At 45.6% G+C, this 144179-nt stretch overlaps 1 protein-coding gene across 1 annotated transcript; it reads right to left on the bottom strand.

Moving 5' to 3' along the window:
• Positions 1 to 24535: 24535 nt before the first annotated feature.
• PKDCC (protein kinase domain containing, cytoplasmic) lies at positions 24536 to 70122 on the bottom strand. The gene is made up of 7 exons (XM_054169133.1): positions 69185 to 70122; positions 52617 to 52739; positions 50033 to 50304; positions 46352 to 46431; positions 45111 to 45218; positions 28441 to 28614; positions 24536 to 25759 (listed from the first exon to the last, which is right to left on the bottom strand). The coding sequence occupies exons 1-7, from the start codon at positions 69833 to 69835 to the stop codon at positions 25674 to 25676; spliced, it is 1494 nt and encodes a 497-aa protein (XP_054025108.1). The 5' UTR covers positions 69836 to 70122; the 3' UTR covers positions 24536 to 25673.
• Positions 70123 to 144179: the final 74057 nt, after the last annotated feature.

A 144179-nucleotide genomic window follows, 5' to 3' on the forward strand; every position in this document is an offset into this window, starting at 1 on the left:
GTTTTTTTTCACTTCTGTTTTAATTTCGAATCAGCTTTTTATTATGAACTCTAAGCACCAGATATGTCAGCAGTTTCACTCACTATTTTATTTCAAAACTTCTCACAAATGGTCCTGTCAGAAGCCTTTTGAAATTCCCCATAAATTATGCTCAAAAGATACATTTCATCTCTCACTTGATGCACGTTTTCAAGGAATGCTCGAGCAGGGCAATTTACCTTACAGAAGCTATGTCAGTTCATCCTTATCACATTATGCTTATCTTAATGTGTAATCTAGTCTTGGAGTAGATTCCATTTGAGGTCTTATCTTTCTCAACTAGACCAGATTAAAGAGGAAAGTCTTTGTTCATTGAAGTGCTGTGACTTACTTGCTCTCAAATCCTTGGAATTCAGAGACAGAGCCCTTCAAGTCTGCTGTCTAAGCAAAAGGTTTCATGCACTTGCTTAACCCTGAGCACAAACAGTCTCACCACAGCCAGCTTCTCTCTCTTACTTGAAATTACACGTGCCATCAAACACCTTCCAGCTTTATTGAGCAAATTAAAAGCCTCAGGTAAAGAAGAGTAGCAGAATGCAACTATCGCAGCCACTTGCTGCTTCCCTGCCCCTTTCAATATTGTTTTCATAAACCATATCCAGCACGCGGATCAAGCAGAAGCTTTCTCTTTTAAATACCCTATTTCATCAGTTCTAACTTCCTCAAACAGTTCCTGTCATCCCTCAGGAACTGCCAATTGTTTCCAAAAGCAGCACATGATAACTGTTTTCCTTCTTTTTGTGAGAACAAATGACAAGGAAATCCATGTGCAAGTTTTCCAAAGCCGGCTAGGTGTCCCGTCTAAATTTCTGCTTTCCCCCTTTGCACAGCTTTGGAAAGAGCCCTGTGCCCAACACCAAACTGCCAGAACTAGCTCTCTTGGTATTTTTCCAGAGACTAGTGCAAAATACGCCTCTCTGCTCCACCTTCTGCCATATCTCTTACTGTGAGCTTGTTTAGTTTCACTGTGTCAGCATCCAGCACAAGTCATCTTTGCTGCATGCAACCAAGTCTTTTAACTGTTGTAAATCCTTTGAAGTTTCCTCTTTCTGCAAAGAGGTCAACGTGGTCTTTCTTTTGCCCTTTCAAAAGGACCTTTCATTCATTCCTGTGTTTGGTCAAGTTGTTGTGGGTTCTGCTCTGGCCTGGCACCGTGAGACCCCCCCCTACACAAGCAATTGCTGCTTTCGTTGCTACTGCTGTTTGTACTCCTTATTGCTTCTTTCATTTATCTTCACTGACACACCAAAGGAAAGAGAGGGCTGAAAGGGGAGAATTTGGCCGTAAGCTAAATTAATTGCATGTTATATTTCATGGAAGTCTGGCAGGAAGAGTTGAGTGATCTCAAGAGTTTCAGGAATATTTTCATTCCTATTGTGCAAATCAATCAAAGCGCAGTTCAGCCTGGGCTGCCCACCCCCCGGCAGCCCATAGCAGAGCTTGCTGCATTGTCAATAAGGGTTTGAATAGAACAAAAGTCTCCCAAGTGGGCACTGCATTCACTTGATGGGGTCACACATTACCCAACATTTAATAAAACTCACATGAATTTGAAAAGGATTCCCAGATAGATGAATGACTGGAAAAGCTGTAAACTTAGCTGCTAGCAGGAATGCCTTAAAATCACAGTGATTCTGTTATATGTGGCAGTTACTCTTCTGTTTAGATATTGACTACCATGGGTGGGTGTCCTGGGACTATCAGAATGAGTTCTTGCCAAATAAGCATATCTACCACTTTCCTGTGATGCTTCCAAGGAGTTTGTTTAGAGGGAATTGCTTTTTCCCAAGCATTCATCTGCAACACCAGCTGACCACGGTGTTTTGGATCCTCTGAAGCTTTGCATACTTCTCTGTGGCACAACCACAAACCTGGCAGAGCTGGCAACTTCAGATACGGTGAAGTTCAAACAGCACAGAAGTAATTGCCCCTCAAAACACTTGGCAGAGATGTGTCCAGCAGATCATGCTCCTTTCCATTGCAGAAGAGCATTGTCTTAACCTTTCCTGAAAAACAGAGCAGCCACTGCCCTGCCTCTCTCATCCGTCTTTTCCTTTCAAGCCCAGGAGATATCTAGGCTCTCCTGAAAGTTATAGCCACTCTGCCAAGCTCATCTTCCACCAGGCCTTGATGAAACTGTGATCTTTGTAATCCTGACTGCTGCTAAAATAAAGAAATCTTTGACTGTGGCACAGCATAGGAAATTTTAATTTCATGCCTGAAAACAGAGAGTGAGAAATAATGACACTGCATTCCTTCTGAGCTAATGCATGGCCTTAGGCTATCTAAAGAATACATGAGGCCATATGATGTCTCACCATCCAAAAATTCAAAAGGAATTCAAAGGAGTGCTTTGTGCTTGTTGCTCCCACCTTATCTGCTTCACCACTAGCTGGAGCAAGCAGTGTCACAAGTGAGAGCTGAGGGAATGCTGAGCCTAGAGTCATCACTCAGCTAACAAGTCAGTGCTTCGGCAAGATACGTGGCACCTTGCTGACTGCCAGCACCTTATTTTGGACACGAGTCAGACTAGAAAGAGAGAACAAATGCAAGAGCTTGCTAAAAACTCTGCCTCTGGGCAAGCCTCTATTCTACAAAAAAAAAAAAAAAACAACACCAAAATCACCAAAATTTCCTGCATCCAGTTTGGGTTTTGAAGGGTAAAACTTGCAACCTTCTGTGCCAGAACCTCTTACATTGGCAGCATGTCACAAAATATGTTGCTCATTGGGAGTGCTTGCTTTTTAGTGACTCATTCTATCAGTACAATCATATGCCCAATTAACACATTTATGAGAGGAGAAATATTCAGGTATAATTTTAAATCAATATAAAGAGAACACAGAGGTCAGAAGAAAATACCTGGAAAAGGCCATGTAGAGACATAATTCAAATATAAGAATTATTTCCACACTGTGTCATTGTTTGTCTTTAAAGAACAATTCTTTATTTTTAGTACTATACTCAGGATTAAGCTTTCCAGCTGGGGCTGCCCAAATTCTTTCCACCAATACCATGTTCCTGCAGAAGGAAGAGCAATAGAGCATGAAACATGCATTAGCTTGCCCTTTACCTATTACTCTGTAATTTCAGCTGGACAGCTTGGAAACACAAATTTTGACATTATTAGGAAGGCTGAGATTTGCAGAAGAGTTTAGGGATTGGCTCCTAAATATAGGAGAAAATTCTTGTCTGGCTGCAACAATCCCCTTCCAAGCTTCAGCCTGAAAAGCCTATGCGACACCTGCCAGTTCAAGTGTTCCTGCTGGGACTTTGCAAGGGCAGTCATAAAACCACAGTTAAGAAACATTTTAAAACAGAACAAAACTTTAGATCTTGGAAAGTTGAGTACTCTGATCCCCAGCCAGTGTAGTTTGTAAGCACTGGATGCAAACAAGATCTTTGAGCAGCATGCACTTGCCCAATATAAAGGCCATGCATCGCTACAGGGCAGCTGTGGGCACGCTTCTGCATTCCAGCGAGGATGCTAGCTGTCAGATCCATGGATGCTAAGGTAACTGCTGTTACTAACCAAAAATAAATGAGCTGTCTGAAGTGCACAGCTCTTTTCAAGTTCTTGATTGTATAGACAGCACAATAGGTACATGGGATATAACCTTACCATTAACTTCAGAGTTCGTTTTTTGATCCACTGCCTGGAAGGTGGGAAGGAAGGAAGGAAGGAAGGAAGGAAGGAAGGAAGGAAGGAAGGAAGGAAGGAAGGAAGGAAGGAAGGAAGGAAGGAAGGAAGGAAGGAAGGGAGGAAGGAAGGAAGGAAGGGAGGAAGGAGGGAAGGGAGGAAGGAAGGAAGGGAGAAAGGAGGGAAGGGAGGAAGGAGGGAAAGGAGGAAGGAGGGAAGGGAGGAAGGAAGGAAGGGAGGAAGGAGGGAAGGGAGGAAGGAAGGAAGGGAGGAAGGAGGGAAGGGAGGAAGGAGGGAAGGAAGGGAGGAAGGGAGGAAGGGAGGAAGGAAGGGGGGAAGGGGGGAAGGAAGGGAGGAAGGCCATGAAAAAGAAATTATATTGTCATCAAAGCATTTAAAAATGTTTAAACTCATTTCTGATCACATTCCATGTATTCTATCTGGCATTTGCTGCTCCTGTTTCTCTTACATACTCTCTATTTAGCATGTAACAAAGCCTGGTGAGTCTGATTAAATGTAAGCTAAAATGAAATAGCTCCTATTAGCACCAAATACTCTTCTGATTTGTGTGGTTTCTTTCCTTTGTTAGTTTGGCCAAGGAGACTGGTGGAGAGTTTTAGATGCGCTCTCAGTGCGAGCTGGCACACCCCAGCAGGGGCAGGGACAGGATGACAGAGTGCAGGAAGTAGGGAACTGCATCCTGGACCACAAAACCCTGCAGGAAGAGTCGCCTTCAGTCTCAGCTGGGGCTGTGGCAAGCCCATCAGGCTTTGATGAAATTCACCTCTTTTTACAATACAGGCAACTCAGTCACAACTCAGCCCACTTAACCAGGTAGACAATTTCTGTCTGGAGTCACTAGTTAAGCACATTTGGGTTGCACTGCTTAGAGAAGAGTGGCCAAAAAGCCTTCAGATTGATTTGGCTGTTTCTGCACTGAATGTGTGCATTCCTCCAGAGGGAATCACTTCATGTTTCCATAGAAATGTGTTCCATCAAGGAATTCATTCTTTGCAAATATTTCAACTGGTGAAGTCTGATCATCCAAACATTGTGGAAAGTGAACACCAAAGAGCTGTGAGGCAAATAAATTAATTTAAAACCCTGGGAGGACACTTGCAGAATTCTGTTGGTGCCACTATCTGTAGCTCCTGAGAAGAAAGAAATCTCAGTTCCTCTTGCTGAATGTGTGCCATTTGGTTTAATTAACTAAGAAATTGATGGATCAAGGATTTAATCCTCAAATCTGGGATATACTGTAAGGGGTGAGGAATATTTCTGTCTACTTAAGCTCAGGCTTAGCTTGCAGTGCAACTGTAGTCTCACAGGGGGGTTGTCTGTAGCCACTGTGCTGAATCTAGTCTGAGCAATTACAAAATATCATCATCTGATCATTTAAATGTGGGGAATTTAAAACAGTTCCTACACTTTTCCCTCTCTTTTTCTTAACTTTGTCAATTTATCTGTTTACTCTTTGAATCCTAGAATGTAATCAGCTGGAAAACCAGGCATGCAGAAAACAGCATTGCAGGGCTTCTAGCCAGGTCCAGCACTGCCCCAGAAAACACTGAGGCACCTTAAATTTGCCTAGTATCAGGCAGCCAATGTAAATGAATGCTGGCAAGAACCAATACACCAGGATTACAGGTGATCTATAATTAGTCCTTATGACTTTTGTTGATAATAATTGCAGGTAACTGAGGTAACTGGCTGCATTCTGCTAATCCAAGTGACTGCCATCACTCACTGAGGGCATATGTTATCTGCAAAGGTTTCATATTTCATTTCAAGTAAGGAGTTATCCATTAACAAAACAGAAAATTATTACATTAATGTGTTCTCTGCCAAGACTGCCTAGACAAACACATGCAGAGTGTTTGTGCCAGTGCTTAGCTGCTAAGCAGCACTGCCTCTGTGCCTCCCCTTCACCTCACAGCCAGGCACAGGAGGGCTGCCTTGGAATGATAGAAACACCTGAGTAATTCACTGCAGGGAAATGCAACAAGGAAACACTTGAACTGTATTGTCCAGTGAAAAGGAAACAAGACTATGTTGCAGTGGGAGAAGGGGCATGAAAAGATGTTAATCATATGAGCAGTAATCTCTTTGGCTGTTCAGTGTGCCACACTTGGGCTTTGTTTGCCCTGACTTATCTGGCTTACTTATCCCAATCCGTGTGATCATGGAGGTGGTGGAGGCCCTCTTCAAGCATGCATGAGAAGGGCAATGAAATGTTATGGAGGAAAGGTGGCATCATTAAAAAAAAAAGAAACCTTCAAGGCCACCTATCTAGACAAAAGGGCTCAGACAGGCAATAAAAGCAGAGAATCATTGAGACAGCAATGAATTATGAAGGCTATTAAAACCCACAACTGAGTGCACAGAATCAGCTCCCCCTGATGCATTATAAAAATGCTTTGCCGTAGGAACTGCAGATACCAAAATTTCTACTGCAGATTAATTACAGCTTTATTTAGCAGGAGCCGGGAGGGGGAGTTCAGCTGAGGCAAAATAGTGTGGATATTAATAGTGTTAAAGTTGCTGAATCTCAAATCCTGCCAGGAAATCATTAACATCACACTGGACAATTTCCGGTCCTTCTGGGTTTGAACTCCAATTTTATTAGTTGTGGAATCTTGATTGCAAAAAAAAAATAAGAGAAAAGAAAAAGAAACCCCCATCCCCTGCACTTGTATTTAGGTTCTGTTTACAAAGGAGCTCTGTGTTCTCTTTGGAACTTGCATAAGAACCAAAAAGTAGATTATGTGGTTTCTTAATAGTTGTTCACAAAGAGTCTTCTGTTTCGGACAAATGGTTTATGCAAATGTATTCTCTGTGCTGCTTCAGCCACTACTCATAAAAAAAAATGAACTTTTGCAGAAGGGAACAATGAATATTCAATACATCATTTCTTAGGTGAGCTAATGGGCAGCTTGTATTCCATGGCTGCTGCCACTCTCTTATTTTGAAATTTGAGAGAGGCCGTGGAATTATCAGCTGGCAGTGGGCTCCAAAACGCACTGGTTTGCAGCCCTCCCAACAGGATTCCAAGGAAGGTGATTTGGGACTTTAAGTTGCAGAAAAGTTCCTGCAATCTCAGCTGGTTGCTTTCCAAAGGGCAGGATGCATAAAAGACTCTAGCTGCATCCTTGATGGCATAGCTACTGCTGGACCTTCGAAGGGCAAGAGGGTGAAGGCTTCACAAAAACCTCCCACAGATATTAATCCCTGGTGTGAATGACGCACACACAAAAAAAGAGGCAATTGGGAATGTACAGGCCTTATTCATACAGGCAGGCACCCTGAAGTCAATGGCTTTACTTGTATCTAGCTAGGACTACCCCAAAGCAGCAAAGGCTACATGAGGAGCCCTCATTTTGCAGTCCAGTTCAGAAGGGGAGGGTCAGCAGCCGGAATTCCTTTCATGACAAAACCGACTTCAGACACCCCATCACATACTATTTCTGTGTACAAATGATGGTGCTTATGTGATAGAGAGCAAGAAATCACAAGGAGTAAACCAGGAAAGTAAAAGTAGATACAATGAAAATGTTTTAAGCTTCCTTTACATCTCGTGCACCTTACTTTCAGTATTCAGTATCACTAAGGTTGGAAGAGACCTCAAAGATCATCAAGTCCAACCTGTCACCACAGACCTCATGACTACAGTAGGGAGGACACTAGTGCCCACAATGGCAGCTGTATAGTTTACATGGCAGCAGTAAGCTGTTTGAGTTGAGTCTTGTAAGTGAACCAAACAGCTCAGGAAAAATCCTCAGGCCTCACTCTCTCCTTGTCTCTCTTCTGCATTTCTGCAGTTCTTCATCAATATTTTTCTGGTTTGGAGATATGACACAAAAGTTGTTCTGAAGCGTGAGGGAGCCTCATCTTGTCCAATTCCTTAGCCATTTGTATGTTGTTCTTAGTAGACTCCCACAGTTACCAGAAAGTTGTATGGCTTTGAAACTTAGACACTTGAAGATTAAGAATCACTCACAAAATCTTCATGCAGATGGAAGAGAGGATCACATCTCTTATGCTCATTTACAACAAAGGTATTCAGTGCATGAGGCAGAGTAATTAATACCTTTTCAAGTCTATCACATTAAGTGCAATTGGAGATTGGAAAACAATTTCATGCCTATAAATGCCTTCCATTGATTAACAGGTTGATTAACAGGTGACAGGTGTCTTCCATTGATTACATTTGATTAACAGGTGACCTCAAAAGAGATTCTGGACATGCTGTATTCCAAACAGTGATTTTAACAGCAATGTTGTAAAAAAATAGGCACATTTGATATTTAATTTCCACACAGTCATCTGAAGTTGCCAGCCAAAATTCAGTGTGCACTTACCTCAGCATCATGCCTGAATTATTTCAACCTATCATTCATTTATTCAACACAGTAATCATGGACCAGAAGATCAGCTAGCACTGAATCTGCCTCAAGCTATGAAACATATTTTTTAGTGCAGATCTATCTAACAGCTGCTGGTCCTCATGCAATATCTGCCTCCACTGTTAAGTCTCTCACATGTGCCCGCATAGCACCATCCTCTCAGCAACCAGGCACCCAGAATGGATCTCCCCTTGCAATCCTTTCACAAGCGGTAGGCAAAGGATCCCTGACCTGCCTCTTCCCCATATTACTGCTTGCCTGGCTCTGGTCTATATCTTCCTGCAGACCTCTGCTACTGGTAGGTGGGATCAGGACTTTGGGAACCTGGCAGAAGGTAGACTATAGTCTTTTATATGAGGACTCTAGACGTTTATACATTGTATACCTTTATACACTAAGATGATATGATGTGAGGTTTCTCTCTGCACTGCTTTGTCAGCCCCAAGCCCTGCCTCAGGCTGCTTTGGCTGTGTCCCTGGAGGTGTTCAAGAGGGGATTGGATGTGTCACTTGGTGCCGTGGTCTAGTCATGAGGTCTGTGGTGACAGGTTGGACTTGATGATCTTTGAGGTCTCTTCCAACCTTGGTGATACTGTGAAACTGTAATATATCTCTTATATATAGTAATATATCTCACATATATATGTATCTAAGTGCAGTATTGAATTTGCTTTAGTTCCATCAACATAAATCCTTCAAGAAACTTTCCTAACTAAATGTTGAAGAGGTCATTAAATAAAGGAGTCCAATCTACATGTCACAATATGGCCCACAGCCAGAGGTTTAAATTAATCTTCAAGGATGCTGAAGAGCCCTACCTTCTTTTTGGAGGATGTAGTTTTGGTAAATATATACTTTTAATGGTCTTATGTAGACTGTATGTTCTAATACCAAGATTCTAAACTGAGCACTGTTCCCACTTCCTTTGGACCACATTTTAGAATAGAATAGAATAGAACAGAATAGATTAGAATAGAATAGAATAGACCAGGTTGGAAGAGACCTTCAAGATCATCACATCCAACCCATCAACCAATCCAACCTACCTAATCAACTAACCCATGGCACCAAGCACCCCATCAAGTCTCCTCCTGAACACCTCCGGGGATGGTGACTCCACCACCTCCCTGAGCAACCCATTCCAATGTGCAATCACTCTCTCTGTGTAGAACTTCTTCCTAACATCCAGCCTAAACCTCCCCTGGTGCAGCCTGAGACTGTGTCCTCTTCTTCTGGTGCTGGCTGCCTGGGAGAAGAGACCAACCTCTGCCTGTCTACAACCTCCCTTCAGGTAGTTGTAGAGAGCAATAAGGTCACCCCTGAGTCTCCTCCTCTCCAGGCTAAGCAACCCCAGCTCCCTCAGCCTCTCCTCATAGGGCTGTGTTCCAAACCCCTCACCAAATGTGTTGCCCTTCACTGGATACGCTCCAGCAAGTCAACCTCCTTCCTAAACTGAGGGGCCCAGAACTGGACACAGTACTCAAGATGTTTCTGGCTGATGAACATACAAATATTGAAAGTAATTCACAGGGGGGGGGAATTACTGAAAAAAAACCAAAGATGTGTTCCATGTGTAGATCTAATTAAGATATCATGTCAATAGAAAGGCTCTCAATCAGGAAAGAAACAATTTCCTGCTGCTGCATGTGCACCCAGTCAAACCTGAGAAGTCTATTCTCAATGTCAGAGATACTGGTCCTGCTACAGCTGCCAAGCTATGACACTCTTGTAGATAACGACTGGAGTTGGTTTAATAATTTAGCCTGGAAATCCTGAACTGCTGCTTGACAGAGAGGAGGAGAGTGTCCGAAGGAAGGGCAGCTCTGTACTTACTCTTTCTCTCAGTGTCAATTGTGGGCCACTGACAAACATTGGAGATGAGGTGACTGGCTGTTCTGCCAGACCCATCAGGGTCATCTAGTAGCAGATGAAAGTTGTCTGTGTGACAGACTCTCAGCGTCACCGCAGCTTTGGATTCATAGAATACCAGGTTGGAAGGGACCTCAAGGATTATCTAGTCCCACCTTTAGTATAAGACTATAGTTTAAATGAGCTGGCCCTGCACCCTGTCAAGCCAGGCCTTGAAGCTGTCTGACATAGGGAAATCCACCACCTCCCTTGGGAGTTTATTCCTATGTCTAATGGTTCCAATGATGAAAAGCATTTTTCTGGCATTCAGTCGGAATGTCCCTAGTAGCAGCTCAGCCTTTACCCTATGACTCCTTGTGAAAAGGGAGTCTCCCTCTTCATGGCAGCCACCATTTATGTACCTGTGTATGATAATGAGGTCTCCCCTAAGCCTTCCCAAGGCTGAAGAAACTCAGTTGTCTCAGCCTTCCTTCATCTGACAAGTCTTCCAGTCCTCTGATCATTCCTATGGTGCTTCTCTGGACCCTTTCCAGCCTGTCTGCATCCTTCTTGTAAAGCAGGGACCAAAACTGTACACAGTGCTCAAGGTGCAGCCTGACCAGCACTGAGTGGAGTGGGAGCATGACATCTTCATCCCTACTGTAATACCCTTTTTAATGCAACTCAGCATCCTGTTGGCTTTCTTTGCCACCACAGCACACTGTTCACTCACACTGAACCTGTTGTCCACCAAGACCCCCAGGTCCCTCTCCACAGTGCTACTCTCAAGCCAGATGTCTCCCAACCTGAGCTACATTCCTGGGTTATGTATCCCCACGTGCAAGACCCTACACTAGGCCTCATTAAACTTCATATACCCTGGGGGTGGCTCTCCCTTCTGGAGTGTCAACTTCCACACTTCTTTTTGTGTCATTAGTAAATGGTGCTCTTAATTCCAGTATCTAAATCATTAATGAAGACATTAAATAGCGTCGTGCCCAATATTGATCCCTGGGGGACCCCACTAGTGACAAGTTGCCAATCTGGGAAAGAGCTGTTTATTACCACCTTCTGTGCACAGCCTATCAGCCAGTTCTCTACCCATCACACAGACCACTTCCCTAGGTCACAGTATGTCAGTTTCTCAAGGAGGAAGCTGTGGGAGACCATGTCAAAAGCCTTGGAGAGATCCAGATAGAAAATGTCTACCACTCACCCCTCATCCACTGAGCCTATCACCTTGTCATGGGAAGCAATCAGGTTTGTCAGGCACACCTTACCCCTGGTGAATCCATGTTGGCTTTTTGCTATCACCTTCTTCAGTACACTTATAGCAGTTCCCAGGAGGATTTGCTCCTTAACTTTCCCAGGAATTTATGTTAGGCTAATGGGTCTATAACTGCCTGGGTCTTGGAACCTGTTTTGTACATAGGGGTGACATTAAGCCTTCTTCCGGTCTTCAGGCACATCTGCTGACCTCCACATTTCCTCATATATTTATGGAGAGTGGCTTCACAACAATATCAGCCTTTAGGACCCTCGGGTGGGTGGTGTCTGGGCCCATCAATTTGTATGAGTCAAGCTCTTGTAATGGTTGACACACCACCTCTTCCTTCACTGATGGTAGGTCTGTGTCTGCATCACTCTGCATTTTTGTTCCTGTGGCCTGGGGGCCAGCAGTGCTGGTAAAGACAGAGGTGAAGAAAGTGTTGAGGGCCTCTACCTTTTCAGCATTATTGGTGACTGGTTCACCTCTTCTGTTTAATAGTGGTCCAGTACTCCCCCTCTCTTTCTGCTTGTTTTTAACATAACCAAAGAACCTTTTCTTGAAGTTTCAAATGTCCCTGGCCAATTTTAATTCAAATTGAGCTTTTGCTTTCCTAACTGCTTCTCTGCACAGCCTGGCAATGCCCCTGTAATTTTCAACAGGCAATGATCCACTTTTCCATCTTTCATACATTTTTTTTGGTTCTGAGCAGACCCAGAATCTTGCACTTCAGCCAAGGGGGTCTCTCACTCTGCCTACTTCCCTTGCTTCTGGAGGGGATGAACAAGTTTTGTATGTGTAGGAAAGTGTTCTTGAAAGACTCCCAGTACTCACTGGCTCCTTTATTTTCCATGGAAGCTTCCCATGGGATCTCTTCAAGTTGAGCCCTGTAGTTTGGTCTTCTAAAGTCTAAAACCTTTGTCATGGATCTAACCTTCAGTGTCCTCATCTCTATCCCAAACTCCACAATATTATGATACCTAACATCACATGATCCTAGGAAAGCAAACAAGATGTCTCAAAATCTAATTGCTGCTTAGTATGGGAGAAAGTACTGAAGCTGTTGCCACTTGCCCATTTAACTGACCTGGCACCATCCAGGAATACAACTTACCTCTACATGTAATTCGCATCATGAAGCTGGGTGCAATGGGTTAACTTTCTCACAAGTGTAAAACCACAGCCACGAAGCTGTACTGCTTGCTATGGGTCACAGCTAGGAAAGAAAGGGATGTTAGAAAGGATGGCGTAGGTGGAGCACTTCAGCAGCTCCCCAGGGGACCTCTGAGACCTGTAAAAGCCTAATTGGGTATGAAAAGCCCTTTGCAACATGTGCAATGGCCAGAGTGAGAGATTTGGGTTGTCAAATCCAGTCTTGATCGCTCTTTCCTTCACTGATGCATTCAGCTACACTCAACAGAGGCTACAGACCAGCTGACACATTGCAGTAAAGGCAGTTAAGTCCTTTTCAGCAAAACAAAAATATTTGTAAATTAGATTTTTTATTTCCAGGGACTATTCTGATGAAGGGAGAAGTGTTGAAGGAGTGCTGATCTGCTTGAAAGTAGAAAGGCCCTCCAGACAGACCTGGACAAGCTGGATTCATGGGCTGAAGCCAACTGTGTATGATTCAACAAGGCCAAGTGCCAGGTTCTGCACTTGGCTCACAACAACCACATGCAGTGCTACAGGCTTGGGGAAGAGCGTCTGGAGAGCTGCCCAATAGAGAAGGACCTGGGGGTGCTGATCAATAACCAGCAGTGTGCTAAGGTGGCCAAGAAGGCCAACAGCATCCTGGCCCATATCAGAAATAACGTGGCCAGCAGGAGTAGGGAAGTGATTGTCCTCCAGTACTCAGCACTGGTGAGGCCACGCCTTGAGCACTGTGTTCAGTTTTGGGACACACACTACAAGACACTGAGGTCCTGAAGCAGGTCCAGAGAATGGCAACAAAGCTGGTGAAAGGTCTGGAGAACAAGTCTTATGAGGAGTGGCTGAGGGAACTGGGGTTGTTTAATCTGGTGAAAAGAAAGTCTAGGGGTTCACAGGATCACAGGATGTTAGGGGCTGGAAGGGACCTCAGGAGATCATCAATTCCAACCCCCCTGCCAGAGCAGGACCATAGAATCTGTCACAGGTTGCACAGGAATGCATCCAGATGGGTCATTAAAGTCTCCAGAGAAGGAAACTCCACAACCTCTCTGGGAAGCCTGTTCCAGTGCTCTGTGACCCTCTCAGTGAAGAAGTTACTCCTCATGTGGAGGTGGAACCTCCTGTGCTGGAGTTTATATCCATTATCCATTGTCCCTTATCCTATCCCAGGGTGCAATGGAGAAGAACCTGTCCCCTCCCTCTTGACACCCAGCCCTCAGATATTTATAAACATTTATTAAATCCCCTCTCAGTCTTCTCTTCTCCAGACTAAAAAGCCCCAGGGCTCTCAGCCTCTCTTCATCATTCTCCTCAACTCCCTGAAAGAAGGCTGGAGCTGGTCTCTTCACCCCTGTAACAAGTGACAGTACAAGAAGAAATGGCCTCAAGTTGCACCAGGGGAGGTTTCAATCAGATATTAGAAGAATCTTCTTCACTGAAAGGGTTATCAAATACTGGAATAGGCTCCCCAAGGAGGTGGCTGAATCCCCAACCTTGGAGGTGTTTAAAAGATGAGGAGATGTGGTGCTAAGGGACTTGGTTTAGTACCAGACTTGATTTAGATAATGTTTGGACTGGGTGATCTCAAAGGTCCTTTCCAACTTGTGCTGGGTTACACCCATCCTGGGGGAGGGCTGTGAGAGCTCTGCTTCCCCGGGGGACAAAAGGAACCTGATCCAGGTGAACAGAGAGAGACTTGGTCTCCCCCTCCCAGGAGGAGGGGTCCCCCAGGTCAAAGGTGGTCTATTCCACTCCCCCTTCCTGTCCAGCAAGCCTATAAAAAGGAATACTGCAGCCATTTGCTCTCTTTTGCTTCTGACTCGCCTGGACGAGGGGACTAAGAGTGGCTGCTGGCTTCCTGCTTCTCTGCCACGTGGTCAGGCCTGGTCTTTCTCCCTGCTGCATCTTCAAAGGACTGTTGATCTTGTATATATATATTCTCCCTATCCATCCTTGTTCCTTACCCTTGGGAACCCCTCCTGTGATTGTTATATGTGTATGTATATATATTGTTTAAAGAAAATTTTCCCCTCTCCACTTCCGAACCAACTCCAAATTATTTCATAGAGTCATAGAATCAATAAGGTTGGAAAAGGCCTCAAAGATCATCAAGTCCAACCTGCCACCCAACACCTCCTGGCTACTAAACCATGGCACCAAGTGCCACGTCCAATCCCCTCTTGAACACCTCCAGGGACGGTGACTCCACCACCTCCCTGGGCAGCACATTCCAGTGATGAATGACTCTTTCTGTGAAGAACTTTCTCCTAACCTCCAGCCTAAACCTCCCCTGGCACAGCTTAACACTGTGTCCTCTTGTTCTGGTGCTGGTTGCCTGGGAGAAGAGACCAACCCCTTCCTGGCTACAACCTCCCTTTGGGTAGTTGTAGACAGCAAGAAGGTCTCCCCTGAGCCTCCTCTTCTCCAGGCTAAGCAACCCCAGCTCCCTCAGCCTCTTCTCACAGGGCTGTGCTCAAGACCTCTCCCCAGCCTCATTGCCCTTCTCTGGACATATTCAAGACTCTCAATGTCCTTCTTAAACTGAGGGGCCCAGAACTCGGTAGATTTACCTCCTCCCATTTTTCCTTACCCCTCTTTCTTTCCTTTTCCTTTTTTCCCTTCCCTTTTCTCTCCCTATTCTCTCTCCTTCGCTTTTCTTTCGATCAGGAAACAGGAGGGGGGAGCGGGGGAGGGATTCTCAGTCTTGCCCCCATCTGAGCTCTTAAATCCCAGTTAAGGCTCAAACCACCACACAACTGAAGCAATTCTATGATTCTATGAATAAATAAATAGGCATGTATGCATCTGAAACAGTAAGTGAAAGTCTTTAGTTTGTCCAAATCATCACAGGTCAGGTTGCAGCTGACAGGACAGTATTGTCATTCCTCCATCAGGCTACTTTGGTGCAGACAAAGCCAGCAAACACTATGTTCCCATAGCTTTTCCCAGACAGGCACGGATAGGAGAAACTGTGTTTGAAAATCAAATTTCTGACACTGAGCCTAACATAAAGAGAAAATGACTTAAAAACTTGATGAGAATCAATACCAAGAATGTAACAGAAATTGGAGTGTAAGCTCAGGCTCCTGTTATTGTAACCTCAAAGTTTCTCTCAAATTCCTTCTTGGAAGTCGTGCTTGCCCTACTTAGAAAGATGCTAAAATACCTCTTATATAACTGCCCAGAAAAAGCTGCACATGGGGAATAAACTCCTGAGCTGGCATTAATTTCATTTTACTCCAGTGTTCTGCAGTGTGACATATTTTACATCAGCTTCCCTGCATGAGGGTCTTCTATCTATCAACTTAAAGAGAAAAAATCTGACATAACATTTATTTCTGGGATAATATACTGGATGCTACAGAAGTCTGCACTGAAACATGAAGTGATAGTGTCTGTGGAAGCAATCAGTTCTTATTGACAAGTCTGGTTAAATTATCAGGTTGCATGTAATTTTACTTGAGTGTAGGAAAATGAAGGTTATAGCCAAGAGCTTGGTGGTGTTTTCTTTCCTGAGTTGATGATTTATTCATTTTGGCTTCAAGAGCTACGGTGTCAGGCGTATTTTATATTTTTCCAACTTTGACACTTCAAGCATTTGATTTCCCTTTGCAACTTCCAACCTAAAACATGTTTCCCATTATAGATATTCAAGCGGCTGCCTTGCACACACTGACTCATGAGGCTGGTTTTTATTTTCACAAAATATATAACCCAATTTGAATAAAATACAGATGGTGTCCAATACATTAAACACAGCAAATTTGCCATTCCCTCCTTCAATCCCTCTGTGTTCCATTCCCCAGATTTTCTGTGGCTATATGAAATCTTATTTGCCTTTACAGTTCCAAGAGTACATGGCAACAGAAATTTGATGGCGTCCATACATGGTTTGCTACAATAAATAATGTGTGCTTTTAAAATTATTAGTATTTTTCTGTATGATTCTGTGTTTGGAGCTCTGCTTTACCATGAGCTGCATGAGCTTCACATGGTCCTGTGGAAGCATTTGAACTGAGGGCAAGCAATGTGCAGTATGGCACCAAACAGCCTTTCTTCCTGGGTGACAGCTGAAGCAGATTCAGTAGCCTCTCACACCAAACAATTCAGAAGGGGGAAAAAAGTCAATATAGTGATAGTATAGTAAATTCACTGAGTCAATTAGTAACATTTGCTGAAGTTAGATGAAGAAAAAATGTTCTGGGTTTGCTGTGAAGCCATCTTGAACACAGCATACGTATGCACAAATGCATAAGGTTGGATGATAGGTTGGACATTATGACCTTGAAGGTCTCTTCCAACCTAGTTTATTGTATTCTATTCTATTCTGTTCTATGCTATGCTATGCTATGCTATGCTATTCTATTCCATTCCATTCCATTCCATTCCATTCCATTCCATTCCATTCCATTCTACTTGTGAGGCACAAGATACCGACTGTTGAACAAGAATCTATCAGCATCACTAGATGGCATTGGCGGGTGCTCAGTCTCATCACAGGAAAAAGCCTTTGTCAGCAGTCCCTAATAATTTTCATTAGGAACACTAGTAGTTAAGGAATTTATTCCCAGCAAGACAAAGGCATGTCCTATGCTACTTTGGTGAGGGAATTGCAACACAGAGCAAGAACCAAGGCTGGCCGAGCAGTCACTGCATTGCTGCAGTTTCCTTCTGTCACAAACAAGGACTCCACCATCTCTGACCTAGAACAGGAAGACAGAAGGACAGACAGAAACAAATTGCAACAGGTACCAAAGAAACTGAAAGTGGTTATTGCATAGGCTAGGGCCTTCAGAGAAGTAAGAGCTAATCTGTTCCTGAGATTCAGGTGGAATTTTTCATACTGTGGATTTGTTTTTCCCGCACATCAAATCATACAAATATTATTTTATCCATGGTATTTCTGCTTTCCTTACACCTTTCTTGCTGTCCAGTTCTCATGTCCATGTCCTGTTACTTTTAGAATGAGACATGTTTGCCATTCTGTGATACTGTTTAGCATCAACATCCGCTTCAGGATTGCTGCTAATTTTAGTCACCTGCTGGTGTTTATTGCTTGCTACTGCAAAGATGCCATGCAGAATCAGTTGCATCACAGCTGCAGTGGTTTCTAAACTGCAAGATTATTATTACAGTGTTGTCTTTTATTCCTACTTTCTAGCAGTTGGTAAAAAGAAGTGGTTCGTTCCCATATAAACATGTGATACTAGGAGCTTGGTCTAATGGGCTGCATATCAGAGCAATTATAGGTCATGGAACATATAGAATAGAATTAACCAGGTTGGAAAAGACCTTTGAGATCATCAAGTGCAACCTATCACCCAACACCATCTGATCAACTAAACCATGGCACCAAGTGCCCCATCCAGTCTCTTCTTAAACACCTCCAGTGATGGTGACTCCACCACCTCCCTGGGCAGCACATTCCACTGGCCAGTCTCTCTTTCTGGGAACAACTTGTTCCAGCCTAAACCTTCCCTGGTGCAGCTTGAGACTGTGTCCTCTTGTTCTGGTGCTGGTTGCCTGGGAGAAGAGACCAACTCCCTCCTGGCTACAACCTCCCTTCAGGTACTTGTAGAGGGCAATGAAGTCTCCCTGAGCCTCCTCCTCTTCAGGCTAAGCAACCCCAGCTCCCTCAGCCTCTCCTCACAGGGCTGTGCTCAAGGCCTCTCCCCAGCCTTGTTGCCCTTCTCTGGACACGTTCAAGTGTCTCAATGTCCTTAAACTGAGGGGCCCAGAACTGGACACAGGACTCAAGGTGTGTCCTAACCAGTGCAGAGTACAGGGCACAATGACTTCCCTGCTCCTGCTGGCCACACTATTCCTAATGCAGGCCAGGATGCCATTGGCCTTCTTGGCCACCTGGGCACACTGCTGGCTCATGCTTCAGCAGCTGTCAATCAGCATGCCCAGGTCCCTCTCTGTTTGGCAGTACTCCAGCCACTCTGACCCCAGCCTGTAGCTCTACATGGGGTTGTTGTGGCCAAAGTGCAGCACCCAGCACTTGGATTTGTTGAATGCCATCCTGTTGGACTCTGCCCATCTGTCCAGTTGGTCGAGGTCCCTCTGCAGAGCCCTTCTGTCCTCTAACTGACCAACATCTGCTCCCAGCTTGGTGTCATCTGCAAATTTGCTGATGACTGTCTCAATCCCCTCACCCAGATCATCAATGAAGATATTGAACAGGCTGGGGCCCAGCACTGATCCCTGGGGGACACCACTAGTGACTGGCCTCCAGAAGTGCCTCTGTGCCCCATATCATCTACTTGTCTGACTGGCTGCTCCACATTCCTTCCAGTGTATTCACAGAAATCTGCAGTTTGTAAATACAGCTTTCTGCATTTCTGTATTTTTCTGCACAGCATTTCTGTAACTGCTGGTTTGTATCAGTGTCTTCAGGGGTGTCAGGTACTTGTAATACTTAAATCTGGTAATTGCTCTTAGGGCATTCTTGGAGTTGGCAGAAGGATGTAAGTAAGAACGGCCCTAGACCTGTTAAACAGTGAGTGTAAATGTGTACAACCCTCACTCCTTTCCTGAAATTAATTAAATAGTATGTCTTTGATTTACTGTCTCCTGCTAAAGCTTCCATCTTCAAGTAAGGTAACACTTCCTGTTGCCATTGTTTAACGCTCGTAGGAAGCTACACAGTTTCTCACACACAGACATGTGTGTATGCATGGGAAAATCAATCTATTCTCCCTTACATGGCCCATACAGAGAGATTTAAGGGGCAGGTTTTATTATACATACTTTCAAATCTAGCAGTTTGATTACATTTTATGTGAACAGAAATCAAGGACTAACTGAATTACACTGGCTAAATGAAGCTAAGTAAGATAAGATTCTGGCTTTATCACTTCAACTTCTGACTTTATCATTTCCAGAGAAGGGCAAAAAGCTGGTGAGAGGCCTTGAGCACAAGCTCTATGAGATGAGGCTAAGGGAGCTGGGATTGATTAGCCTGGAGAAGAGGAGGCTCAGGGGAGACCTCATTGCTGTCTACAACTACCTAAAGGGTGGCTGTAGCCAGGTGGAGGTTGGTTTCTTCTCCCAGGCAACCAGCACCAGAACCAGGGGACACAGTGTTAAGCTGTGCCAGGGGAAGTTTAGGCTCGAGGTAAGAGGAAAGTTCTTCCCAGAGAGAGTTGTTAGCCATTGGAATGTACTGCCCAGGGAGGTGGTGGAGTCACTGTCACTGGAGGTGTTCAAAAAGGGATTGGACGTGGCACTTGGTGCCATGGTTTAGTAGTCATGGGGTATTGGGTGACATGTTGGACTTGATGATCTTTGAGGTCTTTTCCAACCTTATTGATTCTATGATTGTATAAGTAGCCAAGTTTAATCCTCCTTTTCAGCCTCACAGTCATCTGCTGAAGAACTGTGGTTAGCAAGGGTTTTTTGTTTAAAAGTCACAACTTCCAGTAAATGTGTTGCTTGCCCTCTGGCTTGATATTAAAGACAGTTTCATAATCAGGGTGCCTCCTACTGAATTATGTCCCCCCTGTTTGCATGGGGAAGTGGGGCACCTGTTGCACAAAGGCAATTGTTGACTGCATGCCACTACCAAAGGAAGAGATACAACATTTAGGTTCCATCATGTTTTTAATCTGCAGCTGTACAAGCATCCATGTCATATTGAAAAACACACTGGTACCTACTTGTGAGCAACTTACTCATAAGGGTTAAAATGCCAAGCTCCAAGTCTGTTCTGAAGGAACGATGTGGATTCTACGTGCCCTGGGAGCTCTGAGGCAGTTGGCTGGAGTCAGCTTGGCAAGCCTCATGCCTGCTAAAACTCAGAGGGGGAAAAAACAACAACTTTTACCAAACTTAAAGCAAAATGTGATTTTAAAGTCTTTCTATGCTGCCTGCTTTTCACACATCTTTCTTTTCTTTTTTGAGCCCCATTTTCTTCTCTCTGCAGAGAACTGATGAAAACTTCAGTTGGGCCTCTTCATCCCAAATTTGTTTCTCATTGTGACCAAAAGGTTAGGGCTGTGTTTTCCTGGAAACACTTGAAACAGTCTTGTCTATTTTTCTTCTATTTGTTTTTCCCCTTATTAGCAGGGCTTAGGTAGGCTTCACAGAATTTAGTGCTAAAGAATACAACATAGGGCAGGCTCCACTAGAATTTTAACATTCTGGGCTGCATCAAAATAAGCTTGGCCAGCATTCTCCCTCTTTACTCTGCTCTTGTGAGACCCCACCTGGAGTACAGTGTCCAGCTTTGGAGTTCCCAATACAAGAGGGACATGGAGCTGCTAAAACACATCCAGAGAAGCTCCACAAAGATTATCAGAGGGCTGGAGCACCTCTCCTACAAGGACAGGCTGAGAGAGTTGGGATTGTTCAGCCTGGAGAAAAGAAGGCTCCACAGAGACCTTACAGCAGCATTTCAGTGTTTGAAGAGAGCCTGCAGGATAGCAGCTTTTGACAAGGGCCTGTGGTGACAGGACCAGTGGTAATCAGAAGAATCTAGATTCAGATTAGACATCAGGACAAAATTCATCATGATGAAGGCGGTGAGGCATTAGATCAGGTTGCCCAGAGAAAATGTGGAGGCTCCAACCCTGAGTGTTCAAAGCTAGGCTGGAAGAGGCCTTGAGCAACGTGCTGTAGTAGAAGGTGTCCCTGCCCATGGCGGGGGGCGGAACAAGATGATCTTTAGTTCCTTCCAACCCAAATTGTTCTGGAATTCTATGACTCCTCTACTCATGCACTTCTTACTGGCAACACAACAATCTCTGGATGTTGACTATCACCTTTCGTATGCTTTGAATTTCAAGTTCTATAAATAATTTGCTCAGCCTACATGGTTATCAACAAGATTGTCTCTTTTTTAGCTCTAAATAGCAACTTTGCATAAAGGCAGAGGGCCTTATCAACACTATTAGGCTCAGCACCAGCAGAAGTGGAATAATGATACATGTTTTGCCTGTCTCCAGTTCTCCTTTTACTGCATGCTTCCTGCATGCCCCCAGCTGTCTGCTCAGCAGGCTGTGGGAGAGCAGCCATGCACAGCAGTCCCATGGGCAACTCCTGGATCTCTGTTCTCCGTAACCGTACCAGAGTGAGTCCATGTTTTTAGGGATGCTTGGCTGTGAGTGGCTGGTCAGTCATGAGGTCTGCTCCTTTGCTCACCTGATATGAACACAAGGCTGCACTGACTTATAAAGAGCTGTGGGTAGGTGAATTTCAGATTTGAAATTTGAGTAAGATGCATTTCAGAGGTAGGGACATGGGCTTCATGATGCAGACGTTAGGGTCCAGTCCTGCTGCGAGACAGCTGTGCCCAGTGGTCACCACACCACTTGCAGTAATTTGCAGTAGGATGACCACCTGCCTTCACTCTGAGCTCCTGTCATCCCTGTACCCCACTGCCATCCTTCTCACAAATCGTACAGGAAACTTGGTGGCCATGGTTGGCAGAAGCTCTAAGTGAAATGCCTCAGTGAAGAGGCTTTATCTCATGTTGGAAGAACATCTCTCTGTGATTCTTCATCAGTGTATCATTGATCATTCAACCCCCTTCACTCTCCATCCGGACTTACCTGAGCTCATCAGCTAGCAACGTGGCCCACTTGTTTTCAGACTTTCTCTGAAGAGTGAGGAATGCTCGTGGTGATACCACTGATTTTACCGCACATTTCTCTTAGCTGCGATGCATGTTGTAAGAAGAGGTGCACACATGAGACCTCAGCTCTCCACTTAAAAAGAGCTGGGGAGAAAGCTTTGAAAAATGACCAGAGAAAACAGCAAGCTCAGACAATATACAGAAAAATAGGACACGTTTTTTACCTTGGTATAAGCAAAGACCACATCTCTTGATGTGTCCCCAGCACAACACTCAGAATGTCAGGCCAGGTGTGATGCCAAAGCAGGAGTTGCCTGGAGTGTGTTCCGAGTGGTGGGGCTAGTGCCCACCCCTTCACCAGACTGCCATGGAGATGGTGGGCAGCTCTTGGAGGTGCTCTGAGCTGCAACTCGGCCAGGGTAATGCAGTGCTGGAATGGACCAAACACTCAGCACAGGCCTTCGTGGAGGTGCAGCACTCACAGCTACATGCAGCTCTCACTTCTCCAGATGAACTCAACATCCTGTTTAGCACTTCATTTTGTGCACAGCCAATTGTTTTTTCACTGAGGAAATAAGCTCTCCCTGTTCAGTGTGACACTTACATAAATACACAGACACACGTGCATGTGCACACACAGGCATCACTTACTTAAAGCCCTGTGGGTGTCTTCCTTCATATTTCTACCTTGTGGCTTGAGGAAGCCAGGAAATGTAAAAAGCAGTCAAAATGCTAGGGGGGAAACTGGGAAAAAAAAGCCTTTTCCACAGAAAATATGGAGCAGTTCCCAGGCTGATAGACACAGACCTGCAAGCTCACTTTGTGCACTGCTTCCTCCTCCTCTTCCTCTTCCACTACGGCTTCTCAGGAGTTTCCATGCCACAAACACCAAGCAGGCACTTTGCTGAATCAGACCCACTGCTGCCAAAGACATCTTCTCCCTATAAATTCAGACTTTAGCCAGGGCTTATTTCAGCTATTAAATTCAGTCAGTGTAGTGTCACACCTCTCTCAAGATTTTTATCAGCATTTTCTCTGCAAAGCCTTACTCTAAGAACTAGAACACTGCCTGTATAACCTCGATTACCACTGAAATTCAGAGCCCAGCTCCTGGGCTCATGGCTGTTTCTGTCCTGCTTACTCAATCCCTCTTTGCAAAAGCTGATCTAAATTTGTTTGGCAAGTTTGTTTAATTCCAGGGACAAACAATTCCTGGCTTTAAAAGCCATTTCTCTCTGGTGGCCACAAAATGATGGAAATATCCAACGTCACCTGACTGCAACACGACAGAATGAATGGATCTTTTACAGAGATATCTACATCTTCAGAGAGATTTGTTTTTCTTTCAAATATTGATTTATTTAATTAATTTTTTTTTGCTTAGGAATGCAACAAGAATTTACCCATTCACATTATTTTTAAACACTGAGTATTTTTGGAGTAGTGCAGAGCTCTTAATGGGAAGGCAATCACAGGAGGTTAAAGGCTTTCAAAATACATACCAGCACCTCAGTGCCAACAACCCATAGCACGTCAGTGAACTGTGCAGTATGTGTTGGCATGATTTATGCAGCAATTTTAAAGGAATCTGCAGTGTTTGTTTACTACCAGAGGATGATTGATGGGTTCCTAACTGCACACTGACACAATCAGTCAAGCTATTATGGCTGGGAGTTTGATAATTCCTGAGCTACAGCCATTACAGCATGTCGTCACAGCCGACTGCCAGAAGTCGTTAAGGTATCAACGACCTGAGAGAAACCGTAGTGAGAGGAGAGCTGCTGCAGAAGATGCCACTGGCAGATCACCTCTCCTGCATGGTCAGCTTGCTCTTTGGTTTTCCTGGCTCTCCTACTCTCCTTTCCTGATCCTCCTTGGTAAAGTAAATACACCATTTAGCCCAATGAACAATTCCTTCATGTTCTGCTCTCATCCTTGCCCCTTCCAAATATTAATAAACCGGTACCAGCAGAGTAGGAAAAGCTGCTTGAGAGTCCTCACAGTCACTCGCTTTGTGACAGGCAACCATGGAGACAAAGCCACCACATACCCTGGAAACATCCTTCATGGGGAGCCACTGGAACAAACTCAGTTCTTTTCTGGAGAAAATATCATAGCATCATAGTATCAGTCAGGGTTAGAAAGGATCACAAGGATCAGCTAGTTCCAACCCCCCTGCCATGGGCAGGGACACCCCACACTAGATCAGGTTGGCCAGAGCCTCATCCAGCCTGGGCTTAAACACCTCCAGGGACGGCACCCCAGCCACCTCCCTGGACAACCCATTCCAGGGCTTCACCACTCTCATGGTGAAGAATTTCCTCCTCATGTCCAGCCTGAATCTCCCCACCTCCAGCTTCACTCCATTCCCCCCAGTCCTATCACTACCTGAGATCCTGAGCAGTCCCTCCCCAGCCTTCTTGTAGGCCCCCTTCAGACACTGGAAGGCCACAATTAGGTCACCTTGGCTTCAGTTTACATAAGACATAGGCATATGATGTATTATGTAGACATATGATGTCTGTGTCTTCAGGCATTCATTTACAACACGAATTAAAACCGAGTATGAAAGAAATTGTATTTATCTTTTATTCTTTTTTTTTTTTTACAAAAATAAAACATTTGAAAAACAAAAGCACATTTTTTTTCCTGACTGTACAAACTACAAATCAGTATGACATTGGTCACTTTAGCATTTACTTTATTACTTTCACTGAAAGCAAATTCTCTAGACACACCATGCCTGTAAAATGCATTTTATAGAGTTAAGGCTACCTTTCGTTTGACATTATTAAGGTCATTTACTTCATTCACTCTAAGAATTAGCAAGCAGTGCCTTAGAAAACCAAGGATTTGGGGGTAAAAAAAACATGACTAACTGCAAGATAGTCATTAAACTAGTACTGTTCCACCAGCTGAATTGCTTTGCCAGTATGTCAGAGATGTGGCTTCCTGAACAATTCAAACTTGATTCAACAAAGCCTTAAGCACAGGCTTAATTGTAAGCATATGCTTAGGCCTATCCCTTATTCAGTAAAGCACTGGGCACTTGGCTAAGTACCCTTTCAGTGGGACTATTCATATGCTTATGTGATTTGCTAGACCTACAAAACGGCTCTTTTAAGTCAGAAATGGAACTTTATGATAATATTGGAAGCAAAATGAGAATGAGCTATCTTGCAACTCTAAACACAACCAACTCCTTCCTTTAGACAAGGGAGGCACCGGCATCACAGATTTGATAGCTTGAACACAAATGCTGATTGTCTTCAGTACTGTGTGCTGTTCTGCTTACAAAATGACACGCTCCAGTTGCTCTCTGGTGATTGTACGTGCTCAAATAAACATCAGCGCGGAGGATCCAGGCTTCCCATAGACATTAGCAACTTCCATCCCTGTACACACACGTACGGGTCAGAAACACGATGCTAACCTTGGTTAGAAAAGCCAGAGCTGCCAGATGATTTAGAACCAAAACTGTACCCTAACAGTGCATCATAGCTTGTATTTTGCCTTTTTGCTTGTTTGTTTAGGTGGGGTATTTTTAAATCACATTGTCAAAACGTTGTTTTATTGCACATTCATCCTGGTCATGCAGGTTATTTAAGTTTTGTTTGGCACTCTATAGATTAGAATGAGTAATAGTGCAATTATCTTCCAGCCACGGCTGCCTTCTACCTAACAGCTGCCTATATTTATACACAAACAGCTCTTGTCTCTCACGAGTCAAACTGAGCCACTTTATGTGTCAGTCTGTCACCTTCACATATGTTATCTTGTCAGGATCAGGCACGATATGATTTGAGGCCATCTTGAAGAAGACAAGCTGCCGACCTGTACCAAATAGGAAAAGTGGAGAGGGTGGATTAGAAGTGATGAGCAAAAGGTTGCCTACCTTAAAATATTGACATCTCATACTCTTCTTCATCTCGTGCATTCTTCAGGGAGCCCAGGACTGACCTCTTTCTTTTAACTTCAGCTGGTATAAACCTGAAATGCTTCCATCTAAAATTACTATAAATTTTCCCTGGTTTCATTATGTCTACTCCTATCTAATGATGGTCAAGATGCAGCTGTGCACAGATAAGATGGTACATGAAGGAACGGTCTGAGAAGTTTAATACAAATTTCACATGATATTTAAAAAGATAGGCTTGGGTTCAGGATTTAAATGAAGAACAGTCATTCAATTGTGCAGAATGCATGGTTCAGCCTTTGCAAAGCTGGTCAGTGAGACAGATGCAAACTCAATACTTTCTCTGACATACCTCTTGCTGATCACTGTGTAGCTCTGGGTTTTAAACAACCTAGAACAAGGTTTCTGCTCTTTGTAACAAATAGCACCTGGGTTGCAGAAGACACCTGACACATATATACATCCCATCCCAGTGGGGTTTGAATTTGGTGAGGTTTCACTTGCTGTTTTTTGTGGGAGCCACAGCAAAATATCTCCCCATGCTTACTCACATGGCCTCTTATTCACATCCCTGCCTCTTGATGAGTGTATACCATCCCATGGGCTCACATCATCATTGCCTTTCCTTGCAGTCGAGGCCACAGAGATTCTTGCCACCTCTGCCTCCCCTCAAACTCTGCCTCCCCTCAAACTCTGCTTCCCCTCAAACTCTGCCTCCCCTCTCTCTAAACTTCAGAAAGCCAAATGCTATTTCCTGCCAGCTGCCACTGTAGGGGCCTGCCATAACATTATTTTCTTAAAAAGTATCAGGTGGCAAGCAGGATGCCTCAACCACTGAGCAAATTTCCACGGTGTGCATTTCAGGGGCTCAAGCACTCACGCATCAGGAACAACACGGTAAAGGGAATAAAAACTAAGATGACTGCTACTATGTCTCATTTGCTTTTAATATTGTAACCTGAGACAGGAGCTGCTCTGAACTCCCTGCAAAGTTCCCTGTGCCCTATTAATTACTTTTTCAGTGTATTAATTAACTTCAGTAGTCTGACTATAGGTAGACAGACATGGTGACCTAGTAATCAACAGTTTGTGACAAGCAAGGTTAATATAAATTTGTTTTTCCTAGGTTCCATGGCAGCCTCTGTTCACATCTCCCAAAAGCACAAGAAATGCAGAAAGACATAGCACCTAGGTAGTGCACTGCTTAAAACACCCTGAAACACATGAAATGTCTGAAGTTGCTACTCATTTGTGATTCTTTCAGGGCCAAGGACCTGCTAGGCATGTGTGTACACACCACAACCGGCCTGCCTGCCTAGCTGGGGGGCTATATTTATATTGTACAGCTAAAGCATCCAGCTGCACACAGGGTCAGTTTTGATTCAAGGTTAAGACATGTTGTGATCACATAAGTACAGAGAGAAAGCTAAGGTTCCTAGCCTAAATAATTTACTCCATCAAAGTAAGTAAGGACTTCAATCAGTTTTCCTAAGGTATGATTAGCATCTGCCACCCTTCTTCTCAAAGACAAGAGCAGGAGAGATGACCTGACCCTAGAAGAAAATGTCAAACCAGGAAGGAAAGCAGACTGGAGACAACATGCAGCAGACACAGGATGGGAAAGGCCACACGTCCACAAGCAGCTGGCATAGACAGAAAATTCACCCTGACTTCAGTAGGGGTTTTATCTCAGGAGAAGATTACAAAAGAACATGTATTTGGGTCACTGCAGCTTACAGGGGCAAACATCCTTTCTTCCTTTACCTTTCATGGGGTGCAGGCTTGCGAGCGGCTGTAGCATTCAGCTCTTTCAACCCCTCAGCCATCTGGAGCTGCAGCTACCAGAGATTTTTAGCAGAGACTTTTAACATTTCTGTTTCTCAGATTGCTCTGAAGTTGCTTTAAATAGGCACAATTCTGATGCAGAAGCAGTGACCCAGGCACAATTCTCCACTTGATGGCAACCAGTACCAACTGCCTGCCTTCATGGGAGCCACACTGGGACCACCAGGCACACAGACCTTTTTGAAAATGTATTTTCCTTTTCAGCAAGTGTCTTCTAGTAGACAAGAAAATGAGTTGTGGTAGCAAATTGGATTTTCCCCAGGAAGCTCTGTTTCTACCTGTGTATAAACCCTTCCTTCTCATTGTCCTTTAGTTAAAGCCCTACTGCTAGAGCACAGTGGCAGGGCAGCCAGTTCTGACACGAGCCAGGAAGTCCCAGATAGACACAAGGGAAACTCTGTTTGGTTTTGTCTCAGACTCCACCAACCATATGGATTGGAAAGATTTCCTGTGCTTTAAAATAAAATTTCAGACCCTGCATTTTGGAGACCTATGGTCCATGTGCTGTAGACCTCTGGTGCCAGATCCCCTGAGTTTGTCTGCAGGTTGCTGCTCCCTTGGCAGCTGGCAAAAAGAAGCCCCACCAAAAATGAAACTGCCTCAGCCTGGGCTTCAGCAACTATCTCACTTCTACCTGTTCCCAGTGGCTCCCACAACACAGCCCAGCATGCTGCCCAAACTGTATGAAAACAATTAGGGCAGCCAGAATTCATGGCTCAGCTGCTGCTTCTGCTCTGCTGCAACCACTACTTACCTGTCCAAGTTGTTTGGTTAGTTAGGACGAAAGCTTTGCACTGGGAGTAGCTGTCACAGATCTCAATGGCTTCATTGACGTCGAACACAGAGAGGAGGCAGCCCTTATGATGGTAAGATGGCCAGCACCTGTAGTTCTCATCAGGAATAAAAGCTTCAGGCACTCTTCTGTACTCTGCAATTAACCAGTGTAAAGCAATGGTTGTGAAGGCTCCAGCAAAGTGCTTGTTTTTAACAGGCAAGGTTTATTAAACAGCTTAGGATATATGATGGAAAAGGTGATGGGTGAGACTGTGCCCGTCCCAGTTTAGTCCCAAACATATTTGTAGCTCTGCACCTTATTTTCCTTTCCCTTTCCTCCTTTCTTGTTACCTTTTTCTCCAGAGAGTGCCTGTAAATAAATGGTCTGCACAAAACCGCTTTCCCCTTCCCCACTGCGCAGTCAAGGCTTTGGTTTTATTAGGAGTTTTACAGGAAGAATGTCCCTTTGAATTAACAGCATCCACTTGAATGGACTGACTCACTGTCCTGCTTCACAGTGAGCAGGATTATCAGCGTGAGACCTGACCAGGCCTTCCCAGACCTCCCTCTCCCTCAGAAGAGCATGCCATTTTCCTCCCGCTCCTTTAGAGAAGGGGAAAAAGGCAGGCTTTTAATTAAGCAAACTTTTTTTGCTTGCTCAGATTAGCACAAAAGGGGAGTCACTTGATGGGCCTCCAAAGAGAAGGAGAAGAGGGAAAAAAAAAGAAGCAGGAGCATGTCAGCATGGTCCTCACCCAGTGCCCTCACACTGCCCTGCCAATTACTCCCCTCCCTTGGCTGCCCTTCAGTCTCACTTGCCTTTATGAGCTGCCTCTTGCTCTGTGCTCACAGCTCCTATCACTTTCTCAGCTGCTGACAGGGGTTTCTCTACTGAACGCATCAGCAAATTCAACTACCCATTTACAAACATTTCTATTCAGCATCCAGATACACAAATGGGTGATCCCAGGCCCATCTCTTCCCTTTGCATCCTACTCAAAAAGAACCACCAGTAACATTTTATACTTTTCTTTGCATCTATTATGGAAACCAGGGCTGCTGGCTCTGACTAACAGCCTGTTCTTAAGTCACTTTGGTTCAGGCATTTTCTGCCTGACATTGCAGATTCAGCCTACTAATATTTCAGGCAGCACATTGCAGGAGCACCTGCAAAGGTAAGTGTGTCTGCTACTCTAAACTTCTGGCACTTCAGCTGGGAAAAAAACTACATACCCACAAGTGCTCATTCACAGTGAAACAGTGGCAAGCAAATGCAGTAAATGCCTTTTTTTTTAAGCCTGGCTCATTAAAAGCATTGTAAGAAACATTCACAAACAAGAAGCAAAATCAGAGGTGATCATGCCCTGCTTAAATGACGGGAAAAAAGCTTCCATTAATTCAGAAACTCAGACTCACACAAAGACATGACCCCAGAATATAGCAATGCAGTTTTATACTGTCATGTCTCCATCAAAAATACATATGTTTCCTCTGAAGAAAAGTGGCAGCACAAATCATAGAATCATAGAATCAATAAGGTTGGAAAAGACCTCAAAGATCATCAAGTCCAACCTGTCACCCAACACCTCCTGACTACTAAACCATGGCACCAGGTGCCACGTCCAATCCCTTTTTGAACACCTCCAGGGATGGTGACTCCACCACCTCCCTGGGCAGCACATTCCAATGGGCAATTACTCTTTCTGTGAAGAACTTTCTCCTCACCTCCAGCCTAAACTTCCCCTGGCACAGCTTGAGACTGTGTCCTCTTGTTCTGGTGCTGGTTGCCTGGGAGAAGAGACCAACCCCCTCCTGGCTACAACCTCCCTTCAGGTAGTTAAAGACAGCAAGAAGATCTCCCCTGAGCCTCCTCTTCTCCAGGCTAAGCAACCCCAGCTCCCTCAGCCTCTCCTCACAGGGCTGTGCTCAAGGCCTCTCCCCAGCCTCATTGCCCTTCTCTGGACACGTTCAAGAGTCTCAATGTCCTTCTTCAATTGAGGGGCCCAGAACTGAACACAGTACTCAAGGTGTGGCCTAACCAGTGCTGAGTCCAGGTGAGAATGGCTTCCCTGCTCCTGCTGGCCACACTGTTCCTGATGCAGGCCAGGATGCCATTGGCCTTCCTGGCCACCTGGGCTGGATAGGTCAAGTCCCTTTGTTTTGAATTTCTGGCTCAACTGTAAAGTGTAACAACAACTGAACGTAACTGAATGATATTCTCCCATCTCTGTATGGTAACTGCTCAGTATTGATTTGTACCTCACAGCCAAGGTCAGTAAAATGATGTGTGCAAATGAAATGCAAAAAAATCCATTCACCACTGTCAGCACCTTATACCAGCATCACCACTATCGCTATGGGGTGTGTGCCACACTGTCCAGGACAGAAAACGTGATGACTACTCACAACTTTTCTTCACACTGCTTCAAGAAGCACCACCTAATGCCACGCTGTGCCAAGCCCCACCACACATTTGCTGCAGCAGATGAAGCCTCTGCCCGATTCTCCACGTCAGCAGGGAGCCAGCCCTTTCGGAGGGTGTGGTTGGAGCCCGTCAGGCGCAGTGCCAGGGCTGGGAGGGAGCTGCAGCATCTCTTGGCATGCCATCAGGATGCCAGGCAGCGCAGTCCCACTTTACATCAATGTATTTTATCCATGCCGGCAGGAACTCAACTGGAAGACAATTATTTTGAACTGCTGCTCAAGTTTTAAGCTCTTCTGCACACAGATATGCCCCATTAATACACCTGCAGAGCTTTCTCCTCAGCATTGTTCCCAGTGCAGCTGTCAGGAGTTAGGCTCCCAGCTGACGTAAGCAGATTTCAGAAGAGCAGCAGTGATTTATGTGACCTGAAGCTCTGCCAGTCAGGAGATACTGTTCTCCTGCTTCACTGACTGCTTCAAAGTGATTGACCATGGTAAATCATTTGAGCAGCTTGGACAAATGAATCGATGGAGATGGGTCAGCAACAACTGCAATGACGATGGAGAGGTCCTGGCTTGTGGATGCAAGAAATGATGGAAACCTCCATGCCATCGGTGGTACCATCATGCAGCAGAGCCCTGTGACTGTCCCTGCTCTCCTTGCTGCTCCCACTCCCTGACAGTTCCTACATGAGAAAAGCTACCACCTCTGCAGTGACTCACAGGAACAGGGTAGTGTCACAGGTACACAGCATTGAGAGCATTTTTCTTGACTGAGAATGATTAAGTGGCATTCAGGTGAAAATACAGCCACTAGAGTCTAGGTGAAAGCATCCACAGAATAAACACAGGCTCCACAATGGCAGCTTCTAGCAGCTCTCCTGAGCTGGCACAGACTGATGAATGCCTGCAGTTTGGGGATCTCCACTTCTACACAGGCTGTCTGCAGGGAGGTGAGTAGGATGCAGCAAACAGGAAGGGCAGGGAGGCACCTCTCCCTGCTTGCATGACAGACAGCAGCGATGGCTGCCTGGGGCCACCTTCCCCAAGAAGCATCCCAATGGGAAGGCAGCCACAAAGAGCAGAGAGCAGGAAATGTAATGGCCCTGCACTCTGGCTCACACTCCCCAACCAGCCAGGTGCTCCTGCCACCCTAAGAAGCCAACACAGGATGTGCTCTTAAACTCTTACAGGCAGAACTGCTCAGAAACTCATTGCAACGCCAACTGGTCAGAGGAAATCACATTTCTCTCCAAAACTTACTTATCCAAGCATGGCAGCTGCCTTCCTCATTTGCATGGTGAAGGCAAATATCCCTGGAATCTCTTGTTTACACAGAGATGAATTAGAGAGCTGACCTCTTAGCCCTTATTTGTACCAGTTGTGAAGAAATGCACTTGTCTAACATGAACTAGAAGGACACTCCTGAGGGATGCCCCTCCATTGAGATGTGTCCCAGCAATGACATTAGCCCCAGCCCTCACACAAGCTGGGCTTCCCTACACCTTTAAGTAAACATCTTTGTCACTACACTGCAGTTACTTGCTCAATTAAGCAATACTCCATTCGTTTAAGGACAGCTTCAGCTCAGGTTTTTGTCCTGCCAAGACCTGCAACTTGCTTAAATGGAGCCGGTGGAATTTGAAGGCTCACGGCAGTAAATCACATCATAAAAAGGTCAAAGTTCTGGTTGATTTCCAGACTAATGGTGTTTAAAACCAATAAATACTTGCCTAATACTATAAATGCAGCCATAAATTTACACTTCTGTGTACATATGCGTAACTTGACACAGAGGACATAAAGACTATCAAGGTAATGGCAAGGAATAGATCAGAGAAATCCAAGAGGCTCCTACCAGTATCATGACACAAAAAGCATCCTTTGTGAGGACTGAAACAAACAAAAGCAGTAAGCCAGATCTTTATGTCACCTATGACAGATTACCATATGGCAGCTGATTCCCTGCTCACAGCTCTGCAAATAAATACTGTGAGGAGACATTTTTCCTGCTCTGCAAACATTTTAAAACTTCAGGACATTCTGCTGTGCTGAAGGTGGGCAAGCCTCGAAAGGTTTTCTTTTGTGATGTTTTCAATAGTTTTACAAGGTTTTCACAAGTTTGCTCTGTCCAATCAATATATACTGTATCTATCAGGCCAAAATTCTCTTACAAGGTTCTTGTGATGTCAGCCAGCCCCTGCCAGTGATATCCAAACCAAGCACCTTTTCTTGATAGTTAAGAGAGGTATCTTTAAAAGCAAGCTGCAGCATCGCTGAGCAGTGCAACAGCTGTAAAAGAATGCAAATTCTTTACAATTTTACTCTGCTTTTTTGCCACCAAAAAGCACCTGCATTGTCCCAAAGCCCACTACAATCTATAAACACTCTCATTTTCACTGTACTAGACTGAAACATATAAATAACCCCACAAGTATATCATAAACTATGTGAAACTGCCTGTGGTTTCCCCCTTTTAGCTTGTTTGAATCACCCTAAATCTGACTTTAATCAGTCCTAATGACCATTTATTTCAGCCACAGCAGTCAGATTGCATTTTTACTACCAGCTACAGCTACTTGTTGGACATTTGCCCAGCTCTCTTTTCTAGTTGTCACCTGCCAATACACCATGAGTCCCTGACATAGATGTTCATTCATTCTCCAGAGAGGAACCATGTTGCTTCTTTTCCTCTCTCCTCTTTTCCTCCACTCTCAAGAGGAACACTGGCAGCAAACTCTGGATTTGCTTTTAATTGCTTTGCTTACAAGAAAAGTAGAAAGACACAGATCTTGCCAATCTCAGCCAAAAAAAAAGGGTACTGAGCAGTGCTTTGCTCTACAAGCAGTCCCCACTGATTCCCAGGGAGCTTATGGAGAACAGAGGTGGGTGTTAAATAGAAAATGCTACACTTAAGTTTTTGTTAAGCTTCATTTTATGCTGAAATTTTCATTCATGCTTCAGTATCATGACAACAAGCCTCACAGAGCTGTCTGCATCGTGCCACAGAAAGCTATTTTTTGGTAAGTCTGAGAAAAATGACACAGGAGGCATATTCTGTGTGTCTCTGCTTTCAATCATTTCTGATTAATCCCAACTGTTTGGAAGGACAGACAGGCCTGGCAGGACATGGGTTTGCCATCAGACTGGGAGATAGTCCTGCTTCACTGGTGAGTATTTCCATCCTTTGGCTGCTCCTGCGTGTGGGCTGGAAGGAAAGTCAGCCTTGCCTCTTTTTATATGCTTCTATTGTGCTTACAGTGAAGCCATATTTCAATCGGTATGCAGGCTGTCACCCAAGCACAAATAAATAAGGAGAAGAACTACATGTTCCCTTACATTTTATTCCTGTTAACATGACACAGCTGGAGTGCTTTTCCTGCCCCATGCCCCACATCCCAAGGCTGCTCACTGGGCTGTGGCGCTGCTCTGCACCCATGGCCATCACTGCAGTGTACAATGATTTACTGAAGGCAACTAGCCCAGTTCCTTGTAAGATCCTTGTCAGCTGGCCCACTTACTCATAGAAACAATGAAGCTGATGATGGATGAGCTAAAAGGTGTCCCGGGTCATGGGTATGTGTGTGTGTGTGTGTGTGCATGGTGGTATTTATCCTTACAGATAGATACCTACAGGATTGGTAAAAGATATTTGGTGTCTCCTTTAAAGTTCTTGAAAGGAGCTGAGGACCCAGCCCATAAGCAGAAAGCATTTTGCTGTACTCTGCCAAGTTGGACATGGAGAAATTTAGCAATATTAGAACATGTTGCTCAGTGAACAAGGTTTGTGCTCTGCACAGTGATGGAGATACCTGTGAGCAACAGCTAACAGGTCACAATACAGCTATACAGCCCCACCGTATTTCCAGTACCATATGGGTCCAAAGCAACCTGCTCCTGTATTCCCCTGTCTACTGGGATTGTCTGACCACTGATGTGAAAGCCCTCTCTGCAAAGCAGGGCATAGGGGAAAACTTTCTGCCTGTGCTTGCAGCCCTGTGCACCTTTCCTTCTCAGGTGGCCACCAGGCAGGACTCATGTCCCTGGGAAAGAAAACGCTAGGCACACAAGTGCCAGATAAAGCAGGAATCTGGGCTGCAAGGACTGGACTGGCTCAACAACAGAGTTCAGAGGGTTGTCATCAGTGGCACAGAATCAATTTGGAGGCCTGTAGCCAGTGGTGCTCCCCAGGGATCAGTACTAGGTGCAGTTTTGTTCAGTATCTTTATCAACAACCTGGATGAGGGCAGTGAGAGTACCCTCAGCAAGTTCCTGATGATACAAAACTGGGGGGTGGCTGACACCTGACAGGCTGTTCAGCCATCCAACGAGATCTGGACAGGATTGAGAGCTGGGTGCAGGCAAACCTCATGAAGTTCAATGAGGACAAGTGCAGGGTCCTGCATCTGGGGAGGAATAACAACAGGCACCAGTACAGGTTAGGGACTGCTCTGCTGGAGAGCAGCTCCACAGAGGAAGACCTTGGAGTCCTAGTGGACAGCAAGTTCTCCATGGGACAGCAATGTGCCCTTGTGGCCAAGAGAGCCAATGGTATCCTGGGGTGCATCAAGAAAGTGTGTCCAGCAGGGCTAGGGAGGTTCTTCTACCCCTCTGCTCTGCCCTGGTGAGACCACACCTGCAATACTGTGTCTGGTTTTGGGCTACCCAGTTCAAGAGAGACAGAGACCTGCTGGAGAGAATCCAGCGGAAAGCCACAAGGATGATTAGGGGATTTGAGCATCTCCCCTGTGAAGAGAGACTGAGAGCCCTGGGGCTGTTTAGTCTTGAGAAGACTGAGAGGGGATCTATAAATATCTGAGGGGTGGGCATCAAGTGGAGGGGGCCAAGTTTCTGGTGGTGCACATGAGACAAGGAACAATGGGTACAAGAGCTTGAACACAGAAGATTTCACCTCAACATGAGGAGAAACTTCTTTACAGAGAGGGTGACAGAGGCTGCCCAGAGAGGTTGTGGAGTCTCCTTCTCTGGACACATTCAAAACCTGCTTCGATGCATTCCTGTGCGAACTACCCTGGGTGATGCTGCTTTGGCAGGGCAGTTGGGCTGGGTGACTGCAGTATCACAGTATCACAGTATCACTAAGGTTGGAAGAGACCTCAAGGATCATCAAGTCCAACCTGTCCCAACAGACCTCACGACTAGACCATGGCACCAAGTGCCACGTCCAATCCCCTCTTGAACCCCTCCAGGGACGGTGACTCCACCACCTCCCTGGGCAGCACATTCCAATGACGAACGACTCGCTCAGTGAAGAACTTTCTCCTCACCTCGAGTCTAAACCTCCCCTGGTGCAGCTTGAGACTGTGTCCTCTTGTTCTGGTGCTGGTTGCCTGGGAGAAGAGACCAACCCCTTCCTGGTTATAACCACCTTTCAGGTAGTTGTAGAGGGCAACGAGGTCACCCATGAGCCTCCTCTTCTCCAGACTAAGCAACCCCAGCAACCTCAGCCTCTCCTCACAGGGCTGTGCTCAAGGCCTCTCCCCAGCCTTGTTGCCCTTCTCTGGACACATTCAAGTGTCTCAATGGCCTTCCTAAACTGAGGTGCCCAGAACTGGACACAGGACTCAAGGTGTGGCCTAACCAATGCAGAGTACAGGGGCACAATGACCTCCCTGCTCCTGCTGGCCACACTATTCCTGATGCAGGCCAGGATGCCATTGGCCTTCTTGGCCACCTGGGCACACTGCTGGCTCATGTTCAGCCTACTATCAACCACTGCCCCCAGGTCCCTTTCTGCCTGGCTGCTCTCCAGCCACTCTGACCCCAGCCTGTAGCTCTGCATGGGGTGGTTGTGGGCAATGTGCAGAACCTGGCACTTGGATGTGTTCAATCTGATGCCCTTAGACTCTGCCCATCTGTCCAGCCTGTCAAGGTCCCTCTGCAGAGCCTTTCTACCCTCTAACTGACCAACATCTGCTCCTAACTTGGTGTCATCTGCAAACTTGCTGATGACTGACTCAATGCCCTCATCCAGATCATCATCAGTGAAGATGTTAGAGAGGATGGGGCCCAGCACTGATCCCTGGGGCACACCACTAGTGCCTGGCTGCCAGCTGGCTGTGGCACCATTCACCACCACTCTCTGGGCTCAGCCTCCAGCCAGTTCCTAACCCAGCACAGAGTGCTGCTGTCCAAGCCACGAGCTGACAGCTTAGACAGCAGTTTGCTGTGGGGGACGGTGTCAAAGGCCTTGCTGAAGTCCAGGTAGACCACATCCACAGGCCTCCCCGCGTCCACCAGATGGGTCACCTGATCATAGAAGGAGATCAGGTTGGAGAGGCAGGACCTGCCCTTCCTAAATCCATGTTGGCTGGACCTGAGCCCTTGGCCATCCTTCAGGTGCAGTTATTGCCCCCAGGATAATCTGCTCCATCACTTTCCCTGGCACTGAGGTCAGGCTGACTGGCCTGGAGTTTCCAGGTTCCTCCATCCGACCCTTCTTGTGGATAGAGACCACATTGGCCAGTTTCCAGTCATCTGGGACCTCTCCAGTGAGCCAGGACTGGAGGAGAATGATGGAGAGTGGCTTGGCAGCTCATCTGCCAGCTCTCTCAGCACCCTGGGATGGATCCCATCCGGTCCCATGGACTTGTGGGTGTCCAAGTGGCTCAGCAGGTCCCAAATTAATTCCTCATGGATTTCCAGGGCATTACACTGCTCCCCGACCCTATTACCCAGCTCAGGAGGCCACTCGTCCTGAACTCCTGCCTTGCTGTTAAACATTGAGGCAAAGAAGGTGTTCAGGACCTCAGCCTTTTCCTCGTCATCAGTCACCGTGTTCCCCTCCAGGTCCAGTAAGGAGTGCAGGTTCTTCTTGCCCTTCTTTTTAGTGTTAATGTCTTTGTAACAATGCTTTTTGTTGTCTCTCACAGAGGTGTTCAGCTTCAGTTCCAACTGGGCCTTTGCCTCTCTGATTTTATTCCTACATAATCTAACCACTTCCTTGAACACACCTGGAGAAGCCTTCCCCTCCTTCCAAAGGTGACACAGCCTCTTTTTTCCCCTTCAATCCTCCAGGAGCTGCTTGCTCATCCAGGCCCAGAGCCTTCCCCTGGGCTCATCTTTCGGCACATGGGCACTGCCAGTTCCTGTGCCTTCAAGAGCTCCTGTTTGAAGCAGCTCCAACCCTCCTGGACCCCTCGGTTCATGAGGGTTGGTACCCAGGGAACTTTGCAAATAAGTTTCTTAAAGAGGCTGAAGTTTGCCCTCCTGCAGTCCAAGGTGAAGGTTCTGTTGGTGCTCCTCCCTATCTCCCTGCAGATTGAAAACTTCACTATCTCGTGGTCACTGCACCCTAGGCAGCCTCCCACGGTCACATCTCCCACCAGCCCTTCCCTATTGGAGAGTAGCAAGTCAAGAAGAGCCTGTCCCCTGGTAGGCTCGCTTAACAGCTGTGTCAGGAAGCTGTCCTCTATTCACTCCAGGAATCTTCTGGACTGTCTCCTCTCTGCTGAATTAAGTTCCCAGCATATATCTGGCAGGTTGAAGTCGCCCACAAGGACAAGATCTGATGATCTTGAGACAGCCTCCAGTTGTTTGTAGAATCATTCGTCAGCCTCCTCATCCTGGTTGGGTGATCTATAACAGACTCCAACCAGGACGTCAGATTTGTTGGGCTGCCCTCTGATTCTAACCCACAGGCTCTCAGTTCCCTCATCTTCCACCTCAGGTTCTGTGGCAGAAAGTGTCTCCCTAACATACAAGGCCACCCCTCCTCCTCTTCTCCCTCACCTGTCCCTCCTAAAGAGCCTGTAACCCCCCAGTGCAGCACTCCAATCGTGCCTGTTGTCCCACCATGTTTCTGAGATGGCAACTATATCATAGTCACCCTGGTGGACCAGGACCTCCAGCTCCTCTTGCTTATTGCCCAGGCTGCCTGCATTGGTGTACCTGCACTGCAGCTGGGCTCCCCACCTCTCGACTGACCCTACCTTGTGCCCTACTCTTTCCTCTGCAGAGGGACCGATATCCTCACCCACCTCCTTCAGACCTAGTTTAAAGCCCTCCTAATGAGCCCTGCCAACTCTAGCGCTAGGACTCTCTTACCCCTTCTAGATAACTGCACCCCATCAGGACCCAGCAGGTCAGGTGCTGTAAAAGTTGCCCCATGATCAAAGAAGCCAAAGTTCCTCCGCTGGCAGCATCCCCTGAGCCAATTGTTGATGGTGTGGGTTCTGTTCCTCTCAGTGTCCTCCCCTGCCACTGAGGGAACTGAGCAGAACACCACTTGAGCTCCTGCCCCATCAATCAATTGCCCAAGGGCCCTGAACTCCTTCTTAATTGCCCTGGTGCCCTTCCTGTCGATCTCATCACTCCCAGCCTGTATTACCAGCAGAGGGTAATAGTCAGAGGGACTGATGAGCTTGGGGATTCCCCTTGCAATGTCCCTTACCCGCGCCCCGGGTAGGGAGCAGACCACCCTGTGGGATGGGTCGGGACGACATATGGGTCCCTCAGCACCCCCCAGGAGAGAGTCCCCAACAACTATAACCCTTCTCTTTTTCTTTGTGGAGCTGGTCGTTATAGCTGGTGGGGACCGCTTGGCCTTGATCTCCCCTCTGGATGGCTGCTCCTCAGCCCTCTCATCCCCACTGCCCTCGGCCTGCAGGGCCTCATACTTAATATGCAAGGGCAGCAGAGGAGGAGGAGAGGGCCGGGGTGGATTTCTCTTGCCACCCTTGGCATGATCTCTGGAGGTCCCTTCCAACCTCTAATGTACGGTGACACTGTGACTGCAGTGTGCTCCCAACTGAGCCTTCAAGGCCATCAGCAGCATACTTTTGGCCCTGGCACTGCAGCCTGCCATAGGATATACAAACAGCTTCAATATTGCAGCAACCTTGCAGAATCTCTCTCACATGGAGCTGTGCATGAATACACACACCCCTGCCCCCCAACTCGACTTCAATGATTCTGGGGGGGATTTGCAGTTTCCTAAGGAGGTTGCTATAGTGACTCTGCAAAATATTTTTTTCAGAGCAGTGTTGCACTGTGAATGTTTACATGCAGCATAATCCTGCCAAGTTGTCTTAAGACAAAGGAAAACACAGAGCCTTTGCTTTACCTCCCACCTCCCAGCCTTTTTAGCATTGAGAATGTACTTTTAACTAACAACAGCAGCTAATTGTGCCTTTCTGTGGGCCTGCACACCCTCAGGACTAATAATGGGTCATCTATTAGCTTTAATGAATAACAAAGCTATCTGATTTACTAGCATTAGGTGATTTGATGCATTCTGAGTAAACTCTGAATTAACTGAAGGGCCAGAGCTTAGCTCAAGGGCCAGGCACCCCGTTGGTACAAACCAGCATCACTTGCTTGAAGCAATAAAAATGTTGATACTGGGGCACAACTTTACTGATTAATTAACATCAGTAAATTTTTTAACAGCCTTCTTAATCTGGACAATGAATGGAATGATTTAATCATTTTTAGATAACATGTGTCAGAAGACAGACATGAATCCTGTTTTAATGCACATTCTTCTGGATTCCAGCAAGAGAGAGCAACAGTCAAAGAGACATAAAAGTTATTTGTTTGTGGTGTTGTTTTAAACACTGTAATGTTCCTACATCAACTTTAACAGTAGTGTGATTTATGATTAGAGAACACATACATAGCTATCAAATGTCTCGCACACCTCTGCTCTGTTCCTAAGATACTGAAGCAAAGTCCAGAGCTTAATATAATTTACAGCACTATAAAACCTTTTACAACTGAAGCCCAGTGAAAGCTTAATATCCAAGACCTTCTGTAATATGACTGTAGTCTTGTTAAACTTTATTCATGGGAACACTGGGGTTGACAAGAACTTTCTTCATGTCACTTCCCTACTGATTATCAGTATCACCTTTCTCACTTCATGGTATTCATAGGAGGAGGTCTTCCTTTCAAAAACACGGGTTCAGATAGATAACAGTCTCTTTCCTCGCAGTTTATGTTCTAACTACAGCCCTGGATCAGGATATCTCCTTTCTTAATACAAATTTACAATGCTCTGTACATGACAATCGAAAACGCAAAGCATTCATTCCTAAGAGAAGCCCTGAAGCACCATTACCTGAACCTTCTGTAGTTTCTTTCCACCCCCTGCTCCACCCCCCCATCCCCCCCTGTGCAAGGGGAAAAAAAAAAGACATTCTTGCAGTACTTGAATTTTTTCCTGGCCAAGCTGTCAGCCCCTGGCTTGGACAGCAGCATTTTGCACTGGATTAGGAACTGGCTGGAGGGCCAAGCACAGAGAGTGGTGGTGAATGGTGCCACAGCCAGCTGGCAGCCAGGCACCAGTGGTGTGCCCCAGGGATCAGTGCTGGGCCCCAGCCTGTTCAGTATCTTTACTGATGATCTGGATGAGGGCATTGAGTCCATCATCAGTAGATTTGCAGATGACACCAAGCTGGGGGCAGGAGTTGATCTGTTAGAGGGTAGAAGAGCTCTACAGAGGGACCTTGACAGGCTGGACAGATGGGCAGAGTCTAAGGGCATGAGATTGAACACATCCAAGTGCCAGGTTCTACACATTGGCCACAACAACCCCATGCAGAGCTACAGGCTGGGGTCAGAGTGGCTGGAGAGCAGCCAGGCAGAAAGGGACCTGGGGGCAGTGGTTGATAGTAGGCTGAACATGAGCCAGCAGTGTGCCCAGGTGGCCAAGAAGGCCAATGGCATCCTGGCCTGCATCAGGAACAGTGTGGCCAGCAGGAGGAGGGAAGTCATTCTGCGTCTGTACTCAGCACTGGTTAGGCCACACCTGGAGTCCTGTGTCCAGTTCTGGGCTCCTCCATTTAAGAAGGATATTGAGAGACTTGAAGGTGTCCAGAGAAGGGCAACAAAGCTGGGGAGGGGTCTGGAGCACAGTCCTGTGAGGAGAGGCTGAGGGAGCTGGGGTTGCTTAGCCTGGAGAAGAGGAGGCTCAGGGGAGACCTTCTTGCGCTCTACAGCTACCTGAAGGGAGGTTGTAGCCAGGTGAGGGCTGGTCTCTTCTCCCAGGCAACCAGCACCAGAACAAGAGGACACAGTCTCAAGCTGTGCCAGGGTATGTTTAGGCTGGAGGTTAGGAAGACATTCTTCCCAGCAAGAGAGATTGGCCATTGGGATGTGCTGCCCAGGGAGGTGGTGGAGTCACCATCACTGGAGATGTTTAAGAAGTGACTAGGATGAGGCACTTGGTGCCATGGTTGAGTTGATTAGATGGTGTTGGGGGATAGGTTGGACTAACTACCATTGAATTTTCATTTTTCTCCAGTTCTGCTTTTAGGATCTCAAAACAGATCACACACCAGTAAGGCCTTATTTTGTCACTACCCTTTAGATGGCAGAGCAGACTGGCATCACTAACTCCTGCAATTTCTACTGTTTGAGAGTGAAAACCCTGGAAGCCAGTCACATTGTGACATTTCCAACACCTGGTGGAAAATCAATGCCAACCTCTGCCTGCCCAGTCTTGGCACAACAGCATAAGAATGCAAAGGTCTGATTAACTCTGATTAACTCTAAGCCTGAGAACCAAACCATATCTTAACCTTGTACTGGGCTGGAAAACACTCTCCTTGAACTTTGTTTCAGAGCAAGGCAGCAAAGGTTTAATAAAACCCCTGCAATCTGAAAAATGTTTGTTCTTTCCTTTCCGAGAGTAACACAATGTCTTCCAAGTCCCCAAAAAGGGCTAAAGCAGGACCTCGGCTGCCAGTCTGGGTAAGTATCATAGCTGTCCCTTCTCATCCATCTCCTGCTCTAACTGCCCACCAAGAGTTATACAAAATGCTCTGCTCAGCTGTTTAGCCCTGGTTTTAGAGGTCAGGGTATCAGCTCAGAGAGGATGTCTTGGAAGAGGTTGAACACTTGGACACCAGTCCCTTTCAGCACCACTGTCACCTTCTCCTGCAACTTCACTGTACCACAGAAGAATTTCTCATTCTGTTACCTCTGGGTAATTTCTAATTAGCAGTTTCTAATTCCATACTCTCTGGACTGAGAACATTAGAAATTAATATCACCATGGTATTACCAATCAAATTCCAGTTGGGGAGGGCATATGTTTGGAGTGAAAGTAATATGAATGGATAGTCAGGAGGATTTTCACCCACACAATGAGGCTTCTTCATACTTTTCTGGCAATGAAAGACACTTAAAACAGAAATAAATGACAACTCCTTTTCTATTTGAATACAGCAGCCTTAGAACAAACAAGAAACAGGCCTGCACATCTTGAAGGGATGGCAGCTAAGTCAGAAAACACATCTCATCTAAGTGTAATTTCCACTAAGATATGCAGTTCCTCATGCTTGACATTGGTTGAGGTCATTCTCTTATCAAAGAATTCAATATTGCACTCATAGTCCTCACTGGAGACTGCCAACCATGCTTCACAAAGGATCTACCTACAGATTTTCAACATCTTTGCACATGCTGTTAAGTGCCTGACTCTGAGTGGCGTCCTACAAATCAAAAAGGCACATAAGGGTGTTACTAACCATGCACATGGGTAGTGGATGCTGCATTATATTATCCAGGACTCTACAGAATTAAACTAACACAAAAACATGTAACTATTACAGTAGCCAAATACACCTGGAGCTCAGCTCCATATTAGTAGAAACCTGGGCTGTTACATTTAGTATTGCTCTTCTGAGCTTCCCTCCCTGAGATTCTTTACAAACATGACAACCACCTAAAATTCAAAACTTCATCTTGGAGCCAAATCTGGAATCAACCAGCACCACAGGAAAGTTTCAGACCTCCTGGCACTTCTTCAACAAAGGACGTTTGTCCTATCGATTGTACTGCTGAAAATAATTCTGCTGCGTTGACAGGCATCACTCAGCACAGATTGGGAGCAAAAGCTGAAAATTAGAAAGTTAAATGAACACCTGCAACAATTTTCCTGCCAATTCTACAACAAAATAAATATTGAATTATTCTGATAAGTGGGTCAAATTCATCCCTGGTGTCAGGGCCCTTTGAGGTTAACAGCACTATGACGGGAAGGAATTTGGCTCCCATGTCGTCTCCACAGAGCAAGCGCTGCACTGAACCTTTCAAAGCGCCTGTGCCAACATTCCTCTTCATTTAGAACACGTCTTTCCCTCTTTACTGAGCAAAGCCATCATTTTCCTATCAACTTGCAGTCAATTACATTGACAGTTTGACACATGTACTGTATATACACAAAAACAATTTGCAAAACAGCTTTTTCAGCTGTTAAACTTAACAGCCACTCCCATCACACATAATCTTCTCTGACGTGTGCAACCCCACAAGCTATCCTTCCAGGGAGAATATCCATCCCTTTGTATCATCACTGCTTGAATAGCATCTGGCACACCTGTGGTGCTGCACAGATTTTATGAAAACGATACTGGAGGAGGCTCAGGGGAGACCTCATTGCCCTCTACAACTACCTGAAGGGGGGTTTGTAGCCAGGTGGGGGTTGGTCTCTTCTCCCAGGCAACCAGCACCAGAACAAGAAGACAGTCTCAAGCTGCATCAGGGGAGGTTTAGGCTGGAGGTTAGGAAGTTCTTCACAGACAGAGATTGCCACTGGACCGTGCTGCCCAGGGAGGTGGTGGAGTCACCATCACTGGAGGTGTTAATGAAGAGCCTGGATGAGGCACTTGGTGCCATGGTTTAGTTGATTAGATGGTATTGGGTGATAGGTTGGACTCAATCTCAAAGGTCTTTTCCAACCTGGTTAGTTCAGTTCTATTCTATTATGCAACTTAATTTCCATCCTTTCTTTTTTTTTTTAAACTCTACTGCTAGCAGAAGCTGAGGGACACATTTTCTCTTACAAAGCAAGCAAAAATGTTAATCTTTCAATCTGTAAGTGCCTACACTGCATGAAATTCCCCCAAGTCTCAGGAATTCCACAGAGGTAAGGTATCTTGGTTAAATTCCCCTCAATTCATATTTGACCAGGTTCTGAAGCTCAACAGCAGAGAAGTGTGGGGATGTGATGAAACACATTTTCCACAAACCTGCTGTGGATTTACTTATCCCCAATACATCTTGCTCACATCTATCCACATCCACCTATGCCATTCAGTGAACAAGGCTTCAGAAGGCATCCAGGAAGCAAATAGACAACAGATTATCATGTGCACGATTTCAAGGGCCACTGAGCCTCGTTTTCTGCACATCTGCCCTTTCAAACTCTAAAATAAAGACAAAATCTCCAATTTTAAGTTTCAAGAAAGACCTCTTTACCAGCTTTTGGCATCCAGGTCGTGTTCTGTAGGTACTCTCCACTCTTATACAGATTCAAAACTCTCTCTAGCTGAGCAGCTGTCTCATCTATTCCCCAGTGAAGTTCTCCTTTAAATGCACAAGAAAACAATGAGTTAGATGAGGAGCAACCTGCACAAGACAAACAAGGCTGTGTTCAAATAAAGCCCTAGACAGCAAAGCCAAATGGTGCTTTGCTCTATGGTGACATTGTACTGGGGACATGAAGTCCAGAAGTTCCTATGACCTCAGTTTCAGATCTGCCATGACCCACGTCAAAGTCATGACATGACCCATGTCAAAGTCTGCCTCATCTAGCTGGGAACCCCAGGCCTGCAGGCAGAAAACATGGCAGTGAGCTCCCCACAGGGAACTAACTTTAGCCAATATAGGGAATTCCAAAGGCTTTGCTTGTGATTCAGCATCATTAACTTCCCTTTCAGATACAAAAGAAACCCCTAGGATAATGCACCAAAACCCCTCATATCAGATTTACATACGACTACACTTGTCCCAAAGGCACTACTTTGGTAATTAGTTAAAAACAATGCTAATGTTACTAGTCTCTGGCTTCTTGAGTACAAAAGCACTCCTGCTACCCTTGGCATTGGAAGTGTCTTAGTCTGACCATTAAAATTCCCCTTGCCAGAGAGAGTTCCTCCAAAACCTACAAGGAATTGAAATCTGATGCAGTTCACCCCAGTGCTGAGGTGTCAGAAGTAATCAAGAAGGTGCTAGTCTCTTTTCAGTGGTGTCCTGTAATAGACCAAAGGGCAATGGATACAAACAGGAACACAGGAAGTTCCGCTTCAACATGAGGAAAGACTTCTTTACTTCTAAGGGTGACAGAGCACTGGAACAGGCTGCCCAGAAAGGCTGTGGAGTCTCCTCTCTAGAGATTTTCAAGACCCATCTGGATGTGCTCCTGTGTGACCTGCCCTAGGTGATCCTGCTTTGGCAGGGGCATTGGATTCAATCTTCAGAGGTCCCTTCCAACCCCTGCCATTCTGTGATTCTATGAAATGCCTCTGTGAAGCCTAGGTAAAATCTCAGGTATATGGTACCTTTCTTCCCTTCTCTGTATTGGGAAAACTCTCTCTTGGATAGAAAACCAATCTGGTTCTATTGCAGGGAACATAAAAAGCAGCATCCTTCCTATCCAAAGCACGATAGTTACAATTAAGAAGGCAATTACTTGGCATTAACATGTTTATTGTGATTACCTGTTGCATTGACTATCTTATCCAGTAAGGGTCTCAGTGAAGATGGAGCACTGTGTGGAAGAAGATATGTAAAAAAAAACCTGCAACAGAAAAGTAACCCACATTGAAAAACTGCAAAAAGAGTTTGGTAACTATTGAACAACATCAGGAGTAAAATTCCTATTGCTAATAAGTCACTGACCTAGTCAGGAAATATAACCATATTCTACAGTCAAATAAATACATAGCTGAGACTATTCATATAGCTGTCTGGCATACCTAGCCCACACTGTTACACACAAGGCTGCCTTGTAACTACATGTAAGTGTTCCATTAACACAGAAATTTGCTGTTAAGCTCCATGGATTGTGATTATTTGCAAAGCTGTCTATACTTTAAAAACTAAAAGGATGCCACCAACTCTGTGGGGTTTTTTTCAGACTCTAAAGTGCACAAATGCAGTATCTGCTCATGTCAAATAACTGACTACTACTTTCTTCTCTACACTTTTCTTAGACTTTCAAATTAATTGCCAAGGGAAAGCTGTCCTCTCTTGTTTTAATGCCACTGCAACTCAGAATGTCTTCGCTGTTCTCATGTGTCTGAATTGAAGATGCATCCAGGTAGATGGTCACTGGTGGATGTACCTTCTCCACTTTAACATTTTTAATTACAAAAATACAACCCAATATGCCTTTACCCTCCCTTGGAGTACCATTCATTTTCACATTGTTCCTTTAAATGTCTATGACTCTGCCAACGTTACCACCTATTGCAAACTCAGTGTCATAGTAACCTACGACGGAAATGGACAGTTCAGGATCTGACAATGTAAACAGAACTATCAGACATAAGTATTAGGTAAGGAGTAGAACAGGAACACAATTAGGAAAGTACCCTGCATTGCATATAACCCACAGAGCACAACAAATGTTGTTTCATCTACAGGAACCACACTGTCAAACAGAAACCTCCAGGAACTCATCTCAAAAGGCTTAGACAGCACAGCAGATCTCCTAGACAAGAACAAAGTCAAAAACAGATTTACTGATAGTAAAAATTGACCATAGACATAGGTATTATTGAGCAGACAGATTCTACTTGCACGATGAACATTGCCCTGAGATTGCAACTGCCTTTTTCATCCCTTTCAAAAATAATACTTATGATTTTCCCAACTGGGTTTATCTCCAGGCAGGTTTTCCTCTAGTGATAAGTGTGAAACACCCATGTAAGTACATACAGAAATCTAAAGAGCAGCAGAACATTTGCAATGAATAAGTTGCCTGGTAGATTTTACTTCACTTGATTTTGCTTAGAGATTTTCCATAAAGCAAGCTCCAACTGATGTTTAATAGTTCTTCACAAAACTTCAGTAGGTGTCATTTACTCTGTGCTGGATGGATGCAAGTCACAGAGGCTGCTGTTTTTCCATGGGTATAGAGATATATGACTTGTTCTAATGCAAACACCCACATAAGAAATTTGTGACATGTAAAGACACTGGTGCCTAAACAACTTAATTGCAGGAACATTTGTATTCAGGGACCCAGAGCCAATGTAGTCCCTTGTGATCTGCACAACATGAATGGTCAGATCCTCTAACATTCGTTCCTACAGCCTTCTTTCCCTGTCTTTTTTCCTTTTTGAGAACTATCTGATCCTAATTTAAAACTGTCAGTAATGGAGAATTCATCTCTGACACTGGTTACTAGTTCAAAATATTAATCATCCTTACTTTTAAAGCTGTCCAGTGCTTTGGAAATTATCCCTTCAAACATCTGTAGGAAAACCCATAGAGACAGATTTGTGTCAGCAGGTAACCCTGTGAGAGCCAAGCTGGACCAGTTCTTGCATAGTTTCCAAAATGTTTTCTCTCCTTTAATTATTTACCTCATAAAGAAACCAGCTAGATAGGCTAGTTATGCTTCAAGGCTAGGGCATGCCATATTTTACAGCTACAAGGGGTTTCTTCATTGTTTGACATATGGTCGCCTTTGACTTCAACCTAATGGCACCAGCAACCTTTACTGAGGGCAATCTCTAATCCTACAGCAACGAGGGCATTCATAAAAATCTGAGATTTAGTGGCCTACCCCTAATGAAGTGAGGATTTAGGCTTTCAAGACAAGTGCACAGTTTGTCGATCGCGCCGTAGGATGGGTGGTAGCAGCCTACTAGAACACGAATCCGCTGCTGAACAACATGCCACTGTCTCTATCCAATCAAGCAAAAGCAGGGGCTGCAAACACTGGGGCACTGTGTGAGCATTACTCATTGGTGCATGGCTCACAGGCAATGCTAAGAGCTGTAATAGAGAGAGAGTGCTTCCTTCAGCCAGACCAGCAACCCGCCACAAGCCCACCACACCACAAACACATCCCCACTTACAATCAAGATGGATGGGTGTCTATTAAAGGTTTCTCATCCAAACTAGTGAAACAATCTCGACCAAAAGCCAGCAAGCTAAGCAAGATCTTTAAGTCAAGCAAATGGAAATGGAGAATTCTGCAGGACATACTGAAAGCTGTGCTGCAGAACTGCAGATGTTTGTCATGTGGTGCAGCCCGTTTCAGTGAGGTCAGCTAATGCAACATGCACGCTGGTGAGCATCCTGGGACCAGAGCAGAGACTCTCTTCGGAGAAGCCTCTCCTCACAGTGGTCTGGCAGTCAGTGAATGGCATGATACTTGAAAGGGAAGTCCAAGAAATGAACACACTGTTATGGCATTGCTTTGAGACCCTCCATCCTCCTACCTGGATCAGATAAGGCAGCTGCCTGCCCCAGCAATGCCTGTCAGCTGAAGTGGTGGCAGCAGGAGGAGCATGGCACTGAGCATCAGCTACCAGCTCCCTGAAGAGCAGCAATACAGCTCCTCTACTATCCTGCGTAGCTCCAAGGGGAGCAAAGGCCGACGGGGGAGAGCCCAGACTACAAACACAAAAGCATTACCCAGAAGAACTCTGCTGTGAATTCTGAGAAATCTTTAAAATCCAATTTGGAAGATGGACACACTGTCTGAACACTTTCTTCAGTGTGGCCTAATAGTCAGGAGAGACTCATGCCCTGTCGCAGGCACAGCACTGCCATGGAGCAGGAGCAGCACCAGCAGCAAGTCACCCAGCACTCACCCAAGCAGATTAGTGGCTAGGAGCACCCCTTCCTTTAAAGGTTTGGGATTATACCCCAGATCATCATTAACTGAGGGTCTCAATGGCCTCATGGCTGCACAGCAGCCTGTTAGAACCCTACAATGGCAAGCTCTGGTGGGTCAGGGAGCATTGAGCCAGAGCACAGGACAAGAGCTGAGCTCTAACTCAGCTCTAAATCTGAAGCCAGGCCTTTGCCCAGCTAGTGGTGGAAAACATGTGACAACCCCTCTTAACTCACACTGAGGAGCCACCTGAATCATCTCACCCCAGAGCTTAAGGGCCCCCATCTCCATGGGCACCTCTGTTTCACTCCTGTGAAAATCTTTCTTTCTGTCAGCACACAATTAGATCAAGCGGTGAATCACTTGCAAAGTATGCAAAACATCTCCAAAGTTACAAATGCCACGTATTGTCACAAAAAAACAATCACTCATGGCTTCACTTACTCTTAAGAAATGTTTCTGAGACAATATGATGTGAATAACTCTAAAGGATGCTCGAGACTTTCTGCCCACTTGCAATTCTCCTTCCCCTTATCCCATCACACACCTGTAGGCATTGTAGAGATTCCTCTTTTCATTCATGCTCTGACACCGTCCCTCAACCGAACAGGGTAGGGTGAAGTTCCTCGCAGGGAATTCCATGAAGCAGTCACTGTTACTGGTGCAAGAGCTCTCCTCAATGCTGGCATCATCCAGATCTGTCACCTTCAGTTCCCCATCCACAATCACAAACTGCCGAGGGCGAAAATCCAGCAACGTGACGGAGCCGAGGGGAGAGTGAGCCAAGTAACGCAGGAGCCGAACTAAGCTGAGACAGATCTGAAATGCAAGCATTCGGGTAGCTCACGTTATTTCCTCAGTACAAAGCATAGAAACAAAACCATTGGAGCTGAAGAGATGCTCATAAATATCCCTTAAATATAAGCATTATGACTTCTTCTCAAAACTCAGTCTTGCCACTAAGGTATTTTTCATAGGATTAACTTAGCTGATTGTAAAACCCTTAGAGACTTGAAACAAAAATAAGCTGCTTTACCAGTGCTTTCCCACAGTTTTCTTGAAGCAGGGCTCATTCTTGCTATTCTTACTTTTCACAGAAATAAAAACATTAACTTTTAATAACACATTACACACAGGCCTTGACCATGCAGTCTGATTCTGCACTTTTACAGACCCCAGGACTGGAAGTTTTGGCCAGACCCCTCTGTGCCCATGCCTGGAGCTCCAACTGCAGACAGTGTCTGCATTGCCTCCACACTGATCCTGCATTGTGACTGCTTTTATGGGTTTGGTTTTGTTTTTTCCCCACTGGTTCCTATTATGGTCACCTTTTACCAGGGAAGAAGGAGCAAATTCCCAGAAAGGCAAGCCTCATAGCTCCTCTGTAACTCTTCCTAATGCCTCATGGCAAGCATGTAAGCCCAGCTACCTTGGCAGGTCTACCCTGGTGGACCCCTACATGCCACTTTGAGGCAGGGGTGGGAGCTCTTCATTGATACTGCACTTTTTAATTGCAGGTTATAAACCTGAGTAACTATTAGCAGATTCCAAACACGATGAATGCTGAATTCAGACTTCTTACCAAAGTACTATTTTCAATGTATGCATTCCTTCCTATGTAACACACTAACATAAATGTAGCATTAATATGTACACAGTCAAATACTGGCATTCTTATTCTGTGTATTAAATTAATAACAGGTCTAATTCAGTCTAGCAAGCTTTTTATTGTTTACATATAATCTTTGTTTTCTGTTAAAATACACTGTTACAGTCATGTGCACTGAAGTAGTCAACGCAAATTCAGTCTCAGGTAAGATACAGTATCCTCAGGGGAGCATCTAAATGCATCCTTCATATGAAAGCTGAGTGCATCTGAAGTTATTCCTCACAAGCCCTTCTTCACCTGTGGAACATTAGGACTACCTTACACTTCTGTAATTACTTCTTTGCTTGACCAGAAAATAGCATTTTTATCCTACCTGAAGGACACCACAGTTCACATGGAGATGCCTATAGCTGGGACGTCAGACCTGAGCACCCTTTTCATCTTTGTAGAACAACACAGGATTGATGTATGCACCATCCCACAATATGCTGCATATAGAAAAAGGCACATCCAGCCTAAACTAACCTATAATACATGTATGTGCAATTGATAATGAACCCAGAATTTAGCTTGGAATGAAAACACAAGTTGTCATCTGAAATCACTGTCTCTTCTCAAATGCCTGAAAGCTCCTGCACTGAGCATCTCTGTGACCAAGCCTGATGGGCTGCTGCCCAGTGTACCTGCTGTCAGGCTGGGGCCACAAACGCCCCCATGTGACAATCTCTAAGCACACAGATGAAGGCTTTGCTCTGCATCACACACCTCTGCTGAGCACAGTTCAGGTGTGGGCTGCACCTTGCTGGATCATCTCCCAGATCAGTCAGCGTGTTTCTTGTTTTCTGGTAGATGTAGCCATGCAATCCAAAGTGTTTTAGATGAAGACTGCTGCTGCCTTGCAATATCTTAGGGAGTTAAGCTCAGCCAACGACACATCCCAGTATGCACCAAGCAAGACAGCGCTGTCTTGATCAAAGCACTGCTGCAGTCAGGCTTCATTTTGGACAAATTAAGTGTGACCTTCATGCTCCTGGTAAATTGCCAGCATGGTGGACAACCTGGTTTTGAGATCTGTGTACATTTACTTCAGTCTTCCCCCAGTAAAAGATGAACAAGAACAGGAAGCAGTAGAAAAAAAATCTAAAACCAATCAATGATAAGGATCAGGAGAGAAATGTAACATCCTTCTATTGTTTAAATCCCAGTTGCAGAGCACAATGCTCAATGCCAAAAATCCTGGGCCTCAAGCTTTAACAAGTAAGAAATGTTTGAAGATATCATGTAAAAAGCATATAACCAGCTACAATTAGATAACATCAACAGACAAAATAAATAGCATGATGCCTTAAACACTGCAGAAAGGGAGTGCTAATTGTTGTTTCCAACCCAAGATGTAATCACATGCAAAGCAAATGTTTAACAAATGTGAATTGCACTGCGTATACATAACCCCTGCTTCATGCTTGATGTTACTGCGTGTTCATCATTCTCTTAAAGTCCTTTTGAAACAGTTGTTACTCACTCGAAATCTATCTTCCCAGGATGTTTGTAAAAGCTGAATCATCTCTAAAGGCGAGCCTAGTTCAGTGATGGTTGTCAGCGTGTCTGGGATGTCATTGCTATCTTGGTAGCAGTAGCCATAAAGCTGGAAAATAAATCACAACCAGGCAATATCAGTGCAACTTATCTCCACATGCTTCTCCATGGATGAGATGTAAGCATTTCTTACAAGGCTCTGAGCTCTATACATTGCATTGCCTCCAAGTTGCCCCCCAACAGCTTTTGTGTCCTCTCGTTTGAGGAATGCTCCCTTGAATCTCCTAAATCAACTAGCAGAATCTCTTGTGGAGGTCATACAGCCAGTGAAGTGCCTCTTGCATATCCTTCTGTACAGAATCCTATCTCAGTGGATGTTGTACTGGTTTCATGTGGCAAGGTTTGGGCATCAGGGGACTGACTACAGAGGTGGCTTCTGTGAGAAGCTGCTAGAAGCTGATAAAGCCAGTTCCAGACACCTCAAGATAGATCCACCGCTGGCCAAGCCCGAGCCCATCAGTGCCAGTGGTAGTGCCTCTGGGATAACATATTTAATAAGCAGGAAAAAAAACAACTGTGCAATTGAAGCCAGGAGAAAGGAGTGAGAACACATGAGAGAAACAGTCCTGCAGACTGTGAAGAAGAAAGGGGAGAGATACTCCAGGTGCCAGAGCAGTGACTACACTGCAGCCCACAATGAAAGCCACCGTGAGGCAGTCTGTTTCCCTGCAGCCCAAGAAGGTTGATGGTGGAGCAGACATCCACCTGCAGCCTGTGGAGGAGTCCACACTGGAGCAGCTGGATGCCCACAGGAGGCCATGACCCCATGGGCTTCATGCTGGAGCAGGCTCCTGGTAGGACCCTGTCCCAGTCTGAGGCCAGGCAGATCCTCTCTTGCCTGCCACCGGGGCAGAAGGATGAGACTCACACAAAGGGATTGCAGAAGTGATGGAAAGTTTAAATGGAAAAGCAGTGAGCGTTTTACAGAGAGCTACAAGCACAGTGACAAAAGAAACCCAAAGCACACAGAATCCCTTACAGCAGACCCAGAAGCCTCCCAGCACTTCTCTTCTCCCCACCTGAGGGTACACCCAAAACCCCCAGGGCTATTTCTTCCCCCCCTCCACTGTCAGGCTAATCTCAGCCGGCCAGATCTGAGATTGCCCTTCCCCCTTCTCCTCCTGGCATTAGACCTAGCCACCCAAGAGGCCTTGAGATACTCCCCCACCATTACCAGATAGGGAGCATCTCCCACAGGAGAGAGAGGGAAGAAAGAGGAAGAGAGAGACTTTGCAGATGGATTTATAGGGAGCAGGATATTATGGGTATGAAATACGCAGCTTCCTCTGTCCACCCACTGGGCTGGACACTCGGGGCACCAGCAGAAGGCACCCAGCCTAAACTGCCACAGACCCATGGAGAGAGGAGCCCACGCTGGGGCAGGTTTGCTGGCAGGAATTGTGACCTTGCTGGAGTAGTGTGTTCCTGAAAGCATGTACCCTATGGGAGGAATCCATACTGCAGCAGTTCAACAAGAACTAGAGCCCATGGGAGAATTTAATGAAGAACTATGTCCTGTGAGAAAGACCCCACAGGAGCAGAGGAGGAGTGTGATGAGTCCTCACCCTGAGGAGTGGCATAGACAACATGTGATGAACTGACTGTAATCCAGTTCCCAATCTCCCTGTGCCACAGGGGTGGAGGCAGTAAACAATGCGGGAGTAAAGCCTAAGAGGAAAGGGGTGAGGGGAAGGTGTTTTAAGGTTTTCTTTTATTTCTTGTCCTACTGCAATTTGATTGGTAATAAATCAATTTAATTTTTCCCTAAGTCAAGTCTGGTTTGCCCATGACAGTAATTGTTCAGCAATCCTGACCTACAAATCTTTCACTGTATCTTCGGTACCCTCGTCCAGGGGAGGAGGGGAGCCATAAAGCAGCTTTGGTGAGCACCTGGCATCCAGACAGGGCCAATTCACCACAAATGTTTTAAGAAAAACAAATATGCAATAATTTAAAATAGCCATGAATACAGCAAGAGTATTCTATCCCAGGAAACCAGCTTCACCTATGCCATAGCTGGCTAAATAAGACTCATTTTCTGCTCAAAAGACATTGCAAAATAGATTTTAACACCATTTCCCATAGGACTACTGTTTGTGCATTGAGTGGTAACATGCATTTCAACACTACAGAATCTTGACAAGCAACTGAAATGCCAAAACCTCTCTCTTCCCAGCCAGAAATTGCTTCTTGCTATACTTGATGGATTATTGTGCACGGTATCATTAAAGAAGGGCAAATACTCCAAACTATTACCTGCAGCTAGCTTCTTCAACTTAAAAGCACTTAAATGGCAATTCCAGTTGTGTATTCCAGCAATCCCTTCTTGTATTTGCTTCTTAAGGACACCTGAATAATTAATTTTTACTTGCACAAATAATTGCATAAGAATATTTAAAGACTGAGGAGAAGAGATATCTTGCTTTATATGGAGTGGGACAAGGCCTGAGAGGGCTGGGGGACAGGCTTTTGCAAGCTCAGTGCCAGGCCCTAGCAAAGAGGCAGTTAAATGAGTCTGATAAGGATCTGATTGTAACTTTCCAGCCAGAACCACATGCATGTGAAGTAAAATTAAATGTAATTTCTGCCCTCATCAAATAAACCACACAATAAAAGAGTCTGTGAAAATGCTGCATTAAAATACACCCTGCTGCTATTCCTCTGCTTCCTTGCCCTGAGTAATTTGACTTTTCAGACCTCTTTTAGTTTTAACTAGCTCAGGGAGGATGATGAGGGTCTCCTCTGAGCTGAGGGGACTGAGATATGGTCCTGCAGAAGAACCCAGGCTCATGAGGACCAGAACAGGGACTGACCCCAATTCACCAACATTGCAAACAGCCACACACAGAGTGCCATCGCTGGAGGGAGCAGAGTGAGGCAGATTCGAGTACCAAGCACATTCTTACGGCGTGCAAGCCCCCAAAGGCAGAAAAGCAAAGAGCAGGCTAAAGTCAGCAAATACCAGATTTGTTATGAACTGCTCTGCTAGCTCTGACTGTAGCTGTCTACATTTAAAGGAAAAAAGGGTGCCAAAAAATTTAAAAGAAGTAAACAATTTTTCTTTCTGGTGCAAAAATGGCACTGTGTTTCAAAACAGCTGCTTAAACATCCACATTAACCTAAACACACACACGCACACACACACACAAAAAGAGCTAGAAGAGCTTATTTTACAACATGCCAAAAAGGCTTTGGCATCCATGCACAACAGAGAATTTGAGATAGATGCCGATATGAACATCTGAGATAGGAAAAGGGACCTTTCTCTTCGCTGCCACAACCATGACAAAGGTTGCAGCAGCAATCATTTCTTAATTTAGAACCCTTCAGACCAGACTTCTGTTTGCTCCTTATCATCTGAGATACCACTGTTGTACAGCTTATTGACAGAAGTTAAATCTCTGTGTGCTGCAAACTACCATAGAGGATCACATCAGCACAATTTTTGTTAAGCCTTCTGAACTAACAAGCAGTGAAACTGAATTAAAATATTGAATACAATACATATCTTTTCTAAAGAGACTATCTGGGCTCTGTAGTTCTCACTAGGTATTTCACATCTATCATGCAGGGCAGACTGAGAAGGCAGGATGGTGCTCTGTAGGTTTGAAACCCCTCTCTTCTGAGCGTCAAAATTCAACATCTGTTTCCATATCATCTGCAGAGTTCAGCTCTTGCCTTCAGCACAGTAATACTATGCATTGGGGGGAAAGTCACAAGGAAAACGACCGAGCATTTCAGACTGAGAAATGACAGTATTCAAATAACTGATGATGGTTCACACTACCACTGAACACAAAACCAAAACATAGCAGTCTTCATTAGATATTCTCAATGCTTGTAAAAATCTGTCCAGGAATAGAAATACAGAAGATAAGCAACAATTATACACTCATTTGGTTATAAAAACATAATACTTACATATCTGTACACGCAAAATAAGGAGAAAATAGTCTCATTACCTATTTATGTGCATATGAAATCAGTAACAGTATCTGCCTGGATCTATTTTGTCTCAGTCCATGATGTCAACAGTAGTAATAATGATTCAAATCTGTTCTCAGAGAGCAGAAACTTTGCTCATAAATCATTCTTTCATTTTAGTATCAAATCTGTACATTGGCAAAAGAATTAGCTTCCTGAGTATTCAATGTATATTTTACTTTCTTAATATCCACTGTGAACACTTAAATTACCTAACTCAGTTTTGATTTCATAATAAATTGCTCTTTATTCTTAAAAGAAGCTGAACTTAATTTTACAAGCTGAAAAACACAGTACTGAGCAAGTTAGTGTAGGTCTAAGTCAAAAAAAAATATGTAATCTACCCTGAACTCTTTATTTCTTTTACTTAAGTGAAACCTCTCCAGATGCACTGTTATTACATAATTATATAGAAGTTATAAAAGCACAGAAGTCTGAGATATAGAGGACTTATTGGGCCACATTCATACTTTCCTAAATGAACTCCTGAAGCCAAATGCAAAAATGCACATGTAATTACATGGACATATTTGCATGTGCAATTACCATGATTACAAACTGGGCAAGTCCCAACAGCCAGTTAAGCATCTAAAATGGTTACCATTCATCCCCTCCTGATGAACCAGCACCCAGATGTTACCAAATACAGGATATATACAGATGTAAAATATTACAAGAAATTCTTAGGCCTTTTCTTTTCAGATGACTTAAGACACAAAAACAAGTAAAGCAGTACAACCTAAAACACTTTTTCCTTCCTTGTGTTTTTGCCCCATCTATTTTATTGCTCTGAAATGAGACAAAACCGTTTGTATTCCCAGACAGTGAAGTAAGAAACAGATAGCTGGATGGATACAGTAACAAGAAAAATAACCACATGGGGAAACTGAATATAGCTGAAAGCAAAAGAAGAGCCAAAATATCTCCTCTATCTGAAATGCTATTAAGTTGGACATAATTCTCAGCATTGCAAAGCTACACTTCAGATATATTCAAGAGCGATGCTTTTCATACACCTTTCCAGCATGGTTCCAATTAAATGAATGGGAAAATACAGCCCCACATCTTTTTGCTGTCTCAAGTCACTGCATTTAAATGCTCCCCCAATATATTTTTGTGTAGAGTGTAACAGCAGTCACAATATAAGGATGCGTCTCTGCCTGTTTAGAAAAGCGTATGCCCGACATGAAATGTTGACATTTCCTCACATCGTGTGCCATTAACTCAGTTTGAGCAGCCCCCTTTTCCAAATCTTTCCCTCACCTTTTAGATACTCTCAGTCACAAATGCTCCGTCCTGCCTTAGCTTTCACACGCTAAAAAAATCCCACTGACTGCAACAGTTTCTAGGCATGCTGGGCATACGAGGTCAGCCCCTGCAAAAGTTAGATGGCTTTGTAAGAGCCCATGTCCCTACAGCCAGTCTGTTCAACTCCCTTTACAGCTCCATTTTGCTACAAATTACAGGGACAGAGGTGCCCCTTTCAGAGAAGCTGGGGTGGGGGGAGGAAGGCAAAAGCAGAGGTCAGCCCCTACACAAAAGCTGACAAGCTAACTGAATAAAAACACAAAATAAAGGAGCTTATTAAGCTGTCAGCAGCAGAGTTAAGTCTGGGCAAACAACAAGCCCTCCTGCATTAGTGCACACACCCTTGATGGATTTTCAGGAGAAATAACTATCAAGCCAGAACCTCCATCAAGTGTTACATTTCTATACAAGAGGTTGCAAGTCAGGAAGGACAGAATCAGCTACTTTCCCCGCCCTGGGCTCAGCCAGCCCTGCTCTGCCTGGCTTCCAGGCTGTAGTGGAATCGCCGCCACAGCTACTGAAGGGCAAAACTCACCCCTGCAGCTCATGCAATTTTCCTAAAAATTGAAACAAATTGGGAATATTTTTGGGTTTAGCCACTAATGTTTGCAGTCTTTAGATCCTCTCTCCAAGCACAAGACCTGGAAATTCTCCCCTCTTTTGTATAACGAACATCAGATTTCCATCACTCGAGGAATGGGAGCCTCAAAAACACAATTAACCAGCTGTAATGTGACAGACTCCACTGCATTACATCAGAAGCAATTTCTAGAACCCTAATTCCCTTCTCTTTTAGTTTGGACTTGCCCAAATTTACTATAGGAAAGCCTAGCTGCTGCCCACAATAGAAAAGTGCAATTAAAAAAAAAAAATTACTTTTTTTTTTTTTAAATCTCACTTTTCTGAAAAGCAGCAGCAGTCAACACTGCCCAAAGCCTTGATTCTCAAAAATGCATCAACACAGGCGCACCTAACCAACGAGCCTTCTGCTCTGTAGCTACTCAGTGCTCGGGGGAAATAAAAAGATCCCACTGACACTGGTAGTAGCCCTTTGAAGAGCCTTTTGTTTGAGCTACTGCATGCCGAAGTCACAACAGCACAAAGAATAGAATAGAATAAACCAGGTTGGAAGAGACCTTCGAGATCATCATGTCCAACCTATCATCCAACACCACCTACTCAACTAAACCATGGAACCAAGCATCCTGTCAAGCCTCGCCCTGAACACCCCCAGCGACGGCGACCCGACCACCTCCTCAGGCAGCCCATTCCAGTGGGCAATCACTCTCTGTGTAAAACTTCCTCCTAACCTCCAGCCTAAACCTCCCCTGACACAGCCAGAGACTGTGCCCTCTTGTTCTGGTACTGGTTGCCTGGGAGAAGAGACCAACCTCCGCCTCACTACATGTTAGAAGCTCTTGCAAATTTACTGCTGTCAAAGTGAACGTAGTATTCAGGAGCAGGGAAGTCATTGTGCCACTCTACTCAGCACTGGTTAGGCCACACCTTCAGTCCTGTGTCCACTTCTGGGCTCCTCAATTTAGGAAAGATGTTAAGTTGCTGGAAGGTGTCCAGAGAAGGGCAACAAAGCTGGGGAAGGGTCTGGAGCACAGCCCTGTGAGGAGAGGCTGAGGGAGCTGGGGTTGCTTAGCCTGGAGAAGAGGAGGCTCAGGGGAGACCTTCTTGCTCTCTACAACTCCCTGAAGGGAGGTTGTAGCCAGGTGGGGGTTGGTCTCTTCTCCCAGGCAACCAGCACCAGAACAAGAGGACACAGTCTCAAGCTGTGCCAGGGGAGGTTTAGGCTGGAGGTGAGGAAGAAGTTCTTCATAGAAAGAGAGACTGGCCAGTGGAATGTGCTGCCCAGGGAGGTGGTGGAGTCACCATCACTGGAGGTGTTGAGGAAGAGTCTGGATGAGGCACTTGGTGCCATGGTTTAGTTGATTGGCTGGTGTTGGGTAATAGGTTGGACTTGATGATCTCAAAGGTCTTTTCAAACCTGGTTAATTCTGTTCTATTTTTTTTATGCAACCAATCCTTGGATTCACCTTTCATTCCTGGAACACTGGGACAGTTTCTGCAAGAGCAGAACTCGCACAACTCTCTGATGCAGCTATGATTTACCAATACAGGATTTGAGATGTTTATGTCACTTTAAGATCTATTTATCTCAGGTTTAAAATATCTCCCTTCCTTACTGATGCATGTCCAAATATACACATATATACACACATGCACATATGTATACACCTGTGTATACATTACATGTGTATGTGTGTGTTTCTGTGTGCAATACACATTTGCATTATGTTTTAATACATTTTATATTTATTTAAATATATATTTAACCATTTAAAAATACTGACATACCTGCTCAGTCCCAAAGCTTCTACAAAACTGTAACATGCATGTCCCTGGAAAAAATGATGAGTTTCCTGAAAGGCCTAAACCTAATAAAGATCAATGCAACAGCAACCTTTCTGCTACAGGATATATAGGGACAGAGCACGAGAAGTGAACTGATTTTCCTCATTGCAATCTATCAACCAAGCTCTGCCAAGTGCTAAGCTTCACTGGGAAAAGACTTTCACAGAGAGCACTCCCAGCACCATGCAGAAGCTTTTAAGCATGGGACCAAAACTGTGCGCTAACAGCTGTGCAGCAGGATTTCCTCCACTGCTGGATGCTGGAACTGAGAGCAAGCAGTTGGCAATTCAAGAAATTAAACTCCAGTTTCACAGACCTGCCTAGGCTTTTATTTAGAACTGTATCATGACAAGCAGCACTAAACTCCAGAAGAGCTAGAATGTAGGAAAATCTCACAGCTGGTCCTGTTACTAAACACAGAAGTTCATGAACAGAAAATGGGAATGCATTATTTAAAACCTCACATATGGATACATATCTAACCAGATCTGTTGGTATAGTCACAGGGGTCCCCAGTTACCTCCACGTGTTTTATATGTCCATGTGTGCATACATAGCAAAATATACCTGCTGTTCTGCCACATATTATGATGACTTAATATTACCTCCCCTTTACTCTCCTTGCTTTCCTTAAACATTTATAGCCTTTTGAATTTGCACTGCACAAGGCCCAACCTTGCAAATATTTAGTCACATGAGCAGCTTACTTTTGCAAGGCCTTCCAGTGGAAGGCAAATAGATCAACCAGGATTTCAATGGAAACAAGCCGGTATCACTGGGGATGCAGTTCATTATCTTGTAAATAGCCAGACCAGAACCTCCCCTGACCTCCATCCACAGCCACCGCATTCAATTCCACTGCACAGCAAATTTAACCCTTCACTATAATGTGGACTTGCACCACAAAACAAACAAATAGCCTCTGTGCCTTGCATGTTCAGAAAAGCCTAATGCATATTAGATTCATCTGTGTAATTCTCCTTTCTTAGGTATCTGAGTCCTATCACTCTGTACTTTATCACAGAAATCTTGAAAATGTGGTTGGAGTCCATCCATAGCTACACAGTCCAAGAAGGAAGAAGGGGGAAAAACCCACCACCACCAAACCAGACCCAACAACTCTTTCCAAATTAAATTTGGCATAAAACAACACAAAATGCCCATGTTTGTGGTGTCTGCTACCTACACCAGCAATTCTGCTAAGTGTGAGGAAAAATAACAACTCCTTTAAAATTAGTCTAGAGTCAATATTAATGTTAGCATAATGCCTGTGAGCACTAGTTCTTGTCACAGCCATCACAGAAATGAGAAATTGCAGTAAGAGTTACGTGCCACAAGGCATCCACATAAACCACTGGATGACTGTGTTGGTGCAAACATCCCTGAAAAAAATCTGAAGAAATAACAAACAGCTTGCATATCTGGTACAGACATTTCATCCATCATGGCTGCAACACTTCCAAGCGAGGCCTCACATCACAACCAAGTCCACCAGCATTGTCTTTGGTCATGCAGTGAGCAGAGGGTCAGAAAAACAGAGCTCTGCCAGCCTTGGTGTGCCTTTCAAGAGAAGGGCAACAAAGCTGGGGAGGGGTCTGGAGCACAGCCTTATGAGGAGAGGCTGAGGGAGCTGGGGTTGCTTAGCCTGAAGAAGAGGAGGCTCAGAGGAGATCTTATTGCTGTCTACAACTACCTGAAGGGAGGTTGTAGCCAGGTGGGGGTTGGTCTCTTCTCTCAGGCAACCAGCACCAGAACAAGAGGACACAGTCTCAAGCTGTGCCAGGGGAGGTTTAGGCTGGATGTTAGGAAGTTGTTCTTCCCATAAAGAGAGATTGGCCATTTGAATGTGCTGCCCAGGGAGGTGGTGGAGTCACCATCCCTGGAGGTGTTTAGGAAGAGACTGGATGAGGCACTTGGTGCCACGGTTTAATTGATTAGATGGTGTTGGGCAATAGGTTGGACTTGATGATCTCAAAGGTCTTTTCTAAGCTGGTTAATTCTATTCTATTCTATTCCACCTCCTGCCTCGCTGGCCAAACATGGCAGGTTGGAACCAAAAGACACGGCATGTACAAAAGGGTCATCATGATCTGCTGCAAAGATGGGATGGAATAGGGCAGGATATGATAATTTCAGTTGGAGAGGCCCTACAGTAGTCATTTAGTCCAACTTCCCAACCACTTCAGGGCTGGCCAAAAGTTAAAGCATGTTATTAAGAGCATTGGCCAAATTCCTCTTAAACACTGACAGGATTGGGGCATTAACCACCTCTCTAGGAAGCCTGTTCCAGTGTATGACTACCCTCTTGGTAGAGAAATGCTTCCTAATGTCATGTCTGAACCTCCCCTGGCACAGCTTTGAACCATTCCCACACATCCTATCACTAGACACCTGAGACAAGAGGTTGACCTAGCTACCTCACATTTGGGAGAGTGGCAAATTCAAAGAGAAGTTCTAAAAACTTTCCCTTGTAATTCTGGCCTGGTCATAAGAAATTTCTAGGCCAGGATCTTGATGGGTTGAAGGGGCCTTGTTCACTCATTGCCACTCCTACCAAAATAGGCAAGCAGAGAGCATGCCATGGTGATCAGTGATCTCCTCAAGCTGCTGCAGAGAAGGAACGCTCCTAGGATTCCCTGAAGAAACCGGACAAGGTTGCAAGTCATCAGCTCCCATAAAGGAGGCAGAAATTCAAACCAGAGTCTTCTGGAATGATTTACATGGCACATAAAACTGAGAAGCAATCATAGAAATCATTCAACAAATGATTGGGATTAGTTTTATGAATGCTGCTTTCAAAAGGAGGGATGATGTAGCCCTTTTAACATATGTGATGGCACGTGCCTTATGGAAACCTCTTCCTGCCATCAGCTTTGCAAGTTGAACAACCTTTGCCATTCCAGGCATTTCAAGGGGGGAAAAAAAGGTTATTTGGCAACTTCATCATCAAGACATACAGCTTGCCTTCCAGTGACACAAACGGTTAGAGATGGTTTGCAATTGTATCAGCTTTGTGCTTCCAGCAGCTCTGGAGTTCTTGTTAACAGATCCTTTCTTCACTCTTAAAAGTGCAGGATAACATCTGGGCCTTTTGGGAAGCAGTCTTGCAATAAAGAAGCACTTTGTGTAATTCTTCTTTCCTCGCCAAACCGCATCTGACTGCTCTCTACCCTTCTCCACTCCACTGCGAGCTCAGCAGCAGCAGCAGGCTGTCTCCATCAAGTCATCAAGTAGGTGGCATTGCCTGCCTTTTTCTGTCCACCCACATAAATGGCCAGTGCCGACACCCTACATCGACCATCACTTAACAGTTTCAAAGGATGCCCAAAAGACTCAGATGTCTCATTTCCTGCAAGGTGCACCTATGGCAATATCAAGCAGTGGAGTGACTGAAACAAAGAAGCAGTTCCCATCACTGTTTGTCCGGCAGCAGTGGTAGCAGCTTTTACAGAAGAAAGAGGTGGCCAGCAAGCACTGTGAAACTCTCCTGACACCTCAACAGGATTGAGCAGGCCCATCTTTAAGTTTCTCTGATCCCAACACCAGCTTAACAGATGGTGTCAGTCTGGTCTTGCACTGAGTGTGGTGACCTCATTCATATTTAGACAACGTGTCCCAAAAGCAGCTCAAATAAGCTACTTAAGAAAATTCCCAGGCTAAAAGGACCCTCCAACTTGTAGTAAACCCCCATTGATAACTGCATGTGGACCACATGGTCAGACCTCAGCTAGCCCAATCCTAGAAGGTTAATTCTCATTAGGGTCCTGGTTTTGGAAGGTTTGCTTCAAGACCTGTGAGCTTCTGCTGTACCACACAAAATTCAGCATGACAAATTCTCCATGCAGTCATCCACCAGCTGGCGTCACAATCAGCAGTTCCCAAAGTTGTTACGGCCAAACTTCAGCCAACTGCAGATCAAGGCTTCTTGCTGGGAATCCTGCAGCATTGCCACCACAAAGGGGATTCAACGGCCACTCACTGGCAACAGAGAAGAGGTCCCTGAGTAGCCGTTTCCACCAAGGCTTAACAACAGTCGATTCATGCAAGAAGGACCAGATCTTCAAGAGTCCATACACTCCCTATGAAAATGTGTTTGCACTGGAAATTAATGGTAAATTGATTTTCTCCAGACTGGGAAAGACTGTCTGCTTCCACCTGGAATAACCAAAGTGTATAGAAAGCTTTATTATTTTAATTCTCACATTAAAATTGAAATTGTCCTATCCTGTGGGCTATGCATATGTAAAGGAAAACCATCAGGGTGAAAAGTCTGCCAATTAGCACATGCAAAGAGAAGAAAATCTTAGGGTAAAAAAGGTGTTTTAAAGATACGATGATCGGCTAGCACATCTTAAGTCTACCCAATTTGTCAACAACAAGTGATGTATTATTTTCAGCACTATTTTAATCAATTAATTTTCCAAGTGATAAATATTCTCCCTGTCAATCATGACCATTTAAAACAGTCGGTTACAAAGACACCAGAGCTAACTGAATCAATTCACATAGAAACTGCTTCGACATCGTAACCTGGATGGTGACTTTTTCAGTGTGGATGTCAAGCTCGGTATTTCATCTGCATGCTTTAATTCTACCTTAAAGCTCAATAAGCCAAACGAAACGGCTGTGTCCGGGCAGTCAGCGAACCACCGGTTGTTAGCAGCTGGGGTCTTCCATTGGCTTCAGGGGGGGAAAAAAACCCCACACCACCTTTTCCCTGCTTTTGTGTTTTCTAAGGCGGCGGTAGCTCTTTAAATGAATCATTGTGAACTCACACTAGAAGTGCTGATAAATAGCTGTCACAGAAACAAGCTTGCACTCTGCCAAACGCCTGTAGTTTCAAACCTTCCCTCCCCTCTCTTCAGCTTCAGCAAAAGAATTCCTCCAAAGAACCGCTTATGCCCATGAATGGCAACACCCTTAATTCTGATACTCCAGGGCTATAATTACATTATTACAGTAAATCAAACATTGCCTTTGTGCCTTTACAATCGTGCTCATTGTTCGAAATTAACTGCAAATGGTTTGATTTTCTTTTCTTCCTCAGACACGGGCAGGGAGGAATTAAAGCATACTAAATCATCTTTCCCACTAAAACGCGGGGAAAGCCAGGAATCAGACAGCAGCATTTGAACTTTGCAAGAAAAGAAACCACAGCACGGAGGGAAAGGAAGAGCTCAGGCACCGTTCATTTGACACAGTGCGACTGCAGAGCAATTAGCGGGCCGCTAAATCCTCTGTTACAATAAATTAGTGACCCAGTTCCCCCTCCTCCCCAATGTACCTCATTATAAAATCGACTTTAATGAACTACCTCTCTTTCCCGCTCCAAAGCAAATATATTTTCACTACAGGCTGCACCTGCAGCTCCCATGCCAGGGAACCCCAGGCAGCCCTAGGCTGTGAGAGCAAGGGGGGCACAGGCCAGTACTGGCACTGCAGCCATCCTACAGGCAGTTTTAGTGACGGGCAGAGCACGGGAATAAAAATAGGAAGGCAAGATGCCTTCGTCTCAGCGCTGGCTAATGCAAAACCACTCTCCCTCTTGCTGGGTTTCCATGTTTCTTTTGATAGGCTTGATTTGCCTCGTCTGCTGGAGCTGACATATCTGTCTCTTTCCCCAGGCAGAAGGCACGGTGGGTATGTCAACGTGTTGTCTGAAGGCAGTGGTACTTTCTGGAAAGAGCCCTTCTCCCCCCTACCATCTATTGTACAATCAAGTCTTTTTTTAAAGATGGCTAAAAAAAAAAAAAAAAAAAAAAAAAAAAAAAAAAAAGCTGCTTTTGACAAGAGACAGGCCAGAAATGGGAACTGCTGAGACAGTAAAGAACAAGTCTGTTATCTTACAAACTACACTTCAGGCTGTCAGCTGCCAGAGATTTACAGGAAAACCCCCTTTCCTAGGGCAGAGCCTACACGAAACTTCGTTTCCAGCACAAGAAACTCATGAAGGCATTCACCCCGAATAGCCCCTGATCGCGACTGCAGGCATCCCGCCGTCCCCAGCCGGGGTGCTGGCCAGGCAGTGCTCACAGGTGGCACCAGAAGGAAAAGCATCGCTTGCCTCCGTGCCCAAAACCGTCCTGGACCTCCTCTTCCTGCACTGAGCAGCGGGGGGTGACTGCTGCAGGCTGTACACCAGCCTTGCCCTCCCTCAGCAGGGCAGGGTGGCAGGAGGGTGGTCATGTCCTTCGAGCTATTTATAGCAGCCGGCTCGTATTTGGGTATGTCGGCAGCCGCTGGGAGGGGGCAATGAGCCAAAAAGAGGTAAGGAACAACGGCAGAAATGTTCTGAGCCTTTGCTGGCCCAGTAAATGTTGTGTCGTGCCTCTGGCAACTGTAGGGAGTACAGGTCCTACTGCTCCTATAAAAGCTGAAGCGCCTGTCAAAAGCCAGAAAAGGGGAGGAGATTGGTTTGAAACTGATGTTCTCTGCCTCGGCAGCAAATCCTGGACAGCGCGATTTCTAAGTCCTGGGCCAGCTTCCACTGAGAACAAGATAAAAATTAGTCTTGGGGTAAGTAGATTCTGTCCCGTTTGAGATTTTAACAGAGGCATAATCAATGAATTTCACCTTGCTTGGCGGTGCATATTCCAGCACGTTGCAGGCTTGCTCCTTGCCCATGGAGCTGCTCTGTGTCTAGAAAAAGCCTGTCAGGTCAACTTTTATAGTCTCCTTTCAAGGTAAGGTCTTGTCAAATGTTTAGCCCTCACTCCTGCTGCACCAACCTCACCTCACAAGTCTCTAGAATTAAATATTTTGAACGAAAAGTCGGGTGATGTTCATGGGCTCGGGGCTTTTCAGATCTCAGCCAGACAGCACTGACAGGGTCTGATGGAGCCAGAGGGCAGACAAAAGAAAACACGACGACAAAATCAGAACAAAATTGAAAACATTTCTGATTTAAATGTGATCTATCTTTAAATTGGGTGGCATGGTAGGATTTTTGCCCATGACAGCATTTTCCCAACACAGGGCTGGGCCTGTTTCTCCTCCCAGCACTTGTGGAAGTACCTACTCACGCTCCAGCTGCTTCAGCCCCAGCCTTCCTCACCAAGGAACATGCCACATCTCACCTTTGCTTCCCCCTTCATAATGCACCTGACATCCCAAAATGGAGGGGTGAACTACAGTGGCTCCTTCAAGCCGTGCTGCAGAGGGAACAGTAATGCAGGCAGTCTTGACAGTGCTGCCCACCCACTGCCTGGCCTCCCCGCTACCCGCGGAAACACCCGACAGCCGCTCCAGACGCTTCCCAGACAAAGCAGCCCCCTTCCATTGTGTGAGGAAGATGAGCTATTTACAAATTAACCTTCCAGAGCAGAAAACCGCACACGAGTAACACGGGTAAGTGCCTACCGAAATAACCTGCACCTTTAAAAACACATGCTTCAAGCTCACTCTGGCCAACTCGCTTCCACTGAGCACGAAAAAAATCCCCTTAGCGTTTACAGCTGTAGGGTGTATTTCCTGCTGTCAACTCAGTCTGTAACAATGCCTGCACCCAAGTACGGGTTTCCCAAAATTAATTCATCACAGCAACAAGGAGAGAAGCAACTAACATCCTTACTAGGAGCACAATTGCTTGCAGTTTGCTAGACACTTCTCTCCTTACAGGTAGTCGTGATACCACGGAGGAAAGAACATGGGGAATGGAAGGAAAGGAGGGAGGAAGGAAGGTTAATAACTATTTTCTCGTGGATAAATCATGAGTACCCTTTCTTTGAACAGTATATGAAACTCGAGAGCTTTGATCGTTGGGATCTTAAGTTCTCGTGGGGGAGCTGGTACTCCTGCTGCTGCTGCTGAAGAAGAAACACAAAACTCCTTTACTCGATTCAGTTCAAAAAGCACCTACTGTGAGACCGTCTGGTCTAACGTTCATTTTTTATTCTACTGCAACGCTCATGCTATGCGAAACCCAACAGGAATTTCCATACCAGCATTTACATCCAAATGGACCCGTTGAGATTCATGCTGATGTGTAACAGCCCTACTATGCAGCCCTTTTGGCAAGTGCGGCAGTGCCGGCGCACTGACTCACACTCGGGCCGTCCCAGTGGGTTACTCCGTGGGCTGGTGCCCGTGCCAGGGCTTCGTGTATCCCGCACGGCGCCGGCTCAGAGCCGGCGGCAGCCGACAGCCGCCGCAGACGCTGCCAGGGCTGCCCCCTGCGCCTCCTTCTCTCCGGGGGTGCACACGCATCAAGCGGCTCCTGCAGTCAAGACGCCCACATCTGGGGAGTGTTTTTCAATCTCCCGAGTCCTTCCTAAGCCCTCGCCCTCTCCCTCACCTCAGTATTAATTTTGTTTCCGAGGATGAGCGATCAGAAAGCAAGCCGCGGGGCCGGCGGTGGCGGGAGGTTGCCAGTGTGGTGAACCTTACACCAGTCGGAAAGGGCAACGGGCTGCATCACGCACCTTTTTCCCCGGCCAGGGTCCCCGGGCCCTGCGGGTGCGAAGCTCTGGCCGGCGGGAAGACGAACACCGCTGCCAGTGCAGGGCTGCCTAGGGACCCGTGATGGGAAGGGGAAGGGGGAGACGTGCCCGCAAACACCCCTGTGTCGGCACTACCGCTCCCCTCCTCCCCCGCGCCTCTCAACGGGGCTGCTTCTCCCCACGGAGTGTGTTCGGGGGAAAACTCTCGGGGGCCCACTCAAGCTCTGCCCGGCGGCGGCAGCACCAACAACTTATCCGCGGCGGAGCCAAGCGAAAGGGAATAGTCGCAACCCACCCGCCTCGGCGGGGCTCCGCGGACGCCCGCGCAGGAGCCGCGTACCTGCAGGACGTTGGCGTGGCGCAGCCGCTGCAGCAGAATCATCTCCTTGACGATCTTGTAGGCGGCCAGGCGGTAGCAATCCCCCAGGGAGGAGAACTGCCGCACGCAGTGGGCGATGTCGTGCCCGCCGAAATCCACCGCCTTCAGAGCCACGGCCAGCGTGCGGTTGAGGACTGCCTTGTAGACAGCCTTAGTGTACCCCGAGCCCAAGTACTGCACGCCGCTGACATTTCGGATGTCGCGGCAGCCCAGCAACGGCGGCTCCAGGGAGAGCTCGGCCGAGGCGCCGGCTCGAGGCCCCGCCGCCGCTCGGCCCCGCGGCCCCGGCTGCTCCGCCGAGGTGCGCGGCGGCGCCAGGTCCATCAGGCGCCGCTCCCGCGGCCGTAGCGGCCGCCGCCCCGCCGCCGCCGCCGCCCGGTGCTGCCGGTAGTGCAGCACCTCCTCGTAGCGCTCGCGGATCTGCTGCGCCAGGGCAGCCCGACCACCGCCTTCCTCCTCCGGCAGGTCGAGGAGGGAGCCGGGCGGGGAGGGGGGAGCCACATCGCGGGGCGGCGGGTGCTCGGAGCCGGGGATGAAGAGGACGTTCAGCAGGGTGCCCAGAAGGAAGGCGAGGCAGCAGCCGGCCGCTACTGCCGTCTTCCTGCGCCTCATCGCCACTTCACTGGCGGCTTGTCCAGCCTTTCGGGTTTCTCTCCTCTCGCCCCTTCCTCGGGAACCAGCTCCGAGGCTTTTTGGTGGATTTTTTTTTCTTTCCCCCCCTTTTTTTTTCCTCCAGGCTGTACCGACTGTAGAGCGGACCAGGGCACTCACCCGGAGCTCAGCCGTTTACGTTGCGCCCGCATGACACTTGCCTCCCTGCTTTTAAGCCTCTGAAGCACTTATTATTAGCAGGACGCGGAGGAAGGCGGGGGGTGGGGGGAGGTAGGGGGATCCCCAGCTCGCTACCCCCGCCGACGCTCACTGATTGACAGCCCGGCCCTTCCCGCGGGCCGGCCGAGCAGCAGGGGGGCCTGGGAAACGTAGTCCCCTGCCAAAGCCCCGCCGGCAAGCCCGGGAGCCGGGACTACATCTCCCAGGCTCGGCCGAGGCCTCCGGCGGGGAAGGCGTGGGGTGGAGCGGAGCTGGACGGGGCGGAGCGGGCGGACTCCACCCGACCGGCGCCGCTGTCCCGGCGGCTGCCGGGCGGGAGGGATTCGGGGTGCCGCTGGGCGACACGGCTGCGTGGCTGTGATGTGCCCCAACGCATGCCTCACCGGTAGCGGTTTGTGCGGGATGCCCTCGTCTTCAGCAGCTGATAGGGGGGCTGGGGGGTTGCTCAAGCACCCACGTACCCACAGAGCCACACAAAGGAGGGGGTTCCGATGCCTTTTCCCTACCGCTTTTCTCGCCTCCAAAATAAAACCAAACTACAGGACTGCAAAAAAGAGCTGCGGGTTGGTGAGCCGGGAGGAAAGCTGCCAGACCTCGCCGCGGCCCCTCCAGCACCAGGCGGGCGCGGGCTGGCGGTGCGTGTAACCCGCGCGGGGCTACGGCCACAAATCATGGTCTCGGCATGGGGTGGCCCCTGCCCTGTTGGAAATGTGAATTGCAGGGGTGAGTGCTAATGACATGGTTATCCATCAAGGCCGCATTACGATGCTGTTAGCAACTAATTAACAAATACAATCAGCCCGCGAAACTTCCACAAAGGAAAGCCCATCAGCAAGAGAAAAGCCGTAAAGAGTCAGGCGAGGCAAAGTTCACCACAATGAAAGCGGGAAGTAATTTCCAGCGAGGGATAAGGGCGAGCCATTTAGCTAATACACATCAGACATACGGAAAAAAAAAAAAAAGGAAAAAAAAAAAAACAAAAGAAAGAAAAAAAAAAAAACAACGAGGGGGGGAAGGAATCGGCGACGGGTCCGGGAAAGTTCAACCTCCAGGCCTCACCCGGTCCCGTGTGCCAGCGGTCTGAGAGTGGCGGCGAGGCCAAGGAGGTGGGAAGGCGACGGCATCCTCCGGGGAAGATGTCCCTGGGAGGTGCGCTGTCAGTCGCTGCCTCACGAGATTCCTCCGCAGTACGGCCCACCCGCGGCCCGGCACACGCGGCTGGCTGCGCCCTCCGCTCCGCGGCACACCATGCCGGGAGCCCCTTGCCGGCAGGACTCCCGGAGCCCGGCACTAATCACCACATCAAAATAATGGGGCGGGGGGGCGCCCAGTTGAAATACAGCTATCACGGGATGGCGGGATCTGTGTCCGGCGGGGCAACAGGCTCCGGCCTCTCCGTGCCGCCCAGCCTCCGCGGCCACGAGCCCCTTGCGCGCTGACCCGTGGACCCTCTACACTGCCCTGCGGTACTCGCCACTCACTCGCTCCGACCACCGGGATAGTGACACTTGCCCTCCGGGCGGCTGCGGGGGACCGCGGGTAAGGGCGAGGGGAAGCACGTTGCAGGTGTTGGCGGGATGGGCTTTTAGTCTTGCTGTATCCTATAGGATGTACCCTTCTTTGGGGGGTTGGGGTGATGTGGGGCTTTTTTCCCTAATCTTACGTAGCGGGAGCAGTGGGGTGTTTATCTTTCATCCATGGCAGGGGCAGCTTCGTGGCAGATGTCCCGAGACAGCCCCGGTATCTGTATCTGTATCAGTGGTGTTTCACGCGTGTGGAACAGGCCAGGATAATTTTTTGCAAAGACAGCGGGTTCATAACGGTATGAAACGCGCTCCCGAAGCTGTTGGGACACCTGCTGCCCTTCCTCTTTCGAGAGTGAATCTCCCCTACCCCCACCCCACCCTCCACCTCCCTCCTTTCCGTGGGCGCAGGAGGCTCGGGTTGCCTTCCCGCGGCAGGTTTAGGAGATCTGAATGTACCGGACAGCCCGCGCCAGGGCAGATGGGTCCTGAGGAGACACTGTGCGGTATCATCCAGATTGTCATCTTCAGGTCCACCCTGTAGGTCAAGCCACCGCGGAGGGGTTCTCTAGTGCGCGCTGCCCGAATCAAGCGCGCAAGGTGCGCGCAGGCTGCCGTCCTGCTCGTCTTCTGGGGAAACGACGGCGGTTTCCCCGTCAGCCCTTGAAAAACGCAGGCTGGAATGGATCTATAGCTTGGCTGATGCTAGCCAACTCTTTCTCTTACGGCGTGGGTAGAGACAGAGTAACATCGGAGCGACTGTGACAGCTAAGGAGGGTGGAGGCCCTGGAAAGGTTACCGGCCAGAAGCGTGATCTCAGCGGAGTTATTTCCTACAGGCCAAATCGGGGACTACCCGAGGCCAGCAACCTCATGACATGGGGAGCGGGCTCCTCCGAGGGGCTGTGCCCCAAGGAATGCAGGCAGTCCCGAGAGTGCGGCTGAGAGCCTCCGGGGACCTGCTTTGCCAGGTATCTCGCGTGGCATCTTCACCTCTGGATTTCAGGGGCATGTGTACATCACCCCGAGGTGGAGACAGTGCCCACTCTTCTTTCAGGATGAGGAGAAGGTTTGCAGTGAAATGGATCAGGCTTTGCTTGCCACCGTGGTGAGAAGATTTAAGGAGAGCCCCATTCTTTCTTGCCCTTGACTTGTTCTCCAGAATGCTCCACTTTGGGCCAGACAGTGCCTGGCACCGCAAAGGCTGTGTGCCCACAGGGGTTGTGCACCCCCAGTGTTTGTACTGTTTAGGGGAACGCAACCATACTGCAAAACAGATGCCCCACAAGCCATTAAAATGGGCCACCTGTTTTTCACATCATGCTCCATCTCAAAGCCAGTTTTCTTCATTATATCCCTCCCGACAGATACCATGAAGTACATCACTCATTTAGATATGGGAGCTGACCTCTGGAGCATGACTTGCACCAAGCACTTTGATGTTGGGAGACAGATTTCAAAAGACAGAAAGCTCCTTCCATGTTTCTAATTACCCTGCACACAGGGTCTGCCCCTGATTAGGACAGGGGTGCCAGGGCTAGGCAGGAGTGCTGCTGGGTCCAGCTCTGCCCTGCCTGGCTCAGCTCTTACTGCCACAGCACAGCTGGGCCAGGAGGGGCACCAGCCTCCTCAGCATGGACTACCAGAAAAACCAACACCGATGCACAAATAGAGCTACTGACTAAAATCAACAGCGAGCTGCAGCGAGCAGCAAACAACCCACGCCAGCATGAAAACAGGGCAATAGCTTTTTGTGCACCACCACCCACACCTCTGGTCTCCCCACTGCTGAAGAAAATTTAGGAGTACGTGATATCTCCTCCTGCAGCCAAGGCTCTTTTGCAAGCCAGTGTGGTGGAAGCATTACAGGCATTGCTAACGCTTCTGCGCACGTGTGAGGCTTTTAGCTCAGCAGCACCGTTGGAAAAGCTGAATCACTGTGAGGGAGTGAGGACTGAAGGGTATTTTTTCATGTGCAACAGTCTGCTCTTTATTTGATCTTCACAGTCCCTATTTCTATCAGTATTCCTAAAGCCAAGGGATCAAACACAGAAAAATTAAAACCATACTACCATGGTAAATAAGATTAAGGTTGTGGCAATATATTGACTGCTCCTTGGGGAAATACAATTTTTTTTGCTGAAGAGCCATGGCCTTCCTGGAGGCTAAGCTTGCGTTTCAGGAACAAGCAATGGGAAAGAGATTTGGAAGCCTGCATCCCAGCTCATCCAGGAGCATCCTCAAGTGCACATGCTCTTGTCCCTCTCTGTGCTCCTAGCCTGGCTGCACGGTCCATGGAAATGAAAGTTGGCAAGCTAAGCTCAACTATTCCAGATTCTGCACTCACAAGCAGGCATCGTCAAGTGAGTCTCACTGTTGGTCTCAAGGGGTTTTGACTCCAGGCCCCCAAAAAAGAAGTCTCATATTTTCAAGTGTGGGTAGCTTCAAGATCTCACTTTAAAACCACAATGGAAAAAAAATACATTTGGGAGCCGGAGTCCTTCAGATCTTCTGCTCCCCAAGTTTGTTCTTCAAGAAGTGTTTTGCACTCACATCACTACCCTTTGACATTTATGAGGTAATTTTTTTCTTTAAAGGGGTTCATAAGCCTTATGAGGAGAGGCTGAGGGAGCTGGGGTTGCTTAGCCTGGAGAAGAGGCGGCTCAGGAGAGACCTTATTGCTGTCTACAACTACCTAAAGGGTGGTTGTGGCCAGGTGGGGGTTGGTCTCTTCTCCCAGGCACCCAGCACCAGAACAAGAGGACACAGTCTCAAGCTGCACCAGGGGAAGTTTAGGCTGGAGGTGAGGAGAAAGTTCTTCACCGAGCAAGTCATTCGCCATTGGAATGTGCTGCCCAGGGAGGTGGTGGAGTCACCGTCCCTGGAGGTGTTCAAGAGGGGATTGGATGTGGCACTTGGTGCCATGGTTTAGTCATGAGGTCTGTGGTGACAGGTTGGACTCGATGATCTTTGAGGTCTATTCCAACCTTGGTGATTCTGTGATTCTGTGATAACTGTCTGAATTCCTGGCCACATGTTCTGACTGCTTATGTGGAAGAAGAGGGGATGTTTTTTGAAAGCCCAGGCAGAAGTGCCTTGAAAACACAAGTCCATGTTCTGGATGCCTTTTCAATAAGGGTTCTTCCATGTCCAACCTCTTGGTCATTCCCTGCTTTACCCAGGTCCTGTCAGCTTTCAGGGCAGGGTTGGAATCTTCTGTTTCCTCAGGGTTGTGGGGCCAGTGATAGACCCTCTCACAGGTACATTTTGTAGCCTTTATAAAGTTTTCTTACATGGAAAAAAAATTGCAGTGGTGTTACTTTAAACAATATCTCTTTTTTTTATATTTCTTCCTTTTCTCTCAGGAAACCCAGTTCCTTGTACATTTGAAGCAAGCTGAGATACAGTCAATTGTATTAATTCTGGCTGGAGCAAAACCGAAACACTGTCTGTGTGGTGTGAGTCCAAGATAAATGGTCATTATCGGAGCCAGAAAAAAACCCGCAAGCACAGACAGTCTGCAACAAAAGGAAAAGCCTGGACTCTACCTGCGGTGCTCTGGATTTTTCCAAAAGGAAACACTGACTTTGGTGTTTAGAGAGCTTGGGAAGAGAAGCTGGGACACTGCCTTTTTGATTACATTTGTGAATTGTGATGATTCTTGCACTCTTTTTTAAACGAATACAACATCTGTAAGTGGGAGAAGGTGTTTTATCTCCCAACCTATATTCTCAAAGCACAGCAGTTTGGTTTTTTTATGTGCCAGATGTCAGTGTGCCCCAATTCTTTAGGCAGTTTGGATTAAAGCTTCCCTGTATCAGAGAGGTGTTACAAGGGTAACTCCATTAGTGCATGTGGAAATCTGGTACTGCAGTGATAAAGACCTTGTGAATATTTACACAGACAGGCAAGGTCATGGACATTTTACATTACTAGCTTAACTTCATTACAAACAAGTAGTTGAGAAAGTGAGCAGTGTATTACATTCACTTTGAGTATTAATTAAACATTGACAACATATCTGGTACTGCTTAAGGCCACACAATCAGAGGGTCACTGCTCTAAATATTTTACAATCTGCAGGGAAGTATCAGATCTCAAGCAAAGGAAAAAAGGTATCAGAGCTGCTGTAAGAATAAATCTTGCCAGTCAGTCCTTTTACACTTTTAAGAGTTCACAAAATAGAGGACAAAGAACAACCAGAGGATATAATGTTTGTGGACATTCAAAAACCTTTTGATAAACACCCATACAAGAAACAGTTAAGGAAACTTGGTAACCACAAAGTGAGAGGTAAAGCCCTGTCATGGATTAAAATCTGGTTATAAATGGGTGTGGAATTAATGGCCAATTCTAGTAGAGAAAGACATTAATAATGAGGTACCCTAGAGAGCAGGACCCAGACCAATATTGTTTAATGCTTCATTAATAACCTAGGGGTGAATAGTGAAGTGGCAAAAGTTGATGTCAATAGAAAAACACTCAGCTAAGGTCAGGAGCAGCTTCAGAAGAATTTAATAACATGGCAGGACCATGTGCAGAAGTATGAGGGCAGCCTGGAAAGTGCCTTCAAAACCCATGCAGCACTCCTGCTCCTCCTGACATGTGTGCCTGTCTGACATCTCTGCAAACGTGAAGGCAGGAAAGCTGAGGATGGGCAGATGTGTCCAAGCGTCTCAAGTACTTTTTCACCCCTCTCAGTTGCTGGTCAGCCCTCCTAGATCTTTCTTTATGCCAGGAGGAAAGGCTGAGCTCCCACATGAGCTCCCTTCTTCCCTGTCCCTGAATAATATCCCCACAAGCTACTTCAGTAATTGTTTCAAAAAGCCAATGTGAGTTCCCATGGCTGATCCTTCCCTGCAGACATATGCCAAAGGCACTTGCTCACTTCTCACACAGTTCAAAAACTGGGTGTTTGGTTTGAAGGTCATGTCATGGCAGCAAGCCTCAAGTCCATATAGTCTAAGAAGACAAGGAACTAGTTTTTGCCTGGCACCTGGAAAAACAAAACCTGCCAGCCCAGCTGGGGTACAAATGCCTATATAAAAATAGTAGTCACATCATCTAGTACATAATGGGGTAAAGGTGCAGGCAGCTGCCTGAAATTGCTGCCACTGGACTTCTGGGTAAGTTGTTCAGGTGAGTTGTTTACTTTCTGGCTTTTTCTCTCTGTGTGGCTGTGTCTTGTTGGACCTTGTTAATGTGAACTATGGCATCATGGCACAGCACAGGCCTGAATTCACACTGCAAGCTCTTTATTTTTGAGCCTGGTACATGGACAAATGTACTTTCCATCAGTCTGGATGACATTCCATGGTATCTTCCTGTGATCTCATTGCTGCCAGTCCTTTCTTCCAACTGCTCTGTTTTCTCCACAGTACCGTTTAAACACGGTGCAGATTGTCACACTTTCGGAGGTGATGACATTCATGGACATTCAAATAGCTGTTTTTCACAGGGGTTTAGTATTATTTTGTTTTCACCAAGTGGGTCATTTCCAAGGATACCATTATGCAAAAAAGGCAGCTCATAAAAAAGGACTTTTTTTTTTTTTTAAATCCTCTTGTAAAATATTTTGCAGTGCCAGCCACAAAATAAATGGTTTTAAAATCCCCTCTTTTATCTGATGCTGTATATTACATGGGAAATGCCCCACATCCCCAGCATCAGGACCCTGGAGCAGTGGGTGGGGTGTTAGTGTTGCTCACAGAAAGCTCTATGCCCAAAGGGAACTGGAAGGAGTGACACCCTGGGTGGGAGGTGAGAAGTCCACATGTACATGGGAAGTGACTTAATCCTGATATTGCAGCAATGCAAGAGGCAACCCAGGGCTCCCCTCTCAGTGAATCATACTGCCATGCCTTGCCCCTGCATTTGTAGTTCACTCCAAGCTCTTCATGGCTGCAGGTGCTCCTGGGATTCATAGAATCATAGACTCAGCAAGGTTGGAAAAGACCTCAAGGATCATCAAGTCCAACCTGTCACCCAACACCTCATGACTACTAAACCATGGCTTCAAGTGCCACATCCAGTCCCCTCTTGAACACCTCCAGGGATGGTGACTCCACCACCTCCTTGTGCAGCCCATTCCAATGGCTAACAGCTCTCTCAGTGAAGAACTTTCTCCTCACCTCCAGCTTTACTTGCAGGTACTTTATTTTCTTCTTTCCCAAACCCAGCCCCCCAATCTGAAATGAAAATCCATACATACAGACATGCCCAAAATATCCATTCAGCACAATAAACAAAAACCTTGTACTGCCAGATGTGAATAGGCTTTATTTGTGGAGCTTTATGAATTGACATCAAATGAGGACCTGCTCAGAAGAGAACAAACAGCTTCAGCAGTGCTGGTCTAACCACCCAGCACATGCAATTGGGAGTTCTGCAAAATATCAGGTCAGGAAGGAGTGATTTTGCAGGCCAGGGGTGCATGTGGTGTTTGCTGTTGAGCCTAAGGTGCAAGTCTCTCTGGCCACGGTTCACAAAGGTATTGCAAGAAACAAAACATTCAAGAAGTATCACAGTAACATTTGCAGTGAGTCTGGTAACACCTGAGCACAGTGCATAGTCATGCAAATGTGAAGGTCACTGAGCAGCTTGGGATTGATGATTCAAAATTGGTACAGTTTACCATTAGCCCCATCACTTTCCTCCTTGTGGTAGTTTCAGATCTTGAAGAGAAAGTGGTGGAATGTAAATAAATCACCAATGGATGTAAAAAGGAAAGTAATGATTGCCAACAGATTGCCAACATAAGATAGTTGTATACACCAACTTTCTCTCTTTTTTTTCGCTTCCTCACTCTAGCAGATACTAGCTCTGGCTTCTGCTGGCTTTGCTGACCTTGACTACATTGTTTTGTTGTGGCTGAGTATTAACAAACAGCTCTCTGTTTTTTCTCTTGTCCCGTGTGTACAGGAGGGAGGGAAGGGAGCAGGGAGTGGGGAAGCTATTAGTAGCCCCCTCATTTGTCTGGGGGGGTTCTTGTGCTGTCTATAAACTGCAAATACCTGTAAATATTATATATTGCATATTTTGTACATATACATTGCATTTAAATTCTAGATTGTAGCTTTGCTTGCAAATACAGCTTCCAACTGAGCTGGTCTGGCAATTTTATGTTGGGGGAAATTTTCAACCCATCACACTCCTTAAGTACCATCCAAAGAAAAGCTTTAGGAACTTGTTCTGAGTAACCAGGGTAAGCCAGAGTCTGGGGAAACCTGTGACTCTGGGCAGCTGCAGGATTAAAGCAAGAAAGACTGAAACTCAAGCATTTGACTTAAAACTACTGGGGCAGAGCCCTGGCATTTCCCTGGAAGTGGCTGCCCTCTGCCTGCATTGCTGCCCTGGCCGTGGAAAGTATGGCTGCCATGCCTATGTCTTTCCATTTGTGGTCTTGTCCTTCCAGCCTTCACCACTGAACCACCTTCTCCCAGCACACCCCATTTCCCCTCCATGTAGCAAGCTCCTCTGGTCACCCCTTCTGCTTCTTCCTTCAACCAGCAGAGAAAATGGTAATTTCTCAGCCCTGGCCTCTTTCTCCTCCTCTTCTGCACTTTTGAGGGCTACAGCAGCCAGGACACTTCCAAAAGAGCAATGCTGATTGTGTTCCTCCTGAATATAATTAGCAAAGGCTAATCCATGCATGGTTAATCACCACCAATGTTTTTATTTTAAATCACTTGCTTGCATAATCTTGAAGAGCTTTAGGAGCTGTGAGCTTTTATATGTGCTTATGGAAGATACCAATGTGAATAGCTTGCCAGGTCGTAAAATCCTTTGCAACAGCAGTGGTTTATTTAGAGGGCTTAAACAACCTTGAATTAAAGTTATGATGACAGAAGTACAAAGGCCAGGATGGGGTGGTATCTACTGGTTCACAAAGGCATGGCAGAGAGGAAGACACAGGACAGACTGAGGGAGTTGGGGCTGCTCAGTCTGGAGAAGAGAAGGCTTCGAGGAGACCTAATTGTGGCCTTCCAGTATCTAAAGGGCAGCTACAAGAAAGCTGGGGAGGAACTTTTTGTGGCAATGCCAGTGACAAGCAGTGTGAGCAATCTGGCAGTGCAGGCCTAGAGCCTGACATGGTGCTAGGCCATGCTCAGCAGAAGTGCAGAGCCAGCTAGCAGTGTACCAAAACAGTGCTGTGCCTGCAGCACTGTAACTAAAACAGGACACTGGTAGCTATAAACACAGCAAGTTATCTTGGGACAACAGGACATGCACCTGCATCAACAACCTGGCGTGTCATCAGTAGTTGGACCAATAATCTATAGTAGTGTGATGTGTGGTCATTCATAGGGAACCAGTGAGTCCATGCCAATGAGACTCTCTGAGTTTATATAAGTTATAGAAGTTCCCCTGATACACACTTTTTCCTTTCCTTTCCCATTTTCTTTGCTTTACACTACTGTGCTATACTCACTGCGCTCGCACTATGGTCCTACAATACTGGAACAATAAAGGAACAATACTCGATCATATTGGTCAGCTGTATTGACTCCAATCTCCGTTGTCTGTAACTTTTAGGGAGGAACTTTTTAGGGTGTCAGGTAGTGATAGGACTAAGGGGAATGGAGCAGAACTAGAAATGGGTAGATTCAGATTGTATGTGAGGAAGAAGTTCTTCACCATGGGGGTGGTGAGACACTGGAAGAGGTTTCTCAGGGAGGTCGTGGAAGCTTCTTCCCTGGAAGTTTTTAAGGCCAGGCTGGATGTGGCTCTGAGCAACATGATCTAGTGTGAGGTGTCCCTACCCATGGCAGGGGGGTTGGAACTAGATGATCCTTGAGGTCCCTTCCAACCCTGGCAATTCTATGTGGCTTATTACTGTGCCTGTGATATCTACCTCCAAGGATGCTGGCAGGACAGGCAGTGGTTCTCCGAGATGGGAATGCAATGCCTTCTAACAGAGAACCCAAAACTGTGTCCAGAAAGAATGTCATGTCATTTTACAGCTTCTCATTTGAATAGACAAGATGTTTGAATTGTTTCTCAGAGTCACTTGGAAAAAAAAAAAAGGCATGTGAAAATGTCAGAGAATTTCCTCTTTCCCTTTCCCACACAAATACAAAATCAAATAAAAGCAAACACATGGGACACAAATATAAGAGCAGCCCCCTCTGCATGTATCCTCTCTGATACACAGGCTGTTTCCAGATGTATGGGTTAGATCTCATCCAACTACTGCTTGCAGCTCAGCCTTAGCATATTGATTGAGTACTCACCAAGCTGGAAATGTCTGGAAAAATAATGCTCTCGGTGCTCAGGCTCCCACCTTGGCCATGATACTGCTCTGTGACACTGTTGCCATCTTTCCATTCCAGCCAGACAATTTTCAAGCCTCCTAACACATAGATGAAAATACTTTGGAGTGTAATTAAAAATGTGAAATACTTATTTTTTTTAGTCTTTTACCTGAATAATTTTAAATCAAGTGTTCTGTAGTATAGAAAATGTGTAGCCCTGTCACTGTGAGCAGTGAAGTGTGCTCAGGGTGAAAAAGCACAGCACCAACACTGTGGAAAAGCAACTGCATCAAGCAACTGCATCAGGAGTTGATCTGCTGGAGGGCAGAGAGGCTCTGCAGAGGGACCTCGACAGGCTGGGCAGATGGGCAGAGGCCAGCGGCATGAGATTGAACACATCCAAGTGCCAGGTTCTGCACATTGGCCACAGCAACCCCATGCAGAGCTACAAGCTGGGGTCAGAGTGGCTGGAGAGCAGTCAGGTGGAAAGGGACCTGGGGGTGTTGGTTGATGGTAGGCTGAACATGAGCCTGCAGTGTGCCCAGGCAGCCAGGAGGGCCAATGGCATCCTGGCCTGCATCAGGAAGAGTTTGGCCAGCAGGAACAGGGAAGTCATTGTGCCCTGTACTCTGCATTGGTTAGGCCACACCTGGAGTCCTGTGTCCAGTTCTGGGCTCCTTCATTTAAGAAGGACATTGAGAGACTTGAACGTGTCCAGAGAAGGACAATGAGGCTGGGGGGGAAGGGGGTGGGAGGGGTGAGGGGGTGTCTGGAGCACAGCCCTGTGAGGAGAGGCTGAGGGAGCTGGGGTTGCTTAGCCTGGAGAAGAGGAGGCTCAGAGGAGACCTTGTTGCTGTCTCCAACTCCCTGAAGGGAGGTTGTAGCCAGGTGGGGGTTGGGCTCTTCTCCCAGGTAACCAGCACTAGAACAAGAGGACACAGTCTCAAGCTGTGCTGGGGAGGTTTAGGCTGGAGGTGAGGAGAAAGTTCTTCCCAGAGAGAGTTGTTGGCCATTGGAATGTGCTGCCCAGGGAGGTGGTGGAGTCACCATCCCTGGAGGTGTTCAAGACAGGATTGGACATGGCATTTGAAGCCATGGTTTAGTTAGTCACGAGATGCTGGGTGACAGGTTGGGCTTGATCTCTGAGGATTTTTCCAGCCTTATTGATTCTATGATTCTACTGCTATTCAGGAAAAAAAAAATCCTTAAAAATTGTCATCAAAGCTGGGTCAGAAACTGAAGCCGACTCTGAATCTAGGAAGATCCTGTTGATCTCAGCTGCTCTTCCAGAAGTGATGAGAATGTATTCGTTGAGCACCCTGCTGGGATGAAAATATTCCAGAAAGAGAAGTGAGCTCTCAGCTCCTGCTCCAATTCCTAGAAATGAAACCTTCCATCATCTGGTTTTCATATTTGGGCCATGTCAGCTATACTTCCTATCACAGATATTGTTGCTCCAATGCGCCCAGCCTTCTGTGAATTTCGAAACACATAACTCAGCTCTCAAGCATTCCTTTTGTAAATATTGATAATGGTCTCAAGTTCTTTATTAAATAACTTTTTTATGAGTTTGAGGACAAAGATCTATTTTTTTTACAGTCTCAGGAAGATAAGAATCATAACATATCTTTCTGTACCATGGGACACATGGTTCTCAATACCTCATTGTGCAGCGCAGGTTTTCCTCACTTTTAAGCAGTTTAGTTAAACAAAAAGAGTCCCACAATTGGGAGAAACAAAGTGGCCATACTAAAATGCCCAGAGTCTCATGCAAATGCTGTGTGCCAGCTTTGCAGGTCAGTGTGTGCTGGCATTTGAGGAGGCATGAGAAAGTTTCTTTTACACCTTTAACCCAACAGCAAGAACTACAAAGTGCCACCATCACTCCTTAATAAGGTTTGATGTATAGACCTCTCCTTCTTCCATGTTATTTGTTGCCTAAGGTTTTACCAGACACTTCACCAGGGGAAGTTTCCAAGGAGAGGATTTTTATCAGTTTACAGGCATGGTCAAAGTCCTGCAGAAGAGCAGGCTGCAAACAATTTACATGGGGAGGTAAGAGGAAATCTTCCAGGTACCTTGAAATATGTTAACTTACTGAAGTTTTGACCTTGGTCTTCTAGACCTGGCTCAGAGGACTGATGTTTACTAGTAAGTATGCAGCTCTCTAGGAAACTGCATACTGTCAGTGGAAGTATGGTTATTTTTTTAGTACATTTCAATTAAAAGTTGGACTGGGTAGCAGTACACTAAATCAAATATGCTGTACAAACAATTTTCTCTATAAAACCCCAAATGTTTACCTTCAAACTTAAAAAATATTGCCTTCAGGCATATAATGTTCCAGCCAGCTGTAGTTTAAATGCATAGGGCAGGTTCTGTAACTTGCTTCTTCATTCAACACTCAAAACTCATTCATGTTTGCTAAGTGGAATTAAAAGGCATCTAGGAACAGAGTACTGATGTCCTGATATTAGCCTTTCTTCTCACACATCCCCTCCAAGACATTCAGGTCTAATAGTAACATTTTCCTGTGCTGGTCCTATTGACAGTTTGAAATCTTAATGATGATCCATTTGAAATGTAAATACTTTGTCTTATTTACACCTTTATTCAAGGGGATGTGTGTTCAGTCATCTACAAACAGAGGTCAAGAGACAAACAAGGAAGTTTAGGTGATCTTAGATGATGTTTCAAGCCTGGCCCAGAGATGGACATGTTTCCAAAACTGTAATTGCCATGAAGGCTCAGAGAGAAATCCTAGCCTGTCCAGCCTCCCCCTGAACAAATTTTCTTGTTAAAATTAAATATGAAGCCATGCATGAAGCCATGCACTGGCACTGCTAGGGGGGTTCTCTCTCCTTATTTTTTCTTCTTTTCCTCTGAAGTCAGTATGACAACAAAGCCACAGAATATCTCACTTAAATATGCAACCAAAAGGTAAGGGCTGGGAAAGGAACTGTTGTTGATTACTGCCTAGCACATTCTAGTTGGCATCTGTAAATGATACATCCCCCAGGGATCTGTGCTGGGCCCCATCCTGTTCAATACCTTTATTGATGATCTCGACGAGGGGATTGAGTCAGTCATCAGTAAGTTTGCAGATGGCACCAAGTTGAGAGCAGGAGTTGATCTGTTAGAGGGTAGGAGAGCTCTGCAGAGGGACCTTGACAGGCTGGACAGATGGACAGAGTCCAACAGGATGGCATTCAACAAGTCCAAGTGCTGAGTGCTGCACTTTGGTCACAACAACCCCATGCAGAGCTACAGGCTGGGGTCAGAGTGGCTGGAGAGCAACTAGGTAGAAAGGGACCTGGGGGTACTGGTTGACAGTAGGCTAAACATGAGCCAGTAGTATGCCCAGGTGGCCAAGAAGGCCAATGGCATCCTGGCCTGCATCAGGAATAGTGTGGCCAGCAGGAGCAGGGAAGTCACTGTGCCCCTGTACTCTGCATTGGTTAGGCCACACCTTGAGTCCTGTGTCCAGTTCTGGGCTCCTCCATTTAAGAAGGATATTGAGAGACTTGAAGGTGTCCAGAGAAGGGCAATGAGGCTGGGGGGGGTTCTGGAGCACAGCCCTGTGAGGAGAGGCTGAGGGAGCTGGGGTTGCTTAGCCTGGAGAAGAGGAGGCTCAGGGGAGACCTTCTTGCTCTCTGCAACTACCTGAAGGGAGGTTGTAGCCAGGAGGGGGTTGGTCTCTTCTCCCAGGCACCCAGCACCAGAACAAGAGGACATAGTCTCAAGCTGCACCAGGGGAGGTTTAGGCTGGAGGTGAGGAGAAAGTTTTTCAGAAAGAGAGTTGTTGGCCATTGCAATGTGCTGCCCAGGGAGGTGGTGGAGTCACTGTCCCTGGAGGTGTTCAAAAAGGGACTGGATGTGGCACTTGGTGCCATGGTTTAGTAGTCATGAGGTGCTGGGTGATAGGTTGGACTTGATGATCTCTGAGGTCTATTCCAACCTGGTTGATTCTGTGATTCTATTATTTTAATGATGGTGAGACTTGGCTGCAGTGTTTAGGATGTGCTAGGGCACCAAGGCCATTCCGAAGATATATTTTCATCCTCTTCCAGTAAAGGTGTATATATTACTGAATTGTGAATTAGAAGAACCATTCAATATTCCATCTTTGTCATTGTGCCAACACAAAGGAAGTCACCATATCCTAAATGCTGAGCAGCTGCAACTCTCATTAAGATCCAGCTAATGTCACCCTCTGATTTCCGGACTCCTAAAAGGGCCTCTTATAATCTACCTGCTTCAAGTTCCCCGAGGATTTATTGGCTCAGAACACAGCTTACTTGTCTTGGTATCAGGGATTTCCTTTCTTTTGAACAGAAACATAAAAACCTAACAAGTCTAAACTCAAACAATGTGAAAATATTGTGTCTGATTCCAGCCTATACGCTGAAAGTCACAGCTGAATGTCTACATGATGCCTTGATTCTGCACATGATCTTACAGCCTCTCAAGTGTTTGGAAGCCTTTGAAAAAAGGGAGATATTCTTTGCTTTGATTGCACTCATATTGTTGTCCTTATTTAGGGCATTTATAGTTGGTGCATCGGATCTTTACATTTATTAAGCTTGGGTAGCAGGTTTCAGACTCATGAAATCTGTGTCCATACTGATTGTAAACGGCAGCGCACTGTCAAGCCTCTTGTGCACTTTACAGATGATCTTTAGGTGAGAAGATCCTGACATGAAAATGGTGTTCACCAAAAGTTTGATCCCAATCTTCCTGAAGCATTTTGGTTTATTTCAGTGATGTGCAGCACTAAAAGTTTGAAACACTGAGCTCTTCTTTCTTAAAAGGTGAGCAGTAAAGTACAAGCATCTGCAACGTTACACTGGCCTGCAGTTGCCCTACTTTTGCCCTTTAAATTCAGACGAAGCAATAAAATTTAATGCATACATGGACTTACTGCACTAAAATTAATGGCTTAATTTCCAAACTAATTACTGACTATGATCTTAAATGAAATTATTTCTCCTAGAAGTTGGCTAAGGACTCCTAGAGGGGAGTACAATTTTTTAGACACAGTGAAACTGCAACATAGAGAGCAATGAAAATTTTATGTGCTCAACATGCTCAAATGCTTCAGTGATCTCAGGCTTTTTTGATAGGTACTGACAACAGATAATCTCTGAGCTCCATTCAACAGCTGACTCAGGTTTGAGTTAAAAGCTAAAAAAAAACAGTTGTCCTGAAAGGTTTAAATCCAATTCCTTCTAATGAAGAATATTTTTTCTCATTGCTCTATGTTCACTTTTAATCCTATCAGAAGTCGTCTGTCAGAATACCTAAGCAACTTTATACAGGGTTTATATTAAAGATGAGATCATAGTATCATAGTATCAGTCAGGGTTGGAAGGGACCACAAGGATCAGCTAGTTCCAACCCCTCTGCCATGGGCAGGGACACCCCACACTAGATCAGGCTGGCCAGAGCCTCATCCAGCCTGGGCTTAAACACCTCCAGGAATGAGGCCTCAACCACCTCCCTGGACAACCCATTCCAGGGCTTCACCACTCTCATGGGGAAGAACTTCCTCCTCACCTCCAGCCTGAATCTCCACACCTCCAGCTTCATTCCATTCCCCCTAGTCCTATCACTGCCTGAGATCCTGACAAGTCCCTCCCCAGCCTTCTTGTAGCCCCCTTCAGATACTGGAAGGCCACAATTAGGTCACCTCAGAGCCTTCTCTTCTCCAGACTGAACAGCCCCAACTCCTTCAGTCTGTCCTCACAGGAGAGGTGCTCCAGCCCTCTGCTCATCCTCGTGGCCCTTCTCTGGACACCTTCCAGCACCTCCAGATCCTTCTCCAGAGGGACCTTGACCGGCTGGACAGGATGGCATTCAACAAGTCCAAGTGCTGGGTGCTGCACATTGGCCACAACAATCCCATGCATTGCTACAGGCTGGGGTCAGAGTGGTTGGAGAGCAGCCAGGCAGAAAATGACCTGGGGGTACTGGTCAACAGTCAGCTGAACATGAGCCAGCAGTGTGCCCAGGTGGCCAAGAAGGCTAATGGCATCCTGGCCTGGATCAAGAATAGTGAGGCCAGCAGGATCAGGGAAGTCATTGTGCCCTGTACTCAGCACTGGTTAGGCCACACCTTGAGTCCTGTGTCCAGTTCTGGGCCGTCCATTTACGAAGGACAGTGAGACACTTGAACGTGTCCAGAGAAGGACAACAAAGCTGGGGAGGGGTCTGGAGCACAGCCCTGTGAGGGAGCTGGGGTTGCTTAGCCTGGAGAAGAGGAGGCTCAGAGGAGACCTTGTTGCTGTCTCCTGAAGGGAGGTTGTAGCCAGGTGGGGGCTGGTCTCTTCTCCCAGGCAACCAGCACCAGAACAAGAGGACACAGTCTCAAGCTGCACCAGGGAAGGTTTAGGCTTGAGGTGAGGAGAAAGTTCTTCCCAGAGAGAGCTGTTGGCCATTTGAATGTGCTGCCTAGGGAGGTGGTGGAGTCACCATCCCTGGAGGTGTTCAAGAGGGGATTGGATGTGGCACTTGAAGCCATGGTTTAGTAGTCAAGAGGTGTCGGGTGACAGGTTGGATTTAATGATCTCTAAGGTCTTTTCCAACCTTATTGATTCTGTGATTTTGTGAAAGGTATTTACCTGAACCTAAACACCCAATGTGAGAATGTGAGGATTGTAGTTAGGACCCAGAGGGAAGAAGCCCTTTTGTAAGCTATTTTCTTGTGGGAAAGATTCAAAATCAATGCTGCTGCACAGCTAATGCTGTACTTATTCTCCTGGTTTTGTTGTAACACAGACTGTGTTATGTAAAAGGAGACTCCAGCACACTCACACAGTGCTTCTTGCCTGAGGCATGAACCTAGCAATTTCATCTATCACTTGCACCAAACCACAGCACACTTTTCTAACCTTAGCTTGTAATTGTCTTTCAGGATGCAGAATAACTCAGGGCAATGGAACAGTTACTGGCACTATAAATGTTTTCAGACACTGAAGCTTGTAATGTGCAACCTTATTTGAATTAAATTACCTCTTTAAGAGTCTGAAACCAGATGACTTCATATAATTCATTATGTTTAAGAAGGTGGTTTAGTGGGGCAAGTTAAAACCCATTAAATTGCTCTGTAGTTTTCTTGGCTGTGGTTGTTTTTCTTAAGTGAAAGTAATTAAACATAAATATTTACTAATATCTGAGGCTGTGAAACTCTATAGCCAGTAAGAGGAACAAGGAGAACTGACCCAGTGTTGGCTTCCTATGTTAATACCCCACACCAGCTGGAACGTGCTTGCTGATTTTCCACAAACAGGGCCAGCCAATGTGCAGCTCTGGTAGGGGAAATCAGAAGCTGAGCAGTTGAATTTATTTAAACAAGTGGAGGAAACCACTACTCAAATGTGATCCTGGCTTTATACACAGGATTAATGAAATGGGCCTTAAGATACCACAGTAAATTTGATTTTTCCTTGCTGGTCCTGTCCAAAGACCTTCTCCAAAACTCTGTTGATGTCAGTGGAAAAAGCCCCACTGAGTTGCGTGGGTCCTGCATCAAGTCTGTGCTTTCACAAGCACAGTTAATGAGCACAGACAAGCCCAGCTACAGAAACAGCACTGCCTTCTCCTGCCCTAGCCACCCTATCACAGGGATGCTAAAATATCTCCTTCAGGGCAGCACAGGAGTTGCTGTGGCCATGCAGAGAGCCACTACCAACCAAATATTGACCGGGGTTGGTGCTGCCAGCTTAGCTTAAGGCTTCTCATGCTATAAAGCAAAACCTCCCACTTGTCAGTCTGGTGTAAAGCTGGTGAGATGGCAGACACTGGCAGAGACAGCAAACTGTCTTAGTATGAATAATACAAGCCCCCAATATGTACGTTCTTGAGGGATCTGTCAGGGCACCAACAAGCAGGTCCAGACTGGCCTAATGTGCCCAGTGAATACCTCAAGGTTAAGACTCCAGTTGAGACCTCTTTGGATTTTCAGAGACAGGCATATGGGACTTAGCCTTGAAATAGTACTCTCTACTTGCTCATTATAGTCCTTTCAAAACTAAGGGGCCTCCTGTCACTCCTTAGGACTCCAGGGTAACAGAATTAAACAGAGTTAAATTATTTACATGCCCTGGGACTTCAGTAAGTTGATCTATGGACAGATTTTTGTCCTTTCTGCGGAGACCGTGTCCTTTTCATGCTCATAGTAAGACCGCTCTTCCCCAGCATCTGATAAAAGGACACATCAAAGACCAAAGCCCTCCTGTGTTGTCAGAAAAAAACACTGATCTGCTTAGCTTGAAGAAGATATCAATTGCTGTCCCAGGGGCACTACTCCCAAAGTGAAGTACTGTGCACTGTGAAAAAGAGCAACAGAGCCTTAAAGCAGACGGCGATTAGGGATGGACATATGCTGATCCTCCACCTTCCCCATACCTGCTGCTTTCTGTTGCATGCACATGGCAGGAAGCGAGGGCAGTCGGTGCCTTGCAACAACAGGCTGGGGCAGTGCAGCCTTGGCTGAGCAGGGGATGCAGAAAGATTTCCCAGCCCTTAGGGCAAATGCTTAACGCTCAGCCCCCAACACAGCACTTCCACTACTCAAGCTGTGGCAGGGCACCCCAAGGCCACAAGGGCACCCCTCAACTGAGGGGCCAGTCAAGCAACGTTATTAAAAAGATCATGAAGCTCTAAACCCAAGGAACTTGTCTCAGACAGGTGTCAGGCAGGGGAAAGCTTGAGCTACCCAGACAGGGAAAGTTTGTTAACAGAATCTGGGAGTGTGCTTTTACCCAGAGCTCTTGGTGCTGCCTGTTTGGTATTGTTGATGCAGCTGTACTTTTTTAAGGCAAATGAGGAACACCAAAATGTTGCATTCATATTTACCATTCTCATCCACCCAGGACAGATCACAAATGGTTTGCTTGGCAGGGTGTTCAGCAAGCAGGTGAAGAAGAACAGGAGTAGTTATTTTGTGGAGTGACCCCATAAGCTCTCTCCCCTGTGTGCAAGGAGATGCTGCATGTAGAATGACACTGCACTCTTTCCCTCTCAGAAGATGCACTAGGAGGGTTTGAGTCATTCCTGGATCAGTATCTTTGCATCTTCTGGCAAACAGGGTGGCAGTTTAGGCAAAACATGCTATTGAGACACATGATGTTTTTCAGTCATGGTTCCAAAACATTGTGTCTCAGCTCCAGGATGAAGTGGTGGAGCTCAGGGGAGAGGTGAGTAGGTTAAGAAGCATCATGGAGAGTGAGAGGGGAATTGATAACTTTCACAAACTGCTCTTTACAAATACAGAACAGGAGTTGACTCTTAGTGGAGCAGAGGATTCGATATCCTCTCATCAGCAAGCCCCCAGCCCTCCTGCAGCAGCTCACACCTGCAGGGTCAATGGGAACAGGCAGCTACCCCAGGAAACAAACAATACCCATGGAGCAAACCTGTTCCTTTGAGAAACACACCACCCACAGTGCCCTCTGACATCAGCAATGGATGAGGGACCATTTAGGAAGAGCCAAGAGGTCAATTCATGGCTCCAGGACTGGAGTCATCAACAGGGGTTTGGATTTTATGCTCACAGCACAGGTTACAGGGCACCAGAGCTGCAAGCAAACAATGGGATGCACCTGGTCCAGAGGTGCAAAAGGATCCTAGAGCAGGAGTTGGCAGGGCTCATTGGTAGGGCTTTGAACTAGATTGGAAGGGGGAAGGGGTTGTTAATCTCATGCTTGCCTGTGACAAACATTGGGGCAGCTCACCAGAGGCAGAGGGATGGATGCTAGCAAGGGCTCTCAACATGCTGCCCTGAGGCAAGCCAAGGATGAAGCACTGGGACACCCCAAGGGAATCGAGGGGGATTCACCTCAGAGGGTGGCACAGCCAGCACAGCTGAAGTGCCTCTGTGCCAATGCACACAGCTGGGGCAGCAAACAGGATGAATGAAGGGCACTGTGCTGCTGGAGTGCTATGGCATAGAGGCTATCACTGACACTGGGGGGGATGATTCCCATGAGGGGAAGGTAGGGATGGATGGGTACAAGCTCTTCAGGAAGGACAGGCAGGGCAAGAGGTGTTGCTCTCTGTATCAGTGACCAGCTGGAATCAGTGGAGCTCCACCTGGGCAAGGATGATGAGCTGGTGGAGAGCACATGGGTGAAGATTAAGGGGAAGCCAGGGGAAGGTGATGTTACTGTAGGGGTCTGCTACAGGCCACCTGACCAGCAGAACCAAGCAGAAGAGGCACTCCAAAGGCAAATGGAAGTGGCTTTGTGTTCACAGGCCCTGCTCCTCATGGGGGATTTCAACCACCCTGACCTCTGCTGGAGGGACAACACAGCCAGGTACAGCATTGCAGGATGTTCCTGGAATGCATAGGTGACAGCTTCCTCCTCCAAATGGCAGAGGAACCAAGGAGAAAAGGCTATGCCGGACCTTGTTCTCACCAGTAGGGAAGGGCTGGTGACCAATGTGAGGCTCAGGGATAACCTTGGCTGCAGTGACCATGAAGCAACAGAATTTAAGACCCTCAGGGCAACCAGGAGGAACCAAGCTTGCAGTCCTGGACTTGAGGCATGCAGACTTTGATCACTTCAGGGATCTGCTGGCCAAATATCATGGATCAAAGCCCTAGAAGGAAGAGGGGTCCAGGACAGCTGGGCAGTGTTCAAGGATCACCTTCTCTGTGCCCAGGAGCAAAGTATGCCCACAAAGAGGAAAGCAGGAGAGAGGGCTAGGAGACCTGCCTGGATGAGCAAGGAGCTCCTGGACACTCTGGCACACAAAAAGCAGCTCTACAAGGAGTGGAGGAGAGAACAGCTGGAGTGGGGGCATGTAAGGAACCTTCCAACCCTGACAATTCTCTGATTCTATGTCATGAATGACTCTGTTAGAACTTGCTTCAGTCAGAATGATTAAATACTAAGCTGTTTACCTTTACAAGGCAATAGCTCATAGGATGTGAAATACAGACATTCTCCTTTGGAATGAGCTGGCTGGATCATTTCAGGTGTTTTTGGGGTGTAAAGTGCAAAGAAACTGCCAAAACTAATTGAGAAATTAATTCACTACATGGCTGGGAAACAATCTGTGCATTCTGAAGGAAGAAACTATTCCACATGTACCTAGCTCTGCCATGCCAGATGGGTGATGGCAGCTCCAGGCCCTCCTCTTCCTCAGTAGGACTCTCACAGGCCTCTCTTTGATGCACTGCATTGGCTTCTTGTAGGCAAAGACTCACTTAATGCAGGGCCCTGGCTCCCTTCAGCAGCACTATAGTGAGGGGCTGATTTTTCTGTCAGGGGCTGGCAGTAAAAGAGAATATATGACTTTTGTAAGGCTGTTGAGTATATAGGAAGGAAACTAGTCCTTATCTAATTTGTGAATGGAATGGAATGGAATGGAATAGAATGGAATTAACCAGTCTGGAAAAGACCTTTGAGCTCATCAAGTCCAACCTATCACCCAACACCATCTAATCAATTAAACCAGTCAGCCAGAGCAGCCTTCATAGTATCATAGTATCAGTCAGGGTTGGAAGGGACCACAAGGTTCATCTAGTTCCAACCCCCCTGCCATGGGCAGGGACACCCCACACTAGATCAGGCTGCCCAGAGCCATATGGCCTTCAGCCATATTACCACAGGCTGAGTTCTTGTCATTTTTTTTTTGTCACCAGTTTGTAGGATTTGATCAAATTGATACCTGGAAGGCAAACTGCCAACAGAAATTCAGGTCTCAAAGTGACAATTCAGTAGATGGCATGTTTCTATCCAAGGTACTATTACACAAATACTGAGAGGCAGGCTTGGGACTTTTATTTGAAACCTGGAAGGCAGCTTTTCACAGCCCAAGGGCATAGTCACTTGCCTTTGCCCTTCAGCACATGGAATCATAGAATCAATAAAGTTGGAAAAGACATCAGAGGTCATCAAGTCCAACCTGTCACCCAACATCTCCTGACTACTAGACCATGGCTTCAAGTGCCACATCCAATGCCCTCTTGAACACCTCCAGGGATGGTGACTCCACCACCTCCCTGGGCAGAGCTGTGAAGAACTTTCTCCTTACCTCAAGTCTAAACTTTCCCTGGCACAGCTTGAGACTGTGTCCTCTTGTTCTGGTGCTGCTTGCCTGGTAGAAGAGACCAACCCCCTCCTGGCTACAACCACCCTTCATGTAGTTGTAGACAGCAATAAGGTCTCCCCTGAGCCTCCTCTTCTCCAGGAAGCGGACTCCTGAAGTCCAAGGTACTTCATTTAGGAGCATGCTTAGATTTTAACTCTTCCTATTAATACAGATAGAAGTAGAACAACCTCTGGCCAGTTATTCATTGCCAAGGTGTGGGCATGCAGTTATGGTAAAGCTGTTAGTGAGAGAGAGGCCAAGGTGAGCCTGCTGTGGAGCTGGGCTACACAGCAGAATTTCTGCACCAGGGCAGTACTGCTGAGCAGGTCCTGACTGACAGCGAGAGCAGGGGCCCAGCCTCTGTGAACTGTCCTGGCACTGCTGGACAGGACAGAGATAAAATCTTTTCTAAGTCTGAGAAACATTAATGCATTTATTTCCCAGGCAAATTAGGTTCCTAGTGCTGCCTAGTAGAGACTAAAGCTTCTCTTTGCTCATTTTCTTGTCCAAAGGCACTAACAAACCCTTGCTAGATGTCGTAGTAAACTTGATGCCAGGAAATTTGGCGATTGCTGGATCTTCAGGGATTTTTCTACAAATGTGTCCGTTTATCCTGTTTGCTGTGGGTAATTCTGTCCACAAGGTAATTCAGCCAAGCAAATCAAGGAAGACAAAAAAGACAAAGGTGTGTTTCCATTGCATTTAATTGGGAGTTTCCCCTCAACCTGTGTGGCAGTAATAGGCTTAGAGTCTTATTTGTGCAGTAATGCTTGATTTACTTGTCTCTCCCCTTCTTCCTTTCTCTTCCCATGGTGGCACATTATTGTTTCAAACCACTGATCTTTGCTGTGGTCTCTTGTTTCCCACAACTTGCATTGCTGGGATGTTTACTTCCTGGATTTAATTCCAATTTAGCTACTACACTAATCCTTAAATAAATCTTCTTCAGTTCAACTCTTCCCCTTAACCCTATACACCAATGTTTGCACTAATTTAAATAGGCAGGATATTAGATTAAAGTTAATAGGGGGAGTCAACATACTAATCCAGTTTCTACAGGTTTGCACCCCTGAAGAAAATATTAGGAGCAGCCATATGAATTCCCCTTCTCATAGGCAGGGTGAGGAAGAACACATTCGGTGAATGGCTCACTCCCAGGTTTTGGAAGCCCAAGTCATCTGTACTGTAAGTTTCTCAAATCATCAAACATAATGCAACACAGGCAGCTAAGCCAAATCTTCTCAATTCCCCATTTCAAGGCTGGCAGCTCTGGAAAAACATTTGAATACAGCTGGTGAAACTACAGGTTTCCATGAAAGGAAAAGAAACGTACTAACAAGGTGTGATGATCCATACAGGATTTGCAATCAGCACAACTAAAAGCAAACAAACAAAAAGCCCCAAAACAACAACAAAAGAATAGAATAGAATTAACCAGGTTGGAAAACACCTTCGAGATCATCAAGTCCAACACCATCTAATCAACTAAACCATAGCACAAAGCGCCCCATCCAGGCTGTTCCTAAGCACCTCCAGTGATGGTGACTCCACCACCTCCCTGGGCAGCACCTTCCAATGGCTAATCTCTCTTTATGGGAAGAATTTCTTCCTAACCTCCAGCCTAAACCTCCCCTGGCACAGCTTGAGACTGTGTCCTCTTGTTCTGGTACTGGTTGCCTGGCAGAAGAGACCAACCCCCACCTGGCTACAACCTCCCTTCAGGGAGTTGTAAACAGCAAGAAGGTCTCCCCTGAGTCTCCTCTTCTCCAGGCTAAGCAACCCCAGCTCCCTCAGCCTCTCCTCACAGGGCTGTGCTCCAAACCCCTCCCCAGCTTTGTTGCCCTTCTCTGGACACAAAAACGCCCAAAAAACCCAAAACCAACCAACCAAATCCCAACAACTTGAATTAAATGTTTGCAATGTTCTGCTTTCTTTGTTGTGTTGTTTTGTTCTTTAAGAGACTTGTGGTGGGTTGTGAAAAACAAACCACAACAACCTACCACAAGGCTAGATTTAATTCTTAGTACAATATTGGTTGCTGCAACTTTTCACCTATAATTATGCACAAGTGCAAGCATGTAAGCAGCTGAAAGCCAGTAACAGTGACATCTAAATAATAAAAGCACTATCAGATATAATACAGATCAAAAAAAATCCAATTAAAAACACCACCCAGACTTGGAAAAAAATTCTATTGCTGTGCCAAGGGAAGTTTAGGCTGGAGGTGAGGAGAAATTCTTCACTGAGAGAGTTGTTAGCCATTGGAATGTGCTGCCCAGGGAGGTGGTGGAGTCACCGTCCCTGGAGGGGTTCAAGAGGGGATTGGTCGTGGCACTTGGTGCCATGGTCTAGCCATGAGGTCTGTGGTGACAGGTTGGACTTGATGATCTTTGAGTTCTCTTCCAACCTTGGTGATACTGTGATACTGTGATCTCAGCCTTTCTTTGTTTCAAGAGAAGTTTATCCCTCTTCTGGACATGCTACAACTCTAGCTGTTTTCTTGCATTGTGAGGTAATAGAAACCTGTGGTGATAGAGCGGTGAAGCCAGCAGAAATCCATGTTTGCTGCTTGTGATTTAACATTGGAACTCAGGTAGTTTCAGGTCATAATTTCATTATGCTCTGTATTGCATAGGTGCATAAGAAAGTGGTTTGTGTGCATATTCCATTTCTGTCATTTAGAATTCCAGGAATGTCTAGCAATGGAGAGAATGAAGAGCTGGTTGTAAAATAAAGGCAATTAATTCTACTCTGCAAATCAGTACCCATGAAATCTTTCCTTTTGAAAAATCAAAATCTGCTTTTCACTACAGTGGTGTGGAGTTCCCAGAGCTGAACACCACATGGAGTCACATCCCACTCCTCTCAAACTGCAATCTCTGGCTCCTCGTAATGAGTTGGGCACCGACTTACACACATGAATAACGTGACCCAGAGTGAAAATCAGGGGAGAACAACAGCAAATCGAATGCTGAACTCCTCTTGTCGATTGCTTGCCCATAGCCCATGCACATAATTATGCAATAAATTCACTCACTGTGCTGTGTCAAGTCCTGTTAAACCCTGAAGGCTCTGGGGCAGAAGTTGTAGCTTTTCCCTGGCAGGTAAGTGTTTATGAGCCTGGTAGCACCAGAAACGTTTCTGGAGCCCACAAACATGATTTAGCCTCAGTAATGTGCAGTCACTGAGCCTGTCTTGTGCTGATGCATGCTACATGCAATTGTAAAAAGGGGGAAAAAAAGTTTAACAGCTTAGCCACAAAGGAATGTTTATATCTGATTACACTAACTGCTGATTTAATGGTAGTTAATCAGTGGCATGTAATACAAGCCAAGCAGCCCAATGGATTTATTGATGAATGGCACTTAAAGTTGTTGTTAGAAAACTGAAGCTGTCTGCATTAAACAAGCAGGCACAGAGCCCCATCAAACAGTAGCACGGTTGCAAAGGGCAAATTTCTGCTTCAGGTTACAGTGCTTCAAATCCTAAGTCACTCCAAATTTATACTGAACCAACAGGCCAGTGTGTGAGCTGCAGGTCCAGTCCTGCATGGTGCAGAAGACATTCCCTGAGGTTAAGACCAGTGTAGGGCACTTTGCTGGGAAGGGATCTGAATTTGCTGGCAGAGGTTGGATGAGGCCTTGAGAAATCTGGTCTGGTGGAGGGTGTCCCTGCACGTGACAGGGGGACTGGAATTATGTGATTCTTTAAGGTCCCTTCCAACCCAAACCATTCTATGAGTCTATGAATTTCATAGGGAAGCAGGCACCCTCCTTGGGCCTGGGTGCTGCCCCTACCTGCCTACAGCCACGGGAACAAAACTTACCACAAACAGCAACTCAACAGGATGGCAATTTGAAGTTTAAATACTGGAGTGGGACTCTTGTTCTGCCATTTTTAGGAGTGCCTATGCTGCTTCACATCAGACACAGGTATATAAGCTGCAAGAGCTACATTTCTTCCTCCTCAGGTCAGCAGGAGCTGAGGAATGGATGCAGGCTCAGTGAGAATGCAACTCTAGCAGTTGTACAACATCTCTTCCCAGTGTGTGAGCCTGAGCTGAGGGGGGCTCGTTTAGGGGAGAAGGAAAGAAAGGTACAGATGCCTTATCCCCTCTGACAGGTATTGATTTGCCTGGATGCACTTTTCATCTCTCCAAACCTGACCCACACAGCTGCTGCATACTATGCAGCTTGTCTGCTTTAGCATGAAACATGAGAAAAGCGAGCCTGTGAAGCAGTGTTGGAAGCAGACTCCTATAGAGAACATCCATGCTCTATGCTAAAAAATCAGAGAAAAGCTTTTTAAAGAAGATAAAACTGAACATTTTTTTATTCACGAAGGGTTCTTCGAGTAGCTGCTGCTCCCTGCTTCCCTCCAGAGTGTTGCAGCATTTAGCCTCAGCCTCTTGACTCTTTGGCCAACTGAAATCATCAGTTTTTGCTCCTGTCTTGGCTGGGATGATGCCAGCTCCCAAGTGAGAGGCATCTGTAAAGGAGTAAAAAAATTGAAAGTTATGTCAGTTATTTATTGATGTGAGATGGTTTACTGGATGCTGCCAAAATTGAAGAGCTGCTGTTCCTTTGCATGCTTCAGTTCCTTCTTGTGTAACTGTCAGGAACGTGTCCAAATTTCCTTTTATCATTCAATTGCAAAATTTCAGAGATTCAGGATGGTGAGTTTTCAAGCTCAGTGGCCACAAGAAAAGCAGCTAGAGAAAGAGAGACATGTCAAATGAGGTGCCTTGTGAGCCAGCTTTGTAACAATGGAGTGTTTGAGAAGGGCCCACCTGAAACATAAAACCAGGTCAAAGCCTTGATACTGTATTAGATTCACCCTGATGATATTATTGCAGGGAACACAGTAAAACTAGCATGGCAGTGATTTCTTGTTCTGATTTAAGTGTGTCAACCCTGAGAGGAGGCCACTTATGAAATCACCTCTTGGTTTGAGGGCAAATTCGGAAGCCCCAACAGGCTTCCAGTTCGTGATGGAAACAAAGTTTTGCTAAACCTTTTGCAGTCTACTTATAAATAAAATCTATTGTTAACATTATAATTAATGATTTATCCTGTATGCCACAGCTATAGAAATGCACACCTGACAGTAAAAACAAACTAACAAAACCCAGCAAACAAACAAACAGATGGGAATCAGGGTAATTCGGTCTGCAGAGGCTGGATCCTGGCTATGGAGTTACCAGATCCTCCTGTGGTGGCAGGATTGGGCACATTAAATAATTATGGGACTGATTAGTTTATGGGACTGATTAGTTTGAAAGACTTGCAAATTCAGCATGCATCCTCACAAAACACATCTGCAACTCCCATACCTGGAAACCTCAGTGAAACTCATTCAGACAGGCATGGGATCACTCACAAAGGACTAGGAAGGATGAGACGGGATTCTTCTGCCTTCATCTTAGTCACTGAGAAGTCAGATATCTAGCGCAAGCTACTCATCTAGGCTTCTTCTGTGATCAATAGTCCATAGATGAGGTGAGATGAGAAATTATGCTCATTTCTGTATCTAGTTGGAAGAATCACCCTTGGGAGATACTTCTCTCCATCGGCTGTTAATGGTGCCTGGCTGACTGGCTGGCTGGTTGTTGGGCAACCTTATGCTCTTTCTCATTGTACTTCTCCCTAGGGTCATAGCTGGGAAAGCACACAGGCAGCTGCTGGCCCAGAATCAAAAGGAAATAAAAATGTATTTGGAGTTATATGACAAATGCAAGCAAAACTGCTGAGATGGGGGGGAGGCCAGAAGGTTTAGGCATCAAGTTTGCATTCTCCAGAAACAATGAGCTCTTTCTGATCTCCAGGGATACATGCTTACCCAGCAGAGTGTTAAGGTCCCCAGCAGCACCAAGAGAGTCAGCAGCTTTTTTGATGAGTTTACTGGGAGCAGCAGGATAAACAAGTTAAAGATGGACTTTACCCTTTGTCTTCACTCCACTGGCAGCACCCTTCATGGAAAAGTGAAGGAGCAGACCTGCAATGCCATGGTAGTCAGTGGGGAGCTGGGGCCCAAGTTAGCCTTCATATTGGGATGAATTTCATAGCGATGGACATTGGCAGCTCAGATCAGCAAGAGTTTGGTAGGAGCAGGACAGAAACTCACATTCTCCCACAGCTTTACAGGAACCCATTGACCTGTGGTCAAGACATTTTTTGGTAGTACTGCAAAAGTTTAACGGTAGTGTGAAGGATAAGAACAGAATTGCTCATCCAGGACTGGAGACCTGAGCGCTGTACATAGCTGTCAGATCAACCTGTGAAGAGGTTTAGAAAAGAAACAGCTGAATTAAATTGGAGTGTTTTCATTACTAGAGCTGGACCAAGCTACACCCTGAATGAAGTGTGCCTCAAATCTTCGTTCTCAGCTAAAACAGACCAAGTGCTTGTGAACGAGTCTTGTGTGTCTCCTGCAGGTGGAGACAAACATCAGCTCGGTCCATTCATTTCCTTCTCAGCTCCTCCCCATCATTTGCCACTCAGGTTGTGCCAGGTTAATTCCCCATGCTGTGTGCTTTTGAACATACCATTAAAAAGTTATGGTGCTGGTCACCCCTCAGGCAAGAGGGAATACTCTGTGCACAGAAGGGTTTGTTGCTTGTTTATTACCAGAGCTGAGTTTTTAATTTCTTTGCAGCTCTGCACATATGAAAAACCAGCAGTGGTAGACACAGGCTGTGCTGCAGAAGTTGTTGCTGGTCTGGTATAAACAGCCCATTCTGTGTATTGCCCTAATGTAAACAGCCAGTAGCCTGTATAAACAACCGGCAGTTGAACTCGGGCTAAATGAAGCCCCAAAGCATGTTTGAAGCAGCAAGAAACCAAACACCAATGCATGTATTTCCAGCTTGTAGACTGCTGTTTCTCTGCTTGCCAGGAAGAATTCTCTTCACAAATTTGTTGAAATTTGGTATCATGCAGCTTGCAATTTCCTCAAAGATTTGAGTTGCAAGCTTTAAAACTCCCTGTTGGGAAATAATGAAGTCAAGGTGATTTGTTAGACCACTGTTGCATACAATCATCTTTCAGAACTGGACTGCCCTGAAAAGTTGTCTTACTTCTTAGATGGTTCCTCTATACTTGGAGTAGAAGTCTATGAGGAAAGAGCAGTCATTCAAAACTATGCCTTGATATTTCCTTGAGATACAAGTCTCCTTGAACATCCCAGCCAGTCTTAAAGAAATATATTAAACAAAATTCAGTTCATGGGTGAAAATGAGTCTTTACTGTTGATTTGACAACACAGCTATTGCACTGCTTTACTCAAAGGCAAATACTGAACTGAGCTGGAACTGAATGGAAATGGTGAAAGAGAAGGGAGAGGATGCAAAGGGCAAACAGAGAGAAAAGAGGGCTAAGTGGGAGACCCTCATGTAACTATACTTAGTAACAGCAGAGTAAAAAATAAAGGGATGCTGTTATTTTGGGTGACTGAGAGGAACTGCAGAAAGAAAATAAGCTTTTTATTGTGAAATAACCCATCTGACTTCAGCCCTCCTCAACAGATAGTTGTTTGCTCTCCAAGGAAAGAGGAACCAGATGGTTCTCATATTTCTCATGGCTGCATATCTACACAACAAACACCATCTCAGAGGTTAGCAGTGACTGCTGGAAGCTTCCTTGGTGTGTGGGTGATTAAGAGAATATGACCCTTTTCTTCTCTTCCCCCTGCCTTCTTATTTGGTGTCAGTTCAGTGCTTTTCACTAACTATATTCACCGAAAGTGTACAGAGATGGTCCAAAGAGAAGCTGGCTAGTTAACCATGCCTCTTGCAAGACTGTTGGCTTGTTTGTGAAAATCAGAAAGAATTCAGGCTGAAGTGAACCCTGCTGGGACATAATGCATTAGGTTTCTACACTGCTGAACCATGTAATGAATCCCAGGGTCGGTGCTAATGCAAAACCAGTGGTGATGTGCTGAATGGTTTAACTGCTCATAAAGTAGTGGCTAACCAGCTGTCCAGTTTTCAATCGGGCAGAGGAAGTTTAGCAGCAGTAAAACCATACTGTATTAAGTTACAGTGGCCAGCTTCAAACAAAAGGAGAAAATACAATTTAAATTTTAAAGTAGTCATGTTACAAATAAGGAGCCAGAGGGGAAGGCAGGTTTTCCTGAAGGAAACAAATTCTCATTCAGAAGAAGGTTTCACAGCAAAAATGTCACTTCACACTATATTAAAGCTGCCACAAGCTCTGTTTAAGGCAGTAATTGGAGTGAGTGGCAAGAATACTCTTAGCCTGAAGCCTATCAGGAGAGCTGCACCATTCAACCCTGCTTGGGGTTAGAAACTGTATTTTCATTACAAAAAACCAAGATGTTGCCTCAAATTTTCATGCTCAATGAAAGAAATGCCCTGGGTGGCTTTTGAGAATTGAAACCTGTGTCCGCCCTGTTCAGTTACATTTTCACCAACAAAAAGTACAACAATCTTCAGTATTAAAATAATAACAGGAAGAAAAAAGTTATGCACATTAGCAAATGTAATAATAATAATAATAATAATAATAATAATAATAAAAAAACCAATAACAATAAAAAAACCAACAACAACAAAAAACCAACAACCACCAGGTTGGAAGAGACCTTCAAGATCATCACGTCCAACCCCTCAACCAATCCAACACCACCCAAACAACTAACCCATGGCACCAAGCACCCCATCAAGTCTCCTCCTGAACACCTCCAGTGATGGCGACTCCACCACCTCCCCAGGCAGCCCATTCCAATGGGCAATCACTCTCTCTGTATAGAACTTCTTCCTAACATCCAACCTAAACCTCCCCTGGCGCAGCCTGAGACTGTGTCCTCTTGTCCTGGTACTGGCTGCCTGGGAGAAGAGACCAACCTCTGCCTGTCTACAACTTCCCTTCAGGTAGTTGTAGAGAGTGATAAGGTCACCCCTGAGTCTCCTCCTCTCCAGGCTAAGCAACCCCAGCTCCCTCAGCCTCTCCTCACAGGGCTGTGTTCCAAACCCCTCACCAACTTCATTGCCCCTCTCTGGACTCGTTCCAACAAGTCAACCTCCTTCCTAAACTGAGGGGCCCAGAACTGGACACAGGACTCAAGGTGTGGCCTAACCAGTGCAGTGTACAGGGGCAGAATGACCTCCCTGCTCCTGCTGGCCACACTGTTCCTGATGCAGGCCAGGATGCTATTGGCCCTCTTGGCTGCCTGGGCACACTGCAGGCTCATGTTCAGCCTACCATCAACCAGCACCCCCAGGTCCCTCTCTACCTGGCTGCTCTCCAGGCACTCTGACCCCAGCCTGTAGCTCTGCATGGGGTTGTGCAGAACCTGGCACTTGGATGTGTTCAATCTCATGCCCTTGGACTCTGCCCATCTGTCCAGCCTGTCGAGGTCCCTCTGCAGAGCCTCTCTACCCTCCAGCAGATCAACTCCTGCCCCCAGCTTGGTGTCGTCACAAATTTACTGATGATGGACTCAATGCCCTCATCCAGATCATCAATAAAGATGTTAAAGAGCATGGGGCCCAGCATTAATCCTTGGGGCACACCACTAGTGAGGCTGGTGGCCCCATTCACCACCACTCTCTGGGCTCGGTCCTCCAGCCAGTTCCTAACCCAATGCAGTGTGCTCCCATCCAAGCCATGAAACCTCTCAGACAGAATCATTGATGCCAAAACAAGACATAGAAATAATAAGCTAAATTTGAATCAGTAGCACTGATAGGGAAATGTTACTGCTTTATATTGTGGACTATCAAGCACTTATTTCCTGCACTAGCATCCAGTAAAGGCTTTCCCCCAGAGACTCAGAAAAAGAAAGCTGTGTTTATTGATGAGATGCTGTGGCCTCCTTCTCCCTATGTAGCATCATGCCTTTATATTGCAAGAAATCTCATAAGCCAGACTGTGAGATCATTGGTTATTAAGAGAACTTCTCATAACTTTATTGATTAATCCTTTATCCCCTGTATTCTTCACAGCAGACTAATAGAGAGACTTGTATCCACGAAGGTTCAGAAACCTCTTACAGTTAGAATAGCACAGGATAGCATAGCATAGCATAGAATAGAATAGAATAGAATAGAATACATAGAATACATAGAATAGAATAGAATAAACCAGGTTGGAAGAGACCTTCAAGATCACCGCGTCCAACCCATCAACCAATCCAACACCACCCAAACAACTAACCCACGGCACCAAGCATCCCATCAAGCCTCCTCCTGAAAACCTCCAGTGATGGCGACTCCACCACCTCCCCAGGCAGCCCATTCCAATGTGCAGTCACTCTTTCTGTATAGAACTTTTTCCTAACATCTAGCCTGAGAATTAACCAGGTTGGAAAAGACCTTTGAGATCATCAAGTCCAACCTATCACCCAACACTGTCTAATCAACTAAACCATGGTACCAAGTGCCTCATCCAGTCTCCTCTTAAACACCTCCAGGGATGGTGACTCCACCACCTCCCTGGGCAGCACATTCCAACGGCCAATCTCTCTTTCTATGAAGAACTTCTTCCTAACATCCAGCCTAAACCACCTCTAGTCCAGCTTGAGACTGTGTCCTCTTGTTCTGGTGCTGGTTGCCTGGGAGAAGAGACCAACCCCCACCTGGCTACAACCTCCCTTCAGGTAGTCAATGTAAGGCCAAATCTTTCTGAAAGTGCTGGTTGCAACGAAGGCCCTTCATTATTATGAAATTTAAGAAGAAAAAAAAAGTAAATCTGAACTCTTACTGTCACAAACTCAGCTCTTCAAGGTCAGAAAAGAGAGAAAGCAGGCATTGCAACACACACTTACATTAACTGGCCAAGCAATGACCTCTCATCTCTAACAACAAGTAAATCCCAGCTCCTTGAGGAAGCTGCAGTGGGCATATAAATTCAGATCTCTTAATTCCAGCTGCATCCTATTTCCTCCATAGAACTAAAAATAGCAGGTTGCTCACAGACAGTAACAGCGAGGGCCACTTAGGGGTGCTCCTAAAAGGTTGTTCTTGCAAAACCATTTAGAAAAATTAATCAACAATTAATTAATGAATCTGAAAAGAATCTGAAAACCTGCATAATAATATTTACACAGCCTGGGCATGGGAAGACAGCTCTGAGCCATGGGGACTCTAGATAGTGTACACCATACACCTGTGGGACAGGAGTTTGACCCCAAACTTTATAGTATCACAGTATCACAGTATAACCAAGGTTGGAAGAGACCCCAAGGATCATCAATTCCAACCTGTCCCAACAGACCTCACAACTAGACCATGGCACCAAGTGCCACGTCCAGTCTCCCCTTGAACACCTCCAGGGACGGCAACTCCACCACCTCCCTGGGCAGCACATTCCAATGACGAACGACTCGCTCGGTGAAGAACTTTCTCCTCACCTCGAGTCTAAACCTCCCCTGGCGCAGCTTGAGACTGTGTCCCCTTGTTCTGGTGCTGGTTGCCTGGGAGAAGAGACCAACTTCCTCCTGTCTACAACCACCTTTCAGGGAGTTGTAGAGGGCAATGAGGTCACCTCTGATCCTTCTCTTCTCCAGGCTAAACAATCCCAGCTCCCTCAGCCTCTCCTCACAGGGCTGTGCTCAAGGCCTCTCCCCACCCTTGTTGCCCTTCTCTGGACACACTCAAGTGTCTCAATGTCCTTCTTAAACTGAGGGGCCCAGAACTGGACACAGTACTCAAGGTGTGGCCTAACCAATGCAGAGTACAGGGGCACAATGACCTCCCTGCTCCTGCTGGCCACACTATTCCTAATGCAGGCCAGGATGCCATTGGCCCTCTTGGCCACCTGGGCACACTACTGGCTCACATTTAGGTGGGTGTCAATCATCACCCCCAGGTCCCTCTCCGTTTGGCAGCTCTCAGCCACTCTGACCCCAGCCTGTAGCTCTGCATGGGGTTGCCATGGCCAAAGTGCAGCACCTGGCACTTGGACTTGTTAAATGCCATTCCATTGGACTCTGCCCATCTGTCCAGTCGGTCAAGGTCCCTCTGCAGAGCCTTTCTACCCTCTAACTGACTAACATCCGTTCCCAACTTGGTGTCATCTGCAAACTTGTAACATGGGCATGGCCAGCTGAGACCCTAACCAGGGCTACATGTGAGCACAAAGAAGAAATTGCCATGCATAAAGATCATCTTGCCCTTGCCCTTGTCTAAGCTGCTGGGGTGTGTGCATGGGTTACTAAGTTCCAGTGCCCACCTCAGGGAGGTGAGTATTTTGGCAGTGCCAAACAGAGGCACAACGGCCTATAGGAGCAGTCTGTCCTACACTGCAGGCTGGGGTGGTGGTAGGTCTCAGTTGTCCTTGTGATCTACCACCACATGCACCACCATGCTCACGCTTATTATTGCTCATTGTTTTAATAAATTCACCATTAAAAAAGACTGCAGTGATTAAGGAATGTATTCCATTAGCCACACAGGGCTTTGAAAGTTTTCCTCTCCATCCTAGGAATCAGCTTTGTGTTCTTTGGTGGTCATAATTCCAACAGCTGTAGCAGGATGGACTTGCAGCAGAATGCCATTTAATAGGAGAGGCTAAGCAGTGTGAAATTAGGAATAACTGATATGAAAGCTTGACTAGGAAAGCAAAACTTCTGTAATTAAACTTGCTTCAGTATGATGGATGTTTTTGTTTTGGAAAGGCATCTCAGTGAGCATACATCTGGGTAATACCAGGAAACATGTCAGATGCTTTAGGTTAGGGATTATATTTTCAGTCTTTCCTTAGCTCCCTTGTTATACACATCATTTCAAGGCAGTCCTTTTGCCAGTTGCAATCAACCCTGTTTAAATATTCCCCAAGTCTAACAATATCACTGAACAGAAGATGAGCCCTGAAAACCACCCTGGCCCAGTGTGACCTTTCTCCCCTGTAAATCCTGCTCTCACAGCAGCAGCCCTGACTCTGTAGTGGGCTTTGCAGAACTGTTACACGTCCAGCAATTCAGATGGTTCAGATCTGGTCATGTATGTATTTGTTCAGAGTTTCCAATGACAGATCCAAATCTTCAAACTCTGTACTGAACATGATGCTTATCGTATGGCAAAGGAGTAGAGATTCTTGTTTATTATTAATAGCAGTGCATATAAACACAAGCCAAGACCAGTCAGAGATGCTACTCCCCACCCAGCATTGCTGTAGATTACATTTGCCTGCTGCTTTTCACATTACCATCATTCATAGTCCTTCATTTTACTTGGCTGTGAATGATGGACAGGAATGGACAATGCACAAGGGTTTGGAGTGTAGATTTTAAAACATGTGGGAAGAATAGAAATGATATATATATGGATACTCCCTCAGAGGTCTCAGCCCTAACACTGTGAAAGGGGAACTCAGAGCAGTCTGTATTCTCTGGCAAGGAGGCTGAGGCAGGCAGAGATTAGAGCACCTGGTTTACACTCTTGGAGACTCGGCAGATTTTCACTTGGCAGACACTTGGGGCATTAGTACAAGTCTGGCCAATGTTATTTGCCTGCCTAGGTCTTGTGTCTTTGGTGCAAGAAAGTAAAGATACATTTTGATCTGAAGATAATGTCTGCATGTCTTTATACATACCCACACATATGATAAATCTGTGGTTTTCCTTGTACGTAAAATGCTGGGTTTCAAGCCTAAGCATGACTCTTTTTATTAGACCCTCTACTTTGTCCTCTGAGGAGCCCACAGGCTCCTCTGAAACACTTTTCTTCAAAGAACACCATCTTAATGTGTACATATTGTCTCTCAATATGTATATATAGTTGTACAGCAGGAGCAGGGAGGTCATTGTGTCCTGTACTCAGCACTGGTTAGGCCACACCTTGAGTCCTGTGCCCTTCAGTTCTGGGCCCCTCAGTTTAGGAAAGATGTTGAGATGCTGGAAGGTCTCCAGAGAAGGGCAACAAAGCTGGGGAGGGGTCTGGAGCACAGCCCTGTGAGGAGAGGCTGAGGGAGCTGGAGTTGCTTAGCCTGGAGAAGAGGAGGCTCAGGGGAGACCTTCTTGCTGTCTACAACTCCCTGAAGGGAGGTTGTAGCCAGGTGGGAGTTGGTCTCTTCCCCCAGGCAACCAGCACCAGAACAAGAGGACACAGTCTCAAGCTGAGCCAGGGGAGGTTTAGGCTGGAGGTTAGGAAGAAATTCTTCATAGAAAGAGAGATTTGCCATTGGAATGTGCTGCCCAGGGAGGTGGTGGAGTCACCATCACTGGAGGTATTTAGGAAGAGACTGGGTGGGGTGCTTGGTGCCATGGTTTAGTTGATTAGATGGTGCTGGGTGATAGGTTGGACTTGATGATCTCAAAGGTCTTTTCCAACCTGATTAATTCTATTCTATTCCACTCTGTTCTATTCTATATGCCTCTCTCTCTCCATATATATGCATAAAAGGTCTACTTACTGTCAGCTGTTTAGCTGTGTGCACCACCAGCACAGGCAGCGGAAGCCAATGCACAGTATCTCATAAGGATCAGAGTGTTACATATGTAGCTACAAATTCATCTTACTGGATTTTGTTTTTATAGGCCACATATCAGCTAATGGTGATGGATCCAAATAGATATAATGCTCTGAGATAATCAGGTCAAGCTACAACGCTGAGGAATGCAGCATAAATCTAGATGAGTCAAAAAAAACTAGGGCAGGATTAGTGATGTTTTACAGCTCAGGGAAGACTGGAAAACAGACATCAGTAAATTGCAATAGTTGCAAATAATTACAAAAAATAGTTACAAATAACTGCAAGAGTTGTATAAAGTTCCAAGTTCAAGGCCTGGCACTCCTGCCTGTCTCCTCTCAGCCTTTGTGAGTGCTCTTGTTGTGTGTACCTTCATTAGTCCCTTTTGAGCACAACGTTTTAGAGGTTGAAGTGTTCCAGTGTGTTCACATGACATCAATACAGGGTGTTTAATAATACTTAATATTCTGCTACCCATGGGAACGGGTTGGTCTGGAGGGTAAACGTTTCAAGCAAAGCATGCCAATTGAACTTTGCTAAGCTGGCAAAATGCATCCAAAAACTGGATGTTTTTGGGAGGCAGGCTTGATGAATATTTTGTACTTTAAAATTCCTTTCATTTATAGCCTATGATTTGATTACACTGCTGGATAATAATTGTTCCAGGAGTTAATGAGCCATGCAATTTCCCATAAAACAACAATCTCATGCAAAATATGTTAGCAAAGGAAACACTGTAACTGGGGGGTGGGGGGGGAGTGTGTTGTTTGTTTGTTTTCTATAAAATAAACAAAATGACAATATTTCAAAGTTTTGGGGTTTTTTTTTTAAGGCATAACTTAGCCAATAATAATTAATGAAGAGTTAATAACTGACTATGTAAAACTTCTCAGCACAAGAGTGGTTCTCTAAGGAGCAGTAAAGCGAGGAAGAAAATGTCCTAAAAGTTAAACAGAGAGTGAATTACATCCAGGACTCTCCCAGGAAGAGTGAGATGCTGTGTAAAAATGCTTTCCATCTTCTCCCATGACCTTTTGGGCAGCAGATCTCTAACAGCTGCAACTCTTTTCTTTCTCTGAAAAGGAGCTAACATCTTCCCTATGTGACAGATCCAGACAGGAGTCCATCTGGTTGTTGCAAGACATGTTTTTGCTTTGACCAAGGTGAAACAAAGTGCATCTGAGAGTACACCTTCCCATATTTCCTCCTACTAGGGGCAGCTCTGCACCTGCTGCCCAGCTCTGTGGAGCATGTTCCGTGATCCATGCCTGCACTCCAGCCCAGCAGCACTGGAAACAGATGACATTTGTTCAGAATACTTCACTCTGTATCTGGACATTTTTAAGGTAATAAACTGTATCCATCACTGACTTACAGAAAAATATCACCAGCTTTCTTCTCCAGATAACTTATGGAAAGGGCTTTGAATTGAAGATGCTCAGATGACCAGAATGCCTGGCAGGAGTAAAGATATTTTTTTTCCCCTTCAAATGGCACAGACCAAATTATTCTCTCAAACACCTCATTATTCCTATTAAGGTAACATTTTGATTTGAAACATCTGCAGATTCTTGAGACCTGACTGAACCTGACATTCTCAGCCTTGGCAACTGTATTACGCCTGGCATGCATTTATGCGTGTGTGTGTCTTGGGGGAAGGGCAAGGAAGGACTGAAAGTATTCCAGTAAAGTAAGATCACTCTCCCACTCCTTCTAGGTGTGGGGGTGCCAGCAACATCCCAGTCCTTCTGTCTGTGGGCAGTCTGATGTCCACACAGAGTAGGACTTGGTCCACAAAGTGTTTGAAGAACTTAGGTTTCCTTAGAGAAAATTTGTGCCGTTTCACTCAGAGGAGCTACTGCCTGCCTTTAGCACTACGGGGTGACACATCCAGGCTGAAGCCCATCTGGCTGCTGCAAGCAGTATTTCTGCCTTTCCTTCCCAAACATGGCAGGTTATCTAGCAGCATCCTCCTTCATAGTATCATAGTATCAGTCAGGGTTGGAAGGGATCACAAGGATCATCTAGTTCCAACCCCCCTGACATGGGCAGGGACACCTCACACTAGATCAGGCTGGCCAGAGCCTCATCCATCCTGGGCTTAAACACCTTCAGGGACTGGGCCCCAGCCACTTCCCTGGACAACCCATTCCAGGGCTTCACCACTCTCATGGGGAAGAACTTCCTCCTCACCTCCAGCCTGAATCTCCCCACCTCCAGCTTCATTCCATTCCCCCTAGTCTTATCGCTACCTGAGAGCCTGACAAGTCCCTCCCCAGCCTTCTTGTAGCCCCCTTCAGATACTGGAAGGCCACAATTAGGTCACCTCAGAGCCTTCTCTTCTCCAGACTGAACAGCCCCAACTCTCTCAGTCTGTCCTCATAGGAGAGGTGCTTCAGCCCTCTAATCATCCTCATGGCCCTTCTCTGGACACCTTCCAGCACCTCCAGATCCCTCTTGTAATAGGGGCTCCAGAACTGGAGGCAGTACTGCAGGTGGGGTCTCACCAGAGCTGAGCAGAGGGGGAGAATCCCCTCCCTTGCCCTGCTGGCCACACTTCTCTTGCTGCAGCCCAGGATCTGATTGGCTGCAAGTGCACACTGAGAGCTCCTGTTGAGCTTCTCGTCCCCCAGCACCCCCAAGTCTCTCTCCTCAGGGCTGCTTTCCAGCCAGTCCCTGCCCAGCCTGGATTTGTGCCCGGGATTGCCTCGACCCAGATGCAGGACCCTGCCCTTGGTCTTGTTGAACCTCATGAGGTTAGCTTGTGCCCACCTCTCCAGCCTGTCAAGGTGCCTCTGGATGGATCCCTTCCCTCCAGCTGTCTGCTGCACCACACAGCTTGGTGTCATCAGCAAACCTGCTGAGGGTGCACTCAAGGCCACTGTCCATGGCACCAACAGAGATGTTGAACAAGCCTGGTCCCAGGACTGATCCCTGAGGGACTCCCCTTGTCACCTGGGAGATGGACCCATTGACAGCCACCTTTTGGGTGCGGCCATCAAGCCTTCTTTCCCAAAACCATGAAACTTTGACTAGAAGCAGCAACAAAAATTAAAATTAACCAAAACCCCAAACATGATTTAAAAGCAGGGAAAAAAAAAAGAAAAAGGAAAAAACTTCTTCCTAACATAAAGATAATTTAAAGCCCTGCAAAATGAAGGCGTTTCTGAACTGACTAGAGGTGGGTTTGGGTACTAGAAAGACATACCTACTCCTAGGTCTTTGTATAAAACTCCTTGAGGAGGAAAGATATATTCTCAGCAAAATAAAATGTTGTCAGCTCTTTAAGCCTCAGTGGGAACTGAAAATGTCAAGCTTATACCTGTTAAGCATCATTTAAATTGAAATATGGACCTTCTTCAGTCTTCAAAGTAATGCATTTCAGGTGATAATGATGGATTAATGTTGAGAGAAAATGACCTAGCAGCCTGTTAGTTAGTTTTTTTCAACTGAGTGGGAGCACACCAAATTTTTCATCGATCTGCCAATTGGAGACAGCTGAGAAATGACAACTGTGCTTGCTACAGGGTTCCTACATAAATATTCACTGATGAGCACATTAAAATAAGGGAAAGCAGAGGAACAGTTTGTTCAGATTCTGCTGTGTTTAGACTTGTGTTCAAACTGCTGTGTATTTCTAACCAACGAGGGTTTACAAGTTCAAAGAGCTGCTCCTCTCACAGCCGAGTCTCTTATAAGTTTCTTACACCATCACACGAGTGCATTTTACAAGGCAGCTCCATTACTCACAGGATTAACTCAGTGCCCTTTAAACTGTGGGAGTTGTATTCAAATGTGGTTTAGATTAAAGTGATTTAACATTATTCCAGCATCCAACGTGAATGTATGTTTTCAATGGATGAATCTGAAATCAGCTGATGTGCACTGCTAAGCCTCTTACAACAAGCTGTTGGATTGCTGGCTGCTCAGCACCCCAAAGGGACAGATTAATCTCTGAACTCTGTGGCTGACTCCTATTTAGAGACCTCAAGTGTCTGCTGTTCATTTGGGCAGCCCTCAGACAAATAGGACAATTTACAGAAATCAATAACAAGCAATTCCAGGTAGGAGTCATTTGGGGATATCTCTCACCCTAGGCAGATGCAGAGATGATAGCTGCACCCTTTGCTTTGTCAAATCCATCCTTGGAAGAGTCATCTGGAATACTGGCACCAGTGTAAGATGGGCAGTGACTGGCTTGAGAGCAGCCCTGAAGAAAAGGACCTGGGGGTGCTGGTGGATGAGAAGCTCAACAGGAGCCAGCAGTCAGCACTTGCAGCCCAGAAAGCCAATCCCATCCTGGGCTGCATCAAGAGAAGCATAGCCATCAGGTCAAGGCAGGTGATTCTCCCCCTCCACCCCACTCTGGTGAGACCCCACCTGGAGTACTGCATCCAGTTCAGGAGCCTCTGTTACAGGAAGGATCTGGAGGTGCTGGAAGGTGTCCAGAGAAGGGCCATGAGGATGATTAGAGGGCTGGAGCACCTCTCCTGTGAGGACAGACTGAGGGAGTTGGGGCTGTTCAGTCTGGAGAAGAAAAGGCTCCCAGGAGACCTAATTGTGGCCTTCCAGTATCTGAAGGAGGCTACAAGAAAGCTGGGGAGGGACTTTTTAGAGTGTCAGGGAGGACTGGGAGGAATGGAGCAAAATTAGAAATGGGTAGATTCAGATTGGATGTTAGTAAGAAGTTGTTCCCCATGAGGGTGGTGAGAGACTGGCACAGGTTGCCCAGGGTGGTGGTGGAAGCCTCATGCCTGGAAGTTTTGAAGGCCAGGCTGGATGTGGCTGTGAGCAACCTGCTGTAGTGTGAGGTGTCCCTGTCCATGGCAGTGGGGTAGGAACTGAATGATCTTTGAGGTCCCTTCCAACCCTAACAATTCTATGATTCAATTCCACCATTCTACTGAGAACACACTCCACAAAGTAATGAGGAAATGAAATGAGGAGTCTGAAATGAAGCCTGTGCCATGCAGCCTGAAGTGATGCTGTGAAGAGCTCATTCACTTGGAAGTGTAGCAAAGAGCCTCTGAGTGCACAGTCATACACTCCAGCAGCTGCAGCCAGAGTAGAGATACAATGGAAACCCCTTCATAATGTCATTAGTCATAAGTAATAAAGTAGGAACAAAAGGGAGTTTCTTTCAGAAAGGAACAGTTAGTTTTCCACTTCAGAGACCAGAGAGAGACAACTTTGTTAGCTGGAGCACTGAAATGTGAAGGAAATGGGGCTCCATGGATCACTCAGGCATTAAGCCTATGAACCTGAGATCATTTCCAAAGAACAAAGTAAAAAGCACAAGAAAATAAATGTAATTCAATAACTATTCAGAGAAGAAAAGCTTTGCCTCTGCTCATCAATGAAACCTAACAGTAATAGCAGATGCATGAAATGCAAATCCACCACTCACAGCAATGCAAAGCAGGACTCCTTACTAATGTGCTTGGGTCACAGTATAAGAGGGCCCTGTTTAGATCATTGGTAAGAAATTCACCAGCCTGTTGAGAAATGCTTCTTCTAAAAATACTTCTTCACAGAGAGGGTTATCAAACATTGGACTGGGCTGCCCAGGGCAGTGGTGGAGTCACCATCCCTGGAGGTGTTGAATCAATGTGTGGACCTGGCGCCTAGGGACATGGTTTAGTATTGACCCTTCAGTGCTGGGCTGAAGTTTGGACTGAGCTTTGAGGTGTCTTCCAACTGGATGTACCCTGTGATTCTGTGAAACAGTTTGGATTTAAGATGGTTGTTGTTTCAGGGAGTCTTATCACCTATTTTTGTTGGTTGCTGAGATGAATTCCTATTTATTTGCTCAAATGTGAACCATGCAGCTGCTTACTACGGTTCCTGTAGCTCAGCTTTTGTATCAATTGAGAACGGAGACTTTGCCAGAAGGATCTTCCAGCACTGCGTGCATCACTTCTCAGGGGGTCCTGCCAGCATTCATGGTCCAATGGGTGACTCACTGAGGGTTTTTAAAGCTAAAAAATAACTAAATAAAGAGGAAACAGAAAGCATGAGATAAAAAAATTGAACATAACTGCTACAATAGCTCAAAAAGCCACTACAGTTACAGGGCAGGCAGCAGCCTTTCTTTTTCAACTACCTGTTATTAGCATAGATCACGTTAAAGGTGACTGGCTGGTGAAGAAAAGCTTTTCTGGATGTGAGAGTAAGCTGTTTCCAGTGGGTAAGTCAGTGACTGATGGATCTGGTCTTTCACTCCTCTGCTGTTGCTTCATGGATTTGATCCCTGCAGACATGAGATGGGCACAAGGCTGATATAGAGCCAAGCAAAAAATCTGTTCTGTTGGAGCCTGCAGGGAAACTCAGAAGTGAGGTGTCTGATCCACTCATATGGTGGGGGCATGCTATATGATATGAATGGGTTATAGTGAAAGGGTTCTTTATGTACACCTAGTTTAGTCTTTTAATGCTGTAGTTAATAATTAATGGCAAGCAAGTTTCTAGTGAACGATACAGAGTGAGTGAAAAATAAAGGCAAGTTGTAAGGAAGCAATAAATGTGACTTCTTATCAGACAGTTGGGGAGGTTTAATACTCTGTCCTTTACTGTCTTTTTTCCCCACCAATATTGTTTGTTGTTTTTTGTTTCATTTGCTGTGGAATGAGCAATTTCAAATCAACCTAAAGGAAAAAGTACTCAAGCCAAAGGTAGGGTCCCAGGCCCTCTTTTCTTATGAGTGTCCTTTGAAATTGAGTTTCAGATTGTAATAATTGATTGTAAGAGAGGTAGAATGAGGAGTAGACATGATTTTTTACAGACTGTGAAACTTCTTTGGGATGGTGAACATCTTATCCCACAGGACATCCTGCTTAGGACATCCTAATCATTAGTCCTTTAAGATATCTTGTATTCATGCTGAATTTTCTGTTACATCTAGTTATGGTGAGGAGACTCTATATGACAAGACTTGAGGCTGCTGTTTTTTATCAGTAGATAACCCCATTGCTGTTTTGGTACTGGGAGTCTGACCAGGGACTCTCTGGGGAGGGACAACACTTTGTTTGTATTCAGTGTCTGAAATCCAGTGCTTGCTGCCTGCATAACAGGTCCCAAGGCACCCAGCAGGGCCATGGTGACATCACACCAGAAATGTCTCAGTGTGTTGACTGGGCAAAGCCAATGTCAAAAGTCCAGAGGAAGTGAGAGGCTAGAAGAGAGACATTTAGGTCAGGCAGAAGCACAAATGTTGGGCCTCATCAGAAAGTTATGAGAAGAAGAGGGCTTTTTCTAGGAACTGCAGCAGTTTAGAGAGTACTCCTGATGCTCTTCTCATACTGATGGCTGCCTTGGCAGGGAAATGTGTAGCTCCACCTCAGTGCTGGAGGAAGTCACAGTGAAGCTTTTGACTCATTTTCTCCATAGCATGCCTAGAGTGAAGAACTTTGCCTTGCAATGCTTATCCTAGTGGGAGACTAATGATCCCCAGGTATGGTATACGGAATGGCCCGTTTTGGTCACCATCTTTTATACCTGAGGTTTTCAGCATCTGATCTTAGTGGAGGTCAGCTTGAATGCAGATGTGAAAATTCTTGGCAGAACCAAAGGCTGGACCTTTTCTCCCTTTAGCACAGGGGTTTGTGTCCTCCATGCCTGAGGACACCACAGCCTGATTATCCATGATTTCAGAGAAGGAATGGAAAGGAGGGAAGTAAAAATATAAAGCTATCCAATGAAATGCATTGTTTTACAAGGCAGAATAAGGAGGTCACTATATACCCTAGGAGATCAGTCAGCTGCAGGCTGGATGTGACCAGAGGCTCAGTTTCAGTTTTCCCCTTAGCAGGATGTACTTGGAGGAGTTGTGCTGGGAGGTTGTAAAGGCTTCCTGGCAATGAAATCTGGTCATGTAGTAGACAGTATATGAATATCTGTACATCTGAAGGTGTACAAGAGGTACTTATGCCAAAACAATAAACAGGCCATTTAGCTGGTGAGGTGTTGTGTTGTCACCACAGCAGACAGGAAGGAACTAAAGGAAGACCCTGGTGCCTTCTCGTTTTTGTGCTTCAGAGGCCAAGAGAAGACATGCATCTCTCAGTGAGGCTGATAGATGCCTCACTGCCAGACACATGCTGCTCATTCCCATCACACCAAGGGCTCTAAACTCAGATGCTCAAGGAGAAGCCAGCAGTTTGTGCTAAAGAAGTGTTGTGTACTGCTATTTGTTGTGCATTCTGTGGCAGTGTGTCATTGTTCTCATGCTGGTTTTTGGTTATCTACCTGGGGAACAGGACAATCAATCTCCCACTGCAAACAGCAATTGGCCCATTGTTCATAACTAAATCTCTATTGGTAACTCCTCGTTTTCAAGAGTAACAGCAACTTCAATCGCTCCAAAAGAAGATCAAAAAGGGAACCACAACATTGTTAGTCCATTAAAAAAATAAATACAATTGCCATCTAAACTTTCCCAGCATTACTCATTAAGCTATTTGTTCTGCTCCACATTCAGAGCCCCACCTGCCTTCCCTGCAGAGACAGGCTGGTGGAAGCATGGGGAGAGGGAGAATCATCAACACCAGGCCTAGACTAATAACTGTGAGTGCACATGAAAGGCAACAGCCTTGCTCAGTGCTTAAGAGAGCACAAATAAGGTGGAGCAGGGCTGTGAAGCTAGCCAAGCACAACAGAGGGGAACAAGAATCACAAGTACAGCCCATCCTTCTGTCTCCACTACGTCCATCCCCCCAGTTCCTTAGCTAAATTACCCCACAGATGTCAGCACACTTCTTCAGGACTTACCTGTGACCTCCCAGGGGCCAGGCAAAGAAAGAAGCCAACTCCAGCTGTGACTGAAACATTATTTTCTCTAAGAATAGCAAGGGGAACTGAGAATACAGTTACTTGCTCCTGTCAGAAACTTTCCTCAAATTCAGTACAGTAACATTGCTCTCATACTTCCACTCCACCACAAACATCATGCAAGACCTTCTGGAGTTCATCAAATGCTGAACTTTCACAGCAGATCTTGCAGGAACAGTGCAGGACAGTCATTTTGATTTGCTGTCTTAAACAGTGATAACACAAGTCTCTGTGGCTGGGTCTGTGTTTGCCTGTTTGCTCGGATTTCTTACCACGACTTTCCCTCACCCCCCAGGTCACTCCACTAGCAGTTACAACAGTAGGAGCATTTTTGTTAGACCACCAAACTGTTTGCAGCTGGTGCCTTATCACATGGGTTCTTTTCCCATTTTTCCCACTGCTGTAGTTGATGCAGCTAATGTACAGAATTGGATACCTCTGATGCACTGGCCTCTGAGAAGTTTCCCAGCTCCCATGTTTAAACTGTCTGCTTTCCTCATGAAATTGCCACTGCTGAAAATGTTTGATTTCAAAATGGATGTGAAATATGGCCAGGAAAAATACTGCCCTAAACCAATAAATAAAACCTGTGCAGTAATGACAGTCTTGTTCTTCCCAACTGTGTGAATATATTCTTCCCCACGCAACCAGCACCAAAACAAGAGGACACAGTCTCAAGCTGTGCCAGCAGAGGTTTAGGCTGGATGTTAGGAAGAAGTTCTTCACAGAAAGAGAGATTGGCCATTGGAATGTGCTGCCCAGGGAGGTGGTGGAGTCACCATGACTGGAGGTTTTTAGGAAGAGCCTGGATGAGGCACTTGGTTTAGTTGATTAGATGGTGTTGGGTGATAGGTTGGACTCGATGATCTCAAAGGTCTTTTCCAACCTGGTTAATTCTATTCTATTCTATTCTATTCTATTCTATTCTATTCCTGTGGAAGTCAAGCAGACACAAGTTAGAACAACCTTAAGGAAACTCTAATATGCAGCTAGGAGGTAGATGGGTTGAAAGGCTGGTATAGGGACAGAGAAATGTCAAGATTACCATAGTTGCTGTTTCCTCACCACCCCTGGCCCTACACAACACACAGATCATGCGGAATTAGGAGTGAAAGCCAAAACCTTTAATATAACATTAAGTTATGGCTGGCAAGGAACAAGCATGAGAAGTTTGGCAATTAGTTCAATTTACATCATCTCCTGCAAGTCCAGGTGCTTAACAGAACCATCCAAAGTAAACTACTGCTGATACTGCTTCTTAAAAAAAAAACAAACCAAAAACCTAAATAACCCAAACAAACTACAACAACAAACCAAAAAACCCCACACCCCCAAAATGATGAAGCTACCCAAGCAAAACAAAAAACCTCCAACAAACCAACCAACCCCTACTTTTTTTTTAAGTAACCAAATATAATGCCTGTGTGGGGACTTTGTGCCCACCTGGACATATCTGTTTGTTTTCATCCAAACAAAACTTCTCTCATGAAGAGTTTTGCCTTAGACACAGCATTTCCGTAACACATTTTAACTTCTATTGTTATAGCACCCATCACAAAAGATGTGTGTGTTCTGTGCCTAACACATCTCAAGCCCTTGATGCAATAACACAATCAACAGGTTCTATCAGAGAGAGGACACACAAATAGGAAGGAGAAAGATAATAAGGTAATGAACCCTTTTTTGAAAGGCAAGTGTGGACAAAAGCAATGAGAAAGAAAAAAAGGAGTCACATTATCTCCACATACTGCCCTAAATTGGCTTACATTAGTATGTGTCTGAGGCCTGGGCTGACAAGGGGCTGGTGATCCTTGGGAGACCCGAGGCTACTTTGAGCTTTGAATTTCAATTTGGAGGTGAAATCTGAAACTCAGCCAGTTTTACCTGGTTTCGAGTTTCACTGAAAATGGGGGAAACGGATGAGGAAACACAGGTAGCTGTCAGAAGGCAATTATAGTGACAGACGTGAGGCTGCAAAGCAGCTACAGCATGGGAAGCGTGTTCTTATTCCAAACAGAAAAGCATCAGCAGATGAGGAGCATCCATATCCCTGGGTGCACAATGCTAGTGCTGCTGCTGTTGCTGCCTCTAAGTAAGAACATGCATAAACTGGAATCAGCAAAGTATTTTTGGTGGTCTTCAGCCAAATGTCTGTCTGCATGTGACCTTTCTAAATGACAAGGAGACAAACCACTTCATCCTGCAGCGTATCAGAAGACGCTGCCAGACTCCACAAATGTTCCCACAAATATTGTCTACCCTGCATCTCTGTTCCAAAGAAAAAGTTATGGGATGATAAAGTATTTGTCCTATAATAAGATAAATGCACAACAGCTGAGATGTGAGAACTGGCACCAGAGGGCTTTTGCCAGCAAGCCAAGGAAAAGTGTACAAAAGAAAGTAGGAATAAGATTACATGCTGTGTCTGTCTGCGCTGCCTGGGAGAGCAGGGCCAACTAACCCAGAGCGGTAGATCAGTAATTCATCCTTGTAAGAGAAGCAGTTTGCAAAGAGCACCAGAATCCTTGAAAGATGTGTAACACATTGATTGAATTCCCCAAATAATATTGTATCAGTAAGAAAAATAACAGTGAGATATAATCATGTACCCCCCAGCAAAAAAAAAATTAAAAATAATAAGAAAAAATATTATTAGGCATTGCAGCTGCTGCATCCCGCCCTTCCCAACTGCTGATTTTTATCATCAGGTTAAAGCACTTCCAGCTGAAAGGCTAATTAACTGATTTCATGTTTTCTGCCTGTTGGGATCACAGGGAGAGTCTACAGTCCAAGGGCAGCACAGTTACAAGCGACTGGAAGGATTGCTGCCTACGCTGTGTGATTCCCCATGAAAGAAGATGTGTTGGCCGGCAGCTTTCCATCCCACTCCCTTACATTCAGCACTCAAAAGCTGCAGTGTCTGTCCTCTTGTTGATAGTGCTGCTTTGTTGCAAACTCTCCCTCCTCCCAGCTAAACACTTCCTTTCTCCCCTCTCAATGCACAAATCTTCTTAGAAGAATTCAGTTGTAAACATGGAGAAGATTAGGGGAAATCCTACTTTTGCAGGTACAAATGCACAGCAGGATAGGCTGCAGCCTTTCAGAGAGCAAACGTGCTTATCACTATAGCACAGAAGCACCACAGGCACAGACCTTCATCCCAGGGTCTCTTTCTAACACCACCACCACTCCCTCCCCCACCCTCCCCCTTCATTTCTTAGCCCGGAGAAGAGGAGGCTCAGGGGAGACCTTATTGCTCTCTACAGCTACCTGAAGGGAGGTTGTAGCCAGGTGGGGATTGGTCTCTTCTCCCAGGCAGCCAGCAGCAGAACAAGAGGACACAGTCTCAAACTGCACCAGGGGAGGTTTAGGGAGGTTTAGGTTTAGGCTGGATGTTAGGAAGAAGTTCTTCCCAGAAAGAGAGATTGGCCATTGGAATGTGCTGCCCAGAGAGGTGGTGGAGTCATCATCACTAGAGGTGTTCAGAAAGAGCCTGGATGAGGCACTTGGTGCCATGGTTTAGTTGATCAGATGGTGTTGGGTGATAGGTTGGACTTGATGATCTCAAAGGTCTTTTCCAACCTGTTTAATGCTATTCTATTCAATCCTATCCTATCCTAACTAACAGGTTTTATTACACTTTTTACATTTTGCCAACCATTTTCCATACTTTACTATGAAAATCTGGAAATCTGAATCAGACTACATGCAGAGTTAATACAGACAGATCTTTTTTCTTTTTTTTTTTTTTGCTGTGCTCTTCAGTACCCCCAGTAAACCACCTCTGTATTTATAAAGCCTCTAAACATGTCTAACAGCTCACCAAGTCACACATTAGCAAAACTCCTCTCCTTTCTGTCAGATGTAGCAGCATGCATGTTTTGGGCTAGTATTCAGTTGTCTTTGTGGTGTTTTTTCCTGTGTGCACGTATATGTGTATACACATGCACACACGTAGCAGTCGAAAACATTCACAACCTGCAAAATCTGGATGAGGGCATGGAGTCCATCATCAGTAAATCTGCTGACGACACCAAGCTGGGGGCAGGAGTTGATCTGCTGGATGGTAGGAGAGCTCTGCAGAGGGACCTTGACAGGCTGGACAGATGGGCAGAGTCCAAGGGCATGAGATTGAACACATCTAAGTGCTGGATTGTACACATTGGCCGCAGCAACCCCATGCAGAGCTACAGGCTGGGGTCAGAGTGGCTGGAGAGCAGCCAGGCAGAGAGGGACCTGGGGATACTGGTTGATAGCAGGCTGAACATGAACCAGCAGTGTGCCCAAGTGGCCAAGAGGGCCAGTGGCATGCTGGCCTGCATCAGGAACAGTGTGGCCAGCAGGAGCAGGGAGGTCATTGTGCCCTGTACTCAGCACTGGTCAGGCCACACCTTGAGTCCTGTGTCCAGTTCTGGGCTCCTCAGTTTAGGAAAGATGTTGACTTGCTGGAAGGTGTCCAGAGAAGGGCAAGAAAGCTGGGGAGGGGTCTGGAGCACAGCCCTGTGAGGAGAGGCTGAGGGAGCAGGGGTTGATTAGCCTGGAGAAGAGGAGGCTCAGGGGAGACCTTCTTGCTCTCTCCGAGTCCCTGAAGGGAGGTTGTAGCCAGGTGGGGGTTGGTCTCATCTCCCAGGCACCCAGCACCAGAACAAGAGGACACAGTCTCAGGCTGCACCAGGGGAGGTTTAGGCTGGATGTTAGGAAGAAATTCTTCATAGAAAGAGAGATTGGCCATTGGAATGTGCTGCCCAGGGAGGTGGTGGAGTCACCATTAGTGGAGGTATTTAGGAAGAGACTGGATGGGGTGCTTGGTGCCATGGTTTAGTTGATTAGATAGTGTTGGGTGATAGGTTGGATGCAATGATCTCAAATGCCTTTTCCAACCTGGTTAATTCTATTCTATTCTATTCTATTCTATTCTATTCTATTCTATTCTATTCTATTCTAGTTTGGATTTTGAGGAGGTGGTGGTGAGAGTAGGCCCAACTCTCCCTCCCCCACAAAAACACATGGCTGACTGAGTCAGAAAAGCAATGAATATGAGCTGTATTTACAAGCAAGATGAAATGCAGGTTAATATATACTCAATATACAGTATTTACAATATATACAGAAATATACAGCAAAGAAAGTAATACAGAACAAAACTCCCTCCTCCGGACAGAGGTGGGTTCCCCCCCCCTGTACCCTCTCTCTCCCCCTACCTCCCTTTTTTTCCCCAAAAAAGGGTTAGAGAGAGAGAGAAAGGTAATTATTAAGGTGGAAATTCTTTGTTAGGCTTCAAAGCACATGAAAGGATTAGTTTTGCTTATCAATTATTTGCTACATCTGGTCATTTTTTAGTTTTTCAGACTACACTGTTCAAAGCAGAGCCCAAGCTCAACATTCAAACAAGGAAACACACTTAACAAATTTGTGACACATGCTCTGTACAAGTAAATAAATACTTTGACTGTGTGAAGAAATTTTTAATATAAAAGTCTGGATTAGTTGAATTTTCCTTTATGTACTGAAGCAGGCATAATTTTTTCTTCCTCTTGTATTTTAAAGCAACTGAATGATACAACAGCAGTAGAGAAAAGACCTTTTGACATCTGATGATGTCTCCATTTGCTGGAATAGAGTACTTTCAGGTTCCCATCATCTCAATTTTAGCAATTTGTGCCTGTAGCCTATCTCCTAGACACGTGGCTGGCTGGTCAGGGCCAGGCCAAGGCAATTTGTGCAGCCTGGGCTACCCTCCAACCAGGTAAACTCTCAGCATTGTGCCTGGCCAGCTAACACATCCCTCCCAAAAGTTACAGTCTCACAGTATCACTAAGGTTGGAAGAGACCTCAAGGATCATCGAGTCCAACCTGTCACCACAGACCTCATGACTAGACCATGGCACCAAGTGCCACATCCAATCTCCCCTTGAACACCTCCAGGGACGGTGACTCCACCACCTCCCTGGGCAGCACATTCCAATGACGAACGACTCGCTCAGTGAAGAACTTTCTCCTCACCTCGAGTCTAAACCTCTCCTGGCGCAGCTTGAGACTGTGTCCCCTTGTTCTGGTGCTGGTTGCCTGGGAGAAGAGACCAACCCCTTCCTGGCTACAACCACCTTTCAGGGAGTTGTAGAGAGCAATGAGGTCACCCCTGAGCCTCCTCTTCTCCAGGCTAAACAATCCCAGCTCCCTCAGCCTCTCCTCAAAGGGCTGTACTCAAGGCCTCTCCCCAGCCTTGTTGCCCTTCTCTGGACACATTCAAGTGTCTCGATGTCCTTCCTAAACTGAGGGGCCCAGAACTGGACACAGTACTCAAGGTGCAGCCTAACCAGTGCAGAGTACAGGGTGTGACCGTTTGAGGCTGTGCCTTTAAGAGAGAGACAGTGTTGGGAACACTCTGGCTGAATGTTTTGGTAGCAGAATGAAAACACTCTGATATTCTAAACGAATTTCATTGGTAGATGGGCAGAATGCAACTTTAAGTTTTAGGGCAGTTGGAATTTTTCGGCGTTTCAGTCTGTTCTGCAGTTTCAGCCTGTTCTGCCGTGCCAGCCTGATCTGCTTCTCTGCCTGCCTGCTTCTCAGAAAACTAGCTGGAGCTGACCTTGAGATAAGCAAAACTGATTCCTGCACTTGCTTTTGAAGCCTAGTAACATTTCTTTCCCTTAATAACTTGCCTTTCTTTCTCTCTCTGACCCCTTTTTGGGAAAAAAGGGAGGTAAGGGGGGAGAGAGGGGGTTACAGGGAGGGAAACCCTCCTCTTCTCGAGGAGGGAATTTTGTTGTGTTATTTTTCTTTGCTGTATATTTTGTAAATACTGCATAAATTGTGTTATATATAACCTGCATTCCATATATATGCTTGCAAATACAGCTTGCTTCTCCAACTGAGTTTAGCTGTGGTTTCTTTCTCTGCCGGGGAGGGAGAGCTAGGCCTTCTCTCAACCTACCACACAGGGACACAATGATTTCCCTGTTCCTGCTGGTCACACTCTTCCTGATGCAGGCCAGAATGCCATTGGCCCTCTTGGCCACCTGGGCACACTGCTGGCTCATGTTCAGGCAGCTGTCAATCAGCACCCCCAGGTCCCTCTCTGTGTGGCAGCTCTCCAGCCACTCTGACCCCAGCCTGTAGCTCTGCATGGGGTTGCCGTGGCCAAAGTGCAGCCCCTGGCACTTGGACTTGTTGAATGCCATCCTGTTGGACTCTGTCCATCTGTCCAGTCGGTCAAGGTCCCTCTGCAGAGCCTTTCTGCCCTCTAACTGACCAACATCTGCTCCTAACTTGATGTCATCTGCAAATTTGCTGATGACTGACTCAACCCCCTCATCCAGATCATCAATGAAGATGTTAAAGAGGATGGGGCCCAGCACGGATCCCTGGGGGACGCCACTGGTGCCTGGCTGCCAGCCGGATGTGGCACCATTCACCACCACTCTGGGCTCGGCCCTCCAGCCAGTTCCTAACCCAGCACAGAGTGTTGCTGTCCAAGCCACGAGCTGACAGCTTAGCCAGCAGTTTACTGTGGGGGACGGTGTCAAAGGACTTGCTGAAGTCCAGGTAGACCACATCCACAGGCCTCCCCATGTCCACCAGGCAGTCACCTGATCATAGAAGGAGATCAGGTTAGAGAGGCAGGACCTGCCCTTCCTAAATCCATGCTGGCTGGACCTGAGTCCAGCCCTGCAAAGATGAAGCATATGTTTGCCTTTATTTATTGCATTGACTCCAGTGTGGTTACTTACCATATCCAAACGTTAACCAGCTAAATAAGCCTCTGCCTGGTGGAGATTAATTCCCTCGTAGGCATTGTCAGGAGCAAAGGGTGTAGTTTATTTTATGAGAAGCAATTGCTATCTTAATTGGCTGATTTAATTTTTAAAAATATTGACAGCTGCATTATTCAGCAAAGGCAGAACTGGAACACAAGGAAGAATTTAGTCTTGGCTGCTGGATTTTGGCCCTGCTAACATCAGCTACGCTACTTGTGTGCCCTGGTGTAAAATAGGGAAGAATCAGATAAAGGGCCATTTAATTCTCTGTAATTTAAAGCTTGATTCAATTTTATGGACACAAAGTGCCTGCAGCCATGGAGAAAGCAAGCATTACAAATGAAGCTTTGCAGTTGAGGTCCTCTCAGCTGCATTTTCTGCTGGATGCACTCTAGTTTTTTAGGTTTGGGTTGGGTGTTTTTGGCTTTCATTTGAAAAACTGTTTTTTTTTCCTTCTTGTGCCTTTTTTTTTTTAAGCTATTAAAAAAAATGTAAGTGACAAAGCTCTGCTTAAATGTCCATGTTTCATTTTGACATCGATTGGCTATTTCTTATCTTCATCTAATTCAATGGACTATTTTACCCTCCAAAAAAAAAAAGAGATGACCCATGGGCAGTCTTTCTCTCTCAAAAAGATGTCAGAAGCCTGGGTTTAAAATTACCATAAATGGAGGGCTAGAGAACTCTGGGGAGGAAGAGAGGGGAAAAAAAACAGGGGAAAAACTATGCAAAGTGTGGTCCCATGGACTTCCTCATCTGTCTGTCAGGCATCAGCCCTGGCACTTGTGTAGCCAGGCCACCCACCTCCCAGAGGAGAGAGTGGTGGTGAATGGTGCCACATCCAGCTGGTGGCCAGTCACCAGTGGTGTGCCCCAAGGATCAGTGCTGGGTCCCATGCTCTTTAACATCTTCACTGATGATCTGGATGAGGGCATTGAGTCCATCATCAGTAAATTTGCTGACGACACCAAGCTGGGGGCAGGAGTTGATCTGCTGGAGGGTAGAGAGGCTCTGCAGAGGGACCTCGACAGGCTGGGCAGATGGGCAGAGTCCAAGGGCATGAGATTGAACACATCCAAGTGCCGGGTTCTGCACATTGGCCACAGCAACCCCATGCAGTGCTACAGGCTGGGGTCAGAGTGGCTGGAGAGCAGCCAGGCAGAGAGGGACCTGGGGGTGTTGGTTGATGGTAGGCTGAACATGAGCCTGCAGTGTGCCCAGTTGGCCAAGAAGGCCAATGGCATCCTGGCCTGCATCAGGAACAGTGTGGCCAGCAGGAGCAGGGAGGTCATTCTGCCCCTGTACACTGCACTGGTTAGGCCACACCTTGAGTCCTGTGTCCAGTTCTGGGCCCCTCAGTTTAGGAAGGAGGTTGACTTGCTGGAGCGTGTCCAGAGAAGGGCAACAAGGTTGGTGAGGGGCTTGGAACACAGCCCTGTGAGGAGAGGCTGAGGGAGCTGGGGTTGCTTAGCCTGGAGAAGAGGAGACTCAGAGGAGACTTTATTGCTCTCTACAACTACCTCCCTTAAGGGAGGTTGTAGCCAGGTGGGGGTTGGTCTCTTCTCCCAGGCAACCAGCACCAGAAAAAGAGGACACGGTCTCAAGCTGTGCCAGGGAAGATTTAGGCTGGATGTTAGGAAGAAATTCTACACAGAGAGAGTGACTGTCCATTGGAATGTGCTGCCCCGGGAGGTGGTGGAGTCACCATCATTGAAGGTGTTCAGGAGGAGACTTGATGGGGTGCTTGGTGCCGTGGTTTAGTTGATTAAGTGGTGTTGGTTGATGGGTTGGACGTGATGATCTCGAAGGTCTCTTCCAACCTGGTCTATTCTATTCTATTCTATTCTATTCTATTCTATTCTATTCTATTCTATTCTATTCTATTCTAAATGGGGCCAATTCCCCTTAATTGACCTATTGTAACCACAGGAGGAGGATGTTGGAGGGAAGTGGCTCTCCATGAGGCTATTGAGGGAGATCTCAGAGGGCACTGCAAGAAATATGTGGTAATCCTAGGGGCTGTTTGGGCTCTTGTGTCTACACAGAGAGAGCTACTAGGAAATGCAGGTTTCAAAGGCTAGAGATTAAAGTGGACAAAGGTTCTCCTTGGGAATAACAAGAAGAAATCTTTTGTGCCCTACAAATACTGGAGTCTGGGTTAGAGGAGTCTCCCCAAGCTCTGAAGGGCAGCCGAGAGCTCAAAGAGGATTCCGGGAGGGATGTGGTTACAGTGCCCCAGTCATCTCCTGCCAGTGCTCTGTAGGCATGAAATTCTCCTCCAGGCCATAGCCTTTCACTAGAGTCTACCTCCAAACCACATTGTCATGGAGAGTCATAAACCAAAGGAATTTCAGGCCAACAGCAATTTGGCTCTGTCCTGATGTCTTAACATCTGCAATTCATGGGGAGCATTTCTTCTTGTCTAGAACAAGTGGCTAATTTTACAAGTGTATACTTTAATCCCACAAGACAGCCAGGAATTCATGGAATTGTATATTCCCACTGAGAGCTTTAGTATTTATAAACAATAACACGGGCTTGTGCATCAGTCCTGGAGAAAAGGAGAGGATACTTGAGATGCTTCCTGAAGACAGGAGGTGGTTAGGAGACCTGACAGAGCCAAAACAGTTCCTGAAGGCTTTCAGCGTAAATGAAATAAGGAGACAATAGTCTTTGATTTTTCTGGAGGCTTAATAATAACAATAATAACAATAATAATAATAACAACAACTCATATCAATCACATTATATTATATTATATTATATTATATTATATTATATTATATTATATTATATTATATTATATTATATTATATTATATTATATTATATTATATTATATTATATTATAGTATATTATATATATTATTAATTATATTAATTAATTGTATCAATTAACATTATTAATAATTACATTTATTATATTCTATTATATTAATTATATTATATTTATTATTATATTATTATATTTATTATATTATATTTATTATATTTATTATATTCTATTTATTACATTATTAATAATTATATTTATTATAATAGTCTTTATTATTCATATATAATATATAAAATATTATATTATATATGATTATATAATATTATATTAATATAATGATATTATTATTACAATAATTAATTATTAATATTCTATTATAAATTATATTAATCACGATTATAAATTATATTAATCAATATTATAGTATTACTAAGTCTGTTTATTAGTATCTTTATTATATTATGATTATAATTATTATTATTATATTTTCATTTATATCTATTAAATTTTGTTGTTTTATGTTTTATCTTTATTAATATTTATGTTTATAGTTTATTTTATTTTAGTAGTATTATTATTACTACTACTACTACTACGTTTTTGTTTGTTGGTTTGTTTTGGTTGGTTTTTTTCTTTCGGGGGTGGAGAGTTGCCACAGCAACAAAACCCCCAAACAATCCAACAACGTTTTCAGCATTGCCTGCATGTCATTAAAACCTGTTAAAATATTTTATGCATGCATTTTCCCTAGGAAAGAATTCAAGGGAGAACTTAGTCTGTCTTCAGGGAGCACCAGGAGACACTTCATGTCTTCGTCACAGAATCATAGAAATCAGGTTGGAAAAGACCCTCAGGATCACCAAGTCCAACCAATAACCCTGCTCTACATGGTTCACCCCTAAACCATATCCCCAAACACCACATCCAAACGAGCTTTCAGCACATCCAGGGTTAGTGACTCCACCACCTCCCTGGGCAGAATGATTGCATACTGCAAAGGGAGAATTGCCTAAGGGACTAAGTAAGCCTTGATTTTTGCAGGCAATATTTTTTGTCTTGCCAAGTTTAACGCTGGAACAAGCTGCAGCTCTCCCGTGTAAGTTGGCAATTTTTGCCAAATGAGAAGGCACAGTTTGCTTGCACATGCCGCCTGCTGATTGTGTGAAAACCAGCAAAAACTGCAGTATGACATACAACCTATGAAGAGTTTTCTTTATGCAAACAAAGCAGAAAACCCTTCTCCAGCATCCTTACATCCCAAGCCAGCATAATTTGCACCAAGTCAGTCAGAGCATTTTTGTTCTTTTAAGTGAAAACACTCTTGAGCCGTTTCCACGCAAACCACGTGCAAATGTTTGACAACTTTTGGTTCATACTTTCAGACAGAAGTCAAGAAAGAAGTAGTATTTTTTTTTCTTTAATTCTTTTAATGTAATTTAGAAATGAACGTCAACAAACCCAGAGTAATTAGCTTTTTTATTCAGCACTTGTGCAGCTAACCACTTGGCACAGTTAAGGGTTCTGTTTTGGTTTGGTTTCAAAACTTAGTAGCCTCTTCAGAGTTTTTTTCTTTCCTTTAAATGCATTTTGTTCACTTTTGGTTTAAATCTACCGAATACCTTAATTTCTGGCACTCTGAAGTGGCTGCCATAGCTTCGCAGCTTGCTGTGAATTTTCCTGCGTAGGGACATCTGAAAGAAGAGCTGCAGTGTTTCTGCCTACCGTATTAATTGCCTCTGTTACAAGTAATTTATCTTTTCCAGTGTCTGCATGAAATAAATGACTGGTAATGGCAACAAAAATGGCTATCAAATATACAGCACTGTCCCACTTTGTATTATTAAAGCCTCATTTTAACAACATGAGTGCAGATCCTGTTGGTCTCACCTGCTCAGCTATTAGTTTCAATTTGTCTCCCAGTGCTTGCCAACATGCTGGGGTGTGTGAGCAGTCCCAGAAGACCTCTTTGGAAAATCTCACTACATTCTCACACCTCTGAAAATATTTCACAATACCTCAGGGTAATGCTAAACAATCTTTGCATTGTCCTGTGCCATCTGGTCAGCATTTTTAAGCATAACTGTTCTGTATTTGCAGCTCATGCACTGTAACCAGTTTCTGTTAGACCATACCATTCGTTTTTGTCATACTCTTTCCTTCCAGTTAATTTCTTTTTCATCACTAGCCAGCACTGAGTATCACACAAATGTGCTGCATGAAACAGCCAGGAAGCTGCAGCAGTGGAGGGAGCATCGCCTGGCTCTTTATTATTGCCAGAAGCAGTACATTCTGTGCTCCCTGCTAAGGAGGACCAGCCCACATCCCTGCCAGGAGAGCCAGTGGGTATCATGTGACAAATCCCACAGTTAATTACACACGAGGAATAGAGCACAGGCACTGAATCAAACACAGCTAAGGCACTGCTGTTGAAACTCAACACAGACCATCACCATCCATCCAGTACCTTGCACCACAGGGAGGGATCACTTCCAGCTGGACGGTGCTTCAATCCAGCAGCTACAAGGTTAAAGGTAATTTGGGCTTTAAAGCCCCTGGAGTCAGAGGGGCTCGGAACAGCTACAGGCATCCCTCCTGCCCTGTAACTCACTTCTCCCCAGACTTGACACTGTAGAGCAAACAGACCTGCACTCCTCCTTGGCCCTACTAGCAGCTGGCCCTGGGTCTATAGCCTTACACGTAAATATAAGCAAATTATGTCATGCTTCCTCGTTTGTAAAATGAGGATGTTTATCCTTATTTGGGAAGTAATTTGGAGCTGGGAGTGAAGATATTATACAATGGTAAAAAGTATTATTATTGCATTTTCACTGCTTGAATTAGTCTAAGATTTAAATGGAAATGTTTTATTTGAAACCTCTTGGCTTTTAGACTCTTTGGTGGACAACATCAGTGACTACTGCCCTAATAATTCAGGTCTTCAAGTGCTCAACTGGTATCCAAAATGAGTGCATTTCCAGTACTTGAGGAATATTAAAAGGATTTCTTACTAAGCTGAGATCAAAAGCCTCTGGAAGAGATGGAAATCTGTCTGTAGCCATATTTGATAACAAGAAAGCCTGGATATTAACTTCTCAAAGAGCCCACATACTTCTGAATACTCATGTGTCATTTATCCAGTTCTGAAACAAACCATAAATTAATTGGAAGGCCTCATGACTTTGCCTAATAAACATCCTGAACTGAGATTTTGTAAATCCTCACCATGTACCAAACAAGTTGGGTTTGGGTTTGGTTTGGTTTGGTTTTATTTTGCCTTCCCATAACACTCTTCACTAACCATAGCATTACCATTGCTATTTTCCCAAACAAGCACATGGGGTGACATCTATCTCCCATAACTGTTGACCTCAGGAAGTTAAGAAAACAAACTGTTTCAGAACCACACTGTGAAATATGGCTGCTAAGATGGTGAGCACATTCTTCTCATTTTTCATTAGCCTCTCCTACAGCTGCCACAGGACAAATCAACCAGCAGGAAAGAGCAGCTGGCTCTTGATATGGTGAAGTAAGGTTAAACTTAGATGGTAGGAATATAAGTAGCATTTTCTGGGCACATCCAGTTCTGTGACCCTAATCCCAGTGAGTGGATTTGCAAAGGCTCCTCACAGAGCCCTGAGATTGAGTCAAGCATCCTACACAGCTTGTGTCCCCCAGGAATTCCAGGGAACCACTTGGGCAATGGCATCTTCAGCTCCTTACAACCTTGTGTTTGAGCACCCAGAAGGGGAATTGGTTTCGACAGTTTGTTTTTTTCCATTCCACTGGAAAGGTTCTCTTCATACATGACTGTGCCAGCACAGCTCAGTCTCACTCTGGTTTTTCATACAAGAGTGAGATGGAAAAAAACCATTCTCTGCCTCTCACTTCCTAGCTCTGCACATGTATGTGCATTACCATAGGATCAGATGCCATCTCTAAGACCTTTTCTTTCTCCCCTTTCCTGATACTGAGCTGTCAAAAACATATGAATTCTTGTAGTGACTGTGATGCTCTGGAGCTCTCACCATGGGTAGGCCACTGAATGTGGGAGGGGCAGCAGTCCTCAGTTTGCAGAGCAAAGCAGGATGCCACCATCCCTTGAGGTATTCAAAAAATGTCTAGACATGGTGCTTAGGAATATGAGCTACTGGTAGAGTTGGCACTGTTAGGTTAACAGCTGGAGTCGATGATCTTAAGAGTCTTTTCCAACCTGAATGATTCTGTGATGCAGTAAGAGCAACTTACACACCTTTACCCCAGCACCCCAAACCCTGCCTGAAGGCCCAGTCACACAGCCAGGCACTGCTGGGAAACAGATTTGGAGCCAGGGTAAATTATTTGGCAAGGATGCTTGCCTGAGAGAGAAGAGACCAGCACTCCTGCACAGGTGGGGAACTGCAAAGCAACCCCAATAGGTGTTAATGGTTTCAACCAAGGGGGTACTTAATGGTAGCCTTTTAGCTTTGCTTCCAATAAACAGATAGCTCTGTTCTGGTGTGACTCTCCTACTTGTAATTGGAAGCTTAATTGTATCCTTAAGGCAGAAGCCTTGTGTTTAGGCTTTTCTTTCTTTTTTTCTCTTTTGGGGGGGAGGGATATCCATAGGGAATCTAGTGAGGTTCCTTGCTTAATTGTTATTTTAATCTGAGTAAACAGTGGCAGTGGTGTTAGGTGACTTCCAGAAGGAATATCAAGCCATCAAGGAAGGATGGATCAGATTAATACACTGAGGAAAATTAGTGTATCTCACACCTGACAAGTGGGAAATTCACAGACAGAAAGGCTCATGAAATTGTACTTTTAATCCAACCTATACTCCCAATGCAAGTGCTGAAAGGCAAGCAGGTGTTCAGGTCCATTTGAGGTTATCAGTTTTTCCACAGTCAGAATTACCATGTCTTGCACAGAGTAATAGATTAATATTCCTCTAATTGCTTGTGCTAAGAGGTGGGAGTCATAGGTCCTGTAATGACCAGTATTATAACTGATTAATATTCCTCTAATTGCTTGTGCTAAGAGGTGAGAGTCATAGGTCTTGTAATGACCAGTATGATAACTGCCAAGCCTACTGTGCATGTTCCCAATCAAGAGAGCTAAAGACAACAGCATCAATGTCTTGTAACATCTAACCTGAGTACTGTTGCTTCCAAATTAAAGCCCATTCCCAGAAACTACTGCTGACTTTTGATTTGCATTGAAGAACACATCTGAATGTCATTAAGCTGCTCGGGACAACCCAGTGTCTGTCATTGTTATTCATATCCATGCTTATGAGCTATGAAATGCATAAATGTGAATAATTTTGTGCAAACCCCTTGGAAATAATACACAGGTATTAGCCAACAGCATGTTTTAACAATTAGGGGACGGCAGCCAAGGAATAGCATAGTGGTATTCAGAAAGTATAATAAGCACTTTTTATTGCCCTTTTTTCCCTACCTCTTCCTCTCTCATTTCTGTTGCTGTCATCTTCCATTTCAGGAAGGAAGGGAAGCTTTTCTAACCTTTGGTGCCTGAGGCAAGCTCATCACCAGCTTCCAAACCATGGTCCACTCTCCCCAGGTAGGAATGAGGATTCATATGAAATGCAGCAAAATCAGATCAGAGAACAACATATGACAGGCCAAACGCTGCATGTTTATGTGACTTGTCTTTCAAAGGCTTTTCAGAACCAGGCCAGGGAAAAGCCAAACAATTCAAAAAATGGTGAATCAGTGTTTAAAAATTCAGGACAGTTGCCCCTGGTGCTGGGGTGCTGCTGGATGAGAAGCTCAACAGGAGCCAGCAGTCAGCACTTGCAGCCCAGAAAGCCAATCCCATCCTGGGCTGCATCAAGAGAAGCATAGCCAGCAGGTCCAGGGAGGTGATTCTCCCCCTCTACTCCACTCTGGTGAGACCCCAGCTGGAGCACTGTGTCCAGTTCTGGAGCCCCTATTACAGGAAGGATCTGGAGGTGCTGGAAGGTGTCCAGAGAAGGGCCATGAAGATGAGCAGAGGGCTGGAGCCCTCTATGAGGACAGACCGAGTGAGTTGGGGTTGTTCAGTCTGGAGAAGAGAAGACTCTGAGGAGACCTAATTGTGGCCTTCCAGTATCTGAAGGGGGCTACAGAAAAGCTGGTGAGGGATGCTTTAGGCTGTCAGTTAATGATAGGACTGGGGGGAATGAAACAAAACTAGAAATTGGTAGATCCAGATTGGTTGTCAGGAAGAAGTTCTTCCCCATGAGGGTGGTGAGAGACTGGCACAGGTTGCCCAGGGAGGTGGTGGAAGCCTCATCCCTGGAGGTGTTTGCAGCCAGGCTGGATGTGGCTGTGAGCAACCTGCTGTAGTGCGAGGTGTCCCTGCCCACGGGAGCAGGGTTTGAACTGGATGATCCTTGAGGTCCCTTCCAACCCTGACAATTCCATGATTCTAAGAATAATTACAAGAAGAAACAAAAGCAATCCCAAGACAGTGTCTCATGTAATCACACTTCAGGAGAACACTATTAACATCAGTCTCTTTTTGGTGGTGCCCAGCAATAGGACAATGAATACTAGGTATAAGCTGGAACACAGAAAGTGTATGAGGAGAAACTTCTTTACTGTGAGGGTGATGAGTCACTGGAACAGGCTACCCAGAGAGGTTCTGAAATTTCCCTTCACTGGAGGCTTTCAAATTCTGCCTGGATACATTCCTGTGTGGCTTACCCTCGGTGATCCTGCTTTGGCTGGGAGGTTGGACTAGATGATCTCTGGAGGTCCCTTTCAACCCCTAAGATCCTATGATATGGATACCCTAATAAAATTGCAAGCTGGCAGTACCCAGCTCATCCTCTAGTTGGTCACATTTCAGTGCAGTTTTTGTTTGTGTGACTAGCAGGGCCTTCTCCTGGCATTTGCACTAAAATCTACACTTTCTGACATAACATTCAATGACATATCAGAATTACATATCCCTTCACACATGCACCTATCCAATTACAGTGGCATTTGGTCTAGCACAATAATCTTAAAATTAGTTTTCACAGTCCCCAGATTGCATCCTTCACAGGGTGGTAGTTTTAATTCAGACCATCTCTTCTTCTCTTAGTGGTTTTAGCCCAACATGTAGTTGCCTCCAGAGTCTCTGCCACCAGCCATGGTTTGGTAGTCATGAGGTCTTGGGTGACAGGTCGGACTTGATGATGTTTGAGGTCTCTTCCAACCTTACTGATTCTATGATTCATCCCACAGATGTGGTCCTGCATCACCTATGTCAAAGAGCTAGGATTTAACTCACAGGCCTTGATCACAACCCCACTGAATCTTTGGTAATTTTGCTATAAATGTCAGTGAGTTTTAGACTGCAAATAGTGTGTGATTGTGTGAAAAGAGAACACCAGCATTATTTAATTTTTATGTGGACTAATGGACAGCATATTGGTGTTGGAAGAGGTTTTTGTATAGCTCTGGAAGACTATAGGAAGGTGTAAAAGAGGTGGTTTTCAGATAGCTTTGTAGGACTATAGGGAAGATTTGCCTTTGCTTGAGTTAGAGAAAGCTATGTTTTGTCTTTGAGAGTAATGTAAACACCTTGTAAGTGAAGGAGAGAAGCTTGGCAGAATTTGGTTGGATGTGTTAAAATATTCTTTTGTTGTTTTGACCTATTGGATGCCTTATTACATGTATGCCAGTACAAAATGACCAACCGAGATGTGACACGTGTGCCTTCTGACAGACTAGATAACTTTGCTGTATAACGGAATAAACGTTTTTGCCTGCTTACATCTTGTCCAGAAAGCACTGCTCTGGGTGTTTAAAACATCTCTACTACAACATAATGGCATGCCTACAAGACAAATCAAAGTTTTTCTTTCCCTTCTGTTGCAAAGTTAGAAGAAAATTGTAATATCCCTGTTATTGTAGCTGGTGTCTTGTTTCTCTTGTATTGCAGGCTCCCTCAGGATAAGGGCTGCGTCACTATCTGCCTTCACTATATTTGTATGTCACGAAACCATGTGGGGTCAGACTCCTGGGCACTCTCCCATACTACAGTACAAGTCATCAGAAATTGAAGAATAAAAAAAAAAAGAGCCTGTCAACTACAACCCCCTCTTTTCCTCAGATGCCCAGATGATAGGGAGACCTGCGCTATGAACTGCAGGAAGTTCAAACAGCACAAGCCTGAAGCAAAGCCTTATTTCCTGCAGCTCTAATCTACTTCTAATCCACCTTGCTGTGAAGACCACTGCACAGCATAACAGAGCTTTCAAGTAACCAACAGTTGCAAAAAAAACATTGATTTCTTTGAGCAGCATAAAAACTAATTCAGCCTCTGTGGAAAAGACCTTCAGCTCTGGATAGAGCCCATTGGTGCACACCCTGTTAGCAATTGCCAGCTCTTAGGAAATTACTTTCATCTGGCTGCAGAAAACTCATATGTAAAAGCAAGCCTGGCAGCCCTTCTCAGAGCTTTATTCACTGGAGCTTAAAAGAGGTAACCATCCATCACTCCTCTAGAGTACCCACCAGTCCTGTATCTTGATTGCTCGTAGCATCTGTCATGCATGAGAGATGCTTTGAGCAACCTATCCTTGTTACTGCCATTACTAACTTCCAGGCAAATACTCATGACTGCCATTTATTTCCTCTATCCTACAGGTAAAAATGGGAAAGGACCTTTCAGTCTCCCTTAATATTCCCCTTGGTAATGAAAAGGTTTGAGGGTTTTGTTTGTTTGGGTTTGTTTTGTTTGTTGTTTTTGGTTGGTTGGTTGGTTTGGGGTTTTGTTTTTAATAGGATGATGCACAGCAAACAGGTTCCTGAAGCGTTGTTATTGATCACCTAGTCATTGTTTTCTTCATTAAAGGTAAACCTCAGAGGACTGAAATTTGGTTATTATCAGCACACAGAAGTAAATATAATGAATGTAGAGTAATGGGGGGGGGGGGGGGGAAGAGAAAAATAAAGAAACATTAGTTAGAGCATTACTGTCATGAAAAGTTGTGTAACAGCATGTGCCCTTCCTACACACAGCATCTGGATAGCCCCTCAAAATGGGTGCACACACTGGGTGTCCCATCAACACTTATTTCTTGTTCCCAAGATGCCTCCAGCTCTCTGCATCTCAGTGCCAGTTCTAACTGGACATGGGTTTTCCTTAACCAAACAATGTGGCAGCTGTCTCTGATGCTTTGCCCAGCAGAACCAGTGACAGAGGGATCAAGTACAGAGCTGCAGACCTGACCCAACAAACTTCAAGCCACTAGCTGTGTCTTGCTCACAGAGGCTGATGCCTTTTGGGTGGTCTCAGATTTATTTGAAGTTGAAGGACTCAAATAAGCCAACCCAGAATAACACTTTTCTGGTAGGTTGGCAATGACAGGAAGAAGAGCTAGATCCAGTAGAACCAAGTTTCTTCATGACAAAGTCAATAATGTGGCCTTTTGAAAGCAGTTTGAAAAACACACCTTCATGGACAGGTAAAACTTCACACTTGCTAAAACCTGAGGCAATACTGCCTTTGACACCAAGCTGGGGGCAGGAGTTGATCTGCTGGAAGGTAGAAAAGCTCTGCAGAGGGACCTTGACAGGCTGGACAGATGGGCAGAGTCCAAGGGCATGAGGTTGAACACATCTAAGCATCAGGTTCTACACATTAGCCACAACAACCCCAGGCAGTGCTACAGGCTGGGGTCAGAGTGGCTAGAGAGCGGCCAGGCAGAGAGGGACCTGGGGGTGCTGGTTGATGATAGGCTGAACATGAGCCAGCAGTGTGCCCAGGCAGCCAGGAGGGCCAATAGCATCCTGGCCTGCATCAGGAACAGTGTGGCCAGCAGGAGCAGGGAGGTCATTCTGCCCCTGTACACTGCACTGGTTAGGCCACACCTCGAGACCTGTGTCCAGTTCTGGGCCCCTCAGTTTAGGAAGGAGGTTGACTTACTGGAGCATGTCCAGAGAAGGGCAACAAAGTCGGTGAGGGATTTGGAACACAAGCCCTATGAGGAGAGGCTGAGGGAGCTGGGGTTGCTTAGCCTGGAGAAGAGGAGGCCCAGAGGAGACCTTATTGCTCTCTACATCTACCTGAAGGGGGGTTCTAGACAGGCAACCAGTACCAGAACAAGAGGACACAGTCTCAGGCTGCGCCAGGGGAGGTTTATGCTGGAGGTTAGGAGGAAGTTCTGCACAGCGAGAGTGATTGCCCATTGGAATGGGCTGCCCGAGGAGGTGGTGGAGTCACCATCACTGGAGGTGCTCAGAAGGAGACTTGATAGGGTGCTTGGTGCCATGGTTTAGTTGGCTGGGTGGTGTTGGATGATAGGTTGGACACGATGATCTTAAAGGTCTCTTCCAACCTGGTTTATTCTTCTATTCATAAACTCCAGATACAGCTATCGCCACATCAACACCTGTGGAAGTAGGTACACAGATATGAAAAAATATTTGTGTGACTAAGGAGTATTTACATTTATATAGAAGTTTCTGTCACCCTGCCTTTATAATTTGTAGAATTAACAGGCATTTCGTATTTTGCTGTCTAGGGAGGTAGTTTTACTCCTAGGAAAGTAATCTGTCTTAAAATAATCTTGTGTTCATGAATGACTGCTAGGACTTAGACAAACATTCTTCATATTTGTTCTGGCCCTCAGAATATTAATATTAATATTAATCTCTTCCTCCACACCTTCCCACCCAATGATTTATTCACCTGTGCTCTATCAGAAAATGGTTTTGACCTTCCATGCACTAATTCACTGGCTGCCATGTTCATTGGCTATAACTAAGTGAATTTTTCACCTGTCTAGAAAGTAAATAGAGTCAAGCAGTGAATGTTTGACTAAGCCATTTGGCAGGTGAACCTATGGAGGGACCACCTGTGGTGGGTAATGGTCTAATCCTGGAATGAGGTTTCTCTTTATGTTATGGACTTTGCACTGCCTGCCATTTTATATCTTCTTAATCATACTTTAATCTCATAATCTGACACAATGATAACGAATCCCTCCAAAGTGATAATAGATTTACAGCTGACTGTCAAAGATAGCATAATGGAAAGGAACTAGGGACTGATCTTCAACATCCTAGCTCTCATTAACAAGGAGAATGGTAAACCTCAGTTTTCTGTGCATATAGAATCTTTGTTCCTGTTACTCTCACTGAATAGTAGCACCAATTGCTAAAAAAAAAAGGGGGGGGGAATAGTAATCACTGAGGTATGTGAGAATTAAGCTCAGCATGAGCTGAAGCTGAAAGGTTCAGATCCAGTTTGAAAGTAATGCAGGTTTTCAAGGCACAGTTACAGCTGGATTTCATGGTATCAGTCCACTCTAATATTAGCCTGCAGGATGAGCCAGGCTGTTGTTTGATAACATCTGGTTTATGCATTAGATTGCCTAATCCTCCACTGTAAGCCAGTGTGGAAGGGGTCATGGACTTGCTTCCTACCTTTAGGGTGTTATCACAGTCAATGGATTATGGAACTAAAAAAAGAAGAAGGGAAAAAAAAAAAGAAAGAAAGAAAAAGGAGCCTGGCTGGCAGTGCTCAGACCCTTTCAAAAACTAGTCCTCCAAATTCCTCTCTGATCATAACTCTGTTTTCTTTCTTTATTTTTTTCCCCAAGGATCTGATGTGACAAACCCCTCTTCTGCTGCATGCACCCAGATACAGTTTTACAACGAAAAACTTTGTTCTTCTCCAATATTGGAAGATTTGTGATTGCCAATCTGCTATGCTATTCACCTCTGCGTGCAGTTATCAGATCATTTTCTTTACAGGCTTCCACTGATGTACATCAGAAATCTTTCCACTTTAATATTGAAATAAGTGAATGGAGGTCGAGCCCTTGCATGCTTCCTAGCAGCTACTTCAAGATGAGGAGAATTTGTTCTTTATTTTGTTGTGATTGTCCTTCTGCAATGAGTCTTAAAAGGAAAAAAAGACAAGAAAAAAGAAGGCAGTTTTAGCTGGCATTCAGCCACTGCTCTACAGGGAGCAGCTGTGTAGTGGGTAGGCAAGGTGTGTGTCACCACTGCAGATAAAACAGTACCAGCATACTCATACTTTTTTATATTGGTAAGTTTCAGATTTGACCAGTCTTAACATGCCAGTGATTCAAAATGTCTTCTATGCCGGCATGGCTCTCACTAATGCTCTCTAACTCATTCCTGTTGAACCATACAAAGCAGATGACTGGAAGTAATAAAAGTTTTCATCTGCTCTCCAGCCCCAGCAGTGTCATTCCCGCAAGAGGTTCTGAGCCCTTTCAAGCCGCTACACATTCTCGACTGGAGAGTTTTTGAGGAATAAACTCTCGTTTTTAGCCCAAAGCAACTGGATGCCTGAGAGAGGCATCCCTCTGAACATGCAAATCACCTGGGGAGGTGACGATTGCATCAAGAACTGAAGAATGCCTCAACAAAGATAAAGACATCCCGGATGGCTCACCTGATAAGACTGCGAGCCCCGGGCTGGGTGTGGTGAACAGGTGGGAGGCAAAAAGGGGCTGAGGCCACTCTGGCGCCGACCCCTGCAGTCACACGGAAGAACCCCATAAATCCACTTATACAGTGTTAATGTGAGCCGGGTGTAGCTGCAATAAATAAACAGTATAAAAAGTCCCGATTATATCTGCTCAGTGAGGGAAAAACAGGGATCACACTACTCGCTGGAGATCGGCAGGACCTTCGGATGTCTCCTCTCCCCTCGGCCGAGGATGTCACAAGCCGAAAACGACTCGGATCCTTGGACGTTTCCCCCGCTCCTCCCGGCCGAAGACAGAAAAGCGCCCTGAGGTGGTAATATCTCTCCCCCTCTCTCTCTCCATTTTCCCTCCCCCTCTCTCTCTCCATTTTCCCTCCCCCTCTCTCTCCTTTTTCTTCCTTTCTCTGTTTCGTTTACTCTGTTCCTTAATAAATAGCCTCACTTTGATATTTGACCTCCTTTGTGCCTTAATTTCACACACGGGGATGTTTTAAAAGAACCTCATCTCTCTCCTAACTTCCTGACTGAGACAATGCCAAGAGCTGCCATTGTGCAAACGACATGCTCCAAGCCTCATTTTACTATTCAGATCCCAAATCTCCCATTTCCTGTTGCCTCTCATTATTTAAGCTAGTATCAGTCTGCCTAGTCTTTCAGCTGGGTAAAAGGGCTTAGGCAAACCCCACTACAGTCAGAGGAACACAGTGCACATGTGTAACAGAGTAGAAATTGTTGGCTCAGAACATATTCATTTGTTGTGTGTAACTCGGTAATAGGAAACAAATGCAGGGCCTTCATTTTATATATATAATAAAAATACTGCAATATTTTGTGTCTCATTTTAGCAGCCTGTTTTTAAAATAACAACCTTTTTCTTCTTTTTTTCAATTGCAAATCTCTGAACAGAGGAGCAAAACATTAAAAGTATTTTTAGTTTATGGGCTAAATGTCCAGCCCTCCAGTTTGCCCCTAATATATACACTAATGATAACCACAGCTACTATGGAACATAGAGAATAGAATTAACCAGGTTGGAAGAGACCTTCAAGATCATCAAGTCCAACCTATCACCCAACACCATCTAATCAACTAAACCATGGCACCAAGTGCCTCATCCAGGCTCTTCCTAAACACCTCCAGTGATGGTGACTCCACCACCTCCCTGGGCAGCACATTCCAATGGCCAATCTCTCTGGGAAGAACTTCCTAACATCCAGCCTCTTGTTCTGGTGCTGATTGCCTGGGAGAAGAGACCAGCCCCTGCCTGGCTACAACCTCCCTTCAGGTAGCTGTAGAGAGCAAGAAGGTCTCCTCTGAGCCTCCTCTTCTCCAGGCTAAGCAACCCCAGCTCCCTCAGCCTCTCCTCACAGGGCTGTGCTCCAAACCCCTCCCCAGCTTTGTTGCCCTTCCTGGACACCTTCCAGCAACTCAACATCGTTCCTGAACTGAGGGGCTGAGAACTGGACACAGGACTCGAGGTGTGGCCTAACCAGCACTGAGTAGAGGGGCAGAATGACTTCCCAGCTCCTGCTGGCCACACTGTTCCTGATACAACATAGCCTCTGCTCTACAAGAACATACTTCTCTTAAGAAGTCAAATGTTAGCCAGAGTGGTTAACTGCATTGGTTCACACTTCTCTGAAGAGAATGAAAATGGTAGGTTGTTCTTTGAAATACCATAAGGCCTTTTTTGTATGCCACAACTCAGGGAACAGAGGGAATGGCACTGAAATTTTGGGTATTCTTCTGGCAGCTGTTTTTGATCGATAAGCAGGGTACTGTAGGTAACTTCTCCCTTCCAAAAAAGGTGCAATTCCCTGGGCATGTAGGGTTATTGGCCTTTCTCCAGGGAATACCAGCAATACTGACTGACCTCCTGAGTTGAAGAAGGTCTTCAACTGGGTTTAAAGGTATGCAGATGGAAATTACTTTGCACGTGAACACATCCTGCGTTTCCAGAACATTTGCTTTTACCTCCTGAGATTACATTGGTCTCTGCAGAGCAAGTGTGGATCCCTCCTGGCCTGCTCCAGGCAGAGCCTGTATGCAGGGGTCTTTGAGGTGCAGGCAGGTACACCCAGCATCATTGATTGGCTGGTAAAAACTTTTGCTTTGCTTTAGGTAAAATATTGAGAGTGCTAAACAATGAATGCACCATCAATAAAGTACTGCTGCAAACATCAGCCCAGAGCTGCCAAAACCCACAGAAAAGTCAGTGTTCATTGTGGTATGTCACAGCAGCATTTTCATACTGTCAGTTTGAATTTTCAATTTCCACTGAGGCTCTCCAAATCATCTTAGTATCATCCTGGTAAAAGCTGTAGCGAAAGACACTAGCTTTCCTGAAGCAGATGGGCTTTACACCTTCAAAGATTAATTTGTCAGCAGGGTCAGACACCTAGTTTACTCCCAAATCACATAACCACTGTTGACACTACAATACTTTTCCCCCTGCCCCAGCCGCTGTAGTTCTATTTGGAAGTGTTTTAGGATACCACATGGATGGAAAGGAATAATCATCATCCTCTAAACCACATTCTGCAGTCCCTACACAGGCTGATTTGGGAGAACTGTAGTTGAGTAGCCCTTTTCTGTTTCCCCAGCCAGAGGGTCTGGAGTGAGCAGGGTGTATCATTTCCCTCTGGTCTTTGGAGGTGAAGACAAATCAGCCTTTGCTATTGACAAACTGGCTTCTTGTTTTCAATTACAAAGTCTCCTAACTGGAAAGGTAAACCCTGATTTGAAAATCCCTTGTGTTTTCGCACTTTGGTTTTTAACTTGTTTGTGCTTCTTCACTTCATCATCTTTGAAAAGCTCTTATGAAAAGTGAGGCAGTCCCACTGTCTCCAAGTGAAGAGAATGATAATTACCACTGATAGGCGTGACTTAACAGATGGGGACAGATGAAATAATTGAGAATCACAGACAGAAAACATTTTTTTACCCCCAGCCTGACTCTTTCTCTTACTGTGTACTCTTAGGAACAATTAAGTTGTCCTGTTTAAACAGAGACCAGAATAAATTATTGGTCAAAGTGGGAAAACTCTGATGAATCTCTCACAAGGAAAGCACCGTAGCATTGTTGTTTTCCTCCACTTAGGTGTCAATACCAACAGAGCCACAGGCTGTAGTGCAGTGTAGCTGGAAAGTGCTACTGGGCTCAGCAGTCCCAGGGCTTGCTTTGCCTTTCTCCTTCTCCCAGTATGATGCCAGCAAGGCAGCTCTTCATCTGATTGTTGCTGAAGTTTGCTCTGTCAGTGACAGTCCCAGAAGTGCTCTGAGATCCAAGGCTTAAAGGGACTATGGGGAAGATGGTACAAAGCAACTCACTCTTCCTACAGAGAGGAGCAAGAGAAAGAGTCTGTTCTCACAGTGGTTTGCTTGGTGGGGGTGCTTCTTAAGAGAGAGAAGCAATGTCATATCTTCCCTTCCTGTTTTCTTTGGGCCCTAGAAAGTGCTCACTAATGAGGCAGTTGCACTGCCCCCAAGAAACAAGGAACAAATGAGCCAATTAGCCCCAATTCGTTGTTAAACGCCAAGCCAACCCACAGCAGCACTTCTCATAGAAAAGTTCATCACTGGTGACTTTATTTTGTTACCAGTTTTACTGCTGTCTAATTGAAGCCACTGATGGATAATTGATTCATTTATCATCAAGTTTACAGGCCGCACACTGCAAAACTAATTAGAGACCAGACATTGTGTTTCACCCTCACTTTGAAATACTGCTGGCATTTACATGTCATTCAGATTCATTGTGTTCCAAAGACGCTGCAAGAGTGGGAATGAGAAGGTTATTTATAAAAAGCAGAGCTGAGATTAGGCAGGCCCAGACTGCACTCAAAAGCAACTATTTAAAATAGCTTACTGGGGAAAAGAGTGGAGGAAAATGTGAAGTTTTCCTGTCAGTTTCTGACACTACAGAGTGCAAACCCCAAATCTACCTAACGACTCTCACATAAATGCTAGCAGTGAGCTCTGCTCTGCATGCATAGTTTTCAACCATACTGATTTTCACAGGGAAATGGTGAATTTTGCACTTGAGGTGAGAAATACTGCCCTAAGGATTTAAATCTGACAAGTGCCAAGGTCTTGTGAAGGTTCCTCTGTTTGGCGTGGAAAGAGGGGAAGGCAAAGCTCAACATTCACTGTGCATTGGTTCAACAATAAATCACCTGAAGCCTGCAGACATTTGGCAGAGCTGCAAAGAATTATTGTTATTTTAACTGAAATGTGATAGATTTTCTACTTCTAAGGTATTTTCAGATAAATGCTTCTGATTTGGAGCCAGCTTTACTCTTGCCTTGCATAGGTTTCCCCAGTAACTTCACGGGGGCTGCTCTGGACTGAGGTACGCAGGACCCAGTTCCAAGTGAGAATAAATCTCACTCTCTTTCCTGCTTGTCGTTTGATATTCTTCTGTTGCAACTATTTCTCTTCCTTCTCCTTTTTAGGTCCCCTACATCCTGATGGGCTCATTTCTTCCTAAATAAACCTAAAGCACAGAAGCAAAATGCATTTGTTGCCTGGGAAACACTCAATTTGGTATACAAGGTGGCCATCCTAAGGGAGCCATAGACCTCCAAGGAAGTTTTTATATCAATAATTGTAACCAACCAGGACTACCAGGTTAGTACAACATTCCCTGCTACTTTTCAAAGCATTTGATGAGTTCCTCATTACAGCCTATGATTTATTTTGGTTATGTAGGGTCTTGGTCTTCATTTCAGAAATGTTTTACTATAATAGTAAAAGAATTTGACAGAATCTCAGAAGGGAGCAGAAACCACAGCCTGAGGATTACTGGTAAACTCTTCATTGTATCATCACTCTGTCTCATTAGCTTCCCTTTTTCACTTTGACTCAATAGCAGCTTTTTGCAGCACTCTGCTCCTCTGAAACAGCCCTACATCCTCAGGCCCTCTAAATGCCACTAAATATGTTACAGTATCATACATACAGCATCCTACTTCTGGCACAAATACTATGCTATCAACAAATGAATCCTCTCTCCATCCC

Source organism: Dryobates pubescens, chromosome 2, assembly GCF_014839835.1.
Source record: "Dryobates pubescens isolate bDryPub1 chromosome 2, bDryPub1.pri, whole genome shotgun sequence".
Classification (NCBI taxonomy): Eukaryota; Metazoa; Chordata; class Aves; order Piciformes; family Picidae; genus Dryobates; species Dryobates pubescens.

Bases quoted from the DNA above. Each gene is read 5' to 3' on its own strand.
- PKDCC (XM_054169133.1), bottom strand. From the start codon at position 69,835: ATGAGGCGCAGGAAGACGGCAGTAGCGGCCGGCTGCTGCCTCGCCTTC. The intron at 46,432-50,032 runs GTGTGTGATGGG...TTTCTGTTGCAG, and splicing joins AATCTCTACAATGCCTACAG to GTTTTTTTTTACATATCTTC. The intron at 25,760-28,440 runs GTAAGTAGTGGT...TATTTGGTACAG, and splicing joins TAACCAAACAACTTGGACAG to GTCGGCAGCTTGTCTTCTTC.